Here is a 141556-nt window from a genome sequence, read left to right as displayed (position 1 = left end):
AACAACTGAAAAATCAACAGCTCTTCTTACATCCTTCAGAGAAGTGAGGTCATGGGACAAATCACTGCCTCTAACATTAGAGAGACAGATACAGAGAATTACAACTTACCAAGGCAGAAACTCATGAGGAGAAACTTCTGCAGGAACCAGTATTAGGGTAGAACAACTTAAACTGTAATTGATAGATTGCTGGAGGCTCCATGTGGACAAGACCCATAAATAAAAACTCCAGGGGATCCCCGTCAGGGGGAGGCCCCACACATTTTTTGTGAGGTTTTGCTCCAGGAGCTCTACCAGGTTCTCACAGAGAGTACTAGAGAAAAATTTCTTTATTGCTACTGGGGAAAAGTCACTATTTTGAAATATGCCAGAGCATTCTGTTCTTCTGAACAAGGTCTGCCTTCAAGGGGAACTATTTTACTCGAGCCTAACCTAATGGGGTTTTATCAGAGCCTAAAATCAACTGTGGGGAAGGGAAACACCCCACTCCAGCCCACTGCAGCTGTCGTGTCCCACACTGGGGGTTGAGGTGGGTACTGAGAAGCACTGTGAAGTTTATGGCCCATGGGCACAGGCTTACTAGGAAACTGAGACCTCATTATATAGAACGCTTATCCTCCCCCTATGGCTTAACTCCATACCTCTAAGGACTATTTACCAGAGTTCCTTTTACCCAGTACATTGTATCAGGTGTTCAACAAAAAGAATTACAAGACATACTAAAAGGCAAAAAAAAAATAGTAAGTTTAAAAGGTCAGAGCAAGCATAATAACCAAACTCAGTTATAGTAGAGATGTTGGAATTATCAGACCAGGTTTTTAAAACAACTATGATTAATATATTAAGGCCTCTAATGGAAACAGTAGGCAACATACAAGAGCAAATGGGTAAACAGAGGGATGGAGATTCTAAGAAAGAATTTTAATAATGCTAAAGATAAAAAACACTGTAACAAAAATGAAGAATGCCTTTGATGGGCTCATTAGCAGACTGGACGTGGCTGAGGAATCTCTGAGACTGAGGATATGTCAATAGAAACTTCCAAAGCAAAAAGAGGCTGAAAAAAATAAAAAGGAAGAGACTATCTAAGAACTTTGGGACAGCTACAAAAGGTGTAACACAAGCATAATGGAAATATCAAAAGGGGGAGAAAAAGAGAAAGGAACAGAAGAAATACTTGAAGCAATAATGACTGGGAATTTTCCCAGATTAATGTCAGTTAACCAAACCTCAGATCCAGGAAGCTCAGAGAACACCAAGCAGAATAAATGCCAAAAACAGAAACAAAGTCCTACACCTAGTCATATTTTATTCCAATCGCAGAAAATCGAAGATAGAGAAGCCCGGGAGCGGGGGGAATTCCCATTGCCTCTAGAGGAGCAAAGGTAGAAATTACATTAGACTTCTTAGAAACCATGCAAGCAAGAGAGAGGAGAGTGAAATACTTAAAAGTGTGAAGAGAGAAAAAAAGCACCAACCTAGAATTCTGTGAAATTATCCTCCAAAAGCGAGAAATAATTACTCAGACAAAAACCGAGGGAATTTGTTGCTGCCTTGAAAGAAATGCTAAGACCTTTTTTTCAGAGATAAGGAAAATGATATAGGTCGAAAAAACTCTGTTCTATATTAAGAAGAGTATCAGAGAAGAAATAAGTGAAGGTAAAATAAAACATTTTTATTATACTTAAGTGACCTAACATAATAGTTTGTTCAAAAATAATTGTTGCAACAAAGTATTAGATTATGGATACCTTTGTGTATCCATTAGATTATGGATACATCATGTCCCACACTGGGAGTTGAGGTGGGTACTGAGAAGCGCTGTGAAGTCTACCGCCCAGGGACACAGGCTGTGCCTGTATATGCTTATGCATATTTATGTATTAAGTAAAATGAATGAATGATTCAAAGGATGGGAGGGAGCAATTAAGAATATTTTGTTATTATAAGGTACTTTCACTATTCCTGAAGTGGTATCGTGTTATTTAAAAGTGTACTTGGATTAATTGTAAACATATATTGCAAATTCTAACGCAACCACTAAAAAAAGTTTTTTAAGAAGTGTATGTTAATTAATATGCTAAGAAAGGAGAGAAAATGGAATAATACATAATGCTCAATTAAAGCCACAAAAGGCAGAAATAGAGTAGAAGACAAAAATAGGAACAAAGAATAAGGATAATGAATAGAAAATAGTAATAGTAATCTATCTATGATAGATATTAATCCAAACATATCAATAATAATTTTAAACAATGGTCTAATATACCCATGAAAAGACCAACTGTCAGAGTAGATTTAAAAAACCCAACTATGTGTTGTATACAAGAAACTCACTTTTTTTTCTCTTTTGAGATGGAGTTTTGCTCTTGTTGCCCAGGTTGGAGTACAATGGCACTATCTTGGCTCACCGCAATCTCTGCCTCCTGGGTTCAAGCAATTCTCCTGCCTCAACCTCCCAAGTAGCTGGGATTACAGGAGCCTAGCACCACATCTGGCTGATTTTTTTTTTTTTTTTTTAGTAGAGATGGGGTTTCACTATGTTGGCCAGGATGGTCTTGAACTCCTGACCTTGTGATCTGCCCTGCGCATCCTCCCAAAATGCTGGGATTACAGGCGTGAGCCACTGCACCTGGCCTAAACCCACTTTTAATATAAACATATAGATTAAAAATAAATTAACGGAGAAAGGCATACTATGCTAGTTCCAATTAAAAGAGAGTGTGAGGAGCTATATTAATTTTAGACAGCAAACTTCAGAGCAAGGAAAGTTATCAAGGGTAAAGAGAGGCATTAGAAAATGATAAAGGGGTTTATTCTCTAAGAAGACAGGACAATTCTTAATGTGTGTGCACCTAAAAACAGAGCATCAAAATATGTGAGGCAAAAATGGATAAACTCGCAAGGATAAATAGAAGAAACCACTATTATAGTTGGAGACTTCAACACTCCTCCATCAAAAATGGACAAATTAAGCAGGCAGAAAGTCAGTAAGGACGTAATTGAACTGAAAAGCACCATTATTCAAGTGGATATAATTAACATCTATAAATGACTTCATCCAACAACAGCAGAATACACACTCTTCTCAAGCTCACACAAACATCCACCAAGATAGAGCACATTCTGGGCCATAAAACACAACTTAACACATTTAAATGAATAGAAATCATGCAATGTCTACCCTCAGATGACAATGGAACTAAACTAGAAATCTATCACAGAAAGATAGCTGAAAAGCCCCAAAATACTTGGGACATAACACACTTCTACACAACACAGGGATGGAAAAAAGGAATCTCAAGAGACATTTTAAAATATTTTGAAGTAAATGAAATTAAAAATACAAATTATCAACATTTGTGAGATGCAGTGAAAGCAGCACTTAGAAGGAAAGTTGTAGCGTTGAATGCATACATTAGAAAAGAACAAAGATTTAAAATTCATAATTGTTATGTACTGAATGTTTGTGTCCCCCTAAAATTCATATGTTAAAGCTCTAACCTTGAATGTGATGGTATTAGGAGGTGGGACCTTTGGAGAATAATTAGATTTAGATGAGGTCATGAAAATGGAACCCCCATGATGAAATCAGTGCTCTTATAGGAAGAGGAAGAAGCACCAGAGCTTCCTCTCTCCGCCATGTGAAGACACAGCAAGAAGGCAGCCCTCTGCAAGACAGGAAAAAGACCCTCACCAGAACCCAATTATGCTGACACCCTGATCTCAAACTTCCCAGTCTCCAGAACTGTGAGAAATAAATATCTATTGTTTAAGCCACATAGTTTCTGATATTCTTTTATAGCATCCTGAGCTCACTAAAAAAATAAATAATCTAAGCTTCTACCTGGGGAAACCAGAAAAAGAAGACCAAATTATATACAAAGTAAGCAAAAGAAAAGAAATAATAAAAATTAGAGACAAAAATCAATAAGATTCAAAACAAGAAATTAATAGATAGAGTCAATGAAACAAAAAACTTGTTGTTTGAAAAGACCTATAAAATGGATAAGCCTCTAGCCAGGCTAACTTAGAAAAAAAGAGAGAAGATACTAATTGCTAGTATTAGAAATGAAAGAGGGGGCATCACTATAAATCTAATGGACATTAAAAGGATAATAAATATATGAGTGACTCTATGCCCACGAATTTGCTGACCTACATGAAATGAACCAATTACTTAAAAGACAATCTGCCAAAACTCACACACACAAAAATAGACCATCTAAATAGGCCTATATCTATAAAAAAATTGAATCAATAATTAATAACCTTCCAAAGCAGAATATTTTCTAATTCATTCTATGAAGCCAGAATTACCAAAATCAGACAAAGACATTATAGAAAAGAGAACTACAGACCAATATCGCTCATGAACATAGATGCAAAAATCCTCAACAGAATACCAGCAAATCAAATCAAATAATGTACAAAAAGAATTATACAGGCCAGGTGTCATAGCTCATGCCTTTAATCCCAGTGCTTTGGGAGGCAAGTAGGAGGATTGCTTGAGCCCGGGAGTTTGAGACCAGCCTGGGCAACATAGTCAGACACTGTCTCTACAAAAAACAAAAAATAAGCCGGGTGTGGTGGCACATGCCTATAGTCCCAGCTACTTGGGAGGCTGAGGCAGAAGGATTGCTTGAGCCCAGGAGTTCAAGGCTATTGTGAGCTATGATCAAACCACCACACTTCAGCCTGGGTAACAGAGCAAGATTGTGTCTCTTAAAAAAAAAGTATACACCATGACCAAATGGGTCATATCCCAGGTATGCCAGGCTGATTCAGCATTCAGAAATCAATTAATGTGATGCATCACATCAACAGGCTAAAGAAAAAAAAGCATACAATTATATCAATTGATACAGAAAAGGCATTTGACAAAATCCAATACCTATTCATGATTAAAACTGTCAGCAAACTAGCGATAGAGGGGTACTCCTCAACTTGATAAAGAACATTTGCTAGAACTCTACAGCTAACGCCATACTTAAGGGTAAGAAACTGAAAGCCTTCCAATAAGTTCAGAACGAGGCAAGAATGTCTTCTCTAACCATTCCTTTTCAACATTGTACTGGAAATCCTAGCTAAGGAAATAAGACCAGAAAAGGAAAGAAAAGATATTCAGATAGGGAAGGAAGCAATAAAACTGTCTTTGTTTGCAGTGACATGATTGTCTATGTAGAAAATCCGAAAGGCTCAACAAAAATCTTCTGGAACAATAAGTAATTATAGCAAGGTTGCAGGATACAGTGTTAATATAAAAAAGTCAACCACTTTCCTATATACCAGCAATGAAAAAACAGAATTTGAAATTAAAAACACAACACTGTTTACATTTGCACCTCTAGAAATGAAATACTTAAGATAGAAATCTAACAAAATATGTACAGGATCAATATGAGGAAAACCACAAAACTCCAATGAAAGAAATCAAAGAACTAAATAAATGGAGAGATGGAAAATTCCAAGTTCATAGACAGACAATATTGTCAAGATATGTTATTCCCAACTCAATCTGTAGATTCAACACAATCCCAGTCAAAATTCCAACGAATTATTTTGTGAATATCATTAAACTGATTCCAAAGTTGATACATAAAGGCAAAAGACCCCGCATAGCCAATACGATGTTGAAGGAGAAGAACGAAGTTGGAGGATCAACATTACCTGATATCAAGATGTACTATAAAGCTGTAGTGGTCAGGATGATGTGCTACTGGTGAAAGAGTAAACAAATCAATTAATGGAACAGAGTAGTGTCCAGAAATAGGTCCTCACAAATATAGTCAATTGATTTTTGACAAAGGAGCAAAGGTGCTTCAATAGAATAAAGATAGTCTTTTCAACAAGTAGTGCTGGAACAATTGGATTTCCACATGTGGAAGTGTGAATCTAGACACAGACTTAATACCTCTCACAAAAATTAACTCAAAATGGATTACAGCCCTAAATGTAAAACTACACAAATACAAAACTACAAAACTCCTAGACGACAGCATAGGAGAAAATATAGATAACCTTGGGTAAGGCAATGACTTTATAGATACATCATTAAGAGCATGACCTGTGAAAGAAACGTTAATAAGCTACACTTCATTAAAATTAAAAACTTCTGTTCTGTGAAAGAAACTCAAGAAAATGTGAAGACAGAAATGTAAAGTGCTACAGCCACTGTAGAAAACAGTCCGGGAGTTCCTCAAAAAATTGAAAATAGAATCGCCATATGATCCAGCAATTACACTTCTGGATATATTCCCAAAAGAATTAAAAGTAGGGTCTTGAAAGTTACTTCTGCCCAAAAACCTGCATGTGGATGTTTATGCATCTTTATTCACAGTTGCCAAAACTTGGATGCCAAGATGTCCGTCAGTAGGTGAATGGATAAATTGTGGTACATCCAGAAAATGGAATACTATTCTGTACTAAAAGAAATGCGACATCAAGCCATAAAAAGATATGAAGGATACTTAAATACATATTACTAAATGAAAGAAGCCAATCTGAAAAAGCTACCTACTATCTGATTCCAACTATATGACATCCTGGAAAAGGCAAAACTATGGAGACAGTAAAAAGATCAGTGGTTGACAGGAGTCACGGGGCTGGGAGTAATGAACTGGCAAAGCACAGATTTTAAGGGCAGTGAAACTGTGCTGTACAATACTGTCATGGTGCATTTACGTCATTATACATTTGTGAAAACCGGTAGACTGTTCACATCAAGAGTGAACCCTGATGCAAACTATGGACTTTGGGTGATAATGATGTGCTAATGTAGGCTCATAGACCGGAACAAATATACCATCCTGGTGAGAAATGTTCATGGTGGGGAAGCTGTGCATGTGTGAGAGCAGTGGATATATGAGAAATCCCCATACCCCCTCTTCAATTTTGCTATGAACCTAAAGCTTCTCTAGAAAATCATCTAATTTTTAAAATTTTAACACAAAATTAAATTGGCATGGATGCACATAGACTTAAAAATTTTAACATATGTATAGGTTTGTGTAACCATCACCATAATCAGGACACATCACCTCAAAAAATCCTTCATTCTGTCTTTTCGTAATTACACTTTTTCCCTACCTCTAACCACTGCCAACCACTGATTTGCTCTCCATTACTGAAGAATGTCACATAAATGGAACCATACGGTAAGTAATCCTTTAAAAACTGGTCGCTTTCACTCGGCATGCCTTAAATTCATCAACGTTGTTTCATGTATTGACAATTCATTCCTTTTTAATCTATTGTGTGGATGAACTGCAGTTTGTTTATCCACTTGCTTGTTTAAAAATATTTGGATTATTTCCATTTTGGGCAATCATATATAAAGCTGCCATAAATATTCTTGTACGGGTCTTTGTGTGGACGCAAATTTTTATTTTTGTCCTGTATCTAGATAGTTGCCCTAGATAGTACAATTGCCAGGTCCGATGGTAATTTATGTTTCATTTTATAAAAAATTGTGAGGCTTTTCCAGAGTGGCTGTACCATTTTGCATTTCCACCAGCAGCGTATGAGAGTCCCAGTGCAGGAGAGCCTGCTCATCAGCACTTTGTAATGTCAGTATTTTTACTGTCATCATTCTAACATGTATCATGCATCTTATCAAGGGTTTAATTTGCATGTTTCCAATAACTAATGATGTTGGACATCCTTATTTGCTTTGTATATCGTCTTTGGTAAAGTGTCTTTTATGCATTTTTTATCGGGTTGTTTGATTTCTTATGTGAAGTTTTGAGAAATCTTTATATATTCTACATTCAAGTCCTTTAAACAATCTGATTTGTAAATATTTTCTCCCAGTCTGTAGCTTTTCATTCCTCTTGTGTATTTTACAGCAGTTTTCTTTTTTTTTAACTTTGATGAAGCCCAATATACCCATATTTTTATTTTATGGATCATGCTTTTCTTGTCATGTCTTAGGTCTTTATGCCTAATTCCAGGTCATTAACATTCCCTCCTGAAAGTTTTGTAGTTTTATGTTTTAAATCTGTGATTCTTTCTGAATTGGTTTTTGTACAGTGTGAGGTTCAGGTTGATGTTTGTTTCTCTGCATACAGGTATCCATCTGTTCCAACACAGTTTGTTAACAAGATTATCCTCTCTCCAGTGAATTGCCTTTGCACCTTTTTAAAACATAAATTGGCCATATTTGTGCGTGTCTATTTCTAGATTCTTTATTCTGTTTCACTAATCTCTGTATCTCTTCTGTTTCTGATACCACAATGTTTTCATTACTGTAGCTTTGTGGTAAGTCTTAAAATCAGATAGTGTGAGTCATCCACTTTTTAAATTCTTTTTCGAAATGTTTCTAGCTATTCTAGTACCTTTTCCTTTCTGTATAAACTTTGGAGTAAGCTTTTCTATGCCTACAAAAAATCTTTGAGTTTAACTGAGTTACATTTATTTGAGTTAAATTTATTTATCACTTTGCAGAGAATTGAATGTATACTCAATTGAGTTTTCCAATTCCTGAATATGGTATGTCTCTCTGTTTATTTAGGTCTTCTTTGAGTTCTTTCATCAGCGTTTTATAGTTTTCAGTATATACATCCTGAACATGTTTTAGGTTATTTACATCTAAATATTTTGTTTTTTAATTCTTTGAAATGGCATTGGTTTTTTTGAGTTTGGTTTCCAATTTTTGTTTTTAGTATATAGAAATATGATTGATTTTTATTTGCTGACCTTACATCCTGCAACCTTGTTAAATTCACTTATTAGTTATAGAATGTGTGTGTGTTTGTGTGTGTGTGTGTGAATTCTTCAGGCTTTTCTCTATATACAACCATGTTATATGTGAATAGAGATGGTTTTATTTTTTCTTGTCCAAATTGTATGCCTTTTATTTTTATCATAAATATATTTCAATTTTTGTCAAATGCTTTTTACACATCAATTGCAATAGCTTTTTTCTTTCAATGGTAAATATGTGGATTACATTGATTTTTTTTTCATTTTCAAATATGGAACAAGTCTTGCATTCCCCATATTTCAAATATGGAACAAGGCTTGCACACCCACATGAGCATGGTGTAAAAATCCTTTGTGTCTACGTTCATGAACGATATTGGTCTGTAGTTTTCTGATTTTTTTTTCTGGTTTTGGTACAATGATATCTTATTCATGTACTAATGCTTTTTTTGTTTTAAAGGATAGAATTTCAGAAATGAGAAGGATTGTGCAAACATCCCATAAAAGACACTTCCTGGTAGCATTTGTTGGTCTGTGAATTGAATATGACTATGTTTTGCTCCTGAATCTCAAATACAGATGATAGTCATGTTATTCTCAGTGATAACTGACTGTTATAATCTCACTGTCTTATCATAATTGTTAAAATGGGATTTTCCTGCTGACACATTTTCAGTGACTGATGCAACAAATGTTTATATTTTTCCACAGCTGCACGGCCAACCTGATGGATTTTTCTTCTTCTATTTCATAGCCACAGCCAAAGTGGAACAAAATCTACCAACTGGGTACACTAAGACAAGACCTCTGTATATTTCACAACTATGTAAATTCCAGGGAGCTTAGGGCATTTCTGCTTCCTTTTCCTCTAGAAAAGTACTTAAATAGTTTAAGCTGAGCTCAATGACTTACACTGGTAATCCCAGCACTTTGGGAGGCTAAGGCGTGCGGATCATGAGGTCAGGAGTTCAAGACCAGTCTGGCCAAGGTGGTGAAACCTTGTCTCTACTAAAAATACAAAATTTAGCCAGTGTGGTGGGGGTTGCCTAGAATCCCAGCTACTCAGGTGGCTGAGGCAGAGAATTGCTTGAACCTGGAAGGCAGAGGTTGCAGTGAGCCGAGATCATGCCACTGCACTCCAGCCTGGGCAACAGAACAAGACTCCGTCTCAAAAAAAAAAAAAGTGCATATAGTGCAGGTAACCCAGGCATCTAGCAAAGCATGGCATTTGGCTGAGTAGACTGCCCACCTGACTAAGCTCATGGTTGTTCAGATAAAGACCATCCCAGGTCATCGGCTAGGACATGTGAAAGCAAAGGGAGAAATTTCCACCAGTCAGCCCCTCTCCAAGTGGTGGGAAGAAGAGACAAGAAGTTAGTTATTCATTTATCTTGTTTCATTAAAAAAACTATTTTTAATTTTTACCTAAATGTATGTAGTCCTAATGTGGAGGAATGTTTATGAAGTAGAGTGGGAAATAAATGATTAATAAGTATATTAAAATAGTTAGAATTCATGTGATGTTTTTTATATGCCAGGTACTGCTCTAAGAGCTTTACATGTATTAACTCATTTAATTCTGATAAATATCCTAATAAGGTGGGTATCGTTATCTTGACTTCACTAGGAGACTATCACAGAAGGGCTTACTGAATAATATGAGAAGTACCATACGTCCAATTTTAAAATCCACATATGAAAATATGATATGGAAGTGAGGTTCCCCCCACTCCATACCTGGAGTGTGGGAGTCGGTAGGGAGATAGAGGATTTTTCACTTTTGTTGCATGTACATCTGTTTGTTTAGATTTTTTACAATGAGTATGCTTTACTTTAGTAGGTTAAAAAATTATTTTAGGCCCATGATCTGGGATGGCCTTTATCTCAACAACCATGGGCCTCAGGTGGGCAGTCTACTCAGCCAAATGCCATGCTTTGCTAGAGGCCCGGATTACATGAACTACATGTTTTTTTTTTTGTTGTTTTTGAGACGGAGTCTTGCTCTGTCGCCCAGGCTGGAGTGCAGTGGCGCTATCTCAGCTCACTGCAGCCTCCTCTCTAAGAGCTTTACATGTACTAACTCATTTGATTCTGATAAATATCCTAATAAGGTGGCTCATGCCTATAATCCCAACACTTTGGGAGACTGAGGCAAGAGGACTGCTTGAGCCCAGGAGTTCAGGACCAGCCTGGGCAACATAGTGAGATCATATCTCTACTAAAAATAAAAAATTAGCTGGATGTGGTGGCACATGCCTCTAGTCCCAGCTCCTTGGGAGGGTGAGGTGGGAGTACCACTTGAGCCTGGGAGTTTGAGGCTGCGGTGAGCCATAATTGTGCCTCTGCACTCCAGTCTGGGTGACAGAGCAAGACTCTATCTCAGAAAAAAAAAATTACATTTAAATTTTCTTTGAATTGTTCAGCAACATAAGGTACTACACACTCATTGCAGAATTTTTGAAAAAGGAAAACAAGCAAAAATGGGAAAATAAAAATGGTCTGCAATCTCACCACATAGAGGAAATACGCATTTTTGTGTTTACCTTTCAGTTATTTTTTCTTTATATAAATATATAATTTCATGTTTGCCAAAAAATTGGGTCATCCTAATGCCATTTTCAAAAATGCTTTCTTTCAGCTACCAATGTTATCATGAATAACTTTTCGTGTCATTAAATATCCTTCTGCCAGGCTACACAATATGGACTTCTATGACTGTACAGTACTTTTAGTCACTTACTGCTGAGCTTTTCTTTTGCCATTGTAAGTGTAACATGGTGATTAATTGAACATTTAATGTGGCAGAGTAACGTGATTGAGAAATCAGCCATATCTGGTTTTCTTGGTTGTGGACTCTTCAGAAAAGAATGTGAACTATTTTCTCCACATCCTCCCAAGGGGGCAGCCAGGACTTCAAGTCCAGGATGTCTAAGAGGTTAGAAGGTAGTTTTTCCACTGAAAAGCAGAGTAGCCTTACCTGTGGGCAGCGACTTCCAGCACTAGGAAACAGGGTGAAAGCTCACAAGTGTCCACAAGTGGCAGCAGCAGAGATCCAACTGAAACTCTTCCCTCCAACCTAGGGATGGCACAACCTGGAGTGGAGCTGGGGGTGAGGAGGCTGGAAGAAAGCCCACTAAGTAGCTGGCTGTTGGGACAGACCACTGTGAGTGGGCAGCTTCCAGCCTGCTCGAAGAAGCAGTACCCACAGACAGGGAGGACCTGCATACAGCCCAGGGGCAGCCGTTAGCAGCGGTGAGCTCCACTGAATCCCAGCCAGCTGCCCCAGTCCTGCAAGAACAAACTCTTTGTTTATCTGGGGGGTTTTGTTTTTGTTTTAAATTTTTTAAAATTTTTTATTTTTTTGTGAAATCCAATGAGCCAAGGGAGGAAGGCCTAATGATGATATTAGACTTCCCACCCATTGTGGATGGGATTTGGGACCAGATTTAAATAAACGTGCAAAAATAAAGAATACTGGCATGTCTTTCCCATCAAGTGTCATGAAGCTATTCCTTCCTTGTTAATATGCAAGTATGTAACACCATGAGGAGCATTCACATGTTCACCCATGATCACTGGTTGTTTATTTCATATACTGCCTTGGACCTCTAAGGGGTGGTAAGGTCTGTTGGGTCAGCCAACCCCATGGATGAAGCCCCCTGGATTAAGGGCTCGAAACTGAGCCAAAACAGATAGGGGCAGGAGAACCTGGGACCAGTCCTTGCTCTGTCACCAATGTGCTTTATAGGTCTGAGCAAGTTTCTCACCTTTCTGCTCCTACATGGAGGATTAACAAATAGGCTGCTCTGTAAAGCTCTGGGAATTTGTGGGTCATTGGCACTTGGGAGCCGCAGCCCATACGGAATCTAGACAGACTCACACATCCACAGAAACTGCAGGCAGCTCCACATTCTCCCACATGCTCCAGTCAAACCAGACTGCTGGCCGTGCTCCAGAGCATACCCTACATTTCACACCTCCATATTCTCGCTCTTGCTGTTCCCTTCATCTAGAGTAAGTGTCCCTCATGTCCACCTCTTCAAATCCTAGTCATCCTTTAAGATTCAACAAAACCAACTCTCCTTCACAAGGTTGCCCCATTCCCTCCACAGGAAGCATCTTTCTTTCTTCTTCCACGGGCATCTTCCGCCTCTGGCTGCAGTCGTGTGGACACATTTTGCAAGCTCCCTGAAGGCAGGGGCTGGGCCTCGTTCGTCTCTGCATCCCCCACAGGACCCAGGTCAGGATCCTGCAAGCTATGGAGCAGCCAAATGTTTGTGGAACTAAAACTGGGACCTGGGCCTAGGCTTGGATGAAGTTTCAGGCTATTTCAGGCCCTGGAATGGGTGGGGCAATGAAGGGAATGTTGGGCTTGGGAGATAAAAGGCCTGAGAGGGAATTGGCCTGGGCTTCACCGACTGGAACCACCTCTCCATCCCCACCCCTTGATGTCTCCTCATCCAGCCCCGACAGAAACAGGAAAACACTGTGTACTTACGACTCTCTTCCATCAGTCCCTTGAGCCCTTCCAGGCCCTCACATCACCCACTCCCTCCCTGGGCCCCTATAAAGAGGTCAAAGGCCCGAGCAGGTCTGCAGGCAATGGCTGAAGGGCTTTTGTGGAGAGGTCAAGGTCCAAGCTCCTGGCCTCTGGCATGAGCTCCATTCTTGCTGATGGTCTAAAACATGGTGTTGACCCTCTGGCGAGACTCTGTGGAAGAAGTGGCATGAGCTCATGCTGGAGGCTGAGGAGCTCTGTCCTCACCGCTGCAGAATGGGACAAATACTGAGGGTGTGGAGGACGGAGCTTAACTCTTTCCCCGGGGAAGAGGCCAGACTTGCGTTGTGCGTGTGGAGCCTTCAACCCTTAAAAGGCTGCCCAGACAGAGCTCCTGGAATCATGGAGTAGAAGGGAGGTTTTCAAGACCAGTGTTGAGAGCCATGAGGGGCAGCCTTGGGAATCCAGGCTGGCTGCAGGGAGGGCTGAGAGGGTGAAATGGTTAATGGCTTTTTGAAAAACAGGGAGAGTCCCTCCTCCAGGGGCCCAGCTGGCTGCAAAGCCAGGAGCAGAGGCTCCAAGGGTGATGCAATGGGGCCCGCCCTGCACACCAGAGAGGGTGAGGAAGGCAGGCTCCCCGCCGCCCCCGCCAGCCCCGGCCCCGTGGCAGCTCCACACCGCCAGCAGCCAACCACTCTCTTCTAGCTCCAGCAAACCAGCCATAGGGCGGGCCCTTCAGGGCAAAGGAGCAAGACCCTAAGCACCTGAGCTTTGGGAGATGGCAACTTCTGTCTGTTCCACTCCATCAGCCCCAGTGCCTTTCCAGTCAAGACAAATCCTCTGCTAGTCCCCAGCAGGCATCCTGAAGGAGTACCCACCAGGGTATCAAACCATCCTGGCCACCTGCGTCTCTGTGATTCCAGGACTGTTTCCAGTTGTGGAATAGAGGCTGTGGGTAGAGGAGTGGACCTGGAAGAAGCACAGACAGGCAGTGCTCTCCCTTGTCCCAGAAAACACTTGGCATCCCACTAACCCATTCACCATTGTCCTGGGGGAGCACATCTACCAGGGAATCAGTATCCTAGAAACTTCTAAAAGACTCAGGGCTACTTCAAGGGTGGGTCAGCATCTCTGAACTTGGGCAAGAGACTGATCTTCCTTCCCTAGCATGGGGCCGGACACAGCGTCAGAGGCAGGGAGAGGAAGCATGCCATGCATTCTGGGGGACTGCTCAGGGTAGGGCACACAGGGATAGCAAGGAGCGGGTGCGCCTTCTCAGGCAATACTGGGAGCCTCAATTTTCTGACAAAGCTCTGCTATGGACTGTAAGCTCCATGAGGACGGGAACTGTGTCTGTCCTGTTTACTGTGGGATCTCTGGAGTTCAGCACAGCTCCTGAGACAAACTTCGATGCTCAAGAAATAACTGACCTGGCAGAGGCTGAAGTCCAAGGCCATTTCATAATTTCTGCTTTTTTGGTAAACTTCTCATCATCCCCACCCCCTTCTCCCCCCTCCCACACACACACTTAAGAGCAGAAAAAACATACAAAGTAGCACACAGAGTCATCAGAACAGATTTCTTGAACATTGTTTACAGTTGCTGGATGCCTTCTCAGTCTGAACTTTAATGTGCAGCAGCTTCGGGAACTGAAGAAAGATACATCAGGATCTCTGGTCCAACCAGATAAAAGCATGTGAGGAAGTTCCAAGGGGCTGCTGGTCACTTAGCCAGACCCGGGGCCAGTTTGGGCCAGGAAAGCAGCAATTGCTCGTGGCTGGGGCAGTGTCAGCCCTCCTCTGTGAGGAAACACAATCCATGTGTCAACAAGTACCCAAAACCAGCAGTGACAATCCTTTCCTGCAGCAGGCGGGGTTTCTGCTTATTCCTGTCACTCTTGGAATTGGAGCACAGAGAGAATTCCAAATTCTTATCAATAGCTCTTTTCCCTCCACATCTCAGTATCTTACATTTACACAATATTTGCAACTTGTTCAAAGCTCTTGCATATATATGATCTTACTGGAGTAGGTCATCACAAGCCCCAGATGGAGAGTTATCAACCTGTCTTTCCTGAGGAAGCAGAGGTCAAAAAAGGTCCAGGATGCCAGTGGCCTAGTTGGTAGCAGAGGGAGGATTTGAGCCCACATCTCTGCCTGGTTCCCCTGCTTCCTCACATCACACCACGCAGCCTCGCCGTGAGTCAGCTCTCACGAGTTGCAGACACAGGACCTCAGATCCCCTAGGGCCAAAAGGTGCCTCCTGATCCTGGTGCTTGTTTACAGCCAGTACAACTGGCCCCACTACTTACATTTTTGCTCCCTTTTCTCTAGCAGGACCTGGTGCTGTGACCTATCTTTGCCTGTTTTGCCTGAAAGCCATCCCCACACCCACTCTGAAACCACCTCCCCCAATTCCATGATATTGCACTAGTTGGAAGCAACTCAAATACCCAACAGTAGGAAAACAGTTAAGCAGACTCGTAAAGCAATACGACAGAATGCTTGGGAAACACGGACAATAACAGGTATGTCAATGTTCTCTGCATGGGTCATGTGTTTTTGACATGTTGTAATTTGATCAAAGCAGAACACAAAAGGACATGAAACTACCAATTACAGGTATGTGAAAATGAGTTTCTGCAAATTGATAAGAACCAGGAGTGAACTTAACAAGATGAAAAGGTATTTTTTTAATCTTCACAGGTTTTTCTTTCCTGTAATGTTCAAAATGATATTAAAGAGTAAATGATCATAATAAATATGATAATAATAAGCAGAGCGGGAGACAGAGAAGGAGGAATGTTTCCTGCTGGAACTGGAGAAGGAGAAGGAGAAGAGGCTGCGAGGAGGGAGGGAGGGAGCTCGGTGGGCAGTAGGAGCCAGGAAGCCTGAGGACCAGCACCCACAGCCGCAGAGTTGCAATGGGGAGCCCAGCCTCTGGGGGTCCCTCAGGGCCAGCAAGGTAGGTGACCAGCCTGAAGTGGTCCTCCAGGGCACCTTTCACAACAGTGACAACGTCATGGTGCTTCCTAGAGCTGTGCGAGGTAGCAATTCTGGGACAGAAAGAAGACTGGAGTTGGGGAGGGTTTGCTCACCACCCTCTTCACCTGTTCTGGACTTCCATTGCCACCCAAGATCTCTGCAGTTTTTCTGCACTTTCATTCCAGAGGGCTAATGAGCACCTTGGCTGACAGGAGATGAAAGGCCTTCAGGAGGAGCACAGCCTCCCCCTAGTGGGGAGCCTGACTGGCAGGGAGCTGGCAGTTCCAAAACGTGCCAACCTGGGCTCCCCTGAGACTCACGGACAGTGACCTCCACAGACACATCAAACTCAACATGTCCCAAACTGACTCAATCTCTCTCGGCAGCGCCCTCCCCCCAACCCCTCCAGCCACACCTGCTTCTCCTCCTGTGCTCCCCAGCATGGCAGACATCGCCACCACCCACCTAGGGCTCACCAGGCCCTGTAGGGTCTGGCTCTGGTGTGAGTGCTCACTCCACCCTGCTTTGCTCCCTGCGCCCCACCCACACTGCAATATTTACAGTTCCCATAATATGCCAAGCTGTTTCCATCACCCTGTCTATTCTCAGGCTGTTTCTTCAACCTGGAGAATCTTCCCTCCCTTGCCCAGCTGCTTATCTGTCAAGACTCAGCTCCAGCAGCATCTCCCTCGGTGCAGCCTTCCTGGGCATCCCTTCGCCCTCCACTGCACCCCACCCCCATCACCTGCCTCCACGTACAGATCAGCACCTCAGCTTCTTTGTCTCTGTAATCCCGATCGACACCTAGCCCTGCTCCTGGCACTTTTTCAGCACTCAATATATTTATTTTGTAAATAAAAGAACAAATGACGAATGTGGAACATAAATTTGGGGGTGGACAAAGAATGAATCTGACTAACCAGACCAAGACCACGTGTGGTAGCCCAATGCCACTACATTTCTGGTGACAGCATCTCCCGATTCACCGCTGCCCTCAGGCCACTCCTTTTTAGCGAGGGTCCTCTCTGGTCTCCAGGCCCTTGAAGGCTTCCCACCACCACACACAGCAGGTGCATCTGTCTTTGGGTCCCTGCTCTTCTCCAACTGGCCTGTAGAGGGGTCTCTCACCTGTGTGTGGACTGCGCTGTTCAGGGCAGTGAGCTTGCCAGGAGAGTTGCTGAGTCAGGTTGGGTGGGTGGGCTGAAGACAAGTCATCTCTTGGTATTCATAAGAAGCAATCGCCTTAGCTGCACCATGTGAGGCTATCTTAGGATTGGCTTTGGGGATTGGAAACAGAGAGCAATGATTCTCACGAATATTATGTTGTCACACTCCCTGGCTGGGTGAGCTCTTTGATCTCCAACACACACGTGATGGGAGGGATGGCAGCCACCCATGTCCCCTGCAGTGGCTGGTTTCCAAGAATATCCCGGGCCCCTGACCTCACTTGAACCACATCGGCCTAATGCTTTCTACCAGGGTAGGAACGCTGCCCTTCCTCTTTCCAATCTGAGCCGCCTGGCTCTCCTACATCAGCTCATCAACCTCCCCTCAGGCCAGCTGCTCAGGGGAGTGAAGTTTGACCTGCTGGTCTCCTTCTTGGCCTAGACTGCTAAGGTACTGCATGCTCTAGGCCTGGTCCTGTCTGTCATCCTCGGCTGCAGCAGCAACAGCAGACAACATTGTGAGCCTGGTGCTAGGACAAACCTGGTCCAGGAGGCGTAAAGGAAAGACTGAACTTCAATCTCCAGGAAGCTCACAGTCTAGATGCTTAATGCACAGCAGAACTGGGGACCGAGAGACAAAATGTGTAGACAAAGCGAGTTCTAAAAATCAAATCCAAAAGACAGACATACCGATGCTTCTCTTAAAAAAAAGATTACCTGAAGTCATATGTTTTTCTCTTCTAAGGACTCAAGATTTCATCCCTGGTTCCAACGGGCTCTGCCTCGGGTTTTTGAGAAGGCATCCCTGATCCCTGGGCTCTGACAACAGTTTGGGCAAACCCACAAGGATGAAAGCCACTGTGAGACTTATGTCCAGAGAGTCCTTAGTGCACCAGGTGTGGCTCCTGACCCCCAGCTGAAAGATGCCAGTCTGGCACTCTCATGGATGAGCCTGGTATTCTGGTCTCCATCTCCCTTCCCCTTCTGCTACAGCGATGCCCCTGACAGGGAAGTCTGAGTGCTCAAAAAAGTGAGCAGACAAAAGAATTCTAACAGTTCAAGACCGGGATCTGCAAAGGGTGCATTCTTCCAGATGCTTCTACAGCCCTCTTCAAACAGTCTCATGAGGCTAGGTGGCTGGAACATGGGCTACCCTGACTAAGACTTTTAGGGCCCTAGAGGTGAGTATTTCACACTTTCCCCAGCCCTGAACACAAATCAGTGGGGAAAATGTCATTTCAAACCGCAGCTTCCTTGTTGAAAGGGTAGACCCTGTTAAAAACCTGGGAGGTTTCTGGGTGTTAAAAGGTGGTCCTCGGGAGGAATTTAGGGAAAGGGCACTGGGAAGACCGGAGCTGCTCAGCACAGCAGAGGAGAATCTGGCTTCCCAGAGTCCATAAAGGAAGGAAGGATGAGGTGCAGGGATGGGAAGGAAGGAAGAGGAGGAAGCTAGATTAGATGGCAATGGGCTAGGGAGTGTGGTGGGGTCTTGTGGCCATTGAGAAATCCCCAGTGGTGAGACAGCCAAAATAACTTTTCAGAACATTTCAGAAATGTGATCTTAAATTGTTTGCTATGTGATGTAATCTCTCCCCTGTGACCCACAAACCTTTATTAAACGTTTTACTGCATGCTACAGCCTTATTTTTGTAGTTGCTTTAAAACGGGGTGGGGGTTGAAAGGAGAAGGGGCTGAATTGACCCCAGGAGCTACACAAACAGTCACAAGACCAGAATAGCGAATAAAATGCCAGACGAGGCAAAAAACTAGAGCCAGAGGTGACCATGAAAATGTAAGTCCTCCCAGTAATTCGCAGAAATCCCGGGGAGGGCACTGGACTTTCCACAGGACATGGTAATTGGAGCCAATGCCATTTGAATCTCAGAGGACAAGTTACCTCAGCTGACATTAGGTTACAGACAGGCTTTGCCTCTACAGCTGAACTAAGCCTTGCAAAACATAAAATGTGTCACATGCCCTTTTGCCATCTGGGCCTTAGCACAGGGACTGCACATAGTGGGCCCAGTAAAAGGGTGTGAACGGTCCATGAATGTCCTGGATGCCCACAGAGAGCTGGAAGAGTCTAATGCTTTGGTGGAGCAAGGATCTGAAAGCCATTCTAGCTGGGGACTTCTCCATCAGCCCTCCTGGTCTCCACCCTCATATCCATCAGCCCTATCCCAATGACGGCTTAAAATCAGCTCTGCAGCCTGAGGGTTTTGTAAACAGGCAAGGCCCAGGAGGAGATGGTGATGGAGGAAGTCACAAAGAGTTGTGAAGAAACCAGGCTACTCTGAGTCAGTTCTGACCCCTAAGAAGTCCAAGAGGCAGGCCCCGTGGGAAGGAGTTTTAATCCAAAGGACCTGGGGCTGGATCAGTGAGTGAGTGGGATGACTTAAGCCCCAGACTTTTCCTAGGAATGGCTGTAGGATGTGTCGTGTGGGGCTCTGGTCTTTGCTCTCAAACACCCATTTTATGCCACTCTGAGGCCTCGCCAGGAGCCCAGATCCCTCCGTTCCGCAGCATCCTTGCATGAACCACGCGCTGCTCCCAGAGCTGATGGCGCCACCTGGTGGCACAAAGGGTCCCGCTCACCCTGAGAACTTCGCTCTGGAGCGGGAGAGAAGGAGCGACTGCTGTGGCCCAGCCCAGCGTGGCGACGTCACGACAGAGTGCCGTTTCTCCCCGCCTCTTCCCCATCCCGGGAGCTGCCAGTACTTGACGTGGCGTCACCACCCTCTACCCTCGCTTTGCGTGCGTGTTTGCGTGCAGCGGAGGTGGCGGCGCGGGCAGGTCGGAGCTCGGAGCTGCTGCTTCTGGTTCTCTGGTGGCCGCGGTCGCTGTCCGGCTGCCTTGGGCTGCCAAGCAGACGAGGCGCGGACCACAGCACCTCAGAAGCCGACGCAGCTCGACGCAGGGCCCGGCGGGAGGGTGGGCGATCGCGTGTTGGAGGGCGCCGCGCGGGCAGGCGGGCGGACGCCGGAGGGGGAAAGAGGCGGGGGCGGCGGGTCAGCCGCGGGCCGGGCCGGCCGGGGGATGTCGATGCCTGACGCGATGCCGCTGCCCGGGGTCGGGGAGGAGCTGAAGCAGGCCAAGGAGATCGAGGACGCCGAGAAGTACTCCTTCATGGCCACCGTCACCAAGGCGCCCAAGAAGGTGCGGGGGCTCTGGGTGACGCCGGGGGCTCGGGCTCCGGCCTCGCGGAAGGGACGCGAGCAAGCCCAGGCTCTGACTAGTTCGGGACCTCTGAGGCTGGGGTTGGGGTGACTGGAGGCGGCGGAGGTGATGTAGGGGGTGGCGGCCGTGCGGCCCCAGGCCTATCCCGGGCTGAAAAGGCCGCCCCTGACCTCGCTTTCCTTTGTCCCTCGGCCCAAGTCCTCTGGGATGGTTTTGAAACCCGACAGGGCCAGGCCTTAAATTTGCGGCTGACTTTTCCTGGATGAAGGGCCTCGAAGACGAAAATGGGAGGGGGTGAACCAACTCAGCTGACCCTTGTGACCAGTCCAGGGACATGGGGTGTTCAGAAAATCTCCCTTCAGGTGAGTGGGTAAATCTGGCAGAATTTCCGTCAAATCTTTGGGAGCAGTGGCCGGTTTATCCAACAACTAACCGCGTGATAGCTGGGAGGCAAGAGAAAAGAATGCCTGAAGCTAGCTCTGCTATACAGGTGAAAGCAATGAGGGTAAAAGGAAATTGAAAATCTATGATTTTCACTTTCTACAGCCTTCCGTTACTTCGAAATATGTAAGAAATTGACATTTGGAGGTTGGTGACAGGAGATACTGTCATGGATACAGGTGGATCCTAGTCATGTGAATAGATCACTTAGGCATCCCTGGAGAAGGGAACTTGGGTGGGTTGGAGTGGTGGGTGGTAAGGAACGATTGCTCATTCTTGACTGTACTTTTGAGGCAGAACAAGTTTGATCTATTGTGCAGTGGGTTGAGCTCAAAGGACACCCTTCGAATTCTCTCATAAATGGCAACCTTTGGAGATTTTAGTCTAACTAGCTCTGAGTGGTGGAATTGGGATCCTTACTGCTTTCTGATCATTTACTGCCAACCATATCTTGATTTTCCATACACCTGGCACCCAGTTAGCAGTAGACTAGAGAACCTTTACAAAGAGGTGACCTTCCTGAAGCCAATGAGAACCCAGATAAATGTCTCCCTTCTGTATAAAGACGGAGTCTTACAAAGCTGTCTCTGGCTGCAGTGTTTAATGGGATCCAGGGCTGAACAAAGCAAGGGTTGCAGGAATAGTTAAGTCCTTGAGGCTTCAACTAGTTAAGCTGTCTTAAGCGGGAGAGATGGCTTTTTTTTTTTTTTTTAAGGGAATTAACCTGCCACTCCAGAAATCAAATACAAGATTTAAAAAGACAAGTCGCCATTGTATGCTTTAGCTCTTTTTTCTCACAAAATTAAGAATTTATTAATTCCTTTAAAAGATTGTGGAAGATCCCTCGACTCTGAGAAATCTGATTAACTTTAGTGCTGTCAGTTCAGTTGCTACAGTGAACCTTTGCAATCTACACTGTTCTTTGGAGAAACAGTCACAGTCTTTATAAGAAAAATGATTGAGGGTAAGACCTCAGAGGAGTTAGAGGAAAGAATAGGAAAGCCCCAGTTCCCGAATTTCCCAGACTCTGGCATCTTTGCTGTTACTTGCCTTTATGTTAGTAAATCTGTATTCTTGAAAGTACCACTGTTGATAAGACAAAATCTATATTGTAGATTGTAAAACTCATTAAGGCGGAGATTCTTGTTCACCTTTGTATCCAGTGTGCCTAGCTCTGTACCCAGCATATAGTAGGTACTCAAATATTTATTGCCCACCTGGCTAACTAGTAACTGAGATGTCCATATGGCTACCTACCAGGAATAACTATCCCTTTTCCTCTCGTCTTCCCAGGAGGAATATTGCTAATGTGCGTTATTGTCAGGCCAAGTGCTAATGATTTTAGACATATTCCATTAGCTAAAAGAAGCAGGCTCTGCCAGGAATGTGGGAAGACCCTGTTTTAAAATTCCATTTGCCAGTAAATGTATCCCACTGTGTTTCTTATTAATCTTTCTCTTCTGAGTTTTATTGTTTAGCATTTACGTAGGACTTTGTAATAAAGTGCTTTATGATGACTAATTACCCTTCCCCTAGTGATGATAAAAAGCATTTATTTAGTTAATGGATCAGTTGAAGACTAGTCAAGGTCATATAGCAAGTCCTAGGCAATCTGTTTTTCAAAACTTCTGCTAAATTGAACATTATGACTTGTCACTTTTGTACCTCTGCCATGTGTTGATAACGTGAGAAAGCATGGGTAAAGTAAGAGGGGAAAAAGTAACTTGGCATGTTATTAATGGTGTGAGAAAAAGATCTCTTCAAGTGGTGCAGTCCTTCACCTATGGGAATTCTACCCTGGCCCTAGACCAGTAATCCTGGGATCATTCTGAACCCCTGAGGCCCCTCAGGAATTGAGGATGTTCTTGATGCCAGAGGATATAGGTTACTTCGGGGTGACCTTGTTGGTCCTCAATTAGATCAGATCCCAGTGTCACTTTCTGGCCAGCTTTTATTCATGTTGTTTGTTTTGTTTGAGGTAGAGAGTGGATGTCCATCAATTAAAATAAGTATCTAGATCCTCCAGCAATACACATGACTTACTCAGTTTCGTATGCCATGGTGTCTATCGCACTGCTCCTGAACAAAATGGGGCTTGTTGGTTTGATTGAAGGTTTGAGATATGTGGGCGTCCAGAAGTCAACTAAAGGGTTGACTTTAGTTGAGCAAATTAATTAGCTTTTGTACATTCATCTCCTTATCTGCCAAATAAGTGCCTACTTTTTTGGAACAGGTGGAGATAGAGTCATGCTGGGAAGTTAAGACAGCAAGCGTAATTTTTTAAAAGTCTATTCACATATTTATATTCTTCAATGGGCATTTGAAGTGGCTTATAACACAGGACACATATTTTATATAAAAGGCAGTAAAAACTATCGAAAGAATGAAAAAAAAATTGTTAACCTCAGGGCTAAGTTAGTTGATAAGGTTGATCACCACATGCAACTTTAAACTTTTAGCAGCTAGAGGATAAGAGGAATCATAGTTAGAGTTTCCTTAACAGGCATGGGAAAGAATGCATGTCAGTTCCTCAAGAGGACAACTTTTCCTGACACAGAGTTCTAAAAGAAATTTTCACAGGACTATATTAATAGCTGTAGTATGATTCACATTGTAAGGCTAGTTCACTGTTGTCACTGGTGATTTCAGATGGTATGGCTAGGAAAGATGGTATGGCTTGAGGTAAGAGAAGGAATCCTTGAGTTGTAGAGTAATTGTACATTGTACCACAACTAAAGAAGATCCTTGTTTAATGTTGGCCGTTATCTGTCAAACCAAGTAAGTCATCTAGTTCCCCATAACCACTGGTTATTTATCCTCTTTTTCTGCTGTTTCGTGTAACAGGAGTGATAACTGTCCTTGGACCTTTGGAAGTTGACATTGTGTCAAGTTGATTCTTTTTTCATAGTGTAAACCCAAATCTCCAACTTGTTGAGAGCTCTTACAATAAGCATGTTTCTCTGCAAGGCCTATCAGAACATTTGCTGTTCTCTGGACTTCTGAACATTAAGGGCACTCTCCAGAGTGATCCATTAAACATTTGACCTAGGATCTGTGTAGTCAGACCTTTACCACCAGCAAAATGTGGGGAAGGAGAAGAGCACAAAAGAAACTTGTTTCGTTTACAGGATATTCTTTATTTGAATGAACCTTTGTAGTACTGATTCATCAAAAGCGTCAGCCGAGACTTAGGAAGCACAGCAAGTAGAGCCCCAGTGGGTACAGCTTGGGTGTTAACCTGATAGGTAAAATCCAGGATTCTCCTTTTCTCATCAGTTATCTTATGGTTAATTTTTGGTACAGTTTTATAGAATTTATACCAGGACTTGTCAGAATCACTGAAAGGAGATTTGATAAGTTGGCATTTCCTGTCTTCTTCACATCATTAGTATCTCTTGATTCTCTTAGAGTGGCTGCTTTAGTAGCAGTCTTTGAAACAGAAGTCGGAGTGTAAGCAGATCCTCTTTTTAAGATTTCTCCACAGATGTTGATTACCTCTCTTTTTCTTACTTGGTTTAGTTAGTTACATTCTGGTTTCCAAATTACTTTGTTCCAAGTTCCTTTAAACATTTAGCTTGTAACAGAAAGATATCTGTTAGATTTCTAGATCAGTGGTTGTCTAGATCTTTTGCTGGCAAGGTTACAAATGTATACTTTTTCTTTTATCAAGAGTGTGTCATTTGGATCCAGAGTGTTTTACCCAATATAAGATTCTTTTTTAAAATGTATTTTTATTTTTTATAGAGATGGGGAAATCCCTGTGTTGCCCAGGCTGGTCTCGAACTCCTGGGCTCAAGCGATCTTCCCACCTTGGCCTCCTGAAGTGCTGGGATTACAGGCATGCAGCACCACGCCCACCCTCGATATAGTATTCCTGGAAAGTTGTCTATAAAGGATATTTTGTTACATAGAATCATGCAGGTCTTCAGTTGCCTGTGACTCTTAGCAAGTTTACTCTGCCACTCCAAGTAGTTAATGATCTGTAAATAAGTACTTTAATGCCCTCTTGGGGTTGTTTTAAAGGAACTGGCGAGTAAAGGAGAATCATTTATACCTACCTGTTTCTCAAGTTTGGGAATGCGAGTATTGCATTTTTATAAGGAATGTCCATTATACTGGACACATAATTTATTATAATTCAGAACTGAATAGTAATTCAGAACACACACTAATGAGGTACATCAGAAGCATTCCTGTCATGTGTGAAGGACAACATATAAGCATACCCAGAGTTTTTTCCAGCCTGAAATCTGAGACTCCTAAGTGGAAGACAGATTCTTACCACAAATTTTCCCTTTGGTTATTGTCAATACTATCAGTGCCTATTGTGTAGTAAGCAGTTAAAAATTCACACAGAATTGCAGTTGCCTGTCCTCTTCTGATTCCGTATTTTTTTCACGCAATTAGTTCTTTTCCCACTGTTGCTTGACAGTTACATAAGACCCCTTTAACTTCCCGTTTCTGTTCCTAAAACTGTGAGTAGTAGTGCAATATAAGTTAAGCACTTGATTTTTGGAGTCAGTTTTACCTTTAGTCCTTACCATCTAATAGTTGTGTGACCTTGGAAAAGTGACTTAGCCTGCCAGAGTGTCCATTTTCTCATCTATAAAATGGAGAACAATGATAGTGCCACCTATATAGATGGTTGAGAGGATTAGCATTTAGTAAATATTAATTAGTTTTTGTACCTAGAGTGACCATATATCCTAGTTTGCCTGTGCAGTTCTGGTTTATACCTGTTTTCCTAGCATGCTGGTTTATGTGGTCACCCTATTTATTAACTTTCTGGCTGGTGCAACACAATAGTGCAAATGGGAGCCTAATTTTGAAAGAGCCAAAACAAAGAAGTTTCTATTGGAATGTCTTTTCAACAGGAAATTTTTTTTTCTGACAAAAATGTTATTTTATATAGAGTTTATAGCTGCTGAACTTTAAAACATTTGTTGATTACAGGGGCTGGGTGTATAGACAGAGATCTTAGAGCTTTTGATGGAGGTGAGATGTGCTCTACCTTACCATTCCCCCATTCATTTCCCATAATACATAATGCACTCATAGAATGTGGGCATTTGTCAGACACTGGGCCACTCTCAGTCCAGAAGTTTATTTCCTTAAACTGCAGGTGTTTGGGGGTTTTCCCAAAGTAGAATCCTTGAATTACACAAAATAATTCCAAAGACTTCTAAACTGTGACTTTATCATTTTAGATACATACTCCAGGTACTGTTTTCTCATTGCTCTTAACAGCCTGCTCCTAAGTATATGTAACTGATTTTCTCCTGTAGAAATATGTGGCTTTTGCTGCATACCACTCATAGAACTAGAGTGGAGCATCCATTCCTTTGTTGAGAGACTAAGACCAATTTCATTTTTGTTTCTATCTCTGTTTTTTTTTTAAAGGATTCAGCCAGGTGCCTTAATCTCAGAACGCAGGTAATGATTGGTGCTGCTTAGTGTTATACATTGGGGGCTTAATCATTTACTACCCAAATGGGACACAAAGTAAAAAGTTTAATGAACTACTGGTAAAAGATAGTTGAATCCTGGGGTAGAGATTGGGAAAGTACTTTTGAGAACCACAGGTACAGTACTCTCCAAGCATGCTCCTGCTTTCTTACTGTGAAAGCATCAGCGCCTCTGCTAATGTGCCTGTGTACTTAACCTGTGGGGCTTAATGAGCTTAACATGTTCTCCTCTACCAGCCCAAGCCAGTTCACTTGTTTTAAAGTGGACAGCCTGTACTGAGCTGTGCGATGGAAATGAGGCATGATAAGCAGGAGGGGTCTGGGACTGCTTACTGTTCCATGCTGTTCATCTTGGACCTGCCTCAGGCTTACTTCTTCACAATTTTAGGAACTGTCCAATGAGAGCACACCCTATTGTTTAATGTTTTTCTCTTCTCTCCTTAACCTACAAGCATACGATGGCATTAGTGGAATCCCTCTGAGCCTGTGTGCCAAGGAAAATGCTAATATGCTGATCCACAGTGATGCATGGCTCAGTGTGAACTATATGGTAAATTTGGGAGTGACAGAGTAAAGGGACAAGAGGCTTAGAGGAGGTGAGTGTAACCGTCTTTCATTCACTTAGACCTCCTGAATGAAGCCATTCATACTGAGTTTTGAGCAATGAGGATTTTGGAAATTCTGTTTTTAATATATGGCTCCAACTCTTCTAATACTTACTAATTGTGTTAAGGTGAACCTTTGGGATGTAGGTTTCCTTGTGCATAATGGGAAGTATTTTATCCCTTTTCCCCCAGGACTTGCTTGACCTCACGTCAAAGCTTTTGGGCCATGACCTGTTTTCATTGTGGTTCCAGAAATGGAGGGGGGGAAAAGAGAGAGAGAGAGACAGACAGAGAGAAAGAGAGAGAGAGAGAGAGAGAGAGAGACCTGCCTATCATAAAAGTTAATGGGACAGGTTGGGCACTGTGGCTCACGCCTATAATCCCAGCACTTTGGGAGGCCAAGGCGGGCGGATCATGAGGTCAGGAGATCGAGACCATCCTGGCCAACATGCTGAAACCTGTCTCTACTAAAAATACAAAAAAAAAAATTAGCTGGGCATGGCAGTGCATACCTGTAGTCCCAGCTACTGAGGAGGCTGAGGCAGGAGAATCACTTGAACCCGGGAGGTGGAGGTTGCAGTGAGCCGAGATCACACCACTGCACTCCAGCCTTGTGACAGAGCGAGACTCCGTCTCAAAAAAAAAAAAAAAAGTTAATAGGACAGAGATTCTGATCTGCCCTCTTTAACCAGACTCACCCTTTCTCCTTCCTCAAAGACTTTAAGGAAAGCTTATTCAGGCTCTCATGACTTTGCTTTATTTTAGAGATGTAGAAAAGAGAGATTCACCTTGAATTTTCAAAATGCACACCTCTAACTTTGTTTCAAATTTTAGAAGAGAGGTCAATAAGTAGACAGATCAGTGTGGAAGGTAGAAAATTGGAATATGCTTCTCTTTTGCCTATTTGAGGGAATACTCTTGAGAATCACTGGATTAGAGACTGTAGAACAATGATTCTTACTATTTGAGTCAGAGGTCCTTTTAAGAATTTAATGAAAATCATGGTTCTTTCCTCAGGAAAACTCAGGAGCACTAAAATTTGTGGGACTTCAGTCAGAGGATTTATGGGACTTCTGAAACTCATGGATCCTGGGTTTTAAAACCCTGATGTAGAAAGGCAGGCCTCCAAGCCACACTATCTCTTTTCGTGACAAGTCCACAGATTGCTAAGAGGTTAAATTTCCAGCCTGCAGTTTGTCCTTCTGGCTTGGAACAAAGCTGAGGTTGTTGGTGTTGTCACCTGCCTCTTTGGGATGCTCCTCAGCTTCCCAAAAGACTCATTATAAATGCCTTGAGAGTTCAACTCAGGAACTTACACATATTCAAACCAGCATTTTGGCCACTTTTGGGATTTTTTGGTATTGTCTCAGCTGTACTATTCATATGAAATGCAGATGCCCCTGAAACTCCAGAGCTGATTCCATAGGAGTGTTTGAAATAGGGAGCTCACATAGTAGATTATCAAAACTAAACAAAATAATTTGCTTTTCTATGTCTCTCAAAAATAGGTTTGATTTCAATGTAGTACTTCTCAAATTATTATATTATAAGGACTGACCTGATGATATTTGACTCTTGCTCATTACTTGACTTTTCTAGATGGAACATGTTAAGGGCAAGGACCATATCTCACACATATGTATAGTAGAGTACCTGGCACACAATACTGTCAAAAAATGTTTATTGAATAAAATAGCCTGAGATAGACTGGGTGCGGTGGCTCACACCTGTAATCCCAGCACTTTGGGAGACTGAGGTGGGCGGATCACGAGGTCAGGAGTTCAAGACCAGCCTGATCAACATGGTGTAACCCCGTCTCCACTAAAAATACAAAAATTAGCCAGGTGTGGTGGTGCACACCTGTAATCCTAGCTACTCAGGAGGCTGAGGCAGGAGAATTGCTTGAGCCCGGTAGGCGGAGGTTGCAGTGAGCCGAGATCACGCCACTGCATTCCAGCCTGAGTGACAAAGTGAGACTCCATCTCAAAAAAATTAAAATAAAAATAAAAAATAATGTGAGATAATCATTCTTAGGAGAAAGTAAGTTGGACTTACGTGGTGGCTTTGACTCACTTTCTCTTTCAGTTGGCTGGGGTGATTTTTCTAACTTAGAGCCCTCTCACATAGGTATAAGGAAGTACGGAGAACCACAGGTGAGAAATTTATGAGAATTTCCAACGCCTTAATAGGTCCCTTTATAATGCCAGAAATATGAGGTCAGGGAGAAGACATCTGAATATATGCCTCCAGCTTCTTAGCCCAGTAGCAGTGCGCTTAGGGATATCGTTAGACCATAATGGGGGTGGTAACTTGAATTTCTCACCATTGAAACAACTTTTAAACCCTTTACATTAGGGACACTGCCCAAAATTGAAACTGGTATCCTGATTTATACATGCTCTTGATTTAAAGAACAGGGAGGCTTTCACTTAGGGTGTTTGAGGTTTGGGGATTAGTGAAGAGTTGAATAGTTTGATTTTGGAAAGTACATTGGAACCCTGAAAGTAATAAGCAACAGCTCTGCCCAGCAGCGATGAGCAAACTTCTGATTCTTACTCTGCAACCTTGGCTGACCCTTCTGAACCAAAGGCTGAGTTTGATGCTCAAAAGCTATACATGCCCTTCTCTCTTTGAGACACCTTCTTTAGAATTACAATCTTCTGGGAACTGGGCCAATGCTTGTCCTAGCCAGAAGCTCAGGCTCTAGTTGGCACTAAATTCTGTGTGTGCTGTTTCACTTCAAGTGTGTAACTTAGGCAAGATTCAGGGGAAAGGGACACCTTCAGAATTTTGCTATTTTGTGGGTTTGTTTGTTTGAGATGGATTTTTGCTCTTGTCGCCTAGGCTGGAGTGCGATGGTGCAATCTCAGCTCACTGCAACTCCTGGGTTCAAGCAACTCTACTGCTTCAGCCACCCAAGTAGCTGGGATTCTAGGCACGTGCCACCACGCCTGGCAATTTTTTTTTTTTAAGTAGAGACGAGTCTTCACCCTGTTGGTCAGAGTAGTCTCAAACTCCTGACCTCAGGCGATCCGCCTTCCTCGGCCTCCCAAAGTGCTGGGATTACAGGTGTGAGCCACCATGCCCAACGAATTTTGCTATTTTGGAAGTTGAAATAGGTGCTTCCTAGAGATAGCAGATGTGACCAGTTGCTTTGGTAACTAACTCAGTTTCCTGTGGGTGGCCAGGTTGTATCCCGTTTCTAATTCAGTACTTGAGGGTTTGGTCCCCAGCTTCTGAGCACCAGATTTCTTAGCAAGCAAGACATGAAGATTCCCAGTGTTCATTTATGAGAAGTAGCCCAGCTGGTTTGTCATGCTGGACTAGATGAATTGTGAATGTTAATTATATTGATCAATACAGTGGCCTTGGTAACAGACTTGTAGCTGCTGTAGAATCTGTTTACTTCAGGTTTGTAACAGAAAAGAGACCAAGCTGGTTGGGAACATGGCGTTCTCAGTATAATACACTGTATTGTAAGTCCAAGGAAAATGCATCTTGCAGGGCTGACCTTATTGCACCCATTCCCCCCAGATTTTCCAGAGAGAAACATTATTCTGGGGATAGTTTCTGGTCTTGTTTGCCAATCGAGAATGAATTGAGGTTGGCAAAGCCTGGGTTTTTAGTGGAGGCAGGGTAAAGCATGTTTACAAATCATAAAGTTTAGAAGGAGATCACCTGTGTTAAGCACCTTATTTCTCTACCTAGTTTATAATTAGGAGGGGATAGTTGATGAGGTTAGTTTTGGCCCCTGCATTCAGGAGGTGGAGCCCCTCCTATTTGGGGAGTAGAGGGTTCATAATGCTGTACATTCTTTCCTTACTCCACAGAGAGGGGATTAGCTGAGCGCTGGGCATGTTTGGAATGAGAGCACTTTGCCAATTTTTACTGAATTTGGACCAAATCACAATAAAAATATAATCTCTGTCTTCCTCAGTCTCTTTGTTGTGTTCTTCTAACCCCTATGGATCCATCTGATGGATTGTCTGTTCCTAACAGATGGACTTGGTATTAAAGGTAGATTCTCTACTTCCTTTGCCTTATTTATTTCTGAACAAGGCATATCTAACTCATTTGTTCCCTGTGTTGGAAGTAGCTTTATCAAGAGCCTGGTAAACTCAGTATACTTCTGTTTCCTTTTCAGATCCTGCTTAGATTATTTCTTAGATCGGCACTTCTCATACTGTAGGAGAAGAAGAAGGTATCAGTAACATAGGGAGCTTTTCTGCAGTAATTCATTACCTGGCTCTAAACTAGAGCTGTGTAATCAGAATGGGGGAGGAGCTGAGATTAAGAAAGCAGATGGAGAATGGATTGGCATTTTGAAACAGCTTCACCAGATAAACTTGAAAGCTTTCAGATTTAGAACCATTCTTTTAGATTATCTAGCAAGACTGGCCAAAATTGTTAGTAAATCTAATATTGAGATGGTAATGGGCCAGGTGTGGTGGCTCACACCTGTAATCCCAGCACTTTGGGAGGCTGAGGCAGGCAGATCACCTGAGGTCAGGAGTTCGAGACCAGCCTGGCCAACGTGACGAAACCCCATCTCTACTAAAAACGAAAAATTAGCCGAGCGTAGTGGTGGGTGCCTGTAGTCCCAGCTACTTGGGAGGCTGAGGCAGAAGAGTCGCTTGAACCCAGGAGGTGGAAGAGGTTGCAGTGAGCCAAGATGGCGTCATTGTACTCTAGCCTGGGCAACAGAGCAAGACTGTGTCTCAAAAAAGAATAAAAGATGGTAATGCAGGCACCACCTCTCCTGGGTGATTTTAATCACGAGGAGAAATCTTGGTCCTCATGTGAAAGGTCCTGAAAATAGTCTACTCTTGCTCTTCTCCAAGTATTCAGAGTAAACCATGACCAGAAATTATGTTGCCCTGTCTGCTCAGGATGCAGTATCCCAGGACCTGTGCTAGGCACTTAGGGTATATTAGTGAACAAAACAAAGATTCATACTCTATAGAGCTGACGTTCTTGTGAGGTTATTATTTGGATCATTTAAGTCCAGTGTAGTTTGGGGTTTTGAACCCTCTGAGAGATGTGTACATATTCCAGCAAAGTGCACATACAGTCATGTGTCACTTAACAAGGGGGATACATTCTGTAAACTGTGTCCTTAGACAATTATGTTGTTGTGCAAACATCACAGGGATTTTAAATGACTGACAGTGCAGTAGGTTTGTTACACCAGCATCACCGTAAACACGTGAATAATACACTGCTCTGCAATGTCAGCAGGTGATAGGAATTTTTCAGCTCCATCATATTCTTATGGAACCACCACTGTATATGTGGTCCTTTGTTGACCAGCCTTCATTATGTAGCACAGGACCATATAAGGGGGAATTGCCAGCCTGAAGCCCATCCATAGACCCAGGGCTAAGAACCTAGAAGATTTGTCTAGAATTGAGGATGTGGTGATTGGAATAAAGCCAGGTCCTGAATTGGGTGTTAGGAGCCATTATCTCCTAGCCAGACTTGGTTGTAGTTTCTTGATCTGTATAGGCAAAGCAGTGTGTAAACAACTCCAGAATATCACTAGAAAAAGAGAATGGCCAGAAATTCTCTAAGCTAAAGAGTCTGTGTTTTATTGAAATGCTAAGAATGATTCTGACTCTGTTCTCACTCTTACCCCTAGTTTCTGGTTGGCTTGGCTTCTGGTGCGCAATGGATTAAAAGTCAGGTCAGAATAAGAATTTCCCTAATGTACTAGTTTATATTATGAATTCCTAGATTGAGAGTGATAGTAAAGTTATAAAGATCATGAGAAGAGGACATTTTAGTGAAATTCTGTCTTCAAAAACAGAAAGTGACAGGAGTTGGTTGAGGGGCTGATGAAATAGCCAAAGAGTAAAGATTAGAGGAAGACGACAGGAAGAAAAGGAAGGCAGAACTCAGACAGTCGACTAAGCTGGCGAGCCAGTCGCCAGGAGAGCAGCTTTCTCCTTAAGCCAAAGTGAGCAGACCTGAGACTCACATGCACAAAATACTCCTTTTTGGTGTTGAAGGGGGCTGTCACTGTTGCTTTATTATGAAAGAGGACCTGGAATAAAAAGCGGGAGGGCAGATAAGGGTTTGCTTGATATATTAACCAATGTTAATATATCTCTGTTGCTGGAAAAGTTGGTGTTTGACTTGAAAGAATGGCCAAACTCTGCCTGAGGGTTGGTACAGTGTGTAATGCATACTGCAGAAACATGAATGAAATGGGACACTGGGACAGAGAATTATGTAGAAACACACAACCAGATTTAGAGGTTGGCACACACAGAGTCCTGTGCCAGTTCTACCTTTACCTCCCTGAAATCTGATCTTTAGTATAACCACAGGCCAAGACCTTTTTACTTTAGGTTGATCTTTACAGGGATATCTAAGGGAGACTTTCCATACACACACTGAAAGATAGCTGAATAAGGGCTGTGTTCAGGCTAAACTCGTTAGAGAACAGAGCCCACAGTCCTCCCAGAGGAGTGAGGAGGCTCTAGGTGGTTCCAGTCATAACTGCTCTCCTGCGTATGGAAAACCTGTTCTGCTGTGAAACCTTCCAAGCAGCTACTCACATAAAGACATCTCTTTGTTTGCTCAGTGATGCATTAAAGGTGAGACTGCCTAAGCTAGAGAATATAATCACATACCAATTATCTTTATATTCTATTTTTAAAGAAGCCCTTTAAAATAACCAAAAGAATTTTACACCTCACTTACTGGGACTGGGACTGCTTTGCAGTTGTATTCAGCTTGAGAATTTACATAGTTAAAACTTGGTTCTCAGTTTTTGGAAAAATTATTCTTAAAAATTGTAATTAAAAATTCTTATTCTTGGGCCAGGTATGGTGGCTCATGCCTGTAATGCTAGCACTTCGGGAGGCCAAGGCAGGAGGATCCCCTCAGTCCAGGAGTTTGAGACCAGCGTGGGCAATATAGGGAGACCCTGTCTCTAAAAAATAAAAATAAAATAAATAGAAATTCTTTTTTTTTTTTTTTTGAGACAAAGTTTCGCTCTTTTGCCCAGGCCAGAGTGCAGTGGCATGATCTCAGCTCACTGCAACCCCTGACCTTCCAGCTTTAAGTGATCTTCTTGTCTCAGCCTCCTCAGTAGCTGGCACTACAAGTGTGTACCACCATTCCCCGCTAATTGTTTTATTGTTTGTAGAAACAAGGTCTCACAATGTTGCCAGGGCTGTTCTCAAATTCCTGGGATCAAGGGATCCTCCCTCCTCAGCCTCCCAAAGTGCTGAGTTTATAAGTGTGAGCCACTGCACCTGGCCAAATATAACTTTTTCTGTTGGTAGAATCTTTTAGATTCTACCAACTTTGTTAGATCTTTTAGACATAAGATGTGAGGTGACTTGGAAAGGGTGCTTTTTGAGTGGCATACCACAGATGAGAAAGGAACCCTGTGGAATGTTTTTAATTTAAAAGAAATTCTCTGATTATGCTAAGTGTTCATGTGTGAAAGAAATATTCCCCCAGCACCGTTCAGCACAGGATAAACCCCTTCAGAAAGAACATTTAAGGTAATCAGTGGTCAATTTAACTATACCAAACTAAAAATATCCTGTATAAACACAGGTGGAAATGATACGGATAGCGAATTCTGAATTAATTTCTTTTGTCCTAGTAGTCAAGACTCAGTTGAGTATTCTCCTCCTTACTCCATCCCCAAAAGACAATGGAAGTATATTCTAGAAGGGAACATTTTGTTACCACAGTGTTTGGGCTCTGCTATTACTGGGCTCCCCTCACCCTTTTCAGGTCTGTGGAGCAGTACCTCTCAATGGCAGTTCGTTGGCAGCTTAAAAACATTACATTTCTTTGTATCATTTTACTTTTCTGAAAATTGACAAAGATTTTTGGAGCTGAAAGAATTATTTTCTTTTACCAGTGCTTACAAATGTTTATCTGGTATTATAAGCTTAGAAAGCTTATAGTGTACCAGGAGACTGTTCAGTAAACTGACCCCTTGGAAATAAAGGGGAAAGCCGTTTCCCAACCTGTTCCAAAAGAAGGAAAATAGAATGGGATTTGTGGGTGTTGTTGTTGTTTCTTTTTTGGTTTTTGCTTTTTAAATCTCAGTGCCTTAAGCAAGTCACTTAGCCTTAACCCCTATTCTGTTTTCTCATTTGTGAAGCATAGATGCAGCATTCAAAGGATTCTAGAATGTTTTGAAAATACAAATCCTCTGTAAGCCACAGATGTTGAGGCAAAGCACTTAAAGTCATATAAATCTAGGCATTCAGGATCTTGGTGTCCATCCTACTGGGAAGTGTGGATTTCAGACTTCCTGTTCAATCAGCTTTAACTAAAAATCTTCATCTAGTGCTGACAGGTGGTGTTACCAGTGAGGCTTGTTCTTTGTATGCCAAGAGTTCACAAAAATGGTTTGTAAAATATATAGATCAGTGATATTCTGGCAGTGATATATATTGACAAAATTTGCCAAATATTTTCCTATACAAAATTAAATTTTTTCCTTTTTTTGAGACGGAGTCTTACTCTTTTGCCCAGGCTGGAGTACAATGGTGCGGTCTCTCTATAACTTCTGCCTCCCAGGTTCAAGTGATTCTCCTGCCTCAGCCTCCCAAGTAGCTGGGACTACCCAGCTAATTTTTGTATTAGTAGAAATGGGGTTTCACTATGTTGGCCAGGCTGGTCTCGAACTCCTGACCTCCTGATCTGCCCTTCTCGGCCTCCCAAAGTGCTGGCATTACAGGCGTGAGCCACCATGCGTAAAAATTTAATTTTGACTTTTGGTTTGCCATACAATATGAAGCAAGAGAGTCTTATTACCCTTGTGCTTCTGTCTGCTTTACCTGGTAGAAAATGGCTGTTCAGAAAGTCACAGGTCAGGAGAATTCAAACTTCTGTATTCTGGTCTGGGAGGTAGAGAGGATGGGGGTTGGGGTACCAAGTTATTCATTCTGAAGTAATAGGTAAAAAAAAATTTTTTTTTTTTTGCATCATGAAAGCCTGCAAAAGCAATAGTAAATCTTATTTTTAGATAGGTCCAGAGAAGTCATAGTCAACAATTCTCTTTAACCAGCTTGTTTCTTATAGACCACCTGTGGTCATTTTACATAAGACTGATAGTCTTATCTAAAATTGAACATAGACATCTCAAATTAGAAAGTCAAGAACAATGGCAACTATTGGCTATCTAGGGTAACAACAGAGTTATGTTTTTAAAATGGTTTGACATGACCAACTGATAGCGTCTTATCTGCTTATTATGTCTCTAGTCTCTTCTAAAGTAAGCTTGTTGAGCCTGGCCCTATGCGGCCCAGGGTGGCTTTGAATGTAGCCAACACAAATTTGTAAACTTTCTTAACACATTATGAGATTTTTTTTTTTTTTTGCTTTTAAAATTTTTTTTTTAGCTCATTAACTATTGTTAGTGGTAGTATATTTTAGGTGTGGCCCAAGGCATGTCTTCTTCCAATATGGCCCACGGAAGCCAAAAGATTGGAATACCCTTGGTCTAGAGGCTTAATACTCTGTTTTGTTTTTAAGAACTGTGGGAACTAAAATCAGCTGATCTTAAAGGAGTTCACTTTGTTCTTTGAACTTGAAAATATGCCAAACGGATTCTGAAAGGACCCATTAACTCAGTCATGTTTGGAAACAATACTTGTTACTGTATAGTCACTATTTAATATTAGGTCCTTAAAGTCAGATTTATTTAATGTTGAGTTTTGACAGCTTTTTCTTTCCCTGAGCCTATACTACTTGGTTCTTATACCCTATGAATCAATACAAAATGATTCCCAAGTGAAAAAAACAAGGTGCAGACTCTATTATCATGCTGCCTTTTGAGTAATGGAGGGAAGATATGTATTTGCTTCCCACACTCCTAAAAAGAGACATAAGAAGGATAAACCAGAAACCAGTGAAAATGGGGAGGGAGATGCAGAGTATTGGCTAGGAATAGCAGTGAGACTTCTCTGAGTATGTCTTTTAAAGTTTTGAGACATGTAAATGTTTTATATGTGAAAATCAGAGAAAAAAGGAAACCTTTATATTGCTTACCAATACAAAGGAATGAACCTAACTAAAATATAAAATCTAACTTAACCTAATATATCAAATTGATTACACAGTCACCCAGAAAATAGTACTTTGACTGTTCATCTTTATGATATATGGTCTGAGGACAAAAAGAACTTCAATGAAACCTTGACACTTCACTCAGTAAATTTTGGTGAGGGATAACATTAGTCTTGTCATTTTAAAACTGTTTTATATGCATTAAGAATAAATCAAATAAGTAAACATTATTAGAGACAAGACAAGACATACAAATAGGAAAATTAAACTTTTTTTTAAAAAGGTGATGTTAAATTTGAAGTAGAAATATCAATATGAATTCGTGATAAAAGGATTGAGATTTCTCTCTCTACCAAAAGAACCTAGGAAGAGTGGCATCTCTAATAGCAATTATCACACCTCTTACTCCAGACTTTGGTTTCTAAATACTACTCCTTACTAAAAGAAAGGCTCTGGAGAGAAATGGTTGATTCCAGGTTTGGAGAAGAGGAGGAACAAGGTGAGCTTGATATATCTTCTTTTGTCAAAAAGAGTGAAAGGACTGTAATGGAATCATGTCAAAAGGACAGAAGAGCCAGCTTGAAGGAGGCTCCCACTGGCCCAATTTAAGGCACTATGAGCATTCAGTGCAACTAATGTATAATTGAGTGTAACCTATCAAAGAAATAAAAATCTGATTGACAAAAAAGGGAGAAGAATTTTCTTTACAAAAGAATGCCAGCTAATGTAGAAGGATTGATAGAAAAACACAGTTGTGATTCTATAACCTTCCCAATAAAATTGGTTTAGACAAGGATTATTAACAGATGGTAAAGTCATTAGGGAATAGGATTTTAACATGCTGAAAAGTATCACCCACAACTTAACTTTTACTTGCAAAAGAGAAAATGTGCCTTTCAAAGGAGAGATCTGATGGTCTCACTTTAACCAGGACTCAATCTTAGCATTGCTAATAGTGGAATCACCCAACATGTGGAAATACACTGCATAATCCAGGAAATATTCTTGCCAGAATTTTAACCTCTTTCTAATAAAACCTCAGAACTGAACTTCCAGTTTACAGGAAGGAAACCCTCTGAAAAATTCAAAACATGAGCAATTCTATGAGACAACTAGTCTGGATTCCTCAAAGAAAAGTTAGTATCACAAGGGGGTGAGGGACCTTGGAGAGACTGTTCTAGATTAGTAGAGGCTAAAGAAACCTAACAACCAACTGCATTTAATGAACCTTGAATCCATACTGGGTTGGTAGGATTGAGGAGACCGTTGGGATATAAAAATATTGAGAAAATTGGGGAAATTTGTATATAATCTGGACAGTTTGGATATATGAAGATATAAAATAATTGTTACTATTAAGTGTGATATGTCAGCATAGTTCTGTAGGAGAATATTCCTATTCTTAGGAAACATATTCTGAAGAATTTATTGGTAAATGTTCATGTTTGCAACCTTTTTTGTTTTTGTAGGACCATGTGAAAGTATGTATGTGTATGTGTGTATATATACAGAGAAAAAGTGTGTATGTGTGTATATATACAGAGAAAAGTATGTATGTGTATGTGTGTATATATACAGAGAAAAAAACCTATTATGGAAAGATTGAATCTAGGTGGAGAATACAGACGTTCATTATACTATGCTTTTAAATTTTTTATATGCTGAAAATTATAATAAAATTGGAAAAATAAACAGTACAACAGGGGAGTGGGAGAGGAGACTTTAGTGTTACCACTAAAGTAGTGGGTATGTTCCAGGAATCAGGATTTCTTCAGTCACCTGTACTGATTTTTTTTTAACACCTAGAATTGATGATAATTCAATGTCAGGAGAAACAGAGAGGACTGGCCTGCGTTTATATAGTGTTGGTAGTGAGACTGAGGGAAAAGAAAGTATGTACAGGTCAGGCAACTGGGCAGGTCAATAGCTAAATAGGCATTGAAACAGTCTGGATGTGTGTGACATTCTGTTGCAGATTGTGGTGTTCAAAAGATTGGGAAGCCCTTTTCTATCCTACTTACTGCCTTTTTTTAACCTCTTAATTTTACTTCTAGTTGGCAGTTGCAGGCCTCGATCACTCACATTGACTGAAGCCCTTTAGGAGATAACAGTGAAGTGAAGTCAATGAAGTATTTTGTTTTATAGGAAGAGAGGAGAGTAGCTCCTAAGAGCCAAACTACTCTTTGGCAGAATTTTTCAAGCTGTATGTTCCTTACCTTTTAAGTGACTTAGCAGTGTGAGGCCTGGTATTGCCTCACCTCTTCTTGCCACCAGCATTGACAAAAGATCTAGTTGAGTCCTACTTTGAAAGGAGTATTGCTTCTGACTGTGGAATTGGATTCTAGCTCTGTGTGTTATATCCTGTTACTGTAGAGACACAGAGGCGGGAGTTGGGGGGAAGATATGTGCTGAGATTAGTCAGCCTGTCCCCTCCTCCCCGAAGAAACTCAGGCCCCATCTGGGGAGACTGAGAACTTAAAAGAAACCTGAGACAGGGAAGGAGAGTAGGGAGCAGCCAAAACCTGCTGAGTCTCACTCAGAAGACTGGTTTCTGCACGAGGGAATGGAAGAAGTGACTGAAGGTGGCTGTGGCTTCAACTCTGGCCTGAGATTGATTCCCTTGAGATAAGTTGTTTTCCGGTAGTTGTGTCTGGGGGCATTGTGTTGGGAAGGGAATTCCTTTCTTTTGGGAAACTTTTTTACTTAATTGAGGTGAAAGGTATTCAGACTTGTGTATTTCTTTTACCAAGGAGTGGGTTTCTACTGATAACTGTTTGTTTGAGTTCATCTGAAATGGGAATCAGACTGGTAAATATCAGGAAAAACTGGGCATGGTCGTGTGGGCCCATAGTCCCAGCTACTCAGGAAGTGGGAAGATTGCTTGAGCCCAGCAGTTTGCAGCCAGCCTGGCAAACATAGTGAGACCCTGTCTCTTTAAAAAGAGAGAGAGAATGAGAGAGAAAGGAAGGAAGTAAAGGTGTTGCACCTGTTTTGGCTGACTGCCGTATCCTTTTCCTTTCCTCTGGAAAAGGAGTCAGTGAGGGTAGAATCTATAGAAGAAAGAATAAGTTAGCCAAAAAATGTGTGAAAGAGGGATTAGAAAAGATGTAGAAATCTTGAAAAGTGTTCTAACATGCTATGCTTAGTAATGATGACCTTTTTAAAATTTCTAGTTTTTTATCGTCGCTTTTTTTGCTCACTTGCTAAGATGCTGACCATAATTTGTAAACAGAAAAGTCTCTGTACACAATATGCTAGAGGATACAGTGGGACAGAATATATAAATTTAGCAATGTCCCAGAAAATCAGTAGTGTACCAAAAGAGGGATACTAGCCCTTCAAATAATTCTCTGCAGTAAGAAAGACTGCTCTGCTCACTTCTACATTATTCTTTCTTAATGATTTGTTTTCCTAGTAATTGCTGTTTATCTTGAATCTAGTTCTTCACCCTTAGGAAGAAACCTTTCTGAAGAAATTAAATGCTATTAGATTGGCATTTGAAATAACGAATTTGACAGTATGTCTAAGTTAAATGATAACCTCGATATGGCTATGAAGACTGTAATACCTGGCATGTTCCTCATGGAGAAGTGAAATTCCATGCCACTGCTATGGGTCAAAACATGTCTACAGATTTTTTTTTTTTTGAAACAGAGTTTTGCTCTTGTTGCCTAGGCTGGAGTGCAATGACGCGATCTTGGCTCACTGCAACCTCCACCTCCCGGGTTCAAGCAGTTCTTCTGCCTCAGCCTCCCGAGTAGCTGAGATGACAGTCATGTGCCACCACACCTGGCTGATTTTTTATTTTTAATAGAGACGGAGTTTCTCCATGTTGGTCAGACTGGTCTGGAACTCCCAACCTCAGGTTATCTGCCTGCCTCAGCCTCCCAAAGTGCTGGAATTACAGGCGTGAGCCACCGCGCCCAGCCTTTTATGTCTACAGTTTTTAAGGACCATGTAGACATAAGTTCTCTTCCTTGCAGAGAACTTTGCTGGAGTAGCACTGGATACTTAGTTGGTGCCCAGCAAATGTGTTGACTAAAGAATATAATGCACCACAGATATTATCCTGATCACAATTTCTTGGCTAAAATGTTGTAGTAGAATTCTGGTGGCTTTTAATTCTTTCTCATTCAGAAGCTAGAAGGCAAAATTGGGTGGGACCTGGGAAGGAGTGTAGCTGGGCTATTTAACATCTGAGAATATGTGTGTTTGTGAAAGTAAGCTCAGCTTCTGATGTGAAAATATCAATTAGGATCAATGAAATTAATAGCATACAAGTTTTCTTCTCTTGAGACATGTAACTTTTTTGGATTGCCTCTGATCCTCTCTTCTTGGTAAGGTCTGCACAACAATTCTTTAGCTCACTTTGTCACCAGACTTACCACTAGGTAGTGGATATACCCCAAATTATTCATTTGATAGAGCCATTCTCAGTATCACATGGAAGAAAGTCAACCATTGTACCTGCTAAGCTATTTGAAGAGGTGCTTTAAATAGCATGTTAAACTAGCCTGATATTTAATTGGGTTTTTAAGACACAGCAAGTAGACTTCTGTATTTGGGTGTGCTATTTGAAGAATGGGTCAATCTGACCTTCTAGCCTTTCATAAATATGCTCTTGGTGTAAGAATGGAACACTGGTGTGTTTGTTCAGTTGTGGGTAAGGCTGTTTATGGAGTGGTGAGTACTTAAGCCAAACATCGTTCTAAGACTTTTTACTGAAAGATACTTTCTGCGTTTCAGCCACTTTATTTCCTTTCCATTCCTTCTCTTCCCAATCCTACTTGTTATTTAGGTGTAGTATTCCTTGTTAGATGTAGATTTGAAGAAAGATGAAAGCACAGCAATTAAGACTTAATGTTTGGAAGAAATGATGATAATAGGAATTAATAGAAACAGAACAACTTTGTAGTCTTCATTTTCTTCTTATCCAAGTTATCATATTTGCCTCGAATGCAGTGAGTCCAACCCAATCAGAAGGTTGTTGTTGAGATGTAGAGAGAAAAATTGTGATAACCAAAAGTTGCTTTTGGCAGCAGTGTCTATATTTACAATGTGAGGGTGAACAACACTCCAGGAGGTACTTCACCAAGGGAAAACAGAGCTACTAGCTATGAAGACAACCAGTGAAGGTAGCAGGTGTGGAGGAAACTGGCAGAGCAGATGTATTCCACAGCATCAATTGTAACACAGATTCTCATCAGCATGTAATTTGGGGTGGAAGAGAAGATCAGGTTTTCATGCATCTTTGTATTGTTGGGACACCTTATAAGTGGTGAGAATGTCAGAGAGCTGCAAAAATACACAGTCATTCATCCTTTCCATGGCTTGAGTTAACATTCTACCCACTTCAAATATGGACCATATTCATTATTTGAGAGATGGGGAGGTAGGGGCACTGAACTGATTAGTAAGCTGCTTGCAACATAGTCCAGTATTTCTAGATGGCAAAGATTTTGCTCAGCTTTAGGCTACCGATGAGCTTTACTAATATAAGAGGAAATTATTACTATTCAGATTTTAGGTTGCTGAAGAAACACATTTCTATCTTGCCATAGCCACCTCTCTATCTGAAAAACTGCAAATGTTATTGCAGTTTCCTCCCCCACCCTCACCCTCCACGTAGGTGGTGTCTGGGAACATGCCCAGAACTCTTTGAAAAAAGACAAACAAGGGAAGGAATCATAGCGGAGGGGAGAGTAGCTTCCAAATAGAAGAGACTGCATATGCCGGCAGCAGGGAGACTGGTAGAGGAAGGGCTGCCTCTGGAGAGTGTTAAGCGGGGTTGATGGTCTCTTGATTGTGTATTTTTTTTCCATCACCAAAATAACAGTATATTGAGTTGGAAGTCATTACCTTGGTCCTGGATTAATTTCTTCAGTGAAACTAGCTTTGCGGACTGCAGAAATCATGTGAACATGCAGTGAGAAATCCTATCTAGAAGAGCAAATGCTGACCTGTGGCCACCTCAATGAGTATTTTTTTTTTTAAAGACAATTGTCCTTTTGATGTTTAAGCTATTTATCATTAAAATTTTAACACCTAAACTAAAAAAGCTGCTTTGGATGTATAAAGATATTTGTTAATCAAGCTCCGGTGCAGTATATGTGGTTTGGCTTGAGTCTTTATTTACTTTCTTATTTATCTTTGAAACTTGATTGATTTATCTTACACAAGAAAGTCTTTCTTTCCCTTTTTAAACCATATCCTAATTGTGTGTAAACACAAGAAAGGATTTTGAAACAATTACTCATTCTACAGGTATTCATTGAATGCCTTCCTACATGTTTTAAGACCCTAGGCTGTTCCCTTCCATGCCTTTAGGATGTGTTCCGAGATTTAATTAAACAGGATCTGTCCTCTGTCCCCTCCTTATTTCACAGAGTAGGCTAATGAAAACTTGCCCGGTTAGATGCTGAACTAGGATAAATTTTAAATAGAAGTACCCACAGGGTTTTCTCTTAGGACTGGTAATCATAGTATGCATGGCTATTACTACATGGCTGGTCTCTGCTTTCATTCTTGGTGTGAACTGTGCTAGACCTGTGTTCCCTTGATTACTGCCTTATTACCTGTGGAGTCCTGCTAATTCAGTTTTTAATTTGTTTATATTAGCTGCTTATGCCTAGGCTACCCCCTTAAATCCGATTCTTACACTGCAGTCTGGTGCTCTACTAGCTGAAGAGTGCATGTGAAAGAGGAGGGGAAGAAGCTTTTGCAGCTGTAACTAATGGGTAGTTTACTGTTCCTGGCTTTAAAATGGCTATAACCATGTTGTCAGTATTATGCAGAGAAGATTTTAATCTGTAGTCGTTTACATTTCTCAAGTATTTGCTAAAGGCTTAGCTTAATGGATTCTCCATGGGAAGCTTTTCAAATTTAGTCAGATTGTGAACAGAATCTCAGTTCAGAGTCTCAAGCCATCCTGCTTATTTCAGGATGGTGAAGTTTATTTTATTTTGAAGGGGGTTTGTCAGAGTTTAAATAGGAGTTCAGCAGATTTAAACCATGTAATGAAAGTGTCACAGACTGTATAAATCTATAATTAATATTAATTGCAAACTATTTGCTGTTGATTAGAGCCAGTTTTCCAAGTATCCTTCAAAGAATTATCTAGTTCTGGTTTATTTCATTTAAGGTATTTTTTAATACGAAGTTTACCAAGTCATTATTTTCTCCTTAATTCAAATTAGTCCTAATGAGTTAGAATTGACTATAGTGTATGTGGGTTTTTCAATTTTTCTTTATCATTCTGGTATTTTTAATTTTTTACTAGGATAGAAGGTTTTGGGGATAGTACATTGGCTTTGTGAAGTATAGACATATGGTTGGGCTCTGAGTATTGGCACCCTAATGCCCATCACCATTTCTAGGCATCTCTTCATAATTCTTTCAGAAAGCAAGACCATTGCCAACTTTAGGAATATGCTACAAGAGAATATTCTGAAAACAAAAGCCAAAAAACCCCAGTAACACTATGAGATTCTGTTTTCTGAAAGATTTGGGAAGGGGGTAAAGAGTTTAACATGTCAGTGTTATAAGAGGGAGGAAAACTTTATGGAATGTCAGAAAGATTTATAAAATTTGACAAATACTAAAAGAAGTTGGGCTTAACCTTAGCCCCTCCTTCCAAATCTTGCAGAAATAATCGGGAGGAGAAAGTGATTGATGTTTTGGGAGAAGTCAGAGAGTAGCCTTGCCTTCCCCTGTTTCTGGTGGGAAAGTTGCTAGCTTAGTAGGAGCCATGTGATAACATTGGCTTTTAGGAAAGACAATTTTAAAAATGGAACGTTTCCTGGAATTTCCTTACAAGTTTTCAACTTTCTGTCTTTCTTTTGTATAGCAAATCCAGTTTGCTGATGACATGCAGGAATTCACCAAATTCCCCACCAAAACTGGCCGAAGATCTTTGTCTCGCTCCATCTCACAGTCCTCTACTGATAGCTACAGTTCAGGTAGATGTGAATGAACTCCATGACCTCTCGAATCTCTCTTCCCTGTTTGCTACCAGTGCGCTTCACTTACCAGTCTGAAAATACCTCCTGTTATGACTGCCCACCTTTGTGCTGAAAACAGTTAGTGGCTGGGTGGTGGGAATGTTCTGCAGCCAGGCTAGTAGCTGGGGAAGCTTTTGTCGACTTGAGACTTTCTTCCCCCTGGCTGTCTATGTGTGTGGTCTGTGGCCAGTGCCCAGTTGGTAGGACTGGGCTAGTTCCCATTCCCACATTGATCTGCCCACATTTCAAAGGGAAGAAATCAATGCTATTTTGGCTGACAGAATTGGCCTTGAAAACGAAGTGCATTTTGAAGCACGATTTCTTTGTATAAAATATACCGTGCCACCTATCTTTTTCTTTCTTGTCCCCAAGACTACTTAGATTGTAACAATAACTGCTTAGATTGTAGTTAGTATTTTGGCTTCTTTTATTTACTAGGTTATTCCTTCTGTTGAAATATCCTCCCCTGTTAGCCTCTGAAGTAGGAAAGATTCAGACTCTACTATAATGTGACTCCAGCTCTGTTTCTTTTTAGTTCTCTCCTCCTGTCTTAACTCTCTATAAGTAAAGTCTTTTTCTGATTTATACTGTGTCCTTCCCAACTATAGAGCGTGTATTAGAAAATTAGCATAGAAAAGAATATACAGTCTTGGCAACTGAATATAGAAGAAAACATTAGGGATATCTAATGGGGCATCCAGTAAAACCTTGTCATTGTTTAACTGAAAACTCCCTGTTAAAAGATTACAGGTTACAGGTTGCTATTAATGATCAGCAGAGATATTTGTACCAAAAGCCTTCATTGTCCTTTGCCAGAATACCTTTTGCATTGTATTATTAACATTAAGGATTAACATAAATAAAAAGCCATTATATATGATCTTGGAGTGACAGATAAAAAGAGGTGGGTGACAAGCAGGCTAATTGTAGCTAAGAAAGAAGAAAAATTGTGAAAAGTTGAGTTATGACTGAAGAAGGCTTTTAAAAAGTCTTCAAAGATCTTGATGGCTATCTTACAGAAATGTATTAGAGCCTTTTAAAAAGCTTAGTGATATGGTTAAATTGTCATAGTGGGGAAGATAATCTTTTTTTTTTTTTTTTTTTTTTTTTAAAGACAGTCTCCCTCCATTGCCCAGGTGGAGTGCAGTGGTGTAATGGCAGCTCACTGCAACCTCTGCCTTCTTTGTTCAAGAGATTCTCCTGCCTCAGCCTTCCAAGTAGCTGGGACTACAGGCGCATGCCACCACACCTAGCTAATTTTTGTATTTTTAGTAGAGACGGGGTTTCACCATGTTAGCCAGGATTGTCTCAATCTCTTGACCTCTTGATCCGCCTGCCTCAGCCTCCCAAAGTGCTGGGATTACAGGCATGAGCCACTGCACCTGGCCGGAAGGTAATCTTTAGTAGTATTTGTGTTAGCTGGACAGGAGGAGGACCTGTGTATAGAAGTCAGTCAGTGAGAGAGACCAGGTATACTAGCAGAAACAGTCATGAGGAAAGTGCTCAATTCAGAGAGGAAGGAAGTGATTTGAGAGGTAAGGAATGGTTGCTGTATGTCTTCTTGCATGTCTGTTGGCTTTTTTAGCTTTTATGTGAAGCTGCTTTTTAAAGTTGATCATTTTGACAGGCTTTCCCCGTGCTAACAATAGAACCAGAGCTGCTTGCCTTTTGTGCCATTTCTTTCTTTCTCTATTCCTTGAGCACAAGCTAGTGTAAAATCCCTTGTAAGACTATCTTACCACTTTGTCTTTACCCTTGGTTCTTAAAGTGAGGTCCTCTGACTAACAGCATCAGCAACACCTGGTAACAGGCTGGAAATACTGATTCTTAGGCGCCACTCCATACCTACCAAATGGGAAACTGGCCATGGGGTCTAGTAATACATATTTTAACAAACTTTCCATGTGATTGTGATAGATGCTTGAATTTGAGAACCAGTGATCTATAGAAATAGCTTTCCTTATCTGCCCTAAATTATTCTTCCGTTTTCGCCAGGTCTGTTTCCAATCCAGATGGGACCAGGTACCTCTATTATCCGGAATTACTATAGTCGGTACAGGTTTAGAATCAGTGGTCTCTTATCACAGGCACTAATAGCACAGTATTGTTAGGGTGGGTGAAAGAGCTGCAACACAGAAGCATCCACAACAGTTTATTCATACCACCTATTAGAACCTAGAGGAGCAGAACTGAGAGGGTTGTGAAAGGTAGCTCCAATTAAGAGTGTTCCCTTAACTTAAATGAAAGTCCCTTTGGGACTGCACTGCAGAGTTGGGGCCACTGAGGTTTTTCTATCCTTGTTTTTTTTTCTTTCCTGACTCTAGCTGCATCCTACACAGATAGCTCTGATGATGAGGTTTCTCCCAGAGAGAAGCAACAAACCAACTCCAAGGGTAGCAGCAATTTCTGTGTGAAGAACATCAAGCAGGCAGAATTTGGACGCCGGGAGATTGAGATTGCAGAGCAAGGTAAAGAAAGGGAGTGGGTTAGGGGGCCAGAAGCAACCCTCTTGTTGGCCGTCAGATCCACAAACAACTTAAGACTTGAAAGCTGACTTGAAAATATACTAGGAAGAAAGACTGTATTATTGACTTTAGGATAAACACTTCTCTCTCTATGGAACTTGAGTCTCAGGACTCTTGTTCTCTCTTTCTCCTGTTCTCAGCATGTGGTGATTACACACAGATAGTTTCTAAGTTTTCCTCCCCCCACCACCCCACCACCATATTCAAAGATATACATGCCAGAGTTGGCAAGTCCTAGATCACTACATGTTAGTTGGTTATATGGGATCTTACTATAGCTGCCAATGGCAGAGACCCAGATTGCCCAGAAGCAGCTGATGAGGAAGGGTTTTAAGCTAAGGATGTGGTGACCTAGAGTCTTGTTTGGTCCTGAGCACCCTCTGCTGACACAGAGTAGAAATGACTGACAGTTAAATCTTCGTTTCTCTATTCCAGCCACTCCCAGTAAGGTCTTCTTTACTCTTATGTTGTTTACACATTGAAGGCATGTTCTATACTGAGAGGGAATAGAGAAACCAAACAGACTGACAGGATACGGTAAGACAACATAGAAAAACAGAAGTTAGTGGGTTCCGCTAAGGGTACAGTCTTCCTGGTCTGATGATTCTACGTAGGAATCTATTAGCCAATGCCTTAACTACTTCCGTCTCTTCCCAAATGAATGATGAGACTCACCCTTCATTTTGATCAGTTTTGAGGATTTACTTCATTCTCTGTTCAGCCCTCTGCATATAAAGCTGAAGCAGTAGAGGAAGAGAGAAACTCCAAGTGGTTGCCTGACAGCTCTCCACTGTTACTCTGCTGTTGAAGCTGCCAGTTGTCACGGAAATGGGCTTAAAGTTTTTCTGCCTCATTTCACCATACCTCAACAGATCCAGACCAGCTCTGGGGCAGAAATTGATGATACTGCTAGTGCAGACCTAGCTCAAATCCTCTGTTCTTTCACAGACATGTCTGCTCTGATTTCACTCAGGAAACGTGCTCAGGGGGAGAAGCCCTTGGCTGGTGCTAAAATAGTGGGCTGTACACATATCACGGCCCAGACAGCGGTGAGTTTGTTGGAAGAAAAGAGGGACTTCTGACAAGGGGAAGAAAGAAATGGATTTTTTGTTTGTTTCACTTTTCCTAATTCGCCAACCTCCAAATGAGAGTTTGGAGGATCTTATTAGTAGGATCTCCCTATTAACACAATAATGGGGTTTTCTGTTTCTGTTTGTATAAGCAAACCCACTTTTAGCAAACTTGACCTAGGAAGGTCTAGATTTGCAAACATATAATTGTTTTAAGATGTTATTAAGACTTTTAGAAATCTATGTTTTATGTAAAGTTAAATACCAGTGCACCACCTTGCTGGATTACACCCTTTTGTAATTTCCCAGTGTAGTGCCTGTTGGTGCAGAGTTGATAGGTATTGTTACCTTGCTGAGGTTTGCTCTCTATTTCTGGGTGACCCTTCTCTTCCTCACCCTGTCTTCCTACACCTCTACACAGGTGTTGATTGAGACACTCTGTGCCCTGGGGGCTCAGTGCCGCTGGTCTGCTTGTAACATCTACTCAACTCAGAATGAAGTGGCTGCAGCACTGGCTGAGGCTGGTAAGTTCAGATTTTTTCACCAACTTTGCCCCAAAATAATTATCCAAACATATAAGTTTTATGTATCAAAATTGTCATTACAATATCATATATGTCTAGAGGCTGCAAAATTGGGTATCATAAAAACCTCAACAGGAAAAAAGTGGATAATAAAATTAAGACGTATATCCACGATGGAATATTATATAGTAATTAAAAATGACCTTTGATGCAGGGTACGATGGCTCACGCCTGTAATCCTAGCACTTTGGGAGGCCAAGGTGGGTGGATCATGAGGTCAGAAGATCAAGAACACCCTGGCTAACACGGTGAAACCCTGTCTCTACTAAAAATAAATTTAGAAAAAAATTAGCTGGGCATGGTGCCAGGTGCATATAGGTCCCAGCTACTTGGGAGGCTGAGGCAAGAGAATAGCTTGAACCCAAGAGGCGGAGGTTGTAGTGAGCCAAGATCGCGCCACTGCACTCCACCCTGGTGACAGAGTGAAATTCCATCTCAAAAAAAAAAATTGACCTTTGAAAAGAATCTAATGGCATGGGGAAATGCACAGTTCTAATGTTAGTTGAACAAGGAAGAATGTTAAACTATATAAGTTCTATCAATTTTGTGAGCGAGCACAAGTAAGAAGTACCTTTTATGTTGGTAGTGCATTAAATAATTTGGTATTCAGTATGGCATTGAAAATATATGGGCTTTTCGTGAGTTTAATTAAACATAAAATAATTTTTATTATTCATCCAGGCACGGTGGCCCACGCCTATAATCCCAGCACTTTGGGAGACCAAACTGGGCAGATCACTTGAGGCCAGGAGTTCAAGACCAGCCTGGCCAACATGGCAAAACCCAATCTCTACTAAAAATACAAAAATTAGCTGATCGTGGTGGTGTGCGCCTGTAATCCCAGCTACTTGGGAGGCTGAGTCAGGAGAATCGCTTGAACCCGGGAGGCAGAGGTTGCAGTGAGCTGCAGTGATCTGAGATCGTGCCACTGCAATGCAGCCTGGGCAACAGAGTGAAACTCCATCTCAAAAATAATAATAATAATTTTTATTATTCAAGTATTCAGAAGAAAATAACTGTGAAGTTTCTTTGAGGACCTCTCATCTTTTTCTTTTTTGTTTTTTCTTGAGACAGAGTCTCACTCTCTTGCCCAGGCTGGAGTGTAGTGGCACAATCTCGACTCACTACAACCTCTGCCTCCCGGGTTCAAGTGATTCTTGTGCCTCAGCCTCATGAGAAGCTGGGATTGCAGGTGCACACCACCACACCCAGATAATTTTTGTATTTTTAGTAAAGATGGGGTTTCACCATGTTGGCCAGACTGATCTCGAACTCCTGACCTCCAGTGATCTGCCTGCCTTGGCTTCCCAAAGTGTGGCATTATAGGCATGAGTCACCACACCTGGCTGGACCTCTTATCTTTCTAAGATGCTCAGAAAGCAACTTTATAATACTTTTGGGGTTTTTTTGTTTATTCTTTTCTGATAAGTGATAAAGGCTTTAGAACTGTGTTTCAAAAAATTTAGGAAGTTCCCAAAAACCTAAAATCCTACTACATATAGTATTTGATGAACTTTTTTCCTTTTCCTTTTTTCTACTTTACATGGATGAAATAAATAGTAACATGTATACAGTTTTATAACCTAAATATAATATTTTCAGACGTAGTTTTCCATGTCACTGAAAACTTTGACAGCATCATTTGTAATACTCATGGCTATGTGCTTTTACTTGACTATTTTCCTAATGTTGAACATTTAGGTTGTTTCAAGATGTTTACTAATATCAGTAATGCTCCAGTTAACAACTTTGTATTAACTCCCACTTCATTTTGTCTCCTTCTATGTATAAAATTAGCCCAAAGAAGGGAACAGTTTAAGGTTCCAAAATACTTTTAAAACAAAAATTCTTTCATTTCTTAACCTAAATAATTTCTGAGCCAAAAATGATTCTTTGACTTTTTACTCTAAGTTTTTTCCTTTCTGAAACAGTTTATTTTGCCTTTTTCTTTTCACATGGATCTCAGAAAGTGATTTGGTCCAGGACACTCCTGAGAGGAGGAATCAGCTGATTCATTTCTGTCTCTACAGGAGTTGCAGTGTTCGCTTGGAAGGGCGAGTCAGAAGATGACTTCTGGTGGTGTATTGACCGCTGTGTGAACATGGATGGGTGGCAGGCCAACATGGTAATAATGCATATCCGTCCTACAGTTTGACAATAGATGTATTTCCTTTTTTTCCCTCAAAGCATGGTTCCCTAAATATGTTTTGGATGTTTGGTCTTATGCACTGACTTTGTTGCTAAAGTGTTTAGCTTGCTACCTATTCAGAATGGGTCTGAGTACTGAATGGAAAGGTGGGGGAAGGGTAAACTAGCTGAACACATGGCTCAAACACACCAGAATGAAATAGTGGTGCTGCTTTGGAGTAGGATTCTGCCTTCTTTCCTTCCTGCCCCAGTTCTCCTTTTCCATTCAAAGGGGCTATATATTTCAAGACTCTAGACTAAAAATGAGTCTGTGATTAGCTTAATCACTGTAGCCTAAAACAAACATAGGAATCCTTTTAACCCTTTTACACCAACAAATTTGACTGTATTTCCACTGTCTAAGCCTGCTCTAAGGAGCTCTGAGGAGTACTCTTCCAAAACATACAGGGCTCTCTTACTAGTACAGAAAGTGGGTTCAAAGTTCCCCCCAGCCCTAGCAGCCTGAATGCCCATAGAAGTCTTCTGGCTGTTCTATAGATCCTGGATGATGGGGGAGACTTAACCCACTGGGTTTATAAGAAGTATCCAAACGTGTTTAAGAAGATCCGAGGCATTGTGGAAGAGAGCGTGACTGGTGTTCACAGGTAACAGATTCTGGAGTAGCTGCCCCTTGTGTCCTTGCCTCAGCAAACTCTTCTGGTCTCTGTTAGGCTTTAGGACTGTGTTTCAGACTTATAACTAAATGGGAATATCTTCATTAGATAAACTTTTGAGTTTTTACTGTTGAAAAATCAAGTGGACCCTAGAAGGAAGTTATTTCAGGTTCTAGTTCATACATTTTTCTCTCCCATTTACTCCACTGAGTGATTCTCAACTAGTGTTGAGGGGCGGGTAGGGAATAAGTGTATCTTGAAAAACTGTATTCAATATTGTATTATCGTTTTATATTTGAAATATGAAAAACAATCCTATTGTAAAACTACATGTTATACATACTACGAAAAGTAAAACTGGGCAAAATATTCTTGGCTTGTCGGAATACTGAAAAGATATCTGAGTGTTTCTTGGGGAAACATTGTGCATGCTTGCACACACATACACACACACACACACAACCATATCAGAATCATTGATAGTCTTTGTTTATCAGAAGTAGCCATGGGTTTCTACTGAAAAATGCTAAAGGAAATAACACTCCCTATAGAGGGAAGAGAAGTACATTTCTTCAATTGAAAGGTTTTTCTTTTCTTCCAAAAAAGGGGTAAAGGGAGAAGAAAATGAAAAGAAGTGTGGAGGGATGACAAGGAAATAATCGTGTTTTCTGATATCCTTGGGCAATAAATGAAACTGGGAAGGGCAGCATGGAACTTGAAGAGCATTAGGCAGATTTTGCCACGTTCTGTGTCCTGCCAGCTAACTTGGTTTTTATTTGTTTTTGTGACCTCTTCTCCCTTTAGGTTATATCAGCTCTCCAAAGCTGGGAAGCTCTGTGTTCCGGCCATGAACGTCAACGATTCTGTTACCAAACAGAAGTTTGATAACTTGTACTGCTGCCGAGAATCCATTTTGGATGGGTAGGTTGAATGTATATATATTCAAACTTTTATGGGCTCCGGTCTTGTCCCCTGGTCTTCCTTTGGCTTTAAAAGTTTATTGGAGGGACCATTTTATACTGAGCTCAGCCAGCTTCCAGTTGACATTCTCATGGGCATTGGCCCACACTTTTGACTTTGTGAAGAGGCACTGAGTTTGAGCTGTTAATGTTTGAGTTGAGCCCTTGTCTGTTTCCACAGCCTGAAGAGGACCACAGATGTGATGTTTGGTGGGAAACAAGTGGTGGTGTGTGGCTATGGTGAGGTAAATAGCTGGGTCTCAGTGTCTGTTTCTTTTTGTGTACTTGGGTGAAGGAGGCTTGTGCTGTCAATATAGAATCACTGATGCAAGGTTTAAATTTTTTTAGATAATGTATCTCAAACAGTAACAAAAGTCTTTTATTCAGATTTATGAATAGAAACATACAAAATGAAGTGTTTTCAGATTTTACCATTTTGTCTTGTGGAATAGATAACAGTATCATTTTCCCCAATTATATAACAATAATCTTTAATGAGACTTAAATGAATATGTAGCATTTTAGCTCCACAAGTGACTTGCAGTAGAATTAAGGGTGGAATCTGAAATGGCATATAATTGTATATCTCCAAACTGGAATAGGTCACATATTTTGTTGTCTTCAGCAATGACCCACAGAAGTTCCTGAGCTACTAGGCTATCCTTAAGTAGACTCATCTCAAGTAAGAGAACAAGAAGTTAGAGGTTGCTTAGAGTAAGTTGTTTTTGCTTAGTCTTGTTTCCCCAATGAAAACTGCTATGCAAAGCCCCAGTCCTTCCTACGAGATGTCTGCTAAATTACCTCTCTAACAGGTTCACAACGTAATCTGGGTCTGTTTCTGTTCTGCTTGGGATTGAAGTGTCTGTGCAGGTGCTCACCAGATGATGGGTTATTTCATGAAAGTTAATTCCTGTCTCACAAAGAACCTACCTACCCTAAATATCCATGACTTAATGAACCCAATGACTTGAACTTTCTTTTGTTCTGCAGGTAGGTAAGGGCTGCTGTGCTGCTCTCAAAGCTCTTGGAGCAATTGTCTACATTACTGAAATTGACCCCATCTGTGCTCTGCAGGCCTGGTAAGAGAACAGAGTGATAATACTATTAGATTCACTCCAGGTACTTTATGTTTCTGAGAATTCATAATTGACTATATGAATCACTTTTGCAGAAATCACTTAGGAGAAGAGAAGGCTAGGATTGCTGTGCTCTTCTCACTCTAACCCTGGGGCTTTCTTAGAGCTTCTTGGCATTTTTCCTTCCTGGATGGAGTCTCGGGGACTCTGAAGAGGCCAGTGTATATAGTTTAGCACAGCGTATCACTCACCATTCCTGTGAGGTGGCACTGGATCCAACTTTAGAAGGGGATCTTGCCGTCTCATTTCATGACCATCTTTCCTCCCACTGCCTTCTTGCTTTACTCATAGTGTTTTCTTTTCCTCCAGCATGGATGGGTTCAGGGTGGTAAAGCTAAATGAAGTCATCCGGCAAGTCGATGTCGTAATAACTTGCACAGGTAAATAACCTGCATAGAGGAGTGTTTATTCAGAGGCTAAATCTTGAAAGTAGTCTGACTGACTTTTATACAGAGGAGCTGACACCTCTGTTCAGTATAAAGATCGCAGAACTAGAATAAGCTATCAGAACCTTAACATATTTTCCAGAGTGAAAAACCTTTTTCCGTGGTGACTTTGTGTACTGCTTGATCTTAAGACCAGGTAGCCTAAGGAACTGGTTATGCACGTCTTCTCGCAGAACGTGTACATGTTCTTTAATGCCAGCAAACCTCCTGTCTCCTGCGTTCTGCCTGAAAGCCAGCCGGTACCTTTGTTGCCCAGCATCTCTTTCCTTAGCCACCCATCTTTACTTTTAGGAAATAAGAATGTAGTGACACGGGAGCACTTGGATCGCATGAAAAACAGTTGTATTGTATGCAATATGGGCCACTCCAACACAGAAATCGATGTGGTAAGCCTTCTCTCATGTGTTGCTAGGCATTTCTCCCCTACCTTTCATTAATAACCATAGTCAACTACGCTTTCTTCCTTTCAGACCAGCCTCCGCACTCCGGAGCTGACGTGGGAGCGAGTACGTTCTCAGGTGGACCATGTCATCTGGCCAGATGGCAAACGAGTTGTCCTCCTGGCAGAGGTACACGCAGAGAAGGACTCTGGCAGAGCAGCACAAGCAGAGTAGTTAGATCCATGAGGAGAGAGAGGAGGGAAAGAAATATTGGGCCTATGTTTCCCTGAATTTTATCTTTGGAGAGAGATGTATTTCACAAATTGTCTGGTCCCCAAAATAAAACCACTTAAAAAAAAAAAAAACCTACTCTTTACTAAGTAACACTATTTCCTAACCACAGCTGATTCTTTAACCTTTCAGACTCAGATGGATTTGCAGAAAATAGGAAAAAGCCTAGACTCCTGATCTGGAACTGTAATTCTTCCTCTTCCCACTGAGTCTAGAGGGGTATAAAGTCCTCTCCCACTTTGGCTTGATTTGTATCATTGGAATCTGAGACAGAGCTCATCCCAGGGGGCTCTCTCTTACCTTTCCAGGGTCGTCTACTCAATTTGAGCTGCTCCACAGTTCCCACCTTTGTTCTGTCCATCACAGCCACAACACAGGTATGTGGCAAAATGCCTGCTTACGCTGCACTGCGATTTGTGGAACTGGGCATAGATCAGAGTTCCAGTGAGGGTGTGCTGTACAATGTTCTCATCAACCTATTCTTTTTTGTTTAATAAATTGTTGAGACTTAGGCATTCTTAAGTATAGAAGAGTCACCTGTTCTGCTAACATGGTGAAACCCCATCTGTACTAAAAATAGAAAAAATTAGCTGGGCATGGTGGCAGGAGAATTGCTTGAACCTGGGAGGCGGAGGTTATAGTGAGCCGAGATCATACCACTGCACTCCAGCATGGGCGACAGAGCGAGACTGTCTCCAAAAAAAAAAAAAAAGGAAAAAGAAAAGAGTCACTAGTCAATGTTTGTTGAATTGGCTGTTTTAGTTGAGAATATATGTTCCAGCTTAGTTTTATTTGATTCGTTCTTTTGTCAGGAACTAAACAAAAACAACAAATCCTCTTATGATGTGTGCTGGCCTTTAGTATAGGCAAAGTCCTAGATGCTGTCACTGTGATAGATCACTGTAGTACTTACCCAAATGCTGTTAAACCTGGTTTTATTTGTATGTGTTTAAGAAATAGTTTTGTGTTTTCTGGCCTTCTTTTCCCACCTTAGGCTTTGGCACTGATAGAGCTCTACAATGCACCTGAAGGACGATACAAGCAGGATGTGTACTTGCTTCCTAAGAAAATGGGTGAGTGAAAAACAGTGGAAACCTGTGCAGACAGCTGCATAGTTTGGTAAAATGACTGCTATGAAAGGCACTGGATTTAGAGTCAGAGTTCCAGTTCCTGTTCTTGTGCTTACTGGTTGTTTGACCTCAGGAAAAGTTCTAGTCTCCATGAGCCTCAGTTTCTTGATTGGTAAAATGAGAATAATACTACATACATTGTAGAATTGTGCGAGAATCACAGCTAATGAGTAACAGTGCTTAACACAATGGTTTAGGATAGATGTTCTTATTCTAAGTAGCCTTATGAAGCTCAGTAAACTTCCCAGTGCAGCTGAGTATACACAGCCTTGGACCAAAATGAGAGAAACAAACACAGGTTTTGTTGTCCGTTTTCTGTGAGGATATGCAGACTATCCAGTCTCTTGTAAGCAGCTTGTGCTGTGTTCATGTGGCATAATACATAGTCTCTAGTCCTCTACCTTTCTGCATGGTGGTACCCATCTGCCATATCTCCTTGGCCAGCCCAAATCCCTGACTTCTTAACGCTAAGATACTTCTTGCTCTCCTCTCCTCCAATAGCTTACTTCAGACTCTTTTTAAATATATAATTATAAAAGGGAAGGTTATCTGTGGAAAAGTAATAATTTTGTGCCAACTACCTTAGAAATCCATAATCCTAAGATTTGATCCTAAGATCTGTGGCTCTTATCCTAAATGAGTGTTAATGACACAGGCTCTTTCTAGCTTACTGGTGTCCACTTTGATTCATAATTTGACTATAATTTAATCTAGTTAAGGAAGTTGCTGCAAGAAAGTAGGATTAGCACGTGACATGTTGGCCACTGCAGGGAAGCCCCCAGCTTTGCCAGAGAAGGGTAGAGAGGTAAAAGCCACCCCCTTTTATTACTGGTAAGTGGTTTTCTGAATGCACTTGAGATGTGCTGAGAGAAGCGCCCTGCCAAGAAAGGCAGCTTTGAGGTTTTTTTTAGTTAAGCAAATATTTCAAGTTGTGAATTCTTTCAGTTATTCCACCCCTTGTCTGCTTTCTTAAAAAAGCTTCAAATGAAAATAGAGGGAAGTTATAACCTGAGAGGCATATTGAAAAGGAGTCTGCTCTCCTGCCACTTTGCTCTTCCTAGATGAATATGTTGCCAGCTTGCACCTGCCATCATTTGATGCCCACCTTACAGAGCTGACAGATGACCAAGCAAAATATCTGGGACTCAACAAAAACGGGCCATTCAAACCTAATTATTACAGGTAACCTGAGGAGAAGCAAGTGAAAAGCTCTTTTTCCAGTATTAAACCAAGCAGGCTAGCCTATTTCTGACATAAAGATCAAATGTACCTGATTTTGAAGAGTACAAGAAATCTGTTCCAAGCCAGGTATGATGGCTTATGCCTGTAATCCCAGCACTTTGAGAGGCCTAGGCACATGGATCACTTGAGGTCAGGAGTTCAAGACCAGCCTGGCCAACATGGCAAAACCCTATCTCTTAGCTGAGTGTGGGGGTGTGCGCCTGTAATCATAGCTACTCAGGAGGCTGTGGCACAAGAATTGCTTGAACCTGGGAGGCAGAGTGAGCCAGGATCACACCACTGCACTCCAGCCTGGGTGATAGAGTGAGACTCTGTCTCAAAAAAAAATGCAACTGTTCTAGTTAACAAGGTAGACAGAGAGATTGTGATAAATGTAAGGGAGTTAGGGGATTTTTTGAAATTTTGGAGCCTGGGCTTCACCCCAAGAGATTCTGATATATTTGGTCTGGGATGGGGCCAAATTTACAAAACATAATTTTGTAATACCTCCCCAGATTATTGTAATGTTTAGTCAGAGTTGAAAAACACTGACTCTTGGGAGCAGGTGGTAACACTAGAAGTGGCATTGTCAGAGACACTGTGGAAGAACAAGGAATAATGGTGCCCTGGGGAATGACTGCAGGGATCCCACCCAGGCTGGGGAGGGGCCTTGAAGAAGGTGTTCGGTTTCCGATTGTTCTCTTGGAACTCTCATATGGAAGACGTAAGTGTTAACCAATCACTCTCTCTCTTTACAGATATTAATGGACCATATTACCAAGGACCAGTCCACGTGAATCACGCATTCTAAAAGAAATATTTTTTAAGATAACTTTTATTTTCTTCTTATTCCTTTCCTCTTGATTGTTTTTCCTATAATTTCATTCTTGTTTTTTCATCTCATTATCTAAGTTCTGCAGACCACAAAGGAACTTGCTTCATGGCTCTTTAGATGAAATGGAAGTTCAGGGTTCCTCACCCTAGTCACTAAAGAAGGATTTTACTCTCCTAGCCCAGAAAGGTGATTCTTTCTTTACCATTTCTGGGGACTTTAGTCTTAATTAGGTACCTTATTAACAGGAAATGCTAAGGTACCTTCTCTGTGGAACAATCTGCAATGTCTAAATCGCCTTAAAAGAGCCCATTTCTTAGCTGCTGAAATCAGTGCTCTTTCACTTCTTCAGAGAAGTAGGGATGGTATCTACCAGGCAGGTAGGTTAGATGTAGGTGGTGCATGTTAATTTCCCTTAGAAGTTCCAAGCCCTGTTTCCTGTATAAAGGTGGTATGTCTGGTTCAGAGATGTGTATAATGAGCATTGCTTGTTTCAAGACCAGGAGGCCCACTTGGATGTATAGTACAGCCTTTCCTCTACTCCCACCAGACTTTCTCATTTTTCTAGTTTTTAACTAGACTGTACTCTATTGAGTTGAATTTTGTCCCCTAGGATTTATTTCTATTGTCCAAAAAGAAAAATTAAGGAAAATTTTTAGTGTTAATGCTGAGGAACTGCTTGAGTGGTTAGTTGTTACCAATTTCTCTTTTAAACCCTTGGAGCTAAGGATGCTGAGCCTAGAGAAATGCTACTCTCAAACCCTGTATGGCCCTGTGTTTCTAACCCATAGTTTATAGCATCAGTGAACTGGAGCCATAATAGCAAATTCTGTCAGCTCTGTCCCATACAGCTGTGCTGAAGGCGAGTTTCTTGAGCCATTACTCAGTATAAAGCACTGAGTTCTATCTTTAGGATTTATCTTTAAGAGCAAATTTCTGGTCAGCTGTGCTTCTGCAACCTGAAATATTTAAAGGGGGGTAGGTGTGGGCAGGAGGAGGAATGATAAATTGGGCCAGGGTGAGAAAAATCTAGCTTCATATAATTTGTCTGGGACTATACACCCTATATAATGGTAGTTTTACAGAAGTAATAATGACTTTTGATTGCTACATACCACAAAAAGTTTATGAACTGAGATCTTAAAGGGCAATTGATATGTGGAGAAAGTAATCAGTACATCCTGGCTTATGCTCTGAAAGAATCTCCAGAGAGGCTCTCTCAAAGATCAGGGAGATGTATTTCCATGCCATGCACCCTGCTTCCCAGCATTTCTGCATGGTCAAATGAGCTTTATGCTCATGAGCTTTAAGTATATAATTATCCGGGATTTTAAATCCTCAACCTGTTCTAGCTTGTGATCCTTCAGAGTTGGGTCATACATTAGTGCTAGATACTAGAAATTTTCACTTTTCCATTGATCAGAGAGACAGACATTAAAAACAAAAACAAAAGAAAGGAAAGCTTTCACCCTGCACCTTCTTAGCAGGGGACAATTGTCTTGCCAAAACTTTTCCCTTTTCTCTCCCATTTTCCCCCACCCAGTCCCTTCTCATTCCTTGCCAGTGTGACCATGCTTTCTTCTCTGTAGATGTTAACAGTTAAGGCCCTTTTTCCTCGGGCACTTAACCAGCCAATCAGAACACCACATCTGTTAGGGGAGGTAACCTGGCCAACAATGTATCCATCACGTCGGCCCTGCTGGAGGGAAGAGACCCACATTAACCTGCCCTCTGGCCTGCCCCCTGATCCCATATCTATTACTGTGTCCATAGGAATAATAGATAAGGGCTCTGTCTCTGTCAAGCCATGTAACAAAGGACACTAAAAAAAAAAACAGTCTGGCATCAGAGGGAGCATGTGGAGAGCAACTTTGGAGGAATGAGTTCATTTTGTATTGAATGATTTTTAATGAATGCAATATTAATCCTTGCAGATTAGCAATAATCATTAAAATCAATTAAAATGATAAGACCTTATTGGCAGTCTGTGTGTGTCATTCTTTGGTGAACAGCAAAACTTCACTAGAACCTGCTTTCTAAGGTATGACAAGTTATAGGTCAGCAGCATTTAATAGAGATTTGTTGAGGACCTAACTTGTAGAGGCTGGATACAGTATTCTTCAGTAATACCTGAAGTTTTGTATTCCTGCTCTGTGCCAAGCACCTCGCCTGGGTACTTTGACTCCTAATCTCCTTCAGAAAGCAGATTTGCTGCTTAAGCCTCAGGGCTCCTCATTTGCATAGTTCCTTCTAAGACCTAATTTCTAAAGAATGCCCCCAAAGTTATGTAAGCTTCAGCCTCCCCCCCACACCTGTATCCATTTCTGAAGTGATCTCAGTGTCGTCTTATTTTTTTTTTTTTATTTTTTTTTTTTGAGACAGGGTCTCACTCTGTCACCCAGGTTGGAGTGCAGTGGCTTTATCTCAGCTCACTGCAACTTCTGCATCCCAGGCTCAAGCAATCCTCCCACCTCAACCTCGTGAGTAGCTGATAATTTTTTTTGTATTTTTGGTAGAGATGGGGTTTCACCATGTAGTCCAGGCAGATCTCAAAACTCCTGGGCTCAGGTGATCCTCCTGCCTCTGCCTCCCAAAGTACTAGGATTACAGGCATGAGCCACAGTACCTGGCCAGTGTCTTCTGATGTAACAAAGTATCTGTCTTGGTCAGTTTCTGTTGCTCCAACAAAATCCCGAGACTGAGTAATTTATGAAGAACAGAAATTGATATTCTCACAGTTCTGGAGGCCAGGAAGTCCAAGGTCAAGTCATTGGCAGATTTGGTGTATGAAGAGGGCTGCTCCCCACTTCCAAGATGGTGCCTCTTATGCATCCTCATATAGCAAAAGGTAGAAGAGCAAAACGGGCCTACCTGTTTCCCTCTAGTCCTCGTTTAAGGACATTGAACCCATTCATGAGGACAGAGCTCCTAAAAAGGCCCTACCTCTCGATACTATCACATTGGCAATTAAGCTTCAACAGATGAATTTTGAGAGATACTCAGATCACAGCATTCCATCCTTGGCCCACCAAATTTATGTCCTCCCTATATGCAAAATACATCTAAAACCCCTTAAAGTCTTAAGTCATTCCAGCACCAACTCAGAAGTCTAGAGTCTCATCTAGATCAAATACGGGTGAGACTCAAGATACAATTCATTCAAGACCGGGCACAGTGGCTCATACCTGTAATCCCAGCACTTTGGGAGGCTGAGGCAGGAGGATCACCTGAGGTCAGGAGTTCGAGACCAGCCTGGCCAACATGGCCAAACCCTGTCTCTACTAAAAATACAAAAATTAGCTGGACCTGGTGGCGGGCGCCTGTAATCCCAGCTAATGTGGGGGGGGGGGGTAGGATGGGGGGAAGGGGGTGGCTGAGGCAAGATAATTGCTTGAAACAAAGGCAGAGTTTGCACTGAGTGAGCCAAGATGGCGCCATTGCACTCCAGTCTGGGCAACAGAGCGAGACTTCATCTCACAAAAAAAAAAAAAGATACAGTTCATCCAGCTGTGAACCTGTGAAATCAAATGAGTTACGTACTTAAAAAATACAATGGTGGGATAGGCATAGGGAACATTGTTATTCTGAAAGGGAGAAATGGGAAAATAAAAAGGAGTAACAGATCCCAATCAAATCTAAAACCCAACAGGACACATGTTAAATCTCACACTTCGGAATAATCAGACTCCCATGCCCTACCTTCTGGACGCACTAGGGTGGGGTTTGGGCCCCAAAAGCTTTGCTGGGTGCAACCCATGTGGCAGCGCTCAGGTTGGAGTCACGTGTCTGCAGCTCTCCCAGGCTGGAGTTTGTTCTAGGTTCTCGAAGCCACTTTGTTCCCATAGCTCCACTAGGCATTGCCCTAGTGGGGACTCTGCAGTAGCCCTGCTACTGTGGCAGTTCTCTGCCTGGAACTCAAAGCTCTCCAAGGCATCCTTTGAAATCTACGTAGAGGTAGCTGTGCCTCCACAACTTGTGCTCTGTGCACCTGCAGAGTTAGCGCCATGTGGACACTGCCAAGGTTTATTGCTTGTGACCTCTGGAACAGCAGCTCACATTGCATGGGCTCCACTTTTGAACCAACAACTGGGGCAGTTATTAAGGGATGCCTCGCCAGAATTTGAGGAACAGAAACTTGAGGCAGCCCTGGACAGCAAGCCCCAAGACCCACCTCCCCCCCGGCCCCACCCACCCCAGGCACACTGGATTTCTCCTTTGAAACCTGCTGCTTCAGGGCTCTGGTACTTGGAGCCTCTAATGGGAGTGGCAGCCTTGAATATCTGAAATGCCTTCAGGGTCTTTCTTCATTGTCTTACTGACTTCTTTATATTCATACTTCAAACATTCACTTTGACCGGAGAATCGCCATCGTGAACAAACACCACCATTTTAAATTCCCCTTGATTAAAAAACCACCTAAATCCAGTCCAAAAAATCAGCCTAATGGCTAATGTCAGCATAACCAGAAACATTCCAACCGTAAGATAAACTAAACCCGCCTCCAACCAGAAACATGCCAACCCCGAGATAGCCTCCTCTCCAACCAGAGACATTCTAACCCTGCAATAAACTTTCATTCACATAGAAACATTCTGAGCCTGCAATAAGCTCCCTTCTCACTAAACTCTTAAATATTCTTGGTCTATAAGAGAATACTCCTGACTGAAATCAGCCAGAAGCTCCTCTCAGGTTTATTCTCCAAAGTAAATCTGTGTTTGTTGAGCCACTTTTTGTGTTTCTTTCCTCTTTAACTCTTATAACTTGGCCACACCCTTGCTAGTCTCTCCCAAACATGCCTTTTATTCTTTGCAACTTGGCCAGGCTGAGAATTTTTCACATCTGAAAGTTCTGCTCTCCTTTTTATTATAAATTTTGCTGTTATAATAAAATTCATTTATTTCTACTCACATTTTATTATAAGCAGTCAAGAGAAGTTACACTGCATCCTCTACACTGCTTATAGAGTTCTTCCACCAAATATTCTAGTTCATTGTTTGCAAGTTTTGCCTTCCACAAAGCAGCAGGACACAGATACAATTTAGCCAAGTTCCTTGCCACTTTATAACTAGGATGAACTTTCCTCCAGTTTCTGATACCTTGTTCCTTCTGTCTGAGACCTTATCAGAATTGCCTTTACTGTCCATGTATCTACAAGCATTCTGATGACGACTGCTTAAGTAACCGCTTAAGGACTTAATTAAGATTAAGTCCTTCTGCAGCTCTCTTCTTCTGAGCCCTTAACAGAGTAGCCCTTTACCATCCAGCCTCTACCCATTATCCAGTTCCAAAGCCACTTCCACATTTTAAAGTATTTGTTAATAACAATGCCCCCACTCCCAGTACCAATTTCTGTCCTGGTTCCTGCTGCTATAACAAAACACCTTAGACTGGGTAATTTGTAAACAACATAAATTTATTGCCCACAGCTGTCCAGCCTAGGCGTCCAAGATCCAGGTGCCAGCAGGTTCAGTGTCTGGTGAGGGCCCAGTCTTTGCTTCCAAGATGGTGCCTTGTTGCTGCACCCTCTGCAGGGTGTGGAGGGGATGAGCACTGTGTTCTCAGCATGGTAGAAAAGAGAGAGGGCAAAAAGCCCTAGCTAGGGCCAGGCACAGTGGCTCACACCTGTAATTCCAGCACTTTGGGAGGTGACTCATGCCTGTAATTCCAGCACTTTGTAATTCCATGATTACAGGCACATGGTGGTGAGTGCCTGTAATCCCAGCTACTTGGGAGACTGAGGCAGAAGAATCACTTGAACCCAGGAGGTGGACATTGCAGTGAGCTGAGATGGTGCCACTGCACTCCAGCCTGGGCAACAGAGTGAGACTACTTTTCAAAAAAACAAACAAACAAAAAACAAAACCTTAGCTATTTCCCTCCTGCCCTTTTATAAGACACTACTCACACTGATGAGGACAGAGCCCTCACTGCCTAATTACCTCCGAAAGGCCCCACCTCTTTATACTGTTTCATTGGAGGTTAAATTTCTACATGAATTTTGGAGGGGACACAGACATTCAAACCATAGCAGTATCAAGCATATTGTTAAAAAGTAATATCTTTTGGCCGGGCGTGGTGGCTCACGCCTGTAATCCATGCACTTTGGAGGCCAAGGCAGGTGGATCACCTGAAGTCAGGAGTTCAAGACCAGCCTGACCAACATGGTGAAACCCCATCTTTAAAAAAAAAAGTAATATCTTTGGCTGGCCATGGTGGCTCACACCTGTAATTTTAGCACTTTGGGAGGCTGAGGTGGACGGATGACCTAAGGTAAGGAGTTCGAGACTACCCTGGACAATATGGTGAAACCCCATCTCTGCTAATAATACAAAAATCAGCTGAGTATGGTGGCACGCACCTGTAATCCCAGCTACTTGAGAGGCTGAGGCAGGAGAATCACTTGAACCTGAGAGGTGGAGGTTGCAGTGAGCCGAGATCACACCACTGCACTCCAGCCTGGGGCGACAAGAGCAAAACTCCATCTCAAAAAAAAAAAAAAAGTAATACCTTTTCTATTTTCTTGTATCAGATTGGTCCCAAACAATGTTAATTAGTTTTATGTAGTCTTGTAAAGTCAGTGTTTTTAATTCTGAAAGGCTTTATGAATTCACATAAATCCAAATTTAAAATAAACTCCATATTGCCTAGATGTTACCTTTACTGTCTTGCTAATCTATTTGATAACTTTCTAATTTGAAAAAAGTTGTCTGTAATGGTGGGAGAATATCTTGAAGTTAAATATTTAAATATAATGAATTTTAATGGGTCAGGCATGGTGGCTTGTGCCTGTAATTCCAGCACTGTGGGAGGCTGGGAAAGGAGGATCACTTGAGGCCAGGAGTTCTAGACTAGCCTGGGCAACAAAGTGAGATCCCATCTCTAAAAAAACGTTTAAAAAATAAAACAATTAGGCATGGTGGTGCATACCTTGCGGTCCTACTGGCTCCTCAGTAGTCTGAGACAGGAGGATCGCTTGAGCCCAGGAGCTCCAGGTTGTAGTGAGCCATGATCACACCACTGCACTCCGGTCTAGGCAACAGAGCAGGACCTTGTCTCTAAATAAAAGAATGTAAATGAATGTTGACCTTACAATTTCATAAAAATTGATTCTACAATTTTTTTTTTTTTTTTTTTTTTTTTAGTGAGTACCTAGTATGTGCCAAAGTCTGTTTTGGATACTTGGGATACATAAGTTTAAATCAGAAGATCTCTTCCTCTGTGATGTTTATGTAAAATTCCAACAAGATTCAGACTGCTCCTTCCCCTTTTTCCTTTCGCCACAATTCGGCCATTAGGTAAGGCAGAGCAAGCTAGGGATCTATGTGGATTTGCGGCCTGTAAGTGTGGGTGGTATCCCTGTGGGAACTGGGGGTGTCGCTTGGTACAAGGAGTCAGATCCTAAGTGAGATGGGAAATGCATCCATGCAGGGGATGAATGGCAATGGCGGATTGGTTAGAGATAAGGGATTTGATCTCTGTAAGTGACAATACCAAGGGTGATGGAAGCCAGCTTTCTCATTTTGGAGGAAGGTGTTACACATTGGAAAGGGAAAACACTAGAATGAACTCTGCTGTTGGGTTTGAATAGGAGATGTTGTTGTGAACGCATAAATTTCAACCTAAAGAAATACAGATGTCAATGTACGTGTGTGTGTACAAACACTCCCTCGCTCTGTCTACTAAGCAAGCCTTGGAGCAGCAATTCCTGTCTTCCCCCAGTGCACCCACCTAACCTCCAGAGGGGACAGGTCTAGGCACTACATTCTCCACTGAAAGGAGCCAGGACTCGTTGGAGAAATAACTGATTCCATGGCGGAGCAAAAAATGTACAAGATAAGCCAGAAAGCAAGGAAGGACTTAAGAAAGAATACATAAGCCAGCTTTAAGGGATTTAGTTGGGGGTAAATCTGAGTCACTCATTGAGCAAAATAGAAAACTGTGACTCTTTGCTAATAGAAATGAGTAAGTAAATAGAAGTTTAATGAGGAATGGTATATGTATATACTTTCTGTTTTTCTTTTTTCTTTTTATTTTTTGAGATGGAGTCTGGCTCTGTTGCCCAGGCTGGAATGCAATGGCATGATCTTGCCTCACTGCAACCTCTGCCTCCCGGGTCCAAGTGATTCTTGTGCTTCAGTCTCCCGAGTAGCTGGGATTACTCGCTCCTGCCACCACACCAAACTAATTTTTGTATTTTTAGTACAGACAGGTTTTCACCATGTTGGCCGGGCTGGTCTTAAACTCCTGACCTCAGGTGATCTACCTGCCTCAGCCTCCCAAAGTGCTGGGATTACAGGCATGAGCCACCGCGCCCAGCCTGTCTGTGTATATTTTCAAAGTAGCCTTCCATAAAGTATTTCTTAAATACAGTAATGGGGAAAAGAGTAGCTTCACAGTGAAGAAGTCTGGCAGACCACCTTAATCAATGGAAAGAAATGAGCATCAATAGTGGGACAAATCTCGATCTTCACCACTTGATAGGTTGCATTGAGAAGAGCACAGCATCCCTTCTAAGACAAATCCATATTGAAGGGCATTTTACAAAAGAACTAATCTTCTAAAGTATCAAAGTCAAAGAATGACTAAATAACTGCAGGAGACTAATATACCTAGGCTGGGTGCTGTGGTTCACACCTGTAATCCCAGCACTTTGGGAGGCTGAGACCGGTGGACCATGAGGTCAGGAGTTTGAGACCAGCCTGGCCAACATGGTGAAACCCCGTCTCTACTAAAAATACAAAAATTCGCTGGATGCAGTGGCAGGCGTCTGTAATCCCAGCTACTCAGGAGGCTGAGGCAGGAGAATCACTTGAACCCGGGAGGCAGAGGCTGCAGTGAGCCAAGATCACGCCACTGCACTCCAGCATGGGCGACGGCAAAGGGAGACTCCATCTCAAAAAAAAAAAAAAAAAAAAACTAAATGCTATCCTGAACTTGTTCATTTTGTTATATAAAGATATAAAGGACCTTATTGGGGCAACCAATAAAACTTGAAAGGGCTCAGAGGATGAGATGAGAATAATATTTGTCAATTTCCAGATGTGAATGGCTGAACTGTGGTTATATAGAAAGCTTGTTTGTAGGAAATAAACACTAAAGTATTAGGAGCGATGAGTCATCAACAACTCACTTTCAGATGGGTCAGGAAAAAAACTATTTGTAATATACTTGCTACTTTTTTGTCAGTTTGATTATTTCAAAGTTAAAATTTTGTTCAATGAGAATTTGAAGATAAAAAAGTCAGACTGGCCTGATCAATTAAGAAAATTTAAAAACTCAACTGTGCTCTATTTAGGGACATCTTAGACCAAATAATAAAGGTAAAGGCTTTTGGATTAGTAAAAGAAAACAAAACAAAATCAACAGAAAAATGATACTTTATATGTCTACACAAAAAAGTATTTCACTGACAATACATCGAAACTAAAGTAATATACAGACCAGAAAGTTCAACAAGAAATTGGAGGCCAGTACACTGGCTTTCTCCTGTAATCCCAGTACTTTGTGAGGCCAAGGTGGGAGGATTGCTTGAGCTCAGGGGTTTGAGACCAGCCTGGGCAACATACTGAGACTCATTTAAGAAATTAGTTGGGTATGGTGCTGCACACCTGTAGTCCCAACTACTTTGAGGGCTGAGGTGGGAAGATTGCTTGAGCCTGGGAAGTCAAGGCTGCAGTGTAACCCTGATCATGCCACTGCATTCCAGCCTGAGTGGAAGGTTGAGACCCTGTCTCAAAAAAAAAAAGAAAAGTGATGAGTGGGGTTTCGAGGACCTACTCCAAAGTGTTCTTTGGTTATGGATACTGAACAAAGGCTTCCCTGCCAAATCACTTCTGAATTCAAGACATCTCTAGAGAAATCTGTAAGTTTTGAAAGAATGTAGGCCGGGCGCGGTGGCTCACACCTGTAATCCCAGCACTTTGGGAGGCTGAGGCAGGTAGATCACGAGGTCAGGAGTCCAAGACCAGCCTGGCCAAGTTGGTGAAATTCTGTCTCTACTAAAACAAAAATTAGCCAGGCACAGTGGCAGGCACCTGTAATCCCAGCTACTCAAGAGGCTGAGGCAGGAGAATCGCTTGAACCCGGGTGGCGGAGGTTGCAGTGAGCCAAGATTGTGCCACTGTACTCCAGACTGGGCAACAGAGTGAGATTCCATCTCAAAAAAAAAAAATGTAAAAGAAGAATTAACATCAGTACTTCTCTGCTGACTGGTGATGAAACACTCCGTTAGAGCAATGGTTGGCAAAACTATAACTCTCCCATGAGCCAAACTGGTGTACTGCTTGTGTGTGTAGTCCCCAAGCTAAGAATGGTTTTTACATTTTTAGGCAGTTGGAAAAAAAATCACTAATATTCTGTGACACGTGAAAATTATCTAAGATTCAAATTTTAGTGTCCATAAATGGAGTAACACTAAAGTATTAGGAGTGATGGGTCATCAAGTCAAAAATTCACTTTCAGATGGGTCAGGAAAAAATTATTTCTAATATACTTGCTACTTTTTTCTTAGACTGATTATTTCATAGTTAAAATTTTGATTATAGCCACAGTCATTCATTCATGAAATTTCTATGGCTATTTTCATGCCACAGTGGTAGGGTTGAATAGGTGCAAACAAATGGCCTACAAAACTCAAAATGCTTACTATCCAGCCCTTTACAGAAAGTTTGCTGATCCCAGGTATAAAGGTTGTGTTAGGTAGAAAGGGAAAGATGTATCAGAAAGCATTTAATTTGCATTCTGTTAGGTAAGAAGAGGGATCTCTGTGTGAGAGCAGTAACAGAGAATGAAAGTATTAGAAAAGAAAGGATATCAAACAAAGCATTTTCCAGTCTGGTTGCAGATGCTAAATTCACCCGCATCCTGGCCAGGATTCACTTTGGGATTAGGAAATGCCAGCAGACTGATAAAGCAACTCAGATAGTGCTTGGGAAGGTAATTGTTATTGCAATCTAGAATATGTACTTGAGTCGGGCATGGTGGCTCATGCCTGTAATCCCAGCACTTTGGGAGGCCGAGGCCAGGCGGATCACCTGGGGTCAGGAGTTCAAGACCAGCCTGGCCAACATGGCAAAAACCATCTCTACTAAATATTCAAAAATTAGTCGAGCATGATGGTTCATGCCTGTAATCCCAGCTACTTAGGAGGCTGAGGCAGGAAAATTGCTTGAACCCAGGAGGCAGAGGCTGCAGTGAGCCAAGATTGTGCCACTGCCCTCCAGCTTGGGCAACAGAGAGAGACTCGGTCTCAAAGAAAAATAAATAAATAAATAAGAATATGTATTTGTATAATCAATTTAAACTTATAATTTTAGGTTGCAACCAATTTTACATATAGTATTGGAAATTTATATTATGTATTGGAAACATATAAGTACACAGTATTGGAACTTTTTTTTTTGAGACAGAATTTCACTTTGTCACCCAGGCTGGAGTGCAATGGTGTGGTCTAGGCTCACTGTAACCTCTGCCTCTCAGGTTCAAGTGATTCTCCCGCCTCAGCCTCCTGAGTAGCTGGGACTACAGGCACGTGCCACCACACCTGGCTAATTTTTGTATTTTTAGTAGATATGGGGTTTCACTGTGTTGGCCAGGGTGGTCTTGAACTCCTGACCTCAAGTTTATCCACCCACCTTGGATTCCTAAAGTCCTGGGACTACAGGTGTGAGCTACAGTGCTTAGTCTATAAGCTGAACTTTAAAAACCTTAAGCAATGGTTTTTTTACTTTAATACATTGAATATTAATTTATTAAGCTAAAGTAACATCTCTTCTGTCTACACAAGCAGCACTTGAAGACATTTTAAAATGTCCTCTAGAAGGAATTATTCTGGGTTGTGGCCTTTCTCCCTCATCTGGCCGTCTTGTGGTGTGGTTCTTCACTACAACCACCAGATGGCGCATTTTCTCATGTGCTCTGGTTTTCTCTGGCCGACAAAGGATAATAAAATAACAGGTCTGCAATTCTTTCTCTGAAACCCTTGTGTTTTGAAATTGAGAATTTCCCAGGTGTTTATAAAATAGATGAAGACACAGTAGATTACATAATACTTTGCTTTAATCTTTTTTTTAAATTTTGTTTTTACAGACAGGGGTCTTTCTTTTTGGCCCAGGCTGGAGTGCAATGGCAGGATCTAGCTCACTGCAGCCTGGAACTCCAGGGCTCAAGCTATTCTCTCACCTCAGCCTCCTGAGTAGCTGGGATGACGGACGTGCCACAATGCCCAGCTAATTTTATAATTCTTTTGTAGAGATCGGGTCTTACTGTGTTGCCCAGGCTGGTCTTAAACTCCTGGTCTCAAGTGATCCCTCCACTTTGGTCCATCAAAGCACTATGACTACAGGCATGAGCCACCATGACCAGCCTTGACTTAGTCTTTTGACTAATTCATACCGTATGTAAGGAAGCTGAGATGTTATAAATTAATCTGACCTGAGACAGAGTTAAGCAGGCTGGTCCCTTTGGAAGACAGAATTAACTATTAGTTATTTGCCCTACTAGTTAACCAGCTAAAACATTATTAATATTGTCCTCTTCTCTTAGCCATTGATGAAGAGGACACAGTAACTAGATGGTAAGACCAGACCCATAGATGCTTTATATGCTATGTAGATTACTATTGAGCATTTCAGTGACTAGCAATGTACTGGTCAGGGCTAGGATGGAAATTGGAGAAATAGGCTCACTTTGCCTCCCAGCATATACTTAGATATCGATGAATGTGAAACATCTTACCCAGTACCTGACACCCTGTAGGTACAGAATACATGTCAATTTCCTTCTACAGAGCCCAACTGGAGCAACCACTGTGTTCTTGCAGCTCCTGCAATACTAGAATGGCTCAAAGATGAAATTTCACTTCCTCCAGTCTCTTGAATAATGACTGCTTATGGTGAAGGAAGGGCTTCTCAACTCGGGTATCACCTCTTGGTAATAATTCTCCTTTTTTTTGTAAACAAACAAGCAAACAAACAATGCTTTGTAGTTTTTTTTCTTTTTAATTTTTGAGAAAGAGTCTCCCTCTGTCACCCAGGCTAGAGTGCAGTGGTGCAATCTCAGCTCACTGCAGCCTCTGCCTCCCAGGTTCAAGAGATTTTCCTGCCTCAGTCTCCTGAGTAGTTGGGATTACAGCACGTGCCACCATGCCCAGCTAATTTTTGTATTTTTAGTAGAGACAGGGTTTCATCGTATTGACCAGGCTGGTCTTGAACTTGTGCCCTCAAGTGATCCGCCCACCTCAGCCTCCCAAAGTTCTGGGATTACAGGTGTGAGCCACTGCACTCAATTAGCTTTATAGTTTTCAATGAGTTCACATAAATTAGCTCATTTGATCCACAGTCTCAAAACGTTACAGGAAAGGGGTCTCAATGCAGACGCCAAGAGAGGGCTCTTAGATCTCTCACAAGAAATAATTCAGGGTGAGTCCATAGGGTAAAGTGAAAGCAAGCTTATTATGAAAGTGAAGGAACACAAGAATGGCTGCACCATAGGCAGAGTAGCCCCAAGGGCTGCTGGTTGTCCATTTGTGTGCTTATTTCTTGATTATATGCTAAACAAGGGGTGGATTATGTATGTCTCCCTTTTTTAGACCATCTGGGGTAACTTCCTCGAGTTGCCATGGCATTTACCGGTGGGAGTGTAAAAGTGAGGAGGACCAGAGGCCACTCTCATCTCCGTATTGGTTTTGGTGGGTTTGGGCTGGTTTTTTTACTGCAGACTGTTTTATCAGCAGGTTCTTTATGACCTGTATCTTGTGCTGACCTTGTATCTCATCCTGTGACTAAGAATGCCTTAATCTCCTGGGAATGCAGCCCAGTAGGTCTCAGCCTCATTTTATTCAGCCTCTATTCAAGATGGAGTCGCTCTGGTTCACACACCTCTGACAGAAAGACAGGTGGGATTATTCTCATTTTACAGATGGGGAAGGAAGGAAAAAGAGAAGTACATGAAGACACTTCTACAACTTTACTCTCTACTGGGTTGTGCTTTTCTGAAAGTTTCCTAGCGAGTTGGAGTAGTCAGTTCTCCAGCTGTGCTTCTGCTCCTTCACATTTGGGATTCTTTTTCCTTCTAGATCCGTATACTCTGTCTTATGCATGCCCCATTCCATTAGTTAGCCATTTTCTTTTTCAAAAATTTTTAAACTTAACTTTTTTTTTTTTTTTTTTTTTTTTTTTTTTTTTTTTTGTGGAGATAGGGTCTCGCCCTGTTGCCCAGGCTGGTCTCAAATTGCTGGGCTCAAGCGATCTTCCCACCTCAACTTCCCAAATTGCTGAGATTACAGGCATGAATTATGGTGTCTGGCCCCTGAAAGTTAGCCATTTTCTTACTGGCTATTTTTCAAATTAGGTTGATCCCGACTTTACACTATTGAAAACATCATTGCCTGGAATATTATCATATACCTATCTTTATCTAAATCTGATTGTTTCCTTAGAATCTATTACTAGAAGAGGAATTATTGCACCAAAACCTTCCCTGTTTTGAATTTAGCTGAAAAATGTTTTTCACCAGTGATACAGCTTGTGATAGGTACAGGAAGATAGGCAGGAGGAAATAGCAGTGTGGTGGTTTTGGATTAATTTACTAACTTACAACAAAGACTTTTTAAGCACCTACTAGGATGGACCTCAGGGGAACTCACTGGAGAGTTGTATAACAGGGACTTTCTGGACTTGAGTCTGGGGTATAAAGCAGGCAAGATGTAAAGCTGGAGAGACAAAGATGGATCAAATGCCATTAAGGATTTCACAGTATAGCAACAGATAACAGTAACAACTGTTATTACACAACACCTCTAACATGTCTGATGAATATGTCGAACTTGATGTGTCCAAAACAGAAGTCTTGATCTTTCGTCTAAACCTGTTTTTCTTACTCTCAGGCTTACTTATTTATTAAAGTGATGCAGCCATCCACTCAGTTGCTCAAACCTAAATCTAGGAGGTCACTGTTTATTCCCCCTGTCCAGCTGGTAAGATTCCAGTAGGCCGGGCGTGGTGGCTCACACCTGTAATCCCAGCACCTTGGGAGGCCGAGGTGGGTGGATCACAAGGTCAGGAGATTGAGACCATCCTGGCTAACATAGTGAAACCTGGTCTATACTAAAAATACCTTAGCAGGGCATGGTGGCATGCGTCTGTAGTCCCAGCTACTCAAGAGGCTGAGGCAGGAGAAACAGCTTGAACCCAGGAGGCACATGATGCAGTGAGCCGAGATCATGCCACTGCATTCCAGCCTGGGTGACAGAGCAAGACTCGTCTCAAAACAAAACAAAACAAACAAACGAAAAAAGATTTCAGCAAATCCTGTCCCCGCTACCTACTCAGCATATAAGTATCAACCCAAGCCAATTCACGCTGGTACAAGCACCATTTTCTCCAGCTACAAAGTCCCCGAACTTGTCTTGCCCCCATCCACTCCTGCAAGTCTCCAGTCCCTTCTCCAAAAGCAGCCAGGTTGATCTTTTACACCTCACACTGTAACATCTTGCTGGTTAACACCCTCGAATGGTTTTCCATTTCACTTAGAATAAAATTCAAACTCCTTCCCACTACCTTCAAGGCCCTGCCTTCTTCTGGCCCCTGCATTACCATTACATGGCTCTCATCAACTGCTGTCCCTCCCTTGGCTTGCTCAGTTTCAGACGCGCTAACCTCAGGGCCTTTGCATTTAGCCGTTTTCTCTGTCTGTGTGCCCTTCCTGGAACTTTGCCAGGCTTTCCCTTACTTCTTTCAGAACCCATCCAAAATCACACCTTCAGACTTGCCTTCACTGGGCAGCGTGCCTGTATTATTGCCACACTCTCCACCTCCACCAACCTCCGCCCCCTTGCCACCTTCTAATCTCTTATATTTATTTTCGTTTCTTCTGACAAAGATTCTCTTCTTCGGCCAAAGCTCTAGTCAGGCTCCTGTGAGTCTTCTGCCTGACTAGGCCTAACCCCTTGGGCTTCCCTTTCTGTCCTTGTTGAATCCAGTTTGTGCAAGAATGCTCCACTCTTGGTGTCTGAGTCCATTTTTTTGTTGCTATAACAGAATACCAAAGACTGGGTAATTTCTAAAGGAAAGAAAGTTATTTTTTGCAGTTCTGTAGTCTGGAGAGTCCAAAGTCAAGGGGTTGCATCTGGTGAGGGCTTTCTTAAACTGCCTGGTGAGAGAGCAAGAGCACGTGGGCCAGCTCAGATCACTCTTCCTCTTCTTATAAAGCCATCAGTCCCACCACAGGGACCCTACCCTGATGATTTTATCTAACCCTTATTACCCCCTCAAGGCTCCACCTCCAAATACCATCAACATATGAATTTGAGGATTGAGTTTCCAACATATGGAATTTGGGGGACACATTCAAACCATATCACTTGGTATCTGACCACACTCAATATCTTAGCACCCTATCCTGCTTTCAGCAATAATCCTGTTAGGTCAGTTTAGCGAGAAACTTCTTATCCTTGATGCTTCTCTTAGTAATTTTCCATCCACTGACTCTCATCCTGCTCTTTGGTCATAAATCCCTACTATTTCTTGTTGGAGTCAGAGTTAAGTCCAATTCCTCTTCTTCACTGCAAGGTCTGGCTGTAGTGGTCTCTATAACTATCACCATGGGCTCTCTTACATAAAGTCTGCCTTACTATCTTTAATTAGTTTCACGAGCAAATTTTCCTTTGACACCTTTCAGCATTTATTTCTCTATATATGTCTACTGCTTGTTGGACCCACCAAGCACTGTTATGTACTGTGACTGCAGACACTAGTCCCTCATTTTATCTTAACCGCTTGGCACACAGGAGACATTTATTAAATGTTTGTTGAATGAGTGATTAGCACTCGTCACAACTGTAACTCTGTGAAGACTAGGATCTTATCCATTTTGTTCTTTACAAAATACCACCTAAGCCTTGAGCAAGTCTTTGGTAAGTGCAAAGCGATTTAGAGGAAGGAGGGGTGACTAAACTGACCGAAGAAGCTAAGGGAAGCCTCACAGATAAAATTACATTTAAACTGAAACTGAAAGGGAGGAAAACTAAAAAGATCAAGAAGGGAAGAACTGCAGAACATCGTGTTGGTCAGCCAAGATGGCTTCTATCACTGGCCGCCACACTTAATATGGCGACCAGGTAAAGTTCCTGGAGAAAATCACGCGAGAGTTGCATTACGGCGGCTGTCCGCGAATTAAGCTGGGGGTGTGGAGCAGCCAAGATGGAGCCGGCAGCCGGCAGTCCGGGCCCACTGATCGTGAACAACAAGCAGCCCCAGCCTCCGCCACCTCCGCCGCCGGCAACCGCACAGCCTCCACCTGGTGGACCGCGGGCCGGCGGGGGCCTCCTGCCCGGGGGCAAAGCCCGCGAGTTCAACCGCAACCAGCGCAAAGATTCGGAGGTCAGGAGCTTCGTGGGGCGAGGGTCGCACCGGGCGGGGGTCGCCGGGGGTCCCGGGCACTGGGCCGCTCTAGGGGCCAGGCTGGGCTTCCCGAAGGACTCGGTGGAGCCCGGCCGGGAGCTGTCACTATACAGCGAAAGGAGCAGGAAGCGAGGTTGGCAGCTCCTGGGGTCGGGGGCATGAAGCCCGGGTCCCCGCTCGAGCTCCGCCGCCCGGGAGAGCGTCCCAGAGCCGGCGACCGCGGGTTTGCTCCCCTGGGCCCCGGCTGTGGGCGTGGCCTCGAGGCCCCTGCCACTGGGAAAGCCGCCTTCGCCCCAACTCGCGGGTGGGAATTTGGGGGTCTGCGTGCACTCTAGGGCGCAGGGCGGCCGCGCCCCCAACCTCTAATCATCTCGGGCCTCTGTCCCTGGCACGGGGACGCCGGCTCCTGGGTCGTGCCGCGCGCAGACGATGGCGCGTGTGGGCAGGGAAGGCACCGGCGAGGATCTAGGAGGCACTTAGGGCCAGACCGAGCTAATTATCACTGAGTATTGCGCGGCCGGAGGTCCCGAGACTAGGAGGGGGAAACATGCCTTGTTCTTCTGACCTGAGCCGGATCAGGCCGTGGGTTGACAATGCCTATGGTGGGTATTTTGCCCAGTGCGCCTGACACTGAACTGTTAAGAGAAATAGACATTTTAAAGCATGCATTAGGACCCAGCATTCCTTCCTCTCTCGCTAGTGAGCCGTTCCTGCCGTTCTGGAGATGGCATAGTCTGGAGCCGACTAGTAACCTCACCCCAAGTTAAAGAATTCCTCCCACTGCCTTCCTCTGCAGAATTCATGAATGAAGATACACATGTCGGGGCGTTTTAGGGCTTCTTAATCAGCACGTTCCCAGAGCATTTACTATGCCATCTCCTATATTAATCAGCCCCCAAGCGAATCAGCCAAGTTAACGAGAGGGAATTCCTCATTGTCCAAGCATAATGTACTGATTCATACCAAAGAGCTACGATACTATCTTTAGACTTGTGAAGTCAGTTCCTCACAAGCTTTTGTTTTTGTTAGCAAGCCTAAACCCCTGATAAAACATGTCAACAATTGGCAACCCCGAAGTTGAAGTAATTTGAGCTTAGAGTGAATAATTTGAAAAAACAAAGAAACTGACCTTTAAGGAGCCCTTGCATGCTAGGATGATGGACATCAGTGGTAACTACTCAGTTTTTCAAGTATGGAGGATTACTAAAGTGGAGGGGAGTGAACTACCTTCATCATGAGAGGAGTTAGCATTTTGAAAAACGGTTTTAATTTTCCTGAGTAGCTATGAATGGTCAAATAAATACCCTTTGACGAATTTTAATTTCTCTTTTTACCCTTTAGTTTCCACATAGACTGGGTGCGGTAGCTCACGCCTGTAATCCCAGCACTTTGGGAGGCCCAGGAGGGGCGGATCACGAGGTCAGGGGATCGAGACCATCCTGGCTAACACAGTGAAACCCCATCTCTACTAAAAATACAAAAAATAAGCGGGGCATGGTGGCACGGGCCTGTAGTCTCAGCTACTTGGGAGACTGAGGCAGGAGAATCACTTGAACCTGGAAGGCGGAGGTTGCAGTGAGCCGAGAGAGATCATGCCACTGCACTCCAGCCTGGGCAACAGAGTGAGACTCGGCCTCCAAATACATACATACATTTCCAGATAGACTCATTATATGAAAGACCAGTCAAATGGACACATTTAAGCAGAGACCTGTCTAAATCCATTTTTTTTTTTTTTTTTAAAGATGGAGTTTCACCATGATGGCCAGGCTGGTCTTGAACTCCTGACCTCTCAGGTGATCCACCCACCTCGGCCTCCCAAAGTGCTAGGATTACAGGCGTGAGCCACCACGCCTGGCTAAATCCATTTCTTTAAAGAGGCTGATGCTGTGATCTTCCTTTAGTCATAGCTGAAATCTGTAGTTGGGAGCTTGATCAGTGAATGCCTGGAGGACAGGGAGGCTGACATTTGATGAGAGCCCACTGTGTACTACTGGTCCTTAAAAATCTTCAAGGTAGGTTTTCATAATTGCCATTCAATGAATGAAGAAACTGAAGTTCAGTAACTTGTGTGAGTGTACACTGTGTTGTCTCTGAACACAGTGTGGAGTTCTTGTTTGTGGGAATGGTTTTTTGTTTTCTTTTGGGTTTTTTTTTTTTGGACGAGTCTCCCTCTGTTGCCCAGGCTGGAGTGCTGTGGCTTGATCTCTTCTCACTGCAACCTCCACCTCCTGGGCTCAAGATATTCTCCTGCCTTAGCCTCCCCAGTAGCTGGGATTACAGGTGTGCACCACCATGCCTGGCTGATTTTTGTATTTTTATTAGAGACTGGGTTTTACCGTGTTGTCCAAGCTGGTTTTGAACTCCTGACCTCAAATGATCCCCCGACCTTGGCTGGGATTACAGGCGTGAGCCACCGCGCCTGGCTGTTTCTGGGTATGTTATGTCATTTTGTGACTGGTCTTTGTCTTCCCACGTAGATTGTAATTAAACCTAAGGACTTTAGCTATTTTGTTTTTCTCACTTCTGTCTTCACAGTACAAGTCTTCCAAGATGGTATGTTCTCAGTAATCACCCATTTCCAGCAGGAAGAAGATTGTCTTTGTCACATTCTGTCTTATGTTGGGAGGGGCTGCTGCCTTCTTTGTCAGTTCTCACTGAAATTTGAGACAAGGGTGGGAAAACTGAGAGTTTCAATACTTGTTTTGTCCTGAGCTATTGACAGCCCACTAGCCAGAAAGAAGTAAGACTTCCGGAATCTTAGCATCACGTGGAAGGACCATTCACTGCACACACAAAATACATAGAAACCTTGTATTTATTTATTTAACAAATATTTGAGTATAGACCATTCATTCATTCACTTATTCATGCCAGGTACTATGCTGGACCTTGTGAAATCATTGGTAAGTTAAATGAATGACGTTCTTGTTCTCAAGGAACTTGCAGTCCTGTGGAAAGGCAGACACCAAACACATCCTGTAATGATAAGTTACGATAAGTGCTCTGAAGGAAAAGTATAGGATACTCTGAGAGCTTTTAGGAAACAAAATGTGAAGAAAACATCAAAAAAGTGGAGGCAGTGGTATCCTGTAACACAACAGTGTCTCAAAGCATGTGCTTCTTTCTTTGAAGGAATGATCTTATTCCTAAAGCTCTTTCTTCTCAGCAGGGCTATTCGGAGTCGCCAGACCTGGAGTTTGAGTATGCTGACACGGACAAGTGGGCTGCAGAGCTTTCGGGTAAGGCAGGGACCTTTGTGTTATTTGGGGGTGGTTTTTTCCTCATTGGTCTTTAAGACAATTAAGAATGAATATCATTTAGGACTTCATTTCTTTCCCTAGTTAGTTCTGTTAACGATATATATATAGAACACGTTAGTTATTTGATTCAACCTTGTGTATCTTATAACTTTTTGTTGTCCTTTACTTTTATGAAGCTGGCTAGAGCCCAGTCCCATTGTGAGACAGTGACGTTCCTTGGCTGTCCACTGTGACCCTGACAGTGGTCTCTCCTCCAGCAGTGGGTCATGAGGGATGCCTGCATCTGTGCCCATCTGCTGCTGCCACTGCCACTCTCGTGTAACACGAGGTCGGTGTGAGCTGCTTCTCTAAGCCTCTAATAATACAGGTCCTGCTCAAGAGGTAGCAGCCACTTGAGAGATGCATCCCAGGTGGCTGCCAGCCCTGGCATGGCATGGTGGGATGGATGCACATCAGACTGGAAGTGTGCAGATGGCATTTTGGCACTCTGGTTCTCTCTGTTGTGCACATCAGAGCACTAAGATTCCTTTCATAATTAGAGAGCTTAGTCCAGGAGTCACTGTGACTCAGGGACAGAGTTGAGAGTGGAAGCAAACGCCTTGCCTTCTCTGCACATGTGAGACCTGGTGTGCAATGCAGACATGGAACCACTGGTGATGAGACTTTGTTCCAACAGAGCTTTACAGCTACACGGAAGGGCCGGAATTCCTGATGAATCGAAAATGCTTTGAGGAGGACTTCCGGATCCATGGTGAGATGATTTCCTCCACTTCTTGCTTCCTTTGCCCTCCATGACAAGAGCTGCAGGGTTTCTTTTAGGTATCCGAATGACCTGTGTCATCCTGGAACAGCCTGAGAAACCTGCTGAACCCTGATGGTTCAAAGCCAGATACATGTAGAGTGGGCTTGGGCACTTTGGTGGGGGCTTTTCAGAATGTGCATATGGGGGCCGGGCGCGGAGGCTTATGCCTGTAATCCCAGCACTTTGGGAAGCCGAGGCGGGTGGATCACGAGGTCAAGAGATCAAGACCATCCTGGTCAACATGGTGAAACCCCGTCTCTACTAAAAATACAAAAAATTAGCTGGGCATGGTGGCGCATGCCTGTAATCCCAGCTACTCAGGAGGCTGAGGCAGGAGAATTGCCTGAACCCAGGAGGCGGAGGTTGTGGTGAGCCGAGATTGCGCCATTGCACTCCAAGCCTGGGTAACAAGAGCAAAACTCCGTCTCAAAAAAAAAAAAAAAAAAAGAATGTGCATATGGGGAGAAAAAATAATTCATGTGATTAAAATTGCACCCAAAATACCAGCGTTTCAATTTGGAAATCAAATTCATAGAGCAGTAGTATGATCTTACCACGTACATAGAGGGTAACTTGTCTTTCTGGTCCTATGGCAGTTCTAAATTTGGTGAGTTAACGTGGGTCCATGCCATTGTGAGGATTGTTCTAGGCTCAGGTGTAACTGGTTTCTTGCCCTGCAGTGACAGACAAGAAGTGGACTGAGCTGGATACCAACCAGCACCGGACCCATGCCATGAGGCTCCTGGATGGCTTGGAAGTCACTGCCAGGGAGAAGAGACTCAAGGTGGCTCGAGCAATTCTCTATGTTGCTCAAGGTATTGAGTGGACTTCCACAGGCTCCCCTGGCACCTCTACCAGTGAGATTGCCCACTCAAATGCAGGGAGGGCTCAGTGAGCTGAACCCTGTGTTGCAGGCACGTTTGGGGAGTGCAGCTCGGAGGCAGAGGTGCAGTCCTGGATGCGCTACAACATCTTTCTCCTCCTGGAGGTGGGCACGTTCAATGCTTTGGTGGAGCTTCTGAACATGGAAATAGAGTGAGCAATTTTTAGGGGCTGAGTAGGGAAGGGGAGGCTAGGGTGGGAAGGGGGACAGAGCTTGCAGAACTAACTGGCTTTTAGAGGGTTACATGGGCCACATGGGGCAGAAGGTCTGGTCCTAGGCTCTGTTCTGGCCACCCAGGTTGAATAACAGAGTTGCTTACTTACACCTTGAAGACTGATGGAGACTAATGACAGGTCACTGCAGCTCCCCGATGCCAGAGTTTTTACACCAGACAGTGCAGGCCTTGGCCAGGCCTGGGTGCTCCTCAGCAGACTCCTCACTTTGAGCTCTCTTTTGAACCTGCAGACTCTGCTGTGTGCGTCCTGCAGTTTCCCCCTTGGCAGGAGGCCAGGCATAAGACTGACATGTGGGCTTAACCAGTGCCTGACCTTGCCTGTGTCACCTTTGTCCTTTGTCTAGTGGACAGGTCAGCTGCTGCTCATCTAACAATAACACTGTCAATGATAATCGCTAAGACCACTCATTGAGTGCCTGTGTGTCCCGGGCATTGTTCTCAGGACATTACATGTATTAATTCATGCTATGGATATAGATACTATTATCATCCCTATTTTTTTTTTTTTTTTGAGACAGAGTCTCACTCTGTTGCCCCAGCTGGAGTGCAGTGGTGTGATCTCAGCTTACTGCAATCTCTGCCTCCTGTGTTGAAGTGATTCTCCTGCCTTGGCCTCCCAAGTAGCTTGGATTACAGGCACCTGCCACCACGCCCGGCTGATTTTTGTATTTTTAGTAGAGATGGGGTTTCACCATGTTGGCCAGGCATATCTCGAACTCCTGACCTCAGATGATCCACCTGCCTTGGCCTGCCAAAGTGCTGGGATTACAGGTGTGAGCCACCGCGCCCAGCCGTGGGCTGGGTTCTTAACCACCGTATCCTGTGGCCTCTTGTGCAGTCCAAGCATGTGTCACAGCATTTTGTTTCCCCATTGGTCAGTACTTGTCAGGGACTTCACTTACCCTCCTTCTTGAAGGAAGATGCTGACTCAAAATCTCCTGCAGCAACAGTGCCGCCTGCAGCAGTGCTGTGAGGAAGCCTGCCATCTCCCTGGCTGACAGCACAGACCTGAGGTGAGGCAAGCAGCAAGCCTGGGCTCCCAAGCGTTAGTCAGAGATGAGATCAGAGCAGGGTGTGGGAGGCTGTCTTTTGGTGTCCTTGGTGTGTGTGTTTCTGTACACGCTCATCTACAGGTGTGATGGGCTCAGTGTGAATGATGAGTAGGAACTGCTGAGGGCTCGTCTTAGTTGAGGCTCTGCGTTGAGACTCCCAAAGGCAATCCAGGGTCAAGTGACTTATTAGAGCCACAGCTAAGTGTGGGCCTCCTCCTCACACTGTTACGAGGACCCAGGTATGGGGAGTTTTATATTTGGATGAAACACATGATGATGTTCCCTGGGCTCCCGCCTTGTTGTGTACACAGCTTGATCCTCATCTTCATTGGATTAGACCCAACAACTTCCTGATGTTTTATGGCTGCCCAGGAGTTCAAGCAACTGCTAAACAACAAGATGACCCTTCGGTTTTTGAGGGTTGAAATCTGGCTGTTTTGTGAATTTGGAGTTTTTAGATTGTGTTCGTAGTGCTCCCTCCTGGGTGTTAGGATCCCTGGGTGTCACCTCCCAGCTCCTGCTTTCCACTTCCTCGTCATAAACCCTGTTGTTGTTCTCACTGTGACCCTATTCTACTTTGACCCTACAGCTCACTACCACCTCTGTGGTATTTTTCTTTTTAGGAAGCTTAGGGTGGTAAATGCTTTTGGCCACTCTTGTTCATGTTCGTTTATTCACTACCATTTATTAACATTAAGTCCCTGCTTTGAGTAAGCACTTTGTTAGACACTAGGGTGCTCCCTTGACTCCCGATCCTACTCCATTGTGAGCTGGCTCTTGTCCTCAGGGTCCTGCTCAACATCATGTACCTGATAGTGGAGACTGTTCACCAGGAGTGTGAGGGTGACAAGGCTGAGTGGAGGACCATGCGACAGACCTTCAGAGCCGAGCTGGGTAGGACCCTGGGGATCCTCTCTAGAGGCCCTGCCTGAAAGCTGAGGCAGAAGGCTTTGGGAGGGTCCTGATACCTTTGTGTCACCTCCAGGCTCCCCGCTGTACAACAATGAGCCATTTGCCATCATGCTGTTTGGGATGGTGACCAAATTTTGCAGTGGTCATGCCCCTCACTTCCCCATGAAGAAAGTTCTCTTGCTGCTCTGGAAGACAGTATTGGTGAGCACCTCCTTGGAGGAGAACTCAGGTGGTAGGGAATGGGCAGTAGGAAGACTGTTCCTTGAATATCCTTTTGAATATTGAATTATGCGATTGTAAAACTGCTTTGGTAAGAAAAATATATATATTTTAAAAGCTGCTAAAAGGAGATGACAAAGAAGTGCCACTTTTGTTCCATTGTAGCCAACGAGGACATAGACCTTGAGTCAGAATAGACTGTTGGCTCCTGACCCCTGGAAGCTGTTTTCCCAGTGGTAGACAGCTCTCCCCCAGACAAGTTGCCTCTCAGCAAGCAACTCTGAACCTGGAGTTTGTAAAGGGATTTGAGGCAAAGTTAAAGCTGGTGTAATTGGGGTCCTGGTTCGATGTCATTTGAAGGGGCAAGAGTAAGCCCTGAGCCAGCCTTCATTTTCTTCAGGGTATGCTGTCAACCTGATTCTATGTCTAGGTAGGGAGGGACTGGCTGCTAGGGTGGGCTGGCCAGCACACCATGCTTGGAGTGTTGTTAGCAGCCAGGCCATCCCAGGAGCCTTTCCCAGGAGGATGGGGAGATGGTGGAGGTGAGTTGGGACTGCTGCTACACTGGGGCTCATCCTTCCTTCTTTCAGAATGGGTTGACCCTGGAGCCAGTAAGTGTAGGATTTCTTAAGAGTCATTGACACACTTTATCTTGGCCACATATCCTGTTCTTCACAAAGCCTTGCTGAGGCCAGAGAGGAAAGCGGAATTGCTCAGAAACAGTAAAACTAAGCAGTCTAAAATTGCTGCATGGTTCTGGGGTTTCTGCTTCTTGGGAGATGTTTAGATGAAGCTTTTTTTTTTTCTTTCAAATTTGAGCAACCAACTATATTTCCAATTTGACTTTGAAAGACTTGCATGTACAACTTGTAAAACATGTGAGTCTTACCAACTTTTCTCGGAACTTGAAGGGTTAGGCTGTTTGCCTTTTTTAAAATTGAAGAGTATGTCATAGGTGCTGAGTTCAGTGTGTCTGTACGAGTCAGTCAGCCTGCATCTCTACTCTTTCCTTGTTCCTTTTTCTCCTTTCCCTTGATGATGTCACTGAATTCTTCTTGCGAGTGGCTTTAGTCCCTTGTTCAGAGGTTGCCTGGGTCTCTATAAAGACATGAGTCATGATGTCATGGGTTCTTCTGAGCCTGACACAATGGTCAGGGACCAGCCCTGTGGACATATTGACCCTGGCTCTGCTCCTGCCTGTGATGCAGTGCACGCTGGGTGGCTTTGAGGAGCTACAGAGCATGAAGGCTGAGAAGCGCAGCATCTTGGGTCTCCCCCCACTTCCTGAGGACAGCATCAAAGTGATTCGAAACATGAGGGCCGCCTCTCCACCAGCATCTGCTTCAGATTTGATTGAGCAGCAGCAGAAACGAGGCCGCCGAGAGCACAAGGTGAGGGCAACAGAGGTCCCTGTGACTCCTGAGGGTCCTCAAGGTGCACGCTTGCAGCAGGGCAGTCCTGGGAGGAGAGGGCTACTGGAAATGAGCTCTGAGTAGCCAGTCAGAATCATGCCTCCATGGCAAGGACACTTTGTCCCCTGCTCTGGTCTAGTTTATGACGTGTGCTCAGCACATGGTGCTTTTGAGGGACTGGAGGAAGAAGTAGTTGATTGTTTGGCCCCCGTCTTGACTCTGCCTCTGGTTGTTCCACTGTTCTTAGCTCTATCTGACACACCTCTGTGCTGTGTCTCCCCTGGCCTCACTTCCCTGGTCTGCATCCTCAGTTGGCTCTTGTCTCATCTACCTTCCCTGGTTTCAGGCTCTGATAAAGCAGGACAACCTAGATGCCTTCAACGAGCGGGATCCCTACAAGGCTGATGATTCTCGAGAAGAGGAAGAGGAGAATGATGATGACAACAGTCTGGAGGGGGAGACGTTCCCCCTGGAACGGGATGAAGTGATGCCTCCCCCACTACAGCACCCGCAGACTGACAGGCTGACCTGCCCCAAAGGGCTACCGTGGGCTCCCAAGGTCAGGTGAGTCTCAGACCTCCAGAGCACTCTTGGCTCCTGAAGCTAGAGCCCTCACATCGTCAGGCCTGCCACCTGGCCTGCGTCACTGTGTGTGGTCTTCTGAGGGCAGGCTGACCCTGGCTCTGGGTTGAGGCTCTTTTAAAGTGCCCTGTGCTGGCCTGAGGGTCTCAGGGAGGCTGGCCTTGCTGGTCTCACACAACATGGCCCCCATGTGGCTACTGAGTCATTAATTTGAGTTAGCTCTTGGTTAGTTAGGCATGCTAGTGAAAGGGACTAGGAAACAAATAAAAACAAGAGCATTTAAGCAAACATGCCCCCATCCACCCTGGGGTTGTATATGATTTTTAACAGAACAGTCATAGATTAAGGAAGTGTTTCTTTTCTTTTTTTTTTTTTAAGAAAGAAAGAAAAAAAAGAATGAAGAAGAGGAAGAAAAAGGAAGAGAAAGAGAGAGAGAGAATGGGAGTATTGCTTTCTTGCCCAGGCTAGAATGCAGTTTAATAATGGGTATTGAAAACCTCTTTTATACCAATAATTATACTTAATGATGTAGACAGGAAGGAATAAAGGAAGAAAAAAACAAGCAGCCAACCAATATTTCATCTAAACCTATGAAATGCTATGCGATTACTGAGGAGTGATTTACTTCCAATTATGTAGTCACTTTTGGAATAGGTGTGAGGTGGTAATGTATGTTTTGTGTATTTGAAGTGGAGAGTTCTATAAATGTTTATTAAGTTTACTTGTTCCGGGTCTGAGTTCAAGTCCTGGATGTCCTTGTTAATTTTCTGTCTCATTGATCTATAGAATCGTTAGCTCTTCTTGTTACATTGATCCTTTTGCCATTATGTAATGTCCTTCTTTGCCTCTTTTGATCTTTGTTGCTTTAAAGTCTACTTTATTAGAGGCGAGAATTGCATCTCCTGCTTTTTGTTTATTTGTTTATTTTTACTCTCTGTTTGGTTGGTAAATCTTCCTCCTTCTCTTTGTTTTGAGTCTTTGTGTATCGTTGCATATGAAATGGGTCTGGGTGCAGCATACCGATGGGTTTTGGCTTTTTATCCAATTAGAATATATATAAGTTTAATACTGGCATTTGATGCTAGCTGGCTGTTTTGCCCATTAGTTGGTGTAAATTTTTCATTGTGTTAATGCTCTTTGCTTTTTGATATATTTTTGGAAAGGCTGATATTGGTTGTTCCTTTATATGTATAGTGCTTCTTTCAGAAGCTCTTGTAAAGCAGGCCTGGTGGTAGTGAACTCTCTAAGTACTTGTTTGTTCGCAAAAGATTTAATTTTTCCTTTGCTTATAAAGCTTAGTTTGGCTGGATATGAAATTCTGGGTTGAAAGTTCTTTTCTTTAAGGATGTTAAATATTGGTCCCCACTCTTTTCTGGCTTGTAGGGTTTCTGCTGAGAGATCTGCTGTAAGTCTGATAGGTTTCCCTTTATGGGTAACCTGACCATTCTCTCTGGCTGCCCTTAGTATTTTCTCCTTCATTTCAACCCTAATAAATCTGGCAATTATGTGTCTTGGGGTTGGTCTTCTTGAAGAATATCTTTGTGGTGTTCTCTGTATTACCTGGAGTTGAATATTACCCTGCCTTGCTAGGTTGGGAAAGTTTTCCTGAATGATATCCTGAAGGGTATTTTCCAACTTGGATTCATTCTCTTCGTCACATTCAGGTACACCTATCAAACGTAAATTAGGTCTTTTCACATAGTCCCATATTTCCTGGAGACTTTGCTCATTCCCTTTTATCCTTTTTTCTCCAATCTTGTCTTCTCGTTTCATTTCACTGAGCTGGTCCTCGACTTCTGATATCCTTTCTTCTGCTTGATCAATTTGACTGTTTAAATTTGTGCATACTTCGCGAAGTTCTCGTGTTGTGTTTTTCAGCTCCATCAATTCACTTATATTCCTCTCTAAATTGTCCATTCTCGTTAACATTTCGTCAAACCTTTTTTCAAGGTTCTTAGTTTCTTTGCATTGGGTTAGAACAAGTTCTTTTAATTCATAGAAGTTTCTTATCACTCACCTTTTGAAACCTGCTTCTGTTATTGGAACACACTGGTTCTCCATTAAGCCTTGTTCCGTTACTGATGAGGAATTGCGATCCCCTGTAGAGGGAGAGGCATTCTGATTTTGAGTATTCTCTGCCTTTTTAGGCTGGTTTCTTCCCTTCATTATATATTTATCCCTCTGTCGTCTTTGTAACTACCGACTTTCTAACTAGGTCTCTGAGCGGACGTCCAACTTGTTGATTCCCAGCGCCGAAATCTGAGCAATCCACTGCGCTGGCCACAACAGCGGTGTTAAGATGGATGGTGCTTTTCTGCCTGGGAATCTCCGGACTCTGCACCAAGAACTGCCGCACTAAGGCGCCAGCAAAACTGCCGCACCGGCCACAAGAGTCGCTCTGGCGACCCGTGGGGCTCCTCCGCTGGGAATCTCTTGGTCCGTGAGCAACAAATACTCGTCTGAAAGTGTGGCATCCTCTCATTCTCTGTGCTTTCACTGGGATCTATGAGCCCGAGCTGCTAGTGATCAGCCATCTTGGATCTCTCTTGGAAGTGTTTCTTTTTGTTTGTTTGTTTGTTTTTGTTTTTTTTTTGTTTGTTTGTTTGTTTTTGTTTTTGAAACGGAGTTTCGCTCTTGTTACCCAGGCTGGAATGCAATGGTGCGATCTCGGCTCACCGCAACCTCCGCCTCCTGGGTTCAGGCACTTCTCCTGCCTCAGCCTCCTAAGCAGCTGGGATTACAGGCACGTGCCACCATGCCCAGCTAATTTTTTGTATTTTTAGTAGAGACGGGGTTTCACCATGTTGACCAGGATGGTCTCGATCTCTTGACCTCGTGATCCACCTGCCTCGGCCTCCCAAAGTGCTGGGATTACAGGCATGAGCCACCGCGCCCGGCCGGAAGTGTTTCTTTAGAGCCATAATGAAAATGTTTGAGATATATGTGAGTAAATTGATGGATGGGAAGGTACCTGGAGATAGATAAATGGTGTCTGTTTGATAGGCAGCAACTTAAGAAATAAAATAGATGAATGTGTGAGAGGATATAGAAGTCACTTTCTTGATCCAGGTAAAGCCTCAGTTTTCAGTGATCTCTGAAGGGAATGTAAACAGATCATCAGAAAATGCAAGGTATGCTGATTGTTTGGGATAGGAAAATGTGACCTGTATGAGAAATCGGTGGCCTGTAACTTTGTTTAAAAATTCTAATATTTAAGAAAGTCTGCTGAGAAACTTGTTCATACTGTCTGTATAAAGTATGTTTTTAAGTTTGATGTATCCCTTTAATTTTATGAATAAACTAATTAACATATATTTTCAGGTTACTGATTCAGTAAAATTATAAGAAACATTAAAATACTGTGAAAATTTCCATTTTTTTCCCTTTTTTTCAAAGAGAAAAACAATTGTAGGAGACTTTTCTTGTCCTGGCTTCACACTTTCTGGATGTTCTACGTTTTTGTTAACTGTAACACTTTGAAATAGCTTTTGTTAAAAACCTTTTCTCTTGTTTTGGGCGCGCGGCAGAGAGAAAGACATTGAGATGTTCCTCGAGTCCAGCCGCAGCAAATTTATAGGTTACACTCTAGGCAGGTGAGTAGAAGCTGAGTTCCTTTTGCTGTGAGCTCTCCTGGCCTTTGGTGTTTGGGGTCCCAGGTGAATTGATGTCAAGGCTCAACACAGGGCCTTCTTTATTCTCCAGTGACACGAACACAGTGGTGGGGCTGCCCAGGCCGATCCATGAAAGCATCAAGACTCTGAAACAGGTGAGTGGCTTTGGGTGAGCTTTTGGCCTCATTGGGTCCCAAGTGAGTAAAGTGAGACCAGCCTGTAGGGAGAAGCTTTTAAGACTGTTATCTGCTTGAAGGAACCTGGGGTAGAGGCAGGGGTAGACTTCAAAATAACCTTACAAACAGTCTTTTATAAGTTTCGCTAGTTTTATTATAAGTTTTACTTGTTTAAGCTGAGCTTTTGTTTGGAACTGACTGGAAAGTCTTTAAAGATTCTATTACCTGACCACTGGGCGCCAAGGTATATGCCTATAGTCCCAGCTACTCAAGAGACTGATGCAGGAGATCAGCCTCTTGACTGAGCACAGGAGATCAAGGCTACAGTGAGCTATGATCGTGCCCCTGCACTCTAGCATAGGCTACAGAGTGAGACCCCGACTCTTAAAAAAAAAAAAAAGAATTATATTATTTGACAGTTGTTGGAATTCTTTTTTTTTTTTTTCCCCCTGACAATCTCGCTCTTGTTGCCTAGGCTGGAGTGCAATGGTGTGATCTTGGTTCACCGCAACTGCTGCCTCCCGGGTTCAAGTGATTCTTCTGCCTCAGCCTTCTGAGTAGCTGGGATTACAGACATGCGCTACCACACCTAGCTAATTTTGTATTTTTAGTAGAGACGGGATTTCTCTATGTTGCTCAGGCTGGTTTCGAACTCCCAACCTCAGGTGACTTGCCCGCCTTGGCCTCCCAAAGTGCTGGGATTATAGGTGTGAGCCACCGTGCCCGGCCTTGACAGTTGCTGGAATTCTAAGGAGCCCAATAAATAGTCCTCCTTTTCCTTGTTCACATTCTCAGGCAGTTGAAATAGAGGAGTAGGCAGATGAAGATTGTAATGCCAACTTTATAGCTCATAGAGCCGTGGAGAATGAGGCTTAATACAGCAGTAGCGTCCTAATACATTGTTCCAGGATTAGGCAGAGTTACCTACCAGTCCCAGGCAGTGCAGAGAGACCCTGCTAAGCCTGGTGGGGGAGAAGAGAGCACAGGCTCTCAGCAGGCAGACAGGTTCTAAAGGGGAAAGAGAAGGGTGGTGACAAGGCTGCCCTGTGTCCCCTCCCACAGTCTCCAATCAGAGAAGAGAGGAGTGAGTGTCTGGACGGGGCAGAGCGAGACAAGGGTTGTTTGGCGCACCCGTCTCTCCACATGGGAGAGAACATTGAGTGGGGAAGAGGTGTCTCCCCTCACAGCTATCTGGAGTGAAACTGTTTATATGTTTTTGAAATATATTTTTGGAATTTGTAGTACTAAGTGGTCTCTGTGCATCTGGGCTTTTTGAGTATTTGATTTTGCTTTTAGTTTTCTCCTGTCACTGTAGCTATCCGAAAGCCCCTTTCCCTCCTTTAATTTACTTTTTTCTTATCTACTGTGGGCTTCTTACCCTGTTGCAAGAGGTAGGTGCCCACTTAGAAAAATATTTTGGGGCCGGGCATGCTGGCTCACTCCTATAATCCCAGCACTTTGAGAGGCTGAGGTGGGTGGATCACCTGAGGTCAGGAGTTCAAGACCAGCCTGGCCAACATAGCAAAACCTCATCTCTACTAAAATACAAACATTAGCTGGGCATGGTGGTGCATGCCTGTAGTCCCGGCTACTTGGGAGGCTGAGGCAGGAGACTCACTTGAACCTGGGAGGCGGAGGTTGCAGTGAGCCAAGATCACGCCACTGCACTCCAGCCTGGGTGACAGAGGAAGACTCCATCTCAAAAAAGAAAAATATTTGGGTTTGGGATTTTAGTTCGGGATTTTTGTGGTGACTCAATCCTTTTTCAGAAGACTGTGTTTGAAGACACATGTGTGAGGTTTTTGCTAGAGCGCAGGGAGTTTGGCCAGAGAATGTTTTCCCCAGCTCCTCTTTTCACGTCTCTCCCTCCAGCACAAGTACACATCAATTGCAGAGGTCCAGGCGCAGATGGAGGAGGAATACCTCCGCTCCCCTCTCTCAGGGGTAAGTTGGGGGTCCTCTTCAGCCCCCAGGATCCCCAGCAAGTTACTGGGGTCTCCCTATGCTTTATTTCCTTATCTGTAAAATAGGAATACTAAGACCGTCATAGGATTATAAGGATGAACTGAGTTATTACAATTGAAATGCTTGACACGCTGTGTGTGTTCAGGGTTTACTATTATCATTAACATCATGATGTACATCACTGTTTACAGGTTCTCCTCCAGCCAGCTAGCAAGCTGGCTCAGGAGATTGTATTCTGGGCTGGGGTTTTATGCTTGCACCCATTATGTTAAAAGGGAGAAGAAGAAGTTGAGCAAGTCCCTGCAGAAACCCTCTACCAAGGCTTGCTCCCCAGCTTGCCTCAGTATATGGTGAGTGGCGCCTGCCGTGGGACCCTCCCACTACACTAGCCTTAGAGTGGGCCCTGCCCTCTTCCTGCCACCTTTGGACCAACAGGAGGACTGCTCAGGGCTTAATTTTGGCCCTGGGCTCTCAGACCTGTGTCTGAAGGATCTGCTCTTCCCAGATTGCCCTCCTGAAGATCCTGTTGGCTGCAGCACCCACCTCAAAAGCCAAAACAGACTCAATCAACATCCTAGCAGATGTCTTGCCTGAGGAGATGCCGTGAGTATTGTTCTGTGAATGGAGCAGGAGGGCAGCAGATAGATGGGGAAGGGCAAACATTTTCATTTTGTTAGGTTGGTTGTTGTTGGCCCAGCTTCTCTGCAGGTTAAATGTAGGTATTTTTGACTCAAAAAAAGGAAACTACTATATTAAAGAGTTTCACTGGTTGGGGAGATGGCTTGGTCCAGTTGGCCTGGATTCTAGTATAGATTCTGCCACTGGGCGAACTCCTGAGTGAATTGGGGAAAGTCATTTCCTCCTCTATAAAATGAATGGGGCCACACTGGACATTCCCCAAAGCACTCCTCTCCAGCTGTGTGATCGGGACACCCAGGATGAGGAGGGTTAGTTTGTCTGGCAACAGCTGAACCTGCACCAGGTGTAAAGCCTTCCCTTTCCGCCAGTAAGCAGGCCTGCAGAATGCTAGCAAGTGTCTCAGGGCAACAGAGTGAGATTCTTCAGAGTTCTTTCGCCCTGGGCCCTGTACTCCTCTCTTTCATGTGAGAGTACAGTTGAGATCATGTTCTACTTTGAGAAGGACCTGAGCCTTGACCTGCTCTCCTGCCTGCCAGGGCCACCCAGCCCCTGGTTGTGGCCCTGGAGTGTGGCAGTGATGGCCAGATGAGGGAGGAGGCAGGGATTGGCTAATACCAGAGGGAGGATTGCAGGAACACTAGGCCACATGTGATGATGGTTCTAGAGAAAAAAGGAAAAAAGGTTCTAGAGTCAAATACTATATATCCAATTCATAGATTTCTCTTACAAAGAGGGATTCCTCTTATAAAGATGTACAATGAGAAGTCCTGAATTAAGAAACCGATGTGACTCAGTGCTTCCTAAATTTACTCCAAAACCCTTCTTTTCCATGGCATGAACTTGTCAATATCCTGGTATTCCACAGAACACAGTTTGGGGAACTCAGGTTAATATGGCAGCAGAAGCTTAGGGGAGATCTTGGAAAGGAGAAGAAGTTCATTTTTGGAGGAAAGGCAGAGAAACAGACTAAGAAAGTATTTGAGGGCATCACGGAGAAGGAATAAATTGTGCCAGGCTACATTGCTTGGGAGGTGGATGGGGAGCTCTGGGCTGACCTCTGAGATGTCCATGGGGTGAGTGGGGAGGTGGGAGTCTTTACCCAGGGAGGCTCCGGAGTCCATCTTTGCTGTGGGCACCTAGAAAGGAGGTACTAAACATACTGGCGGCTCACCCAGGCAATTATGTTTCTAGTACCACAGTGTTGCAGAGCATGAAGCTGGGGGTGGACGTGAACCGCCACAAAGAGGTCATTGTTAAGGCCATTTCTGCTGTCCTGCTGCTGCTGCTCAAGCACTTTAAGTTGAACCATGTCTACCAGGTACCCGCAGGGCTTTCCCTCCTGTCCTGTGGGCTGGGGCCTCAGACACTGCTGCCTGTCCAGCCCACAAGAACAGGGGCCTTGGCCTTTGACCCCATTTGAACTCTGCATGAATGTTCTAAGACACGGCCCTCCAACCAAGGCCTTTCATCCCTGGAGGAAAGAGGGCAAGGTCCCAAGGGGTACACTATTTTTTTTTCTGTTGGCTTCAGTTTGAATACATGGCCCAGCACCTGGTGTTTGCCAACTGCATTCCTTTGATCCTAAAGTTCTTCAATCAAAACATCATGTCCTACATCACTGCCAAGAACAGGTGATGAGGACCAGGGTCCATGAAGGGGCGGGTATGGTCAGACAGCAGAGTTCCCAGCTGCTATTTCCCCCTGTGTCCATTCAGCTAACATTTTTCCAGAATCTACAAGCCAGCACTGTGCTAGGCATCAGGACACAAAGATCAATGAGACATGACCCCTGCCTGTGGAGAGCCCAGTGTGTCAAATCTGAGTCTGGCTAGTCCTGCCCCAGGTGACTTGGTCGTGCCTGGGCAGGAGGGTTTTCATCCCGGGATCTAGTACTTTCTTGTCCCTTCTGTACTTTTTTTTTTTTTTTTTTTTTTTGAGGAGACCATGGGCTGCTTGCTGTCTCTAAGGTGTGCCTATATGAATGGGGCCACATTCATCAGCCCCTGCTGTTGGCCCAGTGCCAGCTGTACTTGACATTACTTGCTCATCGGTGTGATATACCACAGGGTGCCGGCCAGACCTGTCTCCAGAAAGGCTTGGCATAAATTAGTTGCCCTGAGCGATCTCCTCCCCCGCCCCACATTCATTGCTGTGGGGAAATATTTGAGGGTCTCTGCCCGTTACAAGATCAACAAGCTGGTCTCTGGCTACAGGGGTGCCTTACAAGTTCTCTTGTAGCAGGTATTTCCTCATCTTATAGCTGGGGAAACTGGGAAAGACAGTGGGACAGACAGGTAGATTGCTACTTCTGCTCCAACAAGTGAGGGAGGAAAGCTGGGAACTGGCTCAGGCACGGCTGCTCCGCCAGGCCCTGGGCCTTTGCTCATGGTGGGCACCTGGGTCCTCTCCCCTCTGCAGCATTTCTGTCCTGGATTACCCTCACTGCGTGGTGCATGAGCTGCCAGAGTTGACTGCAGAGAGTCTGGTGAGTGGCTGGGCTCTCCTCAGCGTTTCCTTTGGCACCAGGGTCAGTGAGTAGAGAGCCTGCCTCCCCCAACACTACAAGAATAGAGGTGTCTCCCACAGGTGAGGTCACTGTGGAGTGCCCAGCTTTGAAAGCACTGTAAGTGTACAGAAGGGCCAGGAGGAGGGCCTTGCAGAGCAGAGAGATTTGGATTTAGGGATTAGTTAGGGAGTGTGGTCTTCAGGGACTGCTGATCCAGAGCTCACTGTAGAGTGCTTCTCTCCCCGAACACTGGACTCATCAGTAAGTGCTCTGGGGAAGCCTGAGGCTACAGCTCCCAGTATCATCGTTCATGTTTCCTGCAGGAAAAGTCTAGGGAGCTTCCCTCTTGCCCTAGTCCCCTGCCAACTTCTGGGATGGAGTCCCCAGGCTGCTCTGAGAGCAGGGGGTTCCTGGAAGAGGCCTGGAGGCCCAGCTGTCCTGAGATCATGTGTGAGGGACTTTTAGAAACTGCTGCACACACTGCAGCCATGAGGGCTGATTGTTCCTGGATTTTCCCTGCAGGAAGCAGGTGACAGTAACCAGTTTTGCTGGAGAAACCTCTTTTCTTGTATCAATCTGCTTCGGATCTTGAACAAACTGACAAAGTGGAAGCATTCAAGGACAATGGTAAGTGAGTCAGTGCAGTCAGCAGGCTTGGAACTTGGAGCTCAAAGAAGAGTGTCGCATTTCACGCTGGGAGCAGGGAGTCCCCAGGGCGGAGCTCGCTGTGCCTTTTCCCTTAACTTTGCTGTAGCCATATCCTTGCATTTTAAGGGCTAATTCCCAGTTCTTGATGAGATGAACTGGAAGCTGGAAGAGGCTCAGCCATACACTGAAACAAATCTACACTTACAGAAGAGCTTTTTCCATGTCGTCTTAATCTTGATGGGTAACATAACCGGGGTTGTGAGAATCCTCCTTGACTCTGGGTCTGGATGCCTTTGGGGTGAGGAGGTCCTTGAATCCTCTGATACTATGTGTCTGTGTACACAGGAATGTTTCTGGAAAGAATCCATAGCTTTCTTCAGATTCCAAAGTGACCCATAGTTAGGGTGACTAACCATCCTGGTTAGCCTGGAACGCTACTGGTTTTAGCATTTAAAGTCCTATGTATCAGGAAACCCTTCAGTCCAAGGGGAACTGGGATGGTTTGTCACCCTGCCCATAACTTCCAGAGGGTTAAGCAGCAGTGTGACCCAGGCGTATGCATTAATTTCTGTCCTCAACTTGGGCTGCTTTCTTATTTCCCTTCCTAGATGCTGGTGGTGTTCAAGTCAGCCCCCATCTTGAAGCGGGCCCTCAAGGTGAAACAAGCCATGATGCAGCTCTATGTGCTGAAGTTGCTCAAGGTGCAGACCAAGTACTTGGGGCGGCAGTGGCGAAAGAGCAACATGAAGACCATGTCTGCCATCTACCAGAAGGTGCGGCATCGACTGAACGACGACTGGGCATACGGCAATGGTGAGGCTCCGCACTCAGCCAGATTGGGGTGGGAGTGTGTCGGGAAAGGTGACATCTTTCAGTCCCTGCCCATGGTACTCAGGCACTTCTCTACCCTGAGCTTCCCACCAAGGAACAGGAAGGAGACCAGCTCCTGCTTTTGCAGCATCAGGATAGGCACTCTAGGAAGGACTTTGGGAAGCTACCCAGGCTTGGCATCTCTGATCATGCCCCATCTCTCCCTGTCCCTCCAAGTCATTCATTTTCTAGAAATTTTTAAAAGACTTTGTCCCCTCTTTTCACCCCCATTTTGGCCACCTAAACTCTTATAGTTCCTGACTGGCTTCCCTGCCTCCAGTTCCTTCCCCTCCATCAGTGCCTCAGATTTCCCTAGTGATTCTTTTTTACTTGAATTTTTTATTTTAAAGATAGGGTCTTGCTCTGTTGCCCAGCCTGGAGTGTGATCTCGGCTCACCACAACCTCTGTCTCCTGGGCTAAAGTGATCCTTCTGCCTTAGCATCCCAAGTAGCCGGGAACACAGGCACTTGCCACTATGCCCAGCTAAGTGTATCTTTTTTGTAGAGACAGGGTTTCACCATGTTGCCCAGGGTGGACTTTTTTTTTTTTTTTAGATTGAGATTCTGTCGCCCAGGCTGGAGTCAGTGGCACAATCTCAGCTCAGTGCAACCTCCACTGCCCAAGTTTAAGCGATTCTCTCACCTCAGCCTTTCAAGTAGCTGGGACTACAACTGGATGCCACCTGGTCCAGCTAATTTTTGGATTTGTTGTAGAGACAAGTTTTCACCATGTTGGCCGGGCTGGTCTCAAGTTCCTGGCCTCAAGTGATCCACCTGCCTCGGCCTCCCCAGGTGCTGGGATTACAGGCATGAGCTGCTGTGCCTTCTCAGGGTGGTCTTGAACTCCTGGGTTTAAGGGATCCATCAGTCTTGGCCTCCCAAAGGGTTGGGATTATAGGCGTGAGCCACTGCGCCCGGCCCCCTAGTGAATCTTTTCAACATGCAGATCCTGTGCTGTCACTGCCCTGAGTAAAATCCTTCATTAGCTTCCTATTTCCTTTAGAATTAGAATCAAACTCTTAGGCAGGGCATGTGAGGCTCACTCGTCCTTTTTCATTCTCCTCCTCTGCAATCTGACCCAGCTTCCTTTTCAACCTTGTTCCCTGCTGTCAGCCCAGCCTCCATCATACCCAGGACTCCAGGCACAAGAAGTGCTCGGTCCTGGCACATGAGCCATGTGGCTCCCACTGCTAGGCTCTGCAGGCACTCTTCCTTCTGTCCGCAGTATCTCCCCTGCCCACCTGGGCTGCTCTGTGTGTGTGTTGTTGCGTTCTTGTGTTCCTGGAATATAGCACCATGGCTAAATGACTGTGTCTGTACCCCCAATGCTCTGTGAATGTGTGCAGGCCCATGGTGGCATGCAGTATCTTGTCGGGGAGTTGGGAGAGAATGAGCAAATGAGAGTATCTCCAGGCTCCTGCCTCTGACCCCAGAGAGCCAGGGAGAATGCCACTTAGACAGAAATGTATTGTACACATGGCTCTCCCTCTCTGGGTCTACATAATCTGTACAGTATAAGCCTCTTTCTCAGTACCTCTGGCTTTTCTGCTTGTCCTTGACTCTCCTTTGGATCTAGGAAGGAATTCCTGTCATCTTTCTGAGGATGAACTCAGAGGTTTCCTGCTCCTAGTTGACACTCGACATTCCTAGCCAGGCCCCTGAGCTGCAGTGAATCCATGGGGAGCTGCTACAGGGCTTGGCTCCTAACTGTGTTCTTCCTGCTTTGTCTCAGATCTTGATGCCCGGCCTTGGGACTTCCAGGCAGAGGAGTGTGCCCTCCGTGCCAACATTGAACGCTTCAATGCCCGGCGCTATGACCGGGCCCACAGCAACCCTGACTTCCTGCCAGTGGACAACTGCCTGCAGAGTGTCCTGGGCCAACGGGTGGACCTCCCTGAGGACTTTCAGATGAACTATGACTTGTGGTTAGAAAGGGAGGTCTTCTCCAAGCCTATTTCCTGGGAAGAGCTGCTGCAGTGAGGCTGTTGGTTAGGGGACTGAAACCGAAAGAAAGGATGATCGCCAGGTACTTGCAGTACTGTCCTCGTTCATTGCTGCAGTGCTCCCATTCCCCTCCAGGTGGCAGCACAGCCCCACTGTGTCCTCCACAGTCTGTCCTGGGCTTTGGTGAGCCCAGCTTGACCTCCCATTAGTTCACAGGGTCCTGCTCCGAAGCAGTCATCTCTGCCTGGGATCCATTCTTCCTTTACTTCCTCCAGCCTCCTCTCTTGGACATGGTTGGCTTTGGCTCATTTCACAATCAGCCCAAGGCTGGGAAAGCTGGAATGGGATGGGAACCCCTCTGCAGTGCATCTGAATTTCAGGGGTCAAGCTGACGCCTCCTGAGACACACAAATCCTTGCTTTGTCAGCTTGCAAAGGAGGAGGGTTTAGGATTAGGGCCAGGGCCAGAAAGTCAGTATCTTGGTTGTGTTCTGGAGTGGGGGTGGGGGGTTTCTGATGTCATTCCAACCTCCTGCTATGTTATATCCAGAAGTAATTGCAGAGGCTCCTGCAGCTGCCTCAGCACTTTGATTTTGGACAGGGATGAGATAGGAAGAGAAGCTTCCCTTAACCAGAGGGGCCATTTTTCCTTTTGGCTTTCGAGGGCTTGTAAATATCTATATATAATTCCGTGTGTATTCTCCTGTGTCGTGTTGGAGTTTTTAATGTGTTTGTGTATTCTGTTTACATTAAAAAGAAGAAAAATAATTCCCCTTGGCTTGTCTGCAGGAAATATGGCCTCTTCATATCTCTTCCAGGTCTAGAAAGTGACTTTTTTCCTCCAGTATTGCTGGTCACCGCTTGTCTTGGCCAAGCTCCCCACCACTCCCATCCTGGGGGAAGAGGAGGGGGAGTTGGCATTTATCCAGTGTAAGTTAACTCCACAGTAATCTGGGATTGCTCTCGCCCAACTCCAGAGCACTAGGTTACTCTGTTGAGGAATTGTCCTGCACCCCTGGGTTTGCTGGAATTTCAGTAGGAGCCCCAGATTTCTCTGGATCACATCCCTGAGCTGGCCTCAGCCAAACCAGTGTCAGTGCTAGGGAGTGAGGGGCTAGGTGAAAGCAAGGGGATCAGCTGCTCTAGGCCCTCCCTGGGGCAGGTGGTTGGAACTGAGCAGAAACTTAAGTGCTCGGAGCCTAGGAAACAGACCATCAGGAGTCAGGGGCATGGTAGGAAACAGAGTTGGAGGGCCGAGGACCCCACTGTGGGCTAGAGAAAAGCAAGGAAAATCTTTGTAGTAGGTGTCAGTGGACAGACAGCTGGAGCCTACACTCTGGTCTCTAGACTCCTGGTTGCGTCTGCCTCAGAAGATACTACTGTTTCTATGCTGGTGAAGGGACTGTTTCCTTTTTAGAATTCGTGGAAGCTCTTATTTTACCTGTAGGCAGTTGTTTTATGGGTTCTTAAATCTCCAAGGGGTCTTGACTTGTAAAGGAAACAGTGTTCTGGGGAGAATCTCCCTTTCATTGGGTCTTGTGTTCAGTGCCTGCCTGGCCTGGGACCTGCTGAGCCTCAGGACAGGCATTTTGATGTGCCAGCATGGTTAGGGACAGCAGGGGTGAAAGGAAGCAGTGGACTCCTGGTGCTCACAGTCTGTGAGATGGGAAGTCCTTGTGACTGATGGGCCCTTTGTCCCAAAGTAACTTGCACAGGACAAGGGAACTGACACAATTTATGTGCATGATGGATTTCTGGCGATTTCTTACAAGGACTGACAGGAAATATGTATCCTTGAAATGTCAGTTTGGGAGAGATGGATTTTCACATTCTTACTCTCCGCATGAAGCCTGAGTCACTGAGCCTGTGTCTTCAGAGGCCTGTCTCTCCTCTGACCTGCAAAAGAGAATGCAGGACTGTCAAAGCTGCGAGGGCCGTAAAGCCTGGGCAGGTGAATCCCTTCAGCTAGAGGCCCAGGAACCAGCCTGGGGAGAGGAAGGGGCTTCTCACAGCCACAGAGTGTGTTAGTGGCAGGTGGCCATTTGAACTCAGGTCTTTGTACAGAAATATGTCTTTTGGAGCCACCCTGTTTTTGTGGCTTTTAAAATCTCATCTGGGTCACGAAATGGGCAGAGTACATGAAGACCCTTTGTAAATGATTGAGTTACATAAAAGGTTGTTTATTGCTAAGTAGGCTCGGGGTCCACTGCTCTTTCAATCCACAGAGGGACAGATTAATCTGAGGTAGTATCACTCTAAGGATGGGATGGGAGCTGTCCCTTGTTAATCATAAGAGTTACTACTTACGGGGTGCCAAGTAGGTACCAGGCACAATATTAGATGCTTATTGAAGGCTTATTTTCTACACAGCCAGCAAATACTGAGGACTTACTATGTGCCAGCCAGCGTTCTAACCACTTGATGTATAATATCTTACATATTCATTGTAATATCCTGAAAGATACATGCCATTTTAATCCCTGTTTTACACAGGAGAAAACTGGCACAGAAAGGGTAAAGAACTTGCCCAAGGTCATATAAAGGCTAGAGCCAGGATTCAAACCCAGGCCTCTGTCTCAGCGTACGTGTGTTTTCCACTTCCTCACACTCTTTGCTAAGTTCATCACTGTCATAGCCCAGCACTTAACACTCATGCATTCATTTGCTCACTTATGCACCACAGCCGATACTTGTAATTGCTCTAGCATGGTCCCTGGCATGGAAGATTCATGGCAAATGTCCATTGCTTTAGATCCTGACTGGGCCACTCAAGTTTGGCCTTGGCCTAGCCTCTGGTGTGCCCTGACTGTGCCCTCCTCAGGGTAACTTGGCTGTTGCCGCCATCTTTTTTTGTCTTCTCAGTCTGAGCCTAAATTTCTTTCTCTTCTGGGTCCCAGAGAACTCTTGTGTTGGCTGCCCCTTCTGTACCTGTTAGGCTCATCTCCCAGGAGGCTGACTTCCTGTCTGTCCTCGATGAGCTGACTTCTCAGAGGAGAGTAGCTGTTACATTCATTTGGCACTTGGCATAGTGAGCCTCAGGCTGCTGGCTATAGAAAAGGGAGGTGCACCCTCTGGGAGTGAGACAGCCCTGACTTTCAACTGGGCTCTGACCTTTACTCACCGAGGGACCTTGAGCTAGTCAAGCTCCAAGCCTCAGTTGGCTCATCTGTAGAAATTGATTTAATAATAGTCCTATTGCGTGGGCTGAGTAAGATCATGGAAATGAGCCTGTATATCTGGCTGACAAGGGATGACAATAAATGGTAGCAGTTCTTAGTCTTGGCAGTGGCCCCTCCAATGTTAACCTTCTATGAATTTGCACACAATTCCTGTGTTCCCTAGAAGACAGAAATCCCCTTCAAGGACCAGAACCATGTCTTAGGTCTCCTTAAAGCCCCTGGACCTAGCTCACTGCTCTGAATCCAGAGGCACTCAGAAGAGTCAGCTACTCTTTCAGCAACCTGCCATCACACCTTGAAGGCCTGCTGGGGCCAGGCCCTTTGCTAGATGCCCTGGATTTCCAGGTGACTAGGATACCACGCTCTCTCACTTCTCTCGAGCTCACAGTTGATGGAGACACAGCCAGAAGAGCAAGTAAAAGCAACAGTATGATAGGTAACAGATGTCTGAAGGGCCCACCGCAGGTCCTACTGGTCCCAGCCTCTTACTATTGGAGGAGAGATTGCTGGGGGAGCCGGCAGTCACTAAGTGGGAAGGAAGGGGGCTCCAGCATCAGGAGCAAGGGCTCTGACAACTGATGCTTCATGCTTACCACCCTCCAGGGGAAAATGGCTAGGATGAGCCTGTGGAGGAGGCTTGGACAGGAGCAAGGTATGTCTTTCCTTTGCTGGATAAAGGAAATGTTATGGTCTTCCCAGTTCCTGGCTGCGCTAGACTTCCTATCTGGAGCTGCAGAGGGTCTGCACTTTGGGGTTGTAATTCAGGCTGAAGTGTAGATGGGAGAGGTGAGGAAGGAGGACTGAATGCCACGTATGAGAAGCATTTCCACCTGCTGACTGAGGTGGGAAGCCTGGACTGATGGGCCCCTGGCTGTGGTCCTCCAATCCTGACCTGGTGTCCACGTTCCTGCCAGGACCAAGATTTAGGGCTCTGGCATCTTCTCTGGGGGAGACAGGAGCCTCAGCAAAGGGAGCTGGGATTTCAGGGTGGGCCACTTCCCCTTTCCTTTCCCAGAAGGAGTGATTGGAGCACAGGCCTGGCCTTGGGGAACCACTGGCCTGGGCAGAGGTCTGAGGTCACCTCTAGAGTGAGGCTGAGGGCAGGGGTATCTGGAGATTTTGGGGGCTGTGTCTTAGGGGTGTGGAGGAGGAGGAGGGACATAGCTAATGAGAAGCAGGTGGAAGGGCTGCTCATGCCCTAGTCAGGGGACAGGCTGGCTGGGATGGCCCAGTCAGTAGGAGGACCTGTCAGCTCACAGACAATCCCACGGAACAGGCTCCGGGATGCCCATTCATATTCATTATGTGTGAAGTGGGCGGTTGTAAAGTTAGCTTTCTCTTCATTTAGCTGTCACTGGACAGAAAAATATGAGCTGTGGGCAGATGCCCCTGGATGAGAGCCAGTAGCCAGTCTCTGGCCTCCCTGTGCCCTCCCCTAGCAGCCTCCCACTGCACCATGGGTTCCCTCTTGGCCTCTGCCAGCCTCTCCCACTCTTGCTTTATTGATCTCTGACTCAAGTTTGTTTTTTCTCCTGTCTGTCTCTTCCCACCTCTGGTTTCTTTGGGTTTTTACAGATTCTTTCTTTTTCCCTCCCTCCATCTTTCTAAGCCTTCTTGAGAGAGAAAGAATCATGTTTTTGACCATCGCTCTATCTCTGGCACCTAGCACAATGCCAGGCTGAGTTAGTACTCTAAAATGTTTGTAGAAGAAACTACTCTCTACATCTCTCTGACTTTGTGGGGAAGAAGGTTCAAAACTTTGCTGATCACTCCTTGGATGAAGAGACTTCTCATACAGTGGTGTGAGCCCTGGAGTCAGAAAGGTGGGCTTGAGCCCCAATTTCATTACCGCCTAGCCAGGTGAAGGAGATTCTGTTCATCAGTGGCAGGCAGAGATCTCTCCTTCCTACCCTGATTCTCCTCTTTCTGCTGGGTCCCCTCCTGGACACAGGGCTCACACCTGGACCTCAGAACCAGCAACAGGACAGAGAGGAAAGAAATCACCAAAAGCCAGACCCTTGTATAGAAGGAAGGGGAAGGAAGGGAGGGAAGGCACAGACTCCTCTGGGGATACATGCGACTGTCTTGGCTGAGAAATCTGATCTGGTGGGGGACTCACCCCCTCCTCTGGAATCAGCTCAGCCCTGATGGGTCTTTGTGGGCTTGTGTTTCTCTGTGCCTGAAAGATGAGGCGTGGGGTGGGGGTGGCTGGGCTGCTGACTGAGGCTGAATTCTTCTGAGCAATGTGGTTGTGTTTACTGGGAGGGTGGGAGGGCCAGACCTTTTTCCTGCCTTCCAGGCTTCGGAGATAAGGCAGAAAGTGGGGATGAAGTATAGAATGGGTAATACTCTGAAACCACAAGAAAGAGTTCTGGCTTTTGTCTCTGCCCCACAGCTCAGACATGTTCCTGGGGCGTCTGGAAGAAAGCCACCCCAATCCCACCACTCTGGGGTCCCAGCCCATGGGGAGCGCAGAACCTCAGTGGGCACCCTGTTCTTCCATTCTACCTCCCATCCACTGTCAGTTTAGCCACAGTTATTTCAGCATTTTTGCTGCCCTTCCCACCCTCAGTTTTCCCTGCCATATGAGCCCAGCCCTAGAGCTGAGCTTTTCTCCCTTGAGGGCTCTGCTGCAGGACCACCTTCCCCTTCCTCACTGGCCCCTCAGGGGTCGTGGCCCAGCCTGCATCCTGGACACAGACCAGCCCCAAAGCAACCAAGTACCAAGCTCCAGGGGTAGACAGTCACCTGGTATAAAAACACCACCACCACCTTTATTAGAATTCTGGGCAGCATTTTTTTTTCCCTTCCTTCCTTCCTTCCCTTTCCTTCCTTCCTTCCTCCCTCCCCCCCTTTCTTTCTTTCAACTGTCTTTACAAAAACGGGAATCAGGATCTTAGTGTGTGGAACTCTGTTTTATTCTGACCAACATCCAATATGGTTTCCATGGCATAGCTCTGGGCTGGTCCCATGGAAGAGATTCCAAATATGTGGTGGTTTCCGGTGGAATTTCTGCCCCCCTTGCAGGGGAAGATGACTGCATGGCATGTTGGGAGTGCAGGCACAGGCGGGGAGTGAGGGCTGCTGGAGCTGGGGAGCCAGGTGCCTTTTTGTTCTTTTTTTTTTTGAGATAGAGTCTTGCTCTCTCGCCAGGCTGGAGTGCAGTGGAGTGATCTCGGCTCACTGCAACCTCTACCTCCCGGGTTCAAGCAATTCTTCTGCCTCAGCCTCCCAAGTAGCTGGGATTACAGGTGTGGGCCACCACACCCAGCTAATTTTTGCATTTTTAGTAGAGACAGGGGTTTTACCATGTTGATCAGGCTGGTCTCGATCTCTTGACCTCGTGATCCGCCCGCCTCAGCTTCCCAAAGTGCTGGGATTACAGGTGTGAGCCACTGCACGGGGCGCCAGGTGCCTTCTATGCTGACCTTGACCTTCAGGCCCTTCTTAGTGTCAGACACCAGTGCGCCCCTGCTGGTGGGGAGGGGAAGCAGGGCTGACTCCACCCCATCATCAGAGGCCCCCTTTGTGGTTTCCCGTCTCATCATGAAGAGCTACCCCAGTCCACTTGGCGCCCTCCTCCTCCCATTTTCCTGGGTTCTCTGAACGAGGAGCCAAGTAAGCTGTCTTAGCTGGAGAGATGACAATGGTTGGACAAAGCTGGAGGAAGCAAGGCAGTGTCTCCCTGCCTCCAGCCCAGAGTTCGGGTGAGGGGGCTCAGTTTGTGGTAGGAAGAGTCCTACCTGCTTCAAAGCCCCTTCTCCTAGCCAGCCCCACATTATTCTAAGAGAAAAGACCCTGTAACATGTTCCCTGCTGAGGGCTGACAGTGCCAGCTGCTCTCCCAGGCCTCCAGAACCATCTGGGGCTTGGAGGCAGAGGTGCTTCCTCCCTGATGTCCAGGCAGGGGTGGGCTGGGAGCGGCTGGGAATGGAAAACGAAGTGGGCAGCTCAGTCTGCAGGTGCGTGTGACTGATCACGTGGTCCAGTTCAGAAGGCCGGGTGGCTCCTTGGGCTTTACCCTGAGCGAGATGAGGCTTGGAGACTTGTAGTCGCCGTCTGAGGAGGGCTCAAAGCTGTGGCCCCCCAGGGTGGGGGGAAAACTGTGGATGGAGTAGATGCCAGGGTGAGCTGCAGAGGAGGCTGGCACCCCCATGAAGCCAGCCACACTTCCATGGGGGTGGGAATATGGAGACATACATGGTGAGGGGATGCCCTCTGGAGACACAAGGCAGGGGCCCCCAGGGCTCCCGGATCCTGGACTGGCCCACAGGGAGTTCTGCAGCTGAAAAGAGAGGGGAAAGAAGGCCCATGAGCCGGTAGCCTCAGCTGACTTCCTTACCCAGAGGCTTTCTCTGTCCTTGGGGCCCCAGAAACTTTCCAGGAAACCTCTACTTGGCTCAGGTCTACCCCCTCTTGCCCCCAACACTGGCAGTGACATCTCAGGAGGCTCCTGCCACTATTCTCAAAATGAGATTTTCTTCTTTGATTCCTTTGTGTTTTGGATTCGTCATTCATGAGCCAGGCAAGAGCCCCGATTTGCAGAGGAAGAAGTTAAGTGACATGCTCACTGCCATACAAAACGCTGATGCTCTCCGGGTCTCTTCAGGCCAGAGCTCATATTCTTTTTGGTGACCCTGCCAGGTCCTGACTCAGATAGGGCTGGGGTCTTACCTGAGGGTGGCTGTCAGCATGGGGCAGCACGGAGATGTCATAGGCAGCCGTGAAGGGGTTCCGCCCCTCCTGGATCTTCCCATAACGCTCGCGCTTCCGCCACTTGGCTCTGCGGTTCTGGAACCAGACCTGGGGGCAGGTTGTGGGATTTGAGGGGGCGATGGGGCAGCCCTGAGGAGAGGAGCCTGCTAGAGACAAGAGTTGATGGTTGTGTCCTCTTGTGGGATGGGCAGCTGGCTCCAGGATGGAGGATCTCGGCTGTTAATCTGCACTGTTCTTGGGGCCAGGGAAGCCTGGGAGGAAGCCTGGGAGAGGCCCAAGCCCCAAGTGGGTTAATTGGTCCCATGGGCCTCCAGCTCTCACTCCCTAGCCGAGTCACTCTGGTCCTCCAGCCTGGCTGTGTCTAGTAAGGGTGTTGTGGTGGGGGGTCTGTGGGTCTCAGGGGCCCTAGGCATTTCCTGGGTATACTGTGCACATGTGTTGGATTTCTGGTCTCCCTGCCTCATCTCCTTTTCCAAGCTACCCACCTCATAGCATCCGAGGAATCTTAGACATTTCTGTTCCGTCAGGGTCCTGTTTAAACCCTCAGTGACTCCCTGGAGACCTTGGTCCAGAGCACAGATTCCTTACAAGGCTCCTGCCTCTCTGCAGAGCCTCATGTCCTGCCAGGCAAACACATTCGATTCTTCCTGGTTGCCTCCCAAGCTCCCACCCAGCTCTCCTGAAACACTCTGCTCTCTTGCTCCTTCCATCGTTTGCTTAGGTTTTCTCTTCCTGGGCTACTCATCCCCTCAACACATACATCCACGCTGGGCATCCTCCACACGACTTCCAAGATTCCCTGGACCTCTCTTTGTACTCACCCCATTCCATTACCATGATCTGTTTTGGAATCTGTTTCTCCCACTTATTTGTGAGCCCTTGGCAGACAGGGGTGGCACATCTGTGTACATATCTGTGATGAATTTGTTTGGTATATGTGCTGTGGCTGTTACATTTATGTGTATTGGTTTGTATGTTTTGTATTTCTATCATTTAATGAACATTTAAGTGCTAGGCTCTAAGCTAAATTTAACAATGTCAAAACAAAACCAACCAACCAAAAACAACTCCTGCTTTCCAGGGATATCTAGCGGGGAGTCACAACAGAAGAAGCTGCGTGTGTGTCAGTAATCCATCTACCCCATCTGAGATGAGAAATCCCACCCCAGCCCCTCAGGCTCCCTGCCCCATGTATAGGTCATTCCTATACATGCAGGCAGGTAAGGTACCAACAGTGAAGGGGCTGTGTATACCTCATCCCCCTACCTCACAGGTTGCCGAGATAACAGAGTAACAGAGCAGGCCTGTAGCAAGGTCAGGGAAAGGCCACCCCAACCTGCCCAGCTGCCTGGATTTCCTTTCTCTGCTCTCCCTCCCCTGTTGAAGGATAAAGGAGCCTGGAGCCAGTGAATCTGGCTATTGGCATTCCCTTTTCTGTCATCACCCATTCTCCCCTGGGGATCCCACTGTGGGCCTCCCCTGGGCTCTGGACCTGCCCTCTGAGTTGCCTGGTGTCTCATTCTTCCTTTCCATGGGGCAGAGCTGGTTAGACCCCACCCTAGAGGCCTGCCGAGGTAACTCCATGGTCCTGATTCCCATGGCTTGTATCATCTGGGGTTACCTTGAATGCTGGGCCTCTTGCCCTGATGACTTCAGCCCTTAGGGAGCCTTGGGGGACAGTCCTGGAAGTCTGTTTTGGCTGCCACCTGGGAGGCAGGAGGACCCAGCAGAGAAGGGGAAACAGCTCAAGCCTCTCTGATCCTATGCTGGATGCAGCTATAGGACCTTCTCTGTTGGTTGACAGCTGGCCTCTTTATAGACTGGCCTGCCAGTCCCTGTATCCTGCCAGGACTGTCTTCTGCCCTAGTGCCTTCACAAAGGGTCTCTGGAAGAGCCCCATGCAGGGTGGGAGAGCATGAGCTTTGTCCCTGCCAAGTCTCCTCCATGGTGAGAGAGAGACTCCTCTGCCTAAGGGGTCACTTCCTCGCCTTTCCCCAGAGCTCCAACCTACCCCTCCCACTGCCTCCTGCTTGACATCGGGAAGCCTGCTATGATCCAGCCAGTTCAGTGCAAGCCAGTGAACAGCCATCTTCCTCGTGGGCCAGATTCTTACCGAAACTCCTTCCCCATCCCCAGCCTGCTTGCCACCTTCATGTGCTTTGTCACTTCCAACATGCTTGGACATGGCTTCCCTTCCCTTCCTCTCTTCTCAGCATTTACCTACCCACAGGCTGGGCTTCCCTGATATAAAACACTGGGGGCCATGGCCCTTCTGGGAAGCCCTGGTGCCTGATCTCCCCTGGGGAGTTTGTTAGGTGGGGGAAGGGCTCCCAGCCAGCCTTTCCCAGCCAGGGTCTGAGTGCTGGCAGGGACTGACAAATTTGAGTCACTGACCCTTAGACCTCTCGACAGGGACCCTTCCATTCTAGGCAGCCACCTCAGGAGCAGCCCTGCTGTGTGTTCAGCACTTCGCTGCTTCCAAAACGTGGCCATCCCTGTGATCCTCAAGATAGTCCCTACACAGCCAGTCCCATCATTCCCTTTTCCTGAACTGGGAAACTGAGAGATTCCATAACACACTCCAAATAACCTCCGGTAAGTGGCAGAGTTAGGACTCCTACACAGGTGATGGCTCCAGAGGCCATCGCCCTCATAGCAGGCATAAGCCTCAATATGGGCCAGAAAAGCCTGTGGCTGCAGCAGAGCTGGGCATGAGGGTGAGCCCAGGAGGGGCAGGCTGGGGCAGGCCCCTGGAAAAGGTAGCTCTCGAGGGACCAGCGCCCACCTCTCCCAGCCCTTCCAGGATATGGTCACTGTGTGGGTGGTAGAGGCAGCTAGAGACCCCCATCCCTGCAGTGCCCTCACCTGTACCCGGGCCTCGGTCAGGTCTGTGCGCAGAGCCAGCTGTTCCCGGGCGTACACATCAGGATAGTGGGTTTTCTGGAAGACCTTCTCCAGCTCCTCCAGCTGGAACGTGCTGAAGGTCGTGCGGTTACGGCGCTTCTTGCTCTTGTTCTTGGCCAACTCCATGGAGTCAGGGTGTCCCGGGGAAAGAGGAAGACGCAGGCTGGCCAGGCAGGGGCCTGGGGAGGGTTGCAAATTAGAGGGCCCCTCTCTGGGGCCCCCTCGGCAGTCCAAGGGCAGCTGGGGGAAGCTGGCAGCTTTGGAGGCCTTCTCCTCAGCTGCAATGGAGAACACAAAAAGGAGGATGGCAACAGAACCAGGGGCTTTTGTGGATTGGAATGGAGGGAGGGGGAAGAACATTGACGCCTCAGTCTCCGCCTCCCCCTTCCTTTCCCTTCCCTTCCTCCCAGCGGCCACCCTCCATGGGAGCCTGGCATTTAGAGGCCTGCCTGCTGAGCCTCCAGCTGGGGAGGGGGCCCTGGGGAACTATGTGCTCTGTGGTCTGGGCGGATCTGCTGGGGCCAGAGTGGGGTTCATTTCGGGGAAGTGCTCTGTGGTGGTGCGTTCCACGGGGACTTGACAGGACTGGCGCCACAGCAGGACCACCACCCTGGCAAGGCCAAGAATGGGGGAAGAGGGTGGGGGTGAGGATGGGGTGGTTGACATCTCCCGCCCCTGCCAGAAAGTGCTTCCTTGTTCCTGACTGCAGCCCTTGGTTCCCAGGCCCTTAGGCCCATGCCTCTGTTCCCAGGGCCAGGCAGGCAGTGGACGTGGGTGCTTAGACCATCTTTGGCTGGTCTGGCTGAGCTTTATTCTCTGAATCCCATGTCTCAGGTCAATATCAAGTTCCCCAGCTCTGGTGTATGAAGGGCAAGATGTGACAAAGAAGCTTCCAGAGCGATTGCTTCCCTCCATTCCTCCTAACATTGTAGTGTCTGCAAGGACCTAAGCTCCAGCAATAGAGAAGCAGAGCTGACACTCTCAGAGAAGGAGAGTGGGGACCAGTGTCACAATGGGGCACAGCCCCCTGTCCCCATCGTTCCCATCACTGCCCCCACCCCCAGGAGTTTCTGACTGCTCCCCCATTGCCTGTGTTTAACAGGCAGGCAAGGACTTGATTGCAGACTGGGAACAGTTTCCAGCAGCCCCACTCTGACGTGCTAACCCTCACTCCGGAAGCTTGGTGGAGCCTTACCACGGCAGATCTACGGTCAGAACGTGGTAAAAAATAGGTCACCCTGATTGCCCACGCCCTCTCCCTCTGGCGAGGACCCCCAGCGGTGTCCCCATGAAATCCCTCTTCAATAGTCCACTGGGATGGCAGATGAGACGCCACAAAGACGCCCCACTGACTCACACACCCTCTTCCCTGGCTCTGGGCCCATCTCCAGTGGAGGCCTGGCTCTGAGGAGACCCAGCTAGCTGGCACAAGAGGCAGTTTCTTCCCAAGACTTGGTGCTGGGATCACAGCTGTAGCTGGGGGAGGATGGGACTGGAGAAACGGGACTCTCAGGATCTGGGTCTGATGAGTCCCTGTCTGTACCGTGAAGGACAAATCAGGCAGGGTCCCTTTCAGCTGGAAGGTGGCCAGTGACCTTCCAGGACTACCCAGGCCATGAAATAAGCTCCGAGTGTGTGTTCTGGAGGACTAGGAGGGTCAGGCAGGGCCTACCTAGCCTTGGACCATGCCCAGCCTGTACACAGGTAGCCCACAGCTACAGCCCAGCACCAAGGCTTCTTCACAACTCAGGTGGAGCACAGGGAGAAAGTGTTCTAGTCCCTGACTTCCATTCTTAGCCAGCACATTTCGGGTTTAGGGGCAGTTGCATTTGATAGAAGCTTAGGAAGGAAGGCTCACAGAAGTTGAACCAAATAATTGAAAATGATCAGGAAGACCAGGAATGCTGAAAGGGGACCCCACCACCACCACCCCCACACACATACACACACAGCAGGCCATGAAAATGTTCAGCCTGAGAAGGAAGAGTCTTGGTGTCTTGGGTTCATAGGGCAGCTGTGCTGGACTCCAGGCAGAAAAGGGGTGAGGGTAGCTCAGGGCTGAGGGTTAGGGCTGGGGTTCAAGACTACTGACATCCCGGCAGAGGCCCTCCAAAGCCCTGGGGCTTGCTCATCTGCCTCTTGGACTCTCAGTGTCTGTCTCAATAGGACCTGCCTAGGGGAAGTGACCAGATCTGGGGCCCTGGGACTTGCCTTCCTGACCTTGAGCTAAGCTGCCAGGGACAAGGGATGAAAGTGCAGTTGGACTTCTCAGAACAGCTTCCCCAAAGAAAGAGGCTAAGCCTGCCCTCCCAAGGGACAACAGAACTGCTCTCCTCATTGTCATTGCCCTGAAACATCCTTGATCTACCTGGAGGACACCAGAGGGAGGGTGGCATCCTCCCTCTTTGGGAGAGAAGGGCACTCCTCAGAGAACACAGAGCAGCCTCCTGAGGAGCAAGGCCCAGAAGAGGAAAGGGATCGAACTGGGATAAATGGAGGGCAGAAGCCGGGAAAGACAGGCCAGGAACGGCAGCTAGCAGTTTGAGCGTAAGCTTGTAAAGGATAGAGGGCTGCTCTGTTGAGGACAGGGCACATCTGAGGTGTGTATGGGCTGTGCCGAGGAGTCACTGCACCTGATCCAGACACTGAGTGTGTAAGGCAGTGTACTCGGGTTGGAGACAGCCGGAGACTCTGCGCTGGGGTGTCTTCCGCCTGTATAACCGCAGGACCACAGCAGCAGCTGTTGGGCGTGAAAGCCAGGAGCCTTTTAAGTACTAAAGGAGCTCTCTGTCCCTGACCCAGCTCTCAGGCCTGCCGCACCCCTGAGCACCCCTCAGTCGGAGGCGTGCCAGATCCCCTACCAGCGGCTGCTTCTAAGCTACTCTGCAGCCAGGAAGCGGCACCGCTGCAGGCCCGAGGGCTCCACTGCCCCAAAGAAGGCATCCATTGAGGCCGTAGGACCAGCCTCATCTTTCACCTTTCGCTGCAGCCTTGTTCCGCGCCGCACTGTTTCCTCTGGCCACTGTGGGGTCGCTAAGCGACCGGCAAAGCTCACTGAGGCCCAGGCTCCTGCAGCTCCCGCCGAAGACCCAAAGCCAGGGTGGACATAAATGCCGTGGGCAGGACCCCGGTGAGGCTTCGGTGCCCGTCTTGGAAGTTTCTCAGCCTTGGCCCAGAGGCCTCGGCCCAGGTCTAAGAACTTGGGACTCTCCTCGACGTCGGCGGTCGGCTGGGTCGTCCGGCTCAGACCCTCAGCGGCTGCTCGTTCCGCACCAGCGGGCAAAACTCTAGTAGGAGTCGCTTGCCGAGGGCGTGTTTCGACGTCAGAGCCAAACTCGGGGGCAGACTAGCCAAGCGCGGAGGGCGCGAGAGTGGCTGGCACCGCCAGCACGTAGCCTCAGTTCAGAGCAGGGCTGGGCGTTCTCAGCGAAGGGCAGGTCGGGGCGTGGGCGGCGGACGGCGGGCGGGAAAGGAGCGAGGTGCGCCAGGCTTTGGGACGCGCAACTGCCCAGCCTCGTGAAAGATCGCGCCGCAGATGGGACGCAGCTGCGCGCTCACTGGTGTGGACTGAAAACGCTCCGAGCCGGTTATTTTAAAAGCCGGGAAATAAGGCGGGTTCCCTCTTCGCCCGCCACTTCCCACCAAATAGGCTGCGCGACCCTGGGGGCTGATCTTCCCCAGCAGCCGGGCTCCATCGCGCGCCGCGGCGAGGTCCGCTCTGCCTCAGGGACGCTGACCGCCGCCCGTCGAGCACTGGCCAGAGCGCCGGGGAGGCGAGCGGCTGCCAGGTTCTCTCCCAGGCTCCGCTTGCACCCTCGTGCCTCCCTTTCGTTTGGCCTGTCCTCTGCTCAACTGAAATCGTTAATTTTCTTACCCCTTTGTTCTCATTTTGATATATTCCACTCTTTAAACATGTTCCTTTTTCTTTTGTCGGCTCCCTCCCTCTTTGTCCTTTCCCCCTTCTCTATTTACCGGCTTTGTTCGATCTTGCTTCTGCTTTTTCTTTTCGTTCGTTCTTCATTTATTCCTTTCAGGTCATCCCAGCTCGCCGACTGCCGTTTATCTCTCGCTCTCGCCACGCTCTCCGTTGTTTTGTTCAATTTCCCTTCCTCTTTTCTTGGTTGTTGTTCGCTTTCTTTGGTTTTCTTTCTCAGTATTTCGTTGTCAAGAACACCCTTGCCGTCGGATTCCAGGGTGCTGGGATCCTCCCGGCCGCTCGTTCAGCACCAGCGCTCTCGGCAGTTCGCGCGGCACTGGTGTGGTCCAGGCGCCCGAGCCGTCCGTGCCAGATGCGGCGCGCCTAGCAGGGACGTGGGCCCAGTGGGGTGGCTCCTGCCCGACACGGAGTGCTGAGCTAGACCGGGTACCTGTCCCTGGCGGTGCTCACTGCGCTGTGCGGCCGCTGCCGTCTGGCTGGGATCAGAGGAACTAGGCCAACTGCTTCTCATTAAGTCCCAACTGTGGTTTTTATCAGGAGAGCCTCTTTCAAAGGGCACAGACACGAAGCTCCGCGGACTCGTTCATTTCCTCCGTTGACCCCCACACACCTCCCCGCCCTCCCCTACACATTCCCACCGCCCTGGCTGGGCGAAAGCCGGAGATGCCGGGCCACTCCGTGGAGGCCCGCGAGGCGCCAGCCGGGCGGCGGCAGCGGGTTGAGGCGGCTCTCGGAGGATCCAGCTCTGGGCCTAGGCTGCGGGATGTGGCCGCGCAGATACGGTGGGTGCGGTGCCGGCGCCGAGGCGCCTTACAGGTCAGCGGGTGCAGCTGATCTGCCGATCAGCCTGCCAGGCCGCTGCCTTCAGGCGCACTCTCGGATGCCGGCGCGGTCCAGCCGGCCTTAGCACAGGGCACCGGCCCGCGAGCCCGCGGCGCCTGGGAGTTAGGCTGCCTAGGGCTGCTTCTGACTGCGCAGCACTGATGATCCAGCGCGGGAAGCCAAGACTGCGGGAAGGGCGTCTATCATCGTGCATAACGGCAGGGAAGGCAGCTTAGTCTGAGAAATAAGAATACAGTTATTCCGTCTTGAGGACAGCAGCGGCACTGCGCGACTAGTCGCGGCCAGATTGTGCCAGTCTGCCGCACGGGCAGCGCCCTTCCTGTGGAGGCTAGGCCCGGGGAGGAGAGGCGGGCCAAGGCCAGGCCGCAGTCCCCAGCCGACCCGGATTTGGCCACTCTAGGTCGAGGCCCAGCCTCGGGGCCCTCAAAGGGCGCCAGACACAAAAGCCGAGCTTCTGCGTCAGGACTCAGTGTGACTCTCCAACCTTCGGTCGGGTCTGGGCTTCAGGGTCTGTGGCAGTTCCAGTTCAGCTTCGGCAGAGCATGCTTTCTCCTTTCCAGGTCCGGCTGCTTCTGGGCACCGACTGGACCCCGAGCCGTCGCCACTCCACTTTCCTCGACCTCCCGCCTCCCATTCCCGCCGCCGAGGAACCGCGGTTCACCCTCCCGCACCGCACCGGCCTTTGCCTGGCCCGGGCCAGCGCCGACCCGGCTTCCGTGGGAGCCGTGGCGAAAGGCTAGAGGGACAAAAGTTAAGAAGTAGGCGAGCGGGAAAGATAAGCAGGAAGGCCCGGGTGGGCCCGGGTAGGGAAGAAGGAGAGAGAGGGTCGGGCTGCGCGCTACACCCGGCGCCACGCGTTACCTTCCGCGGGGCCCTCGTAGAAGTGGCCGCCGTTGAGCGCCAGGCCGGGCCCGAGGTCCTGCAGGTACTTGGCGGGCGGCTTGGCCGGCTCTGGGAGGTAGGGCTCCAGGGGCCCGCAGCCCGGAAAACGGGTCAGCCCCGGGCCGCGGGGCGGCGCGGGGTGCAGGTGAGGCGCAGCGGCGGGGGTTCCCTGCGGGCCCGGAGGCTCGTCCCCCGAGGCCGCATAGGGGCCGGGTGCAGGCCCCACGCGGAAAGGCGCGCAGTGCTCGGGGTCCATGCCGGCTCCGGGCGCACAGGCCTCCGGGGCTCCGGGGCTCGCGCTGGCCGCGCGGCCTGTGAGCGCCAGCCAAGGGGGAGGGACCTGGGCGCGGGGGCGCGGAGCCCCCGGGAGCGGCGCGCGCTGCGGGGGGCTGGGGGCGGGGGGCAGGGGAGGGGGCCGCGCTTCTGACTTAATGCTGGAACCATCCACGTCACGTGTAACCCCGCGCGGGTTAACCCCTCGGAGCCCGGGAACCCCCCTCTCCCCATTCACCCAGAGCCCGGTTCCAGGCAGCTAAGGAGAGAATGAAGCAACCTCCTCTCTAGGGCGGGATCCCTTTGTCTGCCCATCCAGGTGAGTCCCTTGCTCAGAGCAGTACCCGTTATATCCCGCCTAGTGGCTCTTGCCCCTAGAGGGATGAGGCAGTATGGGCATCCCCCCAAACACTTTTAGGCCTGGACTCTGGACATCAGCCTGGGATGAGGGCCCGGGTGGGCGGGCAGGCAGGCAGGCAGGCGTTAGGCTGCAATTTTACCTAGGTCTCTGCTGGGAGCTGGGCAAAATGTTGCCTCAGGAAAAACCACCTTCCTTAGAGATCTCTTGTTTCTCACAGAGAAAGGCGCTATTGGGATTGCTGTGTGGAAGCAGATCTAAGCTAGGAATGCGGTACTGGGGAGCTTGGGCCTGGACACTATCATTAATTAGCTGTGGATCCTTGAGTCAATCATTAGTGTCCTCATCTGACTGTGGAGGTCAGGGCAAGCCACCTCTGGGTCTTTCTATGTATTTGAGGTGTGTTTCAGAACTAGAGGCAGGGCCAGAGCAGACAGGGAGACTCCCACCAGCAGCTCAGGACCCAACAGTGTCCTGCAGAGGCAGCCTTTATAGAGCAGGTGGAGGATGAGCAGAAGGGCTGATGTTCCCTCGGGCAGCAGCTTGGATCCAGTGGGCAGATGATCCAAGTGTCTGGGGCTCCACTGGAGAGAGTCTGTCGGCAGCTCAGACCTCAAGGCTCTGCTCCCCCAGGCCTGCCGATTTGGAGGGGGTGAGGGTAGAACTGCATCTTCTAAGAGTTGAGTCTCCCCAACCAAAAGGAAACCTAGGATTAGAACAGTAGCTTGGAATTTCAGAAAAGAGAAAAAAATCCCACCCTACCTAAGATCTGGGAAGAAATATCCAAGGGCCTGAGGACCCTGCTCATTTCCCATGGATTGAGGAGCCCTTGGGGCTGGGTTAAACTGTTTTTATTTTCAGTACCCCCAGAGACTAGCAAGAGAGGTGGGGAGCCGAACATCATTTGTATTTCATTTGAATTCTCAATTTTTAAAGGAATCCAAGAGGTCTGGCGTGAACACCTCCCTCTTCCGCTGGGGGGTTAGAAGGGGTTTCTCGGCTCTCCTCAGCCAGAGTTGGGCTGTAAATCAAGACCAAACAGGAACCAGAAGCCTTGCATCTCACAAGGAGTCATTAAGCCGTTATTAAACATACCGTAACTTCTCTGAAGCCTTATTGGTTTTAACACCACATTGGAGGCATTATGGCCATTAGGGCCCCTAATCACAGAATGCAGACTGGCCAGAGAGATGGGAGCACCTGGGGCTGGTATTTCTAGTCAAGAGGGAGGCTCGGCTTGAAATTAAGCTTCCCTTCTGGCCTCACTAGTGGGATCCTTTCTCCAGGATCCAGTGGATCCAGCTCTGGGCAACCAATTTGAACTGATCACCTTTGCCCATTAATAAGGTTTTTCAATAGTTGTTGATTGGATATTGTTTTTTTCTCTCTTCCCTGTACCTGTGAAATTGAATATTGTTGACTTTCTAGGAGAACGTCAATTCAGGATACCTATTCTATTCAACAGAGTTATCAAGCAGTTTACTGTGGAGGATGCAAATATCACCCAGGAAAATGTCACCAACAATTTAAATCAGGCAGCCTGGATCAAAGGCTGAGTCTTCTGCCTCCTGTGACGACCTTTCTGAGCCTCAGTTTCCTCACCGTAAAGGTGGGCCACACACAGAGGTAGGGTATTTGAGAAGCATTCACGTTTTCACACACTGTGTTAATTTAACAGATGGTGATGATGATGATAATTACCATCTCCAATGGGTTCCGTCGCTGAATAGGTGGAAGGCTCCTGACTTCAGACTGAATGGGACTACGGCTGGAGCTAAGCAGAGAGACGCGGGGACTTGCATCCACTTTCAAGTCCAGAAGTTTCTCTTGACATTCTCCCAGTCTCTGAACAGAGCCAATTTCTATTCTGGGATGGTATGGCCAATTAAACTGAAGAGAGAGAAACCCCTAGATTACATGGTATTTTTGTGGGTAAATGGAGTTGCCCTTCCTGGGAGAGTTTTCTCCCAGAACCATGCAAGTCAGAACACTGGGAGACTTTTCCCTTCATCTTTTAAACCATTAGTGCAAACTTTTATTTTTATCTGTATGTAGCCTGGAAAGAGTTTGATGGAACAGGTGCATAGAAACTGCAAAAGCAGCAATCTCAGAGTTAATACATTGTCCTTCTTAGGAAGGCTGGGAGATCATGGAGTACCACAAAGGCCCTCAAATTACAGATAAAAACAACAGCTGACACTGATATATACCTACAGTGTGCTGGGTGCTAGCTCATGTATTCTACATACAGTGGTTTATTAATTCTTGTTTTTTATATGGAGTCTCACTCTGTTGCCCGACTTGCCCAGGGCAAGTTGGTTTGCCCTGACCTCCACAGCACAGTGGCCATAATCTCAGCTCACTGCAACCTCCCAGGTTCAAGCAATTCTCCTGCCTCAGCGTCCTGAATAGCTGGGATTACAGGCATGTGCCACCATGCCTGGCTAAGACTGGTTTATTTAATCCTCACAACTCCATGAAATAGGTACCCTGTTTTATAGAGAAAGAGCCTGAGGCCAAGAGGGAGCCATTTGTTCAGGTAGACAGAGCCAGTTAGTGGCAGAACCAGAATTTACACTCAGATTCGTGGTCCCCAACTCCACATGACTCCTCAGTCCTTCTTCAGTTAATGAAGCTGAAATCATTCACTGAGCACCCTCATTTTCCCAATGGGAAGGCTGGGACTCCTTCTGGAACAGAAGGCTGAGGCCAGAGTGGACTGGGGACACTGCACTGCTGCCTTCATGATCAGCAAGTGGCATCCGTTGAGACTTGTGTGCCTAGCTGCAGCCACTGGCACGGTAGGTGGAGGGCGTTTTCTGCTAAGCTGAGACCAAATGAAACAGAGTGCTTAACACTTGAGAGGTTTATGACCAACACAGCCAGATGTGGGGCAGAATTTTAAGAGAATTCATGAGTTCACCATTCGTGCTGTTTAATAACCAATTGAAACATAAAAGCATTTGTCATTGAAAAATTGTTCGTGGAGTAAGAGATGAGTGGATGGCAAGATCTAGATAATTCTAGGTCCTACAATGAGAAAAACTGAACAAAACCCCTCTCCATCTGCTGAGAAGAGCTACCTTTTAAATGGAAATGATACTTACTAGCTGTTTTACACTGGCTGAATGTTTAATTCATTCATTTAATAGGAGAGCCTACCATGTGATCCTCATTTACAAGAATCAGGATTCAGTGGCACACACGACATGTGATCCTTGCCTTCACAGTGCTTCTACTTCGCTGGAATGGAAGTCTCATCCACATTGAAGAAAATCATCATTTGGATGTGAATTAGAGTGGAATCTGGTCTTGGGAGAAGAGTTCTTGGCTCTGGGCCTCAACTGTAAGGTCAGTTTTTCATTTAGGGAACATTAGCCCCAGCGCCACTTTCCCTTTCATTCCCACTTCCCTCAGCCCGCACCACAGGAAGGACCCTGCTTCCTTTCTCTCCCAGTGGATCTCCGGAAGGGATCGGGACAAGGAGAAAGAGGTGACCTCAGAGCTGAGATTTGCTTGACATACACGCAACTTCCTTCCAACAGGAAAAACTCAGTTGCTTTTTTTTTCCTTCAAAGAAAAGACAGTTGGTATTATCTTTGTCCTGTTTAGATATTGAAATCCTAAATTGATTCATATAAATTCTGGGTTTGGGAACCCAAGAAGATTGTTTCTCATTAGTGACATTCTTCCTGGAAGGTCAGGCTGAGGAATGGTAAATAAACCTTCAGATCTGGTGCTTCCTCCTCACTCGTGATCCAGAGAGAGAGAGAGAGAGAAAAAAAAAATGAAGCAAAACGAAAGAAAAAGAAAAGAACTTTGTGTCGTGAACACCCAGAATCCTTGGCTGTGATTCTAATGACCCAGGCTGAAAGTCTGTGCTTTGGAGTAAAATTTCTGGGAAGTTTTTCTCTTATGGGAAAATGTGAAGAAATGAATCTGTACTCCAGCTTTATGGGAATGAATGAATGTGATAGTAATTATACACATTTCTTGAGCCTGAATCCACCACTGAACCTGTGGTTGTCTGCTCATTCTCTCTGCCCAGCTCACTGAGGTTGGGTTGTAATGGGGAGAAGGGCCAGAGAGGCAGAGCTATGTCTCTTCTGTGGTTGGCCTGAGTTTGAGCTATTGCCTTTGTGTGAAGGTGAATAGATTCTGTGGCAAGTGCTGGCATGGACCATAGAGGAGAAGTCATTTTGTAGAGGATTTTTGTTTCTTTGTTTTTGAAATGGAGTCTCGCTCTATCACCCAGGTTGGAGTGCAGTGGCATAACCTCAGCTCACTGCAACCTCTGCCTCCCGAGTAGCTGGGATTACAGGCATGAGCCACCACACTCTGCTAATTTTGTATTTTTAGTAGAGACAGGGTTTCACCATGTTGGCCAGGCTGGTCACGAACTCCTGATCTCAGGTGATTCACCTGCCTCGGCTTCCCAAAGTGCTGGGATCACAGGTATGAGCCACCGTGCCCAGTCTTATAGAGGAGTTTTTGATGAACTAATTCTTGATATAAAACAGACCTTTCTGTTTTAGGTTAGACTTCTTGGCAGTTTTAACAATTTGATTAATTAATTTTATACATTCATTTCTTCACCAAGCATTTATTGACAGCCTGCTGTGTGCTAGATAGTGGGGTCACGCAGTGAGGATGGAGCCTGAGAGAGTACCACTTACTCCCAGGGCTTCTCTAGACTAGCAGAAGAAAGACACAGAGCGACAGGCATTTGTGCCATGGACTGTGACTTTATGGAGGGCGGGAGAGCACAGCGGGCCTGGGAGCTAGGAGCAGGGCAGCTGTCCAGCTTCAGGCAGGGGCAGCTGCTCATGGCATGCTTTAAGTTTGAATCTGAGAATCTGGAAAGTTGGGTGGGGGATGCGTTGGTGAAGGAGTACTAAGGGGCAAAGAGAGAGGGCATTCCAGAGAGAACGGCCCAAGAGTGAGAGCTAGGAAGCCAAGCTTGGGGAACTCAATTTATTGAATATTCCTGGAGCTTGGAGAAGGAAGACAGTTTGGGTTGGGGTGGGAAAAGAGAGGCAAAGTCCACAGGAATCTAGAGAAACTCCGGGGTGGGGAGAATGGCACCATAGGCACTGGGTCTGCAGTGTCTGCCAAGCACAGGCTTGAAGCACTGAGTCACTAGTGGGAGATATGGAGGAAGCCCCAGGCCCTGGGAAGTGCCCCTACTCTAAAGGGGGGGACCCAGGACCCACACCAGCAGACGACATTAAGAAAACACAAGCACAAGGGCACCTACAAGAAGAAGAACAGAAAGCGCGTTTGTTTGCTGGGAGTCAGGAGGTGGAGAGCTGAGAGGATGGGGCAGAGATGAGTGGCGTGGGCTGCATGGTGTAGTCTGCGAGGCCTTTTGTAGCCATATTTTGACTTACGGGGAATGCTGGCCAGGGCGCCCCTTGAACTCATTTCACCAGGAAATCCATTGGTTCCAGAGTGCAGATTCCAGATTTGTTATTTTATTGGGCTAATAAGTATGTAATTGTCACATTTGGAGCCTTTCAAAGGAAATGCAAACACACACCACTGAACACCCTGAAAAATGTGAGTGAAACCCACTCCAGAGTTCTGGAAGGAGCTCCTCACCGGAGCACACAGAAGCGTCTACCCCAGCCCAGGGTCTGCTCCTGCACGGGAGGAAGAGAGAAGAGGGAGATTGGGCCTGAACTTTACAAGAAACTAGGAGAAAAACAAGAGAAGAGGGTGGATGGCTTCTGCCCAGGTTCCAGACTCCTCTGGAGTCTCTGGGTAAGGAGAGGTAGAGGGTAGGTAGTAATAATAAAATCCACGATTTACAGAACGCTTACCATGCTGGGAAAACAGCGTCTCATCTCATCTTTACAGTGTTAGAAAGTTGGTGTTCCTATTCACATTTTACAGATGAAGAAACTGAGATTGGACTGCCTGTTAGTTGTCTAATGCTGTGTAACAAATCACTCCAAAACACAGTGATTAAAACAACAGTCGGCAGTTACTGTGGGTCAGGGATTCAGGAGCAGCTTGGCTGAGTGGTTCTGGCTTGAGATCTCTTAGGATGGCAAGTTAAATGTTGGCTGGGGCTACAGGATTCTGCAGGCTTGACTGAGCTTGGAGGGCCTATTTCTAAGGTGGCTTGCTCACATGGTTGGCAAGTTGGTGTTGGCTGTTGACTGGAGGCCTCCATCCCTCTCCATGTGAACCTCTCCCCAGGGCTGACTGAGTGTCCTTACCACCTGGTAGCTGGTTTCCCCCACAGCAAAGGGCCCAAGAGAGCAAAGTGGAAGCTGTTTATGGCCTGGCCTGGACTCACTCACAGTACTGCTGCCATAGTCTATTGGTCACACCGGCCAGCTCTACTTTAGCACGAGAGAGGAGTATACAAGGCAAGGCTCCTTGAAGGTCATTCTGGAGGCTGGCTGCTGTGGACTGGTTCAGAAAAACTGCCCATATCCCACCACTGCTAAGTGCTGCTGGGATTCAAACCCAAGTGGCCTGACTTCAAAGGCAAGGTCCTAATGCTGAGTGTTGGGTCAGGGTGGCTATCTTGATGGGTTAAGAGGAGTCAAAGGTTTGCAACTGTCACAAATGTCAAAGCCCACTGGACAATGAGAGTCATGTTGCCTATCCTGGGAAAGACTGGGGAGACCCTGAAATGGGACCAAGGTGTGCCCTGGTTTTCTCTACACCCTGACTGTTCAGCTGTCATAGCAGGCAAACTCCTGGAGGGCTCCCTCAGTACTGAGAGCGGCCTCGGGGGTCCTCCAGACCTTTCGGTCCATCTGGGTGGAGGAAGGAAACAGACTCACCTTTTCTCTGTGCTTTTCAGAGGAGAGGTTTGAGAAGTGCCTTACGACTCCCTGTTTGCTCTGCTGTTAGCTCACCAAAGGTTTGTTGAGAGCCCACTATAAGTTAGGTCTGAACTGGTCACTGCACATTTAAAAATTGCACATAATTATGTCAGGAGGTAGCTATTATTATTTCAACTTTACAGATGAGGATACAGACTCAGAGAAATTAAGCAAAGTGTCCAAGTGTCATACTCCTCTTAAATGACTGAATCAGGAGGGACCTCAGGCAGGTGGCCAAGTAGACTTGCACCATTGCCAGAGTCTCACGCTGCCTTGAGTCATCTCAGATGGACAAGGACTGTGCCTTCCTTCCCTCCTGCCATTCAGGGGATCTGAGCATTCAGTGGGGCGGAGACTGTGCTCAGAGAATGAAGGGGCTAAAAAGGTGCCTCCATTCCACAGCCTGGGTGGATCCTTTACATTTCTTTTTCTCCTGGGGAGGCAAGATTTGGACCCATAAACATTACCCAGAAATACAGACATTTGATAAGCATGAGTCGGCCTGCCCTTGCTGAGGAGCAGATGCGAGAAGGAAGGGGCTAGAGTACTCCCAGGTGACTTCCAGGTAGAGAAGGAAACCGCTGTGTGGTCATGAGCATGTTAGTACCACTCACTGGAGTCCCAACTGCATGGGCTTTGGGACCAAGGGAAAGGGCCATTTCCCCTGGCAGAGAATCCTTGGAGGTCTGTGAGCTGCAGCCTGAGAAGACGTGAAGGGCCAGGACAATGGGGGCAGATGGAGAGGAGGGCAGGTGCTGACCCTGGGAAGTGGCCTGGGTGTCACAGGGAGCTTGGTGCCTCCAGCAGGGGGTTCTGTGAAGGAGTAGCAGAGATGACAGCAGCAGTGACAGACAGGGCAGGAGGAAAACGTGGCAGGTACAGAAAATGCAGCCGACTTTCTTTTGGGCAGCTAGGAGCCACTGAAGAGTGTGGAAAAGCACGCAGGGCCTGGTCTGGCCTGCAGTAAGTGTTCGGTAAGTGTGAGTGTTATTACTGCTGCTGCTGTTATGTAGCAGGAGAATGAGAGCTGTGCTTTGGGAAGATAATTTTGGTAGCTTGACTAGAATAATGACAGTAAATGATCATACCTTATATTTATTGAATACTTTCCATGGGCCTGGCCCTTTAAGTACATTATTTTATTTTATTTAAACCTCCTTAGGAGGGAGGTACCATTATATCCACTTTATAGATGAGAAAACTAGGGCACAGAGAGGTAACTTGCCCAAGGTGTCCAGGGGGCATAGGAGAAGGGGAAGCACTCAGCAGGTAAGGGATCGGTCCAGATGTGCGGTGACAAAGGCCTGCATTGGGATGTGGTCGAGAGAATGGAGAGGGATGCCTGGAAGGAAGAGGTATTAGAGGGAAGTCATGACCAGACTTATTGCCGGATCAGGGTTGGGTAGGGATGTGTGTATGGGTGTATGGGTGAACAGCAGCCCAGAGAACAGGGGCCACAGAGGCCGCACATCTGGCGTCAGTAGGAGGGATAGCATGTCTTCAGTGAACGTCATGAACCTCTCAGCCAGATTTCTATGCAGGAAGGAGTCCTTCATCCAGTATTGTGAACTGCAAACTCAGGGCATCTGCAAAGCCCCAGGCTGCTCTCTGGACTTTGGGGATCTCCTTAAGGGAGCAGACGGTAGAGGGCTCAGAGTAGACTTTCCAGGCGCAGGAATCCTGTGATTGGGCCCATCCAAATGGTAGCACTGGGTATACTAAGTACTGAATGAGAGTGAGCCAGGCTACTGGCTCTCCTGTCCCTTGGAGAGCATGAGCCACCCACAGTCTAGGCTGAGAGGCCCCAAATGGGGTTGGAGAGAGAGAGCCCGGCCCCTGGGAGTAGGAGGATTGCTGAGAAGCAAGCAGGATGCCGGAGGGAGGGTAAGGGAGATGGGGAGTGAGGGAAAGACCAGGCCTGTGGCTGCTTGAGTCTTCTTGTGGAGGTTATGAAACACCTGGACCCTTAAACGGAGTGGGGCAATGGCTCTCTCCACAAAGGTCCCAAACTTTAGGATTGAGACAGTGATAATTTTATTTTTTGAGTCAGAGTCTTGCTCTGTCACCCAGGCTGGAGTGTGGTGGCGTAATCTTGGCTCACGCAACTTCCACCTCCCAAGTTCAAGCAATTCTCATGCCCCAGCCTCCCCAGTAGCTGGGATTACAGACGCTTGCCACCATGCCCAGCTAATTTTTGTATTTTCAGTAGAGACAGGGCTTCACCATGTTGCCCAGGCTGGTCTGGAACTCCTGACCTCCAGTGATCCTCCTGCCTTGGCCTCCCAAAGTGCTGGGATTACAGGCGTGAGCTACTGGTCCAGGCCAGTGACAATTTTAGAAGTGGCTCCTCTCTTTGGGACCGCGCTATGCCAGGCCAGTTGTGTGGAGGTTTAGAGGGAGGCGAGCCTGCTGTGGGAGAGGGCGGCTCTGTTGGTGGAGTGTGAACAGAGCATGTGCATGTGTGGAGTATTTGTGTCTGTGTCTCCCTATTTGGGAGGTGCCTTGAAGCCCTATATCTGCTTTGGAGGGCCCTTACAGCAAGAAGCAGGCAAGCCCTGGACCATGCAGGGTCCTCACAGGGGAGGGTATTTGTAACCACACACAGTCCCTGGGACATCTGGGGAAAAGCAGCTCTGTAGGCACATTCACACCAGATTTGTTGGACCAAGAGGCCGGATATTTTGCTGTTTGAAAAACTTCATAAAACAGTGGAGTTGAGTGAGTTTGCTGTTGCCCGAATGGAAGGATCCTAAGAACCCATGCCAAGAAGATAAATAAGACTGTGGCTGCAGGAGAGGAGCTGAAACAAATGTGCAGTGAGAGGTACATCAAAGTAAAGCTAGTTTTCTTAACAACTGGGTGCTCTGTGTGTGAAGAGTGTGTGCATGTGTGTCTGTGCATGTGTGTGCATGCGAGCATGTGTGTGTGTGTGTATGTTGGGGCAAGTGTTTGGCAGATACTAGGCCACACTGGGAGGCCTGGACATGTACCCTGGGCTGTTGCCAATCCTTGCGAAGCCAGCCCTCTACACCCAGGCCTGCCTGGGATTTAGCTAGGATTAGGCCCAGTGATGCTTAGCATAAAAGAAAACCAGCATTAGCCACTGCTGGAGGATTCGGGCACTGTAGTCAGCCAGCAGAAGGAGGAGTCCAAACTGGAATATCTGCCCTGAGAGGTCAGGAATCCCTCAGTGGGCAGGGCGGCCAGTCTCTGTGGGCCAGCTGGAAGATTTATTCTGCAATGATGACAGGGGCACAAGCTTGGGTGTGAAAACATCGGCCCATCATATTTGGCCTCAAACACTCCAGGGGGTGCAGGGAAAATAAAGGAGCATGGGATAGAACAGATCGTTAGTTCTGGATGGGAGCTTAAACATCATCTAGTCCAAAGGTTCTGGAAGTCTTGGTCTCAGGCCAGTGGCAGAAGCAACAGCTGGGAACTTGTTAGAAAGGCAAACTGTGGCTAGGCGTGGTGGCTCACACCTGTAATCTCAGCACTTTGGGAGGCCAAGGTAGGTGGATCACTTGAGGTCAGGAGTTCGAGACCAGCCTGGCCAACATAACGAAACCCCATCTCTACTAAAAATACAAAAATGAACTGGGTATGGTGGCAGGCACCTGTAATCTCAGCTACTCAGGAGGCTGAGGCAGGGGAATCGCTTGAACCCAGGAGGTGGAGGTTGCAGTGAGCTGAGATCTTGCCACTGCAATCCAGCTTGGGCAACAGAGTGAGACCCGTTTCAAGGAAAAAAAAAAAAAAAAAGAAGGCCAACCGTTGGGCCCTACAGCAGACCTACTAAATCAGGAACTCTTGGGCTGGGGCCCAACAATCCCTGTTTTCACAAGTTGTTTCCAGGTAATCTTAATGTATCCTAAAGTTTGAGAACCCCGATCTAGTTTGCCATCTTCACTTAGAAACGAGGGAATAGAGGCCGAGAGAAGGAACTTTTGCCAAGAGCACACAGCTAGTTAGGACACAGCCACTCTCCTCCTCACCCATATGGTCTCAGCTATTTATTTTGCAAATAACTTGGGGGGATTTTAATACATTTTTTATTAGAGGCAATTGTTGTGTAGTTTATATATTTTCCATTTGTTAATAAGCTACTTAGATCAGTAGTGTTGCCGGTACCCAAACTATGGAATTATTTTCCATTCAAGTTCAGGCTCTTGGAAATGGACTTGGTGACTACAAGTTCCCCTTCCAGTCTGGCCCCAAGTTCAGGTGGACAGTCATGCTCCCCTGTCTGTTCCCAGATGGTCTCCCTGTAATGACACCACTAGCCCCAAAGTCTTTCTCTGTGCAGATGTTTTGGTCAATAATCCCTCCCTTAATTTACCAGGCCAAGTGAGGGTGGATGTGGCAGGATTAGTTTCGCCCACTGGTCTTCGCTGCCTTCCTGGGAAGATCTGCCTCTTCTTCCGGCTCTCACAGTGGGCCCAGCATGTTTCCAATATTGCATCAGTGTTTTCCCCAACGGAGTAACGCTTTAATGGGGCAGATTTGTTCTCTGCACAGGAAACATGTAGGCCCACGTCAGATGCTGCTTCAGAGCGAGTTGCCCTCCACCAGCTTCCTAGATCTGGCAGCGTGAGGAGGCACCAGGAGCCCTCTGAGACTTTGGGGTGAGTAACTCTTTTAAAAGAGCAGAACCATAATAGACTGTTTACATCAGCTCTGATTCCTGGGGAATTCATATAAAAGTTGTGTTGTAGTCTGAATTTTCTAGCAAACAGATAAGGAAACAGTTTGCTTTGTCCAGTGTAACTAGACCTTACTGAAGGATTTTACATGTGGTGGGAAAGAATAAACCCACTCCCTTCATCCTCTAAAAACCGGGATGGAGATGGTTGGCAAGGGGTGTAGGAGGAAGCCCAGGGTAGGACAGTCTCCAGTCCCTCTTGTCAGTGAAAGCCTTCCTTGACCCCAAACCTTAATAAAACAAACAACCTCTCTCCTGGGAACTTGGTTTTCTTTTCCTGAGCCCAGATTTTTTCCTGAGCCCCGAAATGCTAAAGCCAGCATTCCTCACCTCCAGGGAGCTGTGACACCCCGGGATGGTTTGTTTGATTCACCAACATCCTCCCTGCTTCCCCTGCCCAATCAGGGGTCTGTAACTTGCAGTTAAATAATTAAAGCCAATTGAAGTTTATTTCATTTTGAGAATTTCACAAAGCCGTAGAGATAATTGGAGTCGCCCTGGAGTGTTGCAAAGCTGGGTCTGGAAATCTCAGATGAAGAAAGTGTTGGGTAGAGGATGATGGAGAAAAAGTAGAAACAAAGAGAAAGAGGTGAGGGAGAGACAGCTTTCAGTTTCACTGGATCTCCTCTTGGGAGGATCTGGCTGATTTGACGGTGATTCAGAGCAAAAACCGTTGATTCCATTCTGATGTATTCAAGAACAGAGATGGCGGAGACAGAGCCAAGGAGAGTCGGAAGGCGACAGAAAGAAAGTCTCTCTGGGCCTCCCCGCCCAGACAATGACAGTATCACCTGAGGAAGAGACACCCCCTGCTCTCCACCTCGGTTCCCCCCTCCACCAAAACCGTATAATATTTTAGGGAAGCCTCTTTTATTCATTGGAAATCGGCTGCTTTGAGAGTTTGGCCCCTAAAAACTTGCCTCCTGCCCCGGAAGATTTATTTTATTAAGTGGTCCACACCTGAAAGTAATTGAGTCTTGGCGTGGGTCTGGGGACTGCGGAGGAAGGGCCCAGGAGCGGTGGCGGCGGCTCCCAGCTCCTCTCTAGCTTCGCACCCGGTGCCTCCGGGTGTCTCGGGGCGCACTAGTTTCCCCGGCACGCCGCGACCTTGCACCAGCCTCCCACGCCCGCTTTGTGGAGAGGTCCGGGTCGCTTGTAGGGGAAGGAGAGAGAGGTATGTGGGGCGAGTGGGAGTTGAGTGTGGATGTGGGGAAGGGGGTGCGCCCTGCGTCGCCTCCCTTACCCCGCCCCCCCTGCACCCTTGCTTGGTCGGGCGCTGATCCCCGTGCCCGGGTGCCTCTGCGCACCCTCGCCAGCACGCAGGGGTTGTTCGCCGCGCTGGTGACTCCTTCCCAAAATAGGAATAAAAGATCGAAATAGCTAGAATTCATGCAAAGTTTAATGTCAATCTTAAATCTCTATAAAACCAGATCAAAGGGAACAGGCATTTGGTTTCTTCCCGGATCGCTGGGGCCTCGGGGCTCCGGGAGCCCCAGGAATCCAGCCGCGGCCACTCGCCGCGCTGTTCTCTCCAGCCGGGTCCAAGGGCTCGAGCACCGCAGGCAAGCGAGGGAGATGGATGCAGTGCCCGTGAACGTGGGGCCTGGATTTGATTGCAACCCGCTGGGTGCCCGTCGCGCGGCAGGGCCTCCGGGAATCGAGCCGGAGGCAGCAAGCAAAGGAAACTCAGGAGCCGGGAGCGCGGGCGCGCGGGGCCACGAAAGACTGGCTGTCCAACGGGCGGCGGGGCCGAGGGGCGGATGCTGGGAACCCGCCGCTACAACTCGCGGCCCATGCTGGTCGAAGCCGCCAGCAGTGGGGAGCGGCCGGGCGGCGACATTCCTCCTTCGGTCGGGTTCCCGTGCCCTCCTGGGGCTCCTGCGGCGCGAGGCCTGTGTGTGCTTTCGTTTTCTCAAGTCCATTCTGATAAGCATATGTGGTGGTTCTCTTTCTTTTCCCAAAATGATTCTTTAAGGCGAATGACTCGAAATGTAGATTTCTTCTAACCAGGCATGATCACCAATAACTTTTGCAGGACAGGATAAAACTCCTCTGGGTTTCCAGTGAGATGTGCGAGTGGGCTCTTTTTAATAGAAACCTGCAGTCTTAACAGAGCCGCCACGGTTATGGCCACGAGAAATGTGAGTGGAGATGAAGCCTCAGGTCTTGAGAATTAACATGGAGAATTTTTTAGGAGCAAAATTATGGTCTCTTTCTCTCATACCACATAAAAAAGAATTGCAAATTGTGGACGTTTTCTGCTTGTATCAGTTTCATGTCCTGTAGAATTCCACCCCTCCTGATAAATTTCCACGCCTGTAGATCCTGGTCACAGGTATGAGCAGGCTCTACAGGCGTGAAAATTTATGTCTGTTTTCTGTGCCTGACGTGCTGGCACAGTTATAACGAGGCAATGGACAGTTCTTGGTGATGGACATTGGGAGAAATATCCCTGGATGGATGTACATGGAGGGTCGCTCATGTTTGGACACCTGGGAAAAATACTGAGGACTCCCATTGGTAAATAAACCAGCTGAAGAGGACCTTCACCTCTTCCATAGTCTGAAATTGCAGGAAATTCACAAGCAGAAAAAGGGCAGAAAACTTAGAGGCCAAGGAAAAAAGGTTATTGCTGAGAGAAAGAACATAAAATATAAAGACAGACACAATGCTGAAATACACAAAAAGGATGGAAATTCACAAACTAAAAGATTCTGAGAGGGAAACAGTACAGAGAAAAAGGACAAAAAGAGATGGAATACTGTTAGAAAAAGAAAGAGAGAAGGAGCAGAGACAAATGGAAGGAGAAAGAGTAGGTACAAAAAGAGGTGGGAGAAGAAATACATCAAGAGAGATGAAGAGATAAAGAACCTCAGCCCAGACTGGGGGTAGGGAGGAAAGGATAGAAGCCCTGGAAGCTGGGAGCCTCCCAGGCACCTCCCCAGGGCCTCGCTTCTCAGGTTTCCCCAGCGCAAGGAAAATCCAGGGAAGCCTTTGTGGGCGCCGTTTGTTTGCTCCAGACCCGGATCTGATGATGCTGTTGATTTGGTTTTTAAACAGTGGGTTTGCAGCCTTCTGGGCTGGGGCAGGGGTCTGCTACCCATACTTGAACCTGAAGTTGGATTGAATTTCAGCCACTTTGATGGTCCTGTAATCGTCTCCCAGTTTTCCAATTTCCAGTCCCCTCCACCGGGCTGGGGGTTAGAAGGGGACCTTAAAAACACCTTTGATAACGTCTCACAGTTACATATTTCTATAACAATTTTCTCTACCAGATCGTTATGTTTGATGTAGCCCCAGATGTTCTGGGGGAGAAAAAAGGGAACCAGTTCCCTGTGTCCCAGCCTGCCAGGCACCGAAAACAGGAGTGGGGAGGCAAATTCAGGTGCTGCAGGACCAGACCCTCCTCCAGAGTTTGTCTCTCCTGCCACCCCTACTGCCGGCTCTTCCTCAGCCACATTTTCTGACTCTTTCTTGGGGCCAGGGACCCATCCTGTGCATGCAGCTGTGGTACCACTGGGGCCCTAGATGTCTCTTTTCACCAAATCTTCCTTTTCTTGAATCCCCTTCCATTCTTTCTGCTTGGTGACAGTTTGCAGTCTATAAACTACTTCATGCTAATTTCATAGTAGGTCAAATTGGTTCCAGCTGCCCTCCTGGAGACACAGCGTCCTGAGGAACATCAGAAGACCTTTCTTTCTTCCTCAAACATTTATGGAACGTTACTGTGGGAAGGCACTGAGATGGATGCCAAAGTCAAACATCTCCCACTCTGGAGCCGTGCAGTGTCTACACCGTTGGGGAAATGAACATGCATGTCAGGAACTTAGGCAGAAGTCTGGTTGAGTGTGAAGGATGCAGGAGAGAGAGGTAAACAAGTGGCTACACCGTTCAAGGGCGAGGAGAAGACTCCGACTGGAGACATCTGAGAAAGCTGTGTGGAGGAAGTAGTGTTTGCTCCAGATCCTGAAGGGCTAGGCTGCATGGTGATGGGGAATGCTAGGCACTGTGGAAGGTTGATGGGGAGAATATCCTGAGACAGAGGCACTTTCTAGTGCCCCCTCCCCAGATCTGACCTGAGTGCTGGTTGGAACAAGTTCATCTCTTTCAATATATTTCACCCAACATTTATTGAAATGAGGAACCAAACTGGGCATGTGCTAGTCACTGGGGCATAGGAATGGAGGAAACAGGTTCCCACCCTCCTGGCCCCTGATGGTGTAGATCATATTCTACAGATCTCCCAGGGGCTACTCAAGGCTGCTGGGGCAGTGCACGGGGAGGTCAAGCAGGCAGCAGGCAGGCTCCACCCCCACTTCAGCCAGTTTCACTTTTTCATTTTTCATATACTGGGTTTCCATGAGGAGTTTCCTTTGGAAGAAAACTTGTGGCAGAGAGAGAGAAAGAAGGAAAAGCCCAGGCTCACAGGTGCCTGTGCACTATGCAGACTACCTAAGTGAAAAATCAAATAAAAGCACGACAGGATGTCAGTAACCAAAGGCTATGATTAAGCCAGAATCCAGTTCTGGACACCTGAGTTTCCATTTAACGCCCCCGCCCCCTGCCCCCAACCCCGCCGCCCCAGGGCGCCTTCTGCGCCTTCCCTGTTTGTCTGTGGGCTGTGGATAGAGAGTGTACCAGATCCCATGCTGCCCTTTTCTCTGGCATGGTCTTCCCGAGTCCTGCTCTTTTCTCCCACGCCCCAGCTGGTTGGGAGTGGCAGGGTTCCAGCTATTCCCACAACATTCAGGAGTTCTATCCTAATGATATCTAAAAGCCAGACCCCAAAGACGGGACCATTGAGCTAGGCTCACACTCCCGCTTCTGTAGTATCCCAGGAGTTGCAATATAATAAAATGCCACCAGGGTGCAGGACAGAAGCATGGGGCTCTGCTGTCTGAGGGCCAGGCTTGTTTTCCACAGCAAGTGTCGAGAGCTTACTGTAAGCACTGCCCTGTGGTATACTAAGATGCATGCACTCAGCCCCCACCTGCAAGAAGCTTACGGTCCCTCAGTGGCTTCAATGATACAATCCCCTACTCCTTAGCTGGGCAAAGGAGTCTGTTGGAGTTGTAGCTGGAACCCTCGGTCTCTTCCAGCACTGCTCCACTTCCTTACCCCCCAGCAGTCTCTGTGTGTTTCACCTACTTAGCATCTGCCCAGGGGCCCCACTGGCTTCTCCACTGGCAAGGACCAAGGCCAGAGGAGCCTAGGCTTGGCTCTTCCTCCGCAGGAAGCCCCCAGGCACACATGGGGCACACTGACTCTTGTGGCTTCCCTGCGGGTGGGACCTCTGAGGGAACAGGATGCTAGAGCCCAAGGCCAAGGCCTCTCAGCTCAGGCAAGACAAGCCAGCACCTGTCCCACTCCTCCATCCTGGGGACCCCCCACCCCCATACTAGACTAGGGTGCCCACAGGCCTGCCTTCTTTCCCCAGCTGAAAAGAGGACAGGTCAGCCCCATTGTGCTGGGACAGGGAGAATGCTGCTTGGTGAAGAGGCGTGCCCTGTACACATGCGTAGGTGCTGGCAGTAGTGACGGGGGGCTTCGTGCATTGACAGGTGACTGAGGGACCCCCATCTCCAGCTTGCCCTCAACACCTTAGCTCCTCAACCAAAAGTCACGTATGAAGCAGCTCCCTGTGCAGGGCCCTGTGTGAGGCACCATGGCAGGTGGGACAGTGATTTAGACACCATCCCCACTCTTGAGGGAGGGCTTCCTAGAAACAGGCCCCAGCGGGTGGGCTGGTGGGGCAGGCAGCAGGGGAGTAAGGGTCCCATGTGGCTTTGAAGGATTCTCCAAGCTCTGGGATGGCAGAGGGCATGCCTGTCCTTTTACTGCTGAATTCCCGGAGCCTGGCAGCAGGCCCGACACATAGTGGGCATTTCATTAATGTTTATTGAATGAATAACGGAGGGAGAGAAGTAAGAAGGCATTGAGATGAGGTAGTAGGTGAGCCTGGGACTCTGGAGGGGGTGTGGGTGGTGGAGTTCTGACAGTCCCCTAGCCAGGTCTGCTCCCTGGGTGACCAACCATCCAGGGTTTAATGAGAAGTTCCATGTCCTGGGAAACCCCTCAGTCTGGGGCAAGTCTGGGTGGCTGGTCACCCTGCTGCTCCTCCCCTTGGGAAAGGGACTCACGGGGTCGGTCCTCCCAGCCCCTTCCCTCCCTGGCCCTCCCTGGCCCTCCCTCTGCCCCCCTTTCTCTTTCTTCCCTGCCCAGCGGGGTCTCCTCTCAGGAGACCTAGCCTAGCTGTGCCCCAGCCACAACCCCCCAGCCTGACCTTCGGGGCTGCCACTTCCCTTTCACTCGACTACTCCTGATAAGGAGACTGGAAACAGGTTTGCCCTTTCACCTCTGCATATCTCTCCTCCAGCCTGCGGGTCCTCACATCCTGGGTCATATCCTGCGGGGGCCTGTGCACCACCGCATCAACCGCTGCTCACTTGCAGGCCACCAGCCCGAGGCTTTGGGTGGAAGAGGAGTGCGGGATGAGGGGCAGCAAGGCCATAGCTTTTGGGAGATGCGCCTCTCCTGTCTGGGCTGAGGACAGTCCAAGGGCCTGCTCCCAGGACACAAGAGCTGGCTGGATAGGAGGGCTGATCCCTCCCCGGGATTTTGACTGACATTCTTGATGGAATTGGCCGGATGTTTCTCCTTCACAAGAGACACAGCCTCAGGCAGGACAGCTGTGCCTTCCTCAGCCCAGCTGCAGCTGGAGGTGCTGAGAACCCAGAACCCACACTTCCTACTTTTGGGATAACATTGCTGGGCCAAAAGGTCTCCAGAGAAGGGCTGTGGGGGCTTCTACAGGGTCCCAGAGAGGCAGCAGGAGTTGCATCCGATTATCTCCTGATCTCATTCCTCCTGAACTTTGGTCTCTGCTTGTGTCTGGGGACCCCACACGGGTGCTCTCATCTGACTCTGGCAGGCAGTTCTGTGTGTGGACCACCTAAGACACAGAGACCCCTCAGGGTCAGCCCTAGGCCACTGACATGTGCCAAACCCACTCATTTTTGCAGTGCGTATCTGAGAACACTGCTGTCCAGAACTTCTACTCCCGTCAGAAGTGTGATCAGTTGCAGCTATTTAAAAGGGTACGCTGTAATCTTTGCTGATTCACAAGTCATTTCATGAATTTGCAGCATTTAGGGGGATACCATTAGTTACAACATCAATTTTGTGGGCTTGAGATGGTAAGATTTGTTTATCGGAGAATTTCTCCCTTTGTTGAAATCCCGTACAGCAAATCCCAAAGCGGCCTGAAGAGGGGAAGTTATCCACCTGCGGCCTACAGGGGGCTGTGAAGGGAAGGGGGATGTTCCCATCCTTAGTCTTAGGGTGACTTGGGTGATTATGAGCCTTGCATATGAATATGAGGCTCAGAGCTTACATATATGTGTGTGTGTGTGTGTGTGTGTGTGTATATGTATATGTGTGTGTGTATATATATGTATGTGTATATATATGTGTGTGTGTATATATATATATTTTTATAGAGAGAGAGACAGAGAGAGAGAAAGAGAGATAGAGGTCTTGCTCTGTTGCTCAGGCTGGCAGTGGCACAATCTTGGCTCACTGCAGCCTCCATCTCCCATGCTCAAGCAATCTTCCCACCTCAGCCTCCTGAGTGGCTGGGACCACAGGAACGCATCACCATGCCCTGCTAAGTTTTGTATTTTTTGTAGAGATAGGGTCTTGCTTTGTTTCCCAGGCTGGTCTCCAACTCCTGGGCTCAAGCAGTCTGCCTGCCTCAGCCTCCCAGTGCTGGCATTACAGGCAAAGCTCATATTTTTGTTTTAGCATCTTTTAGAGCTGTGTTTTTCAGACTTTAGTGACTTGAGTGGAACCTTCATGATTTTTGCCACATCTGAGTGCCACTTGTATCATTAACATTTTTCTTTAACTCATTGTACACACACACACACACGCACACACACACACACACGCACGCACCTTTTTAAAGGGAATTTTACGTAGTTACTATAAATGGAACACTAGTAGCACTCATTATTAACAGAGCAGCTATAAAAATGAAATGAAACATAGCAATTGTTATCATGTTGTAGCTAGAGTTGCCTGTGGAAGGCTTTGAGCCCCAGGTTTGCTTCTTTAAACAGGAACGTTACCAAATGCTAGAGGGGCGTTAACCTCCTCCCCACCCATCTGTCACATTTTTGGTGACCAGATGTAGCTATCATTTAAAGGGCACATTATAATCAGACAGGAATGAGGACAGGAGAGGAATGACTTTCTCACTCTGTGTTTAGGGTGCCAGCTAAGATTATCTCAAGTTCTGCCCAGGGTTACTGAGGGTTTCCCTGGACCTCTCCGGGAGGAGTTTTTCCCTGGCCACTGCATTAAAGCATTCCTCTCATCTCATTCCTGACTGTCCTTTGCCCAGAGCACCCTGCCATCAGACATCTGCTCCACTGCAGCCACATTCTCCAGCCCATGGGGGGAAAACGGATGGAGTTGTGGGAGATAGGGGGTGCTGATGTTGCCCAGAATATTCCATCTTTAATGAGGCAACCCTAGAGGGATTGTTTCCATATTCCTCAGTGGAGCTACAGAGACTTTTCCTGAATGACTATGAGAAAACCCCAAGCATAAGAACCAGCAGGGAATTCAAGCCATGCTTCTGCTGTGGACACTTGTTAAATGATTTTCTCAGTTCCACACACTCCCCTGCCTTCTAGGCTTGTGTGTCCAGCTGTCCATTGGTCCTCCCATTTGCAGGCCTAGTGGGCATCTCAGACTTAACCTGCTCGGACAAAGCAGCAACTTTGATTTCCCCCAGAAACCAGCTGCTCTCTCAGGTCCCTTCTCAGTTAAAGGCACTGCCAGTTTCCAGATGCTCAGGCCCAAAGCTTCCATGTCCCTTTTCCTGTCCCCACACTCCAGATCCAGTTCAATCATCTGTCCTGTTGGCTCCACCTTCCCAGAATATCCAGAATCCAGCGACCTCTGCCGCCCTCCTGGTTCAGTCTGTGCTCTCACCATCTCTTGCCTGGACTACTCCAAATTCCTCCTAGCTGGTCTCCCTGCTCCTCGCCATTCGCCACACACCAAAGCCAGAGTGATCTTTTGAAGACTTAAATGTGATTGCATCACTACTTGGCTCAAAATCCCCCAGTGGCTTCTCATGACATTCAGAACAAAATCCAATCTCCTTCCATGCTTTGACTCTCCCCTTCCTTCCCTCTCCTGACCTCACAACCTCAGCCCTGGCTCAGCACATGCCAGTCAGGACGAGCCAGCCAGGCTGGCTTCTTTCTGCAGCGCTGACAGTCCGTCCCACCTCAGGGGCTTTGCCCTTCTGTTCTCTCTGCCTGGACCACTCTCCCCTGATCCTCACATGGCTCTGCCCATCAGCTAGAATTGGTTGGAATATAAATAATAATGGTGAACCAATTACTGAGTGAATACTGCATGCCAAACATTATTTGATGGGTTTCACATGTGTTACCTCATTTGCTCCTCACAAGAACTGTTTGAAGTAAGTACAATTATTATCCTCATTTTGGAGATGAGGAAACGGAGGCACAGAGAAATCAAGTAGCTTATTCAAAGTTGCATGGATACTAAGAGGTAGAGCTAGAATTTGCATCCATGACGTGTGGCTTCCAAGTCCATGAGCTTAATGTCTGACTTCTGCCTCTATTTACTTTTTCATTGAGATGCATCTTATGCAAGCAAAGTGCACTGATTCCCAATGCGCAGATCAGCGAATTTCTGCATGTGTTACCTCTGTGTATCCACCTTCCAGACCTAGAGCCAGACTTGGCCAATGTGCCCCAGGCCTTTTCTATGCCTCCAGTCAGTTCCCTCAAAAGAAACTGCTGGGCTAACTCCTGCCACTATTGATTGATACTGGGAAAGACTGTCTTTTATCTAATCCTGTTTCTTTTTTTAAAAAAGTACTGAAATACCTTTTGTTTGTTCTTTAATGCTCTTGCTTGAGTCAGTGAAAAGAAAATTAAAATATTTCATGGGCTGGGGTGGGCACAGTGGCTCATGCCTATAATCCCAGCACTTTGGGAGGCTGAGGCAGGCAGATCACTTGAGCTCAGGGGTTCAAGACCAGCCTGACCAACATAGTGAAACCCTGTCTCTACAATTTGTTTTAAAAAGTGAGTATAGTGACACATGCCTATAGTCCTAGCTACTTAGAAGGCTGAGATGGCAAGGTGGTTTGAGCCCAGGAGTTTAAGGCTGCAGTGAGCTGTGATCACCACTGTACTCTAGCCCGGGTGACAGAGTGAAACCTTGTCTCAAAAACAAAAATCTGTTAGTACCAAATTTGGGAAGCAACAGTTTAGAGCTCTCACCCCCACCCCGCCTGCCTCAGCAGTACCTTCCTTTGCCCCCTAGATTGAGGGAGAGGTGGGCTATCTGGGGACAATCCTGATGTTTGTCAGAGCGCTGGGCCTGTGGCGGGCGTTTAGAACACCTGCTGATGGGTCGACCACCTGCGGCAGGTGCTGCATCCCTGCCTTTGGAATTCCTGGAGATGGGGCTTTCTTTGTCTAAGGAGAAGGCACCAAGTTGCTGGACGGTGAGGTCAGATGCTCCAGGCTGCCAGCCTCGTACCAGGAACTGTCCCTCGCTTTCTGGGGGTCCCTGGCTGGACTCCCACTACTGACAGCCCATTCTCACTCAGATGCTCATCACCCTCCTGCACTCCATCTCCATCATCTTCTCCAGCCTGTGGCCCCTCCCCACATTCCACTAGACCTACGTCTACCTCTGGTCTTTCTCTTCTTCCTGCTTGGGGCAGTCCAGGTTCAAAGCTATGGGGATGTCACAGTCTAGGAATGAGGCCTTTCATCTGGAGGGATGGGTGCAGTTCAGAAGGGAGAGAAATCCACAGATGCTTCTTTGCAAGTGGGGTTGGGCTCAGCCTCCTATTAAGTATTGCACTTGAAAGCCCCAGAGTGCTCTGTGTCCCTGGTCCTTCCATCCATGTGCATACACACACACACACTAGCGCACATACCCACATATGTGTGCGTGTGCGTGCGTGTGCGCGCGCGCACACACACACTTCCTAGTGTAGGACCAGGAGCGGGTGGTAACAGTTGGGTGACCTGAATTTCCAGTCTGAGGATCCCTCCCCACTTTCTGCCATTTACCTCCAACCCCCTCTGTAGTTTCTCTCCAACACTTTGAAATACTCAGAGATGCCTGGGAGCCAAGGCATGTTTTTATCTTGACAAATACAGCAGAGAAGAGAGACAGTGGGGAAGTGAGAGATAAAGGGCTGGAGTACAGAACCAGGCTGAGGACGCAGGGGGCAGGCTGCCAGGCCGCAGAGCCAGGCCAGGGAAAGACACCATCCTCCACAGGTTAAAGCTGCTGAGGGACCTTTGAGTGTGCACATGGCCCAGCAAGTGTGGGGCAGCCCTGGCTTTGCCCTAAAGGAGGTGGAGAAGCAAGTTTGTACAACTTTGGGGTTGGGGATGTGGAGGGGTCCTGGGGCCCTCAGATGATACTGCCGCTTCCCCTTCATGCCCATCTCACCCCATGCGGCCAAACTAGCCACAAGCCCCAAGGTTCCCCAGTCTCCTGGGGAGAGGCCAGGAGGGGCAGGATGAGGATGGAGAGACTCAGGGGCCCAGCCTGCATGGTGAGAATCTCTCTCAGACCTGTAGCTATCTCCCCTGCTCCAGCCCAACCTAGCACTCGCTCAGAACTTCACAGGCTCAGACTTCCCAATCCCTGGCCTCCCCACTCCTGGGGCCTTTCCCCAGGTGTCAGCAGCAATTTCCTGGCAGGCTTGGTGACAGGAGCCTGAGCCAGCCCAGGGGAAACCCAATGCCATGGTGTCAGCAGCGAGTGTCCTTTGGTGTCTGGGGAATGGGACTGAGAATGTGCAGAGCTGAGCAGCTCGAGGGGGCAGGGAGGACTGCCACTACCCCCGCCCCATGAACTGCTGCTCCTTCCACACTTAGTGGAGACGACTGTGCCCACTCCTCTTGCACCCAAGGCCCTGGCAGAGACACCTCTTTCCTGCCTTATCACTGGAACAAGGCTGGGAAGAATCACCCACACCTGGGAGACAGTGCCTGGGTGGGTAGTGTCCTGCTCTGGTCAAGCTCATCCTTCTCTCCCTATAGTGATGTAAGGATGCTGCTTTGGGGTGGAGTCAGAAGGGCCTCACCCCTTCCCCTCCCCATTCTAATCTAACACCAGCATTCAGGGAAATGTCTTCATCCCAGGCTCCATTGATAGCCAGCAGTTCACATCTTCTGTCTTTGGTTTTGCCTAGTTGCTAGGTCTGTGCAGTGCACTCACCTTCTCCTGGGGGAGGCCTGGGTCTCCTCTCTCCTCTCTGTCCCCCTTAAAGTCAGCAGGGCTACTTTCTAAGAACTGGCCCTCCAGCATAGAGGCTGGTCATACTCATGTGTGATCTGCACGCTGCTTCCTTTCCCTTTGCATCTGTGTGCTCTCTGTACCTGGAGCTGTGCTAAATACCAGACAGAATCTCTGTTCTTGGAGGAGCCATAATGTAGTGGGGGAATCAGACTGGAAAACCTATGTCATAGAGCGAGAGAAAGGCTGTAATGAAGAAAATGCTGGCTTTAGGGCCAAGCATTCACCCTATGATATTGTGAGCTTGGGAGATTTGTCAATGGTACACATAACAGCATACCCCAAATGAGATATTTTGTCTAATTACCTCTTAACAAGTTTGGATGCAGTAGATACATTAAATACATAGATTCAAAATTTACATTTGGTATCCCTAATATATTCAGTCTTTTCCTAGATAATGCACGTGGCCCCCACCCTTGGCTCAGAGCAGGGGCTAAGTCAAGGTTTGTTGAATTGGATTGGACTGACTGATGGTGGGAGCGGGAAGATGAGATAACTCATGGATGTAGGAGACACTCTGAGAAATGAGACTGGTCTCAGGCAGGAGGGGCTTGGAGATGCACCCAGAGGCTTGGGACAGTGGGCAAGGGGCCATTGTTTGGCCCGGTCCTGGTTGACGTCAGGTTCTCTTTTCTCCTGGTTGGCAGGCCCTTTGTTGTTGTTGCTATTAGAACTTCTGTTGCAGGGGCTGGCTGAGTAAGTGTGTCCCCTGCCTCCCTTCGTCGGAGGTCTTCTCTGCCTGGGGCATAGCTGTGTGCTCAGTGCTTGAGACTGGTCGGGTGTCTGTTTTCCATGAGCTCAGCTGTGGAACGCTGCTGCTGGGATTCATCTCAGAGGTCGCCTCATAGCCCTGTCTCCTCCTTTTGCAGAAGAGGAAACTAAGGCTAAACATGAATTAATTTGCTCCGGCCTTTCCATTTGAGGCTCCAGATTCTAGAGCTCTCAGTCCAAGTCCCCGCTGACTCCAGGTGTGATGTTGCCCAGGAATGTCCTCTTCTCCCAGCCTCTTGCCCCACCAGGCCTTTATTCCATCAATCTGGTCCTGACATTTATTAAGTAATTGTGTCATGCAGCATTCTGGACTGTGCCTTATGCTAGGTGAGAATGTCTTCCAATAATGTCGTTGCGGAAGAATCACCTGAGCCCAGGAGGTCGAGGCTGCAGTGAGCTGTGATTGTGCCACTGCATTACAGCCTAGGTGATGAGAGCCTGTCTCAAAAAAAAAAAAAAAAAAGAAAAGAAAAGAAAGAGGAGCAATGATGCCATTTTAAAATTTTAAACTAAAATGTTTAAAATGTAGCTGTACAGAGGATTCATTAGTTATTTTTTGGCTTCATTTCAGACTGGTACAAGCATTACCATGGACCAAAACCCTTCTGTGAGCCTGAATTAGACCCGGACCTGTCCCAAGGAGCCCACACTCTGGTCTAAGGTGGGGACCCCACTGCTGCACAGTCCCCTCTGGGGAGGGGCTGCCTGGAGCACTGGAGTCAGGTTGGGGCAGAGTAGAGCCAACCCAGGCCCTTCTCCTGCTGCTTGGTGAAAGAATGGAAGGCTCTGGGAAGGGCCTCTAGGAGCTCTACCCTCAGTTGTATGACATCATTGTTTCTATCCAGATCCTTTGACCTGCACACTAACCCAAGGCCGTTCAACCCCTGGGGCACTGGCTGGATATGGGCACTTGTATCAGCTTCTTTTCACACTGGCTGTGTGACCTTGGACCAGTCCCTGAACCTCTCTGGGCCCCTTTCCTTGGCTCACTGAGCTAATGTTAGGATAGCCACGAATGTAGCAAATGTACAGTGGTATGGCCGTGGGCGCTTTTTAAGAAGTGACTAAATGTCCCAATTCCAGAGCACTTAGCTTATGGCCCGCTGCTCTGTCTTACGGGTGAAGGGACCAAGGACTAGAGAGGAACAGCAACAGAGACCCACTGCTGGCAGCAGGTGCAGAGTTGATGCTGGAGGCCGGGGTCCTGGCTCCCACTCAGAGCGCTCCTCCACACCCCATAGCCTCCAGGTCTTCATCCAGCTTGAGATCTGCCCAGGAATGTAGTTTTTCTGCAAGCCTCTTGCCCTATCAGGCCTTTGTTCCTTCAGCCTAGCGTTGACACCTTCCGCTTTCCACTGGATTCTGCATGTTCGGCTTACTCAGCTCTGTTCTCTCAGGCGCCAGAACATCTAGGCACAGAGTTCCAGATGCCATTGCTTGGCTGCCACTGGGTGGTGGAGACCATCGCTGACCCTCCCTCACCTCCTTCCCATCATCCCTTATTCCAAAGGCCAGAAGGTACCTCCTCCTCTGGAAAGTTACTCTCCGTTGGTTCCTATAGGCCCCCGGGGGCTCCCATGGCTTTCCACTGTCACCTCCCCTCCCGCCTGACTCCAGGACAGGGATTGTGGGCAGCCCCGGTCCCTCTGACTCTCAGGAAAACCCGTGTCCTCCCTCCCTCCTTCCCATCCTTTTTATCTTCCCTCTGCCCTTGGCCCCAGGTCCTCTCCCCCAGCCTTATCTGCCCAGGATCTGACCTGCAGATGCACTCACTCACTGCTCTGCGTGCCTCTGACCCCAGGATGGCATCACCGCCCAGCCTGCCTGCCCCGGGGCCAGCTCCGGCCTGTTCTCCTTTCCTCTAAAAGCCCCCATGTCTTGAAGCTGATTAAAACAAACACAGCTCATATTTTTGTTCTTAATCCAATTCTGCACTGGGCTGGGGTCGGAGAGGGAGGATAGGATGACAGAGGCACATTCCTCACTATGCCAGTGGGGAGAGGCAGGGCCAGGTACCCGCCAGGAAGTACCCAGAGCTGGGGAGGCTGTGGACCAAGTGGGGTGCTGGTGGGCATTGGTGGACGGGCCCTTCCCTGGGCAGAACTCAGCTGCTGCTCCCCGGGAGTGTGAGGGGAGCAGCAGGGTCAGAATTTCTCCAGGGCTCTCCCAGAGAGGGGGGCAACGGGCCCTCCCAGGA

The 141556-nt window shown here is 46.3% G+C and overlaps 3 protein-coding genes and 2 long non-coding RNA genes across 11 annotated transcripts; 4 read left to right on the top strand and 1 right to left on the bottom strand.

The window, feature by feature from the left end:
* Nucleotides 1-20098: 20098 nt before the first annotated feature.
* AHCYL1 (adenosylhomocysteinase like 1) lies at nucleotides 20099-60435 on the top strand. Of its 4 annotated transcripts, none has more exons than XM_012468088.2 (17): nucleotides 20099-20507; nucleotides 44930-45041; nucleotides 47408-47551; nucleotides 48557-48657; nucleotides 49100-49202; nucleotides 51293-51387; nucleotides 51948-52054; nucleotides 52868-52984; nucleotides 53204-53267; nucleotides 54013-54101; nucleotides 54468-54538; nucleotides 54896-54990; nucleotides 55075-55173; nucleotides 55584-55652; nucleotides 56270-56348; nucleotides 57467-57587; nucleotides 58385-60435. In XM_012468088.2, exons 1-17 carry the CDS (start codon nucleotides 20388-20390, stop codon nucleotides 58389-58391), a joined length of 1593 nt encoding a protein of 530 aa, XP_012323511.1. In that variant the 5' UTR covers nucleotides 20099-20387; the 3' UTR covers nucleotides 58392-60435. The 4 variants fall into 4 exon arrangements, with proteins under 4 accessions (XP_012323511.1, XP_012323512.1, XP_012323514.1 ...); XM_012468089.3 differs by lacking the exon at nucleotides 20099-20507 and adding an exon at nucleotides 20756-20890; XM_012468091.3 differs by lacking the exon at nucleotides 20099-20507 and adding an exon at nucleotides 39647-39665.
* A 486-nt stretch (nucleotides 60436-60921) lies between these two features.
* Nucleotides 60922-98343, top strand: STRIP1 (striatin interacting protein 1). Of its 3 annotated transcripts, none has more exons than XM_064372728.1 (21): nucleotides 60922-60938; nucleotides 79030-79099; nucleotides 79797-79871; nucleotides 80603-80737; nucleotides 80837-80957; nucleotides 81985-82053; nucleotides 82880-82986; nucleotides 83078-83205; nucleotides 84432-84614; nucleotides 84982-85199; nucleotides 88745-88810; nucleotides 88920-88983; nucleotides 90877-90948; nucleotides 91245-91319; nucleotides 91475-91572; nucleotides 92800-92926; nucleotides 93139-93239; nucleotides 94027-94093; nucleotides 94637-94741; nucleotides 95371-95575; nucleotides 97365-98343. In XM_064372728.1, the coding sequence occupies exons 3-21, from the start codon at nucleotides 79832-79834 to the stop codon at nucleotides 97610-97612; spliced, it is 2229 nt and encodes a 742-aa protein (XP_064228798.1). In that variant the 5' UTR covers nucleotides 60922-60938; nucleotides 79030-79099; nucleotides 79797-79831; the 3' UTR covers nucleotides 97613-98343. The 3 variants fall into 3 exon arrangements, with proteins under 3 accessions (XP_064228798.1, XP_021527605.2, XP_064228797.1); XM_021671930.2 differs by lacking the exon at nucleotides 60922-60938 and adding an exon at nucleotides 75643-75836; XM_064372727.1 differs by lacking the exon at nucleotides 60922-60938 and adding an exon at nucleotides 77459-77872.
* Nucleotides 98344-103650: 5307 nt separating this feature from the next.
* On the bottom strand, nucleotides 103651-114291 carry ALX3 (ALX homeobox 3). Its single transcript, XM_012468093.3, has 4 exons — nucleotides 114015-114291; nucleotides 108335-108651; nucleotides 105428-105556; nucleotides 103651-105038 (listed from the first exon to the last, which is right to left on the bottom strand). Exons 1-4 carry the CDS (start codon nucleotides 114289-114291, stop codon nucleotides 104730-104732), a joined length of 1032 nt encoding a protein of 343 aa, XP_012323516.3. The 3' UTR covers nucleotides 103651-104729.
* Nucleotides 114292-114571: 280 nt separating this feature from the next.
* LOC105727915 (uncharacterized) lies at nucleotides 114572-117447 on the top strand. Of its 2 annotated transcripts, XR_001109886.1 has the most exons (4): nucleotides 114572-114627; nucleotides 116132-116292; nucleotides 116397-116541; nucleotides 117344-117447. It is a non-coding gene; the product is annotated as an uncharacterized LOC105727915 (long non-coding RNA). The 2 variants fall into 2 exon arrangements; XR_001109885.1 differs by lacking the exon at nucleotides 114572-114627 and having other exon boundaries at nucleotides 115894-116292.
* A 382-nt stretch (nucleotides 117448-117829) lies between these two features.
* LOC105727914 (uncharacterized) lies at nucleotides 117830-141152 on the top strand. Its single transcript, XR_001109884.3, has 5 exons — nucleotides 117830-118017; nucleotides 126027-126133; nucleotides 139931-140020; nucleotides 140757-140877; nucleotides 141081-141152. It is a non-coding gene; the product is annotated as an uncharacterized LOC105727914 (long non-coding RNA).
* The last annotated feature ends 404 nt before the right edge of the window (nucleotides 141153-141556 follow it).

The sequence above is a fragment of the Aotus nancymaae genome, unplaced genomic scaffold, assembly GCF_030222135.1.
Source record: "Aotus nancymaae isolate 86718 unplaced genomic scaffold, 86718_ANA_hifiasm-v0.15.2.pri h1tg000007l, whole genome shotgun sequence".
Classification (NCBI taxonomy): Eukaryota; Metazoa; Chordata; class Mammalia; order Primates; family Aotidae; genus Aotus; species Aotus nancymaae.
The sequence above is the reverse complement of the archived record's forward strand: the minus strand, read 5'-3'. Positions and strand labels throughout refer to the sequence as shown.

Bases quoted from the DNA above. Each gene is read 5' to 3' on its own strand.
- STRIP1 (XM_021671930.2), top strand. From the start codon at position 75,657: ATGGAGCCGGCAGCCGGCAGTCCGGGCCCACTGATCGTGAACAACAAG. The intron at 91,573-92,799 runs GTGAGTATTGTT...TTATGTTTCTAG, and splicing joins GTCTTGCCTGAGGAGATGCC to TACCACAGTGTTGCAGAGCA. The intron at 95,576-97,364 runs GTGAGGCTCCGC...GCTTTGTCTCAG, and splicing joins CGACTGGGCATACGGCAATG to ATCTTGATGCCCGGCCTTGG.
- ALX3 (XM_012468093.3), bottom strand. From the start codon at position 114,291: ATGGACCCCGAGCACTGCGCGCCTTTCCGCGTGGGGCCTGCACCCGGC. The intron at 105,557-108,334 runs GTGAGGGCACTG...ACCTGCCCCCAG, and splicing joins TGACCGAGGCCCGGGTACAG to GTCTGGTTCCAGAACCGCAG. The intron at 105,039-105,427 runs GTAAGACCCCAG...CTCTCTTTTCAG, and splicing joins ATGCTGACAGCCACCCTCAG to CTGCAGAACTCCCTGTGGGC.
- AHCYL1 (XM_012468088.2), top strand. From the start codon at position 20,388: ATGTCGATGCCTGACGCGATGCCGCTGCCCGGGGTCGGGGAGGAGCTG. The intron at 52,985-53,203 runs GTAGGTTGAATG...CTGTTTCCACAG, and splicing joins CGAGAATCCATTTTGGATGG to CCTGAAGAGGACCACAGATG. The intron at 55,174-55,583 runs GTACACGCAGAG...TTACCTTTCCAG, and splicing joins GAGTTGTCCTCCTGGCAGAG to GGTCGTCTACTCAATTTGAG.